This window comes from Chamaea fasciata, unplaced genomic scaffold, assembly GCF_029207755.1.
Source record: "Chamaea fasciata isolate MVZ Bird 193981 ecotype frontalis unplaced genomic scaffold, bChaFas1.0.hap1 SCAF_19, whole genome shotgun sequence".
Taxonomy (NCBI): Eukaryota; Metazoa; Chordata; class Aves; order Passeriformes; family Sylviidae; genus Chamaea; species Chamaea fasciata.
In genome coordinates, this window is record NW_027094104.1 from 6,841,679 (window position 1) to 6,977,901 (window position 136,223).

The window sequence follows — 136,223 nt, forward strand, 5'->3', positions numbered from 1 at the left end:
TGTGCTCACAAACTGCTGACACAGCTCAGTGCCCTGGAGAGATGGGACAGAAACATTGTGTCTGTGAAACAACCATTTGACCACTGGAAGGCAACTACCAATATGTTCGAAGCATCATCTTCATTCTGGATTTTGCCCTCAAGACAGCACAGACCGGACTCACAAACTTGTTGGGCACCAGCTGGCCAAAGTCAGGGCTGACACATCTCAAACTAAGACCATGGCCATCAGAACTCCCTTCCAGAAACACAGCACCAGATAAGATGATGCTTCTCACCAAATGAGAACCAGGAGAGAGAGCAGAATTCCCGAACCCTCTGCTCCTCAAGCCCAAACCCCAAAACAACCTCTTTCTCAGGGAAGAATGGATTGTAATTATTTATTTTGGGTCCCTTTGAAAATATCACATTATCTCCTTCTGTTCATGGCTTGGTGTGGTCTCACAGCCTGTGACAGCAGTGTCCCAGCCATCTGTGCAGCTCACTCCTTTCTCCAGTGAGTGGGAGACCGTGGTCCCTTGAAGGCTGGCAGGTTGGAGCTGCCTGGTCCAATCTCAGCTGTCATCCCTCCATGCCAGGAACTGCCCAGGAGCATCGCACAGACAGGGAGCAGAGCAAGGGAGCAGTTCCGTGAGACTGGTGGGGATGGCTGTAGCTTTCAGCTGCCCCAGGAAGGGAGTCTCTGGCTTGTGTTTTCTGGCAACTTAGAACTAGGTTTGTTTCTTGAGCATTAAAAAAAAAAAAAAATGCTGCTGCTATCTGCAAAGGGAAAGAGAAAAATCTATCAGCACCCTGAGGATCCAAGAACAAGCTGTACTGAAAGGCTGTAAAAGCAGCACACAGATATCTGAAGGCTGGGAAGCCCAAACAACACAGTGCATTGGGGTGTCAGAGCATGTGGCCTTCCCTTCACTTCTCTGACAGGTACACAGTCCTTTCACCCTACCAACCAAACCCTGGAAACATCATAAAACAGCAACAACTCCAACCCAGATATGCAATCTCCAGAGGCCTGAGTAAGATCTCAAGCATTTGGGGAAGGATTCCCAATGCCACTGGGCACTGCCGTCAGCCTGCTCCCACCAGGCATTGCGGTTGATTTCCTAATGTCTTCAAAAGGTGAAGAGTCAAGACAAGCCTGAGTGTGGTTGAAAATCTCAGCTACATGGACTGAGGAGCATCAGACCACAGAGCAGTCTGCATTCAAATGGGTTACAAGGACTTCACGTCCTGCCCAGTTACATTAAGGTTGTTGAGTAATGAACTAACACTATTGCCACCTCTCCAAACTCTCATCCTTTCCACACAAGCAGGAATTTGCCCACACACAGAAGTGTTGAGGTTACCTGGACTCCTACTCTTCCAAAGCAGGTTGAAAACAAGAGCTTACATTATCCACATCTCCATCTGTTGAAGGGTTTAACCTCTCAGACACCCCAGCTTCTACTTACAGTTCAGTGTCTACAATGACATCTGGCTTCTCCAGCGTTTGTCGTCTCCTCTGGATGGCATCCACAATCTTTTTCCTGGGGCCCAATGGGATATTGATGCTCTTCAGGTCATTGTCTGAACACAGCATGAGGGCTTCCAAGTCAATCTTTTCCTTCTTCAGGATGGAGATGAACTCAAACATGTGCAGGGAAGCCAGAAAAGTTTCCAAGGGGCTGGTGTCTGGTTCATCATCATCATCTAAGCCCAGCTCCACCTCATCCCAGGGCAGCTCCTCCGCGTTCCTCTCCTGCAGGCTGTTGGCACTGCCAATGCTGTCGTTGAGACTTGGCGAGCGCTGCAGGCGGCTCCGCAGTTTGACGCCCATCCCGTCGGCGCTGTCCTCCCCCAGCGCGGCCCCGTCCTCCCGGCCGATCCCGAAGAGCCCGCTGCTGACGTAGTTGCGCCGGAACACCATGGTGCCCAGCCCGGGGCGGTTGAACAAGGAGTCGTGTCCGGAGTCAGTGCTGACCTCCGAGTGGGCCGAGTCCATGTGCAAACCCGGGTCGCTTATGGCACGGGAGACAGTGTCGTCATCCGTGAGGAACATGTCTCGGATATTGCGGCGAGTCCACTCCTTGGGGCTGGCGTACGTGCCCTGCTTCACAAACATGACATCGTTGCCCAGCTGCAGACCAGACAGAGACCGCACGCTTTTCCTCCCGTCCTCATAGATCTTGAATGTCCCGTCCACCTGCTTCTTCTTCTCTAATTTCTTCTGTATTTTCGTCTTTCCCTTGGCTGTGCCATGGATGGTGGCTTGTGAGTATGGCAAGGAAGTGACCATAGACATGTGCTGGAACTTCTTGCTTAAGGTGCTGCTTGAATAGCTGGAAAAGCTCATGGTGTCCGAATTATCTGACATCTCCTTTCTGTACCGTTTCTCCATCCTTTCGTGGTGCTTCTTCTGCAGCTTCACGCAGTCCTTAATCCTCCGCTCTGCATCCCGAAAGGCCTTGTCCTTCAGTTTGCTCACCAGCTTGGGGTTGAGGCTGCTCTGCTTGGCAGCAATCGAGTCCAGGTACCGCACACACTCCATGTGCCCCTTCATGGCTGCCATGTCCAGTGGGGTGTGGTAGTCATTGTCCAGGCACCAGATGTTGGCCCCAAAGGAGATGAGGAAGGACAGGCAGTTCAAGTGGCCGTTGGCTGCTGCCAGGTGGAGGGGGGTGTTCCCCCAGATGTCACATTTGTCTGGATCACCCCTAGGCAGCAAGAAAAACAACTGGTTAGCGTGCAGGGATTGATGACAGACTCCACTGAGATATTCCCAGCTGTGCAGGGGCAAATCAGCCCCATGAACTGTTAAGTCCTTGAAATATTAAGCTATGTACCACTGGTTCCTGCAACTTAATTTTAAAGGGGTCTTCTGCAGGGGTGTACTACTTATGTGGAATCACGTGCCCCACATGCAAGTCAGTGGCAATGTGACTTGAATTTAGGTCTCAAGAAAAATGTGTTCCCACATCAAACCAACTTCTGGAGAAAGGCAAGACAGGTTCTGAATAGCCCGGAACTGAGATACGGGTCTGATTCCAGTTCAGACCTTAAGCTTCTTACAAAATTTTGAATCTCAAATATCCCATTAAATTCTGGTCAGATTCTGCCTTCAGATCTTGGCTTCATCCAGACTCTGTGGGGGGGGCATGCCAAAATGCCTCTCTGTATGCCACATCCTGGGTTGGATACCTTGGGATCCCACCATGAAACATCCATCCTCAGCAATGGTTCTGAAATCCCCATCTGCCATACCTTCCCAGGCACCTGTTCCTTGGCACCTGGGGAAATCTGTGGCACAAAGGGGAATGTTGGCAGGAGAGAGTAAGAGTGACTTTGCTGTCATTGGGGTTTTGTGGGGGATTTTGCTGTACTGTGCTTGGTCTCAATAGCACAGCTGGAAGTACGTTGGTATTAGCACATCCTGAGAATCCAGTTTCAGAGAAACTGGAGATTAGGTTTCTGCACTCCTCGAGAGCTGGATGCTGCCAGTACCATCTCCCTTCGCACCATGCCAGCCCCTGCCCCAGCAAGCTGCTGGCAGGACACAACTACCTGCCTGCATCTCCTGCCTCCTGTGCCAGGGTGAACACAAACCTGGGATTCAAGGGAAATCTGTCCTCCTGACATTCCTCTGTATTTGTGCTCAGGTGAAATGAGAGAGAGTTCACACCCTTGCTGGCACCAGCCCTCTCCCAAGCGTGTGTGCTAATGATATTCAGCCAGCAGCAGTATCTGTCAACAGGGTGCTCTCCCTCCATGCACATGGATATGGCAAAGCTTTTTATTAAGGCTGGGTAGCTCCACCACCCTCAGGAGCAACTCCTCGTGGGCAGCAGGGCTCTGGCAGAGCTCTGGCTCAGCACAGCTCCTGCCTGTTCCCACAGCACCCTTTCAGTGAGCTCCAGAGGAACCCAGCACTGTTCCTACTCCACACAGACCTCAGCTCCAACCCATGGTGACACCAGGAGTGCAGAAGGCAAATCATAGAGTACAGAGAGCTGAAAGTGACCCACCAAGGATCATCAGGTCCAACTACTTAAATGCACACTTGAGACCTTCAGCAAGGGTTACTTAACTCCTTGCTGCTTTAGGGTCTGCGTTGACAATAGCTGGGAGCAGCAGAGCCCAGAACCCTATCCCAAATCCCATGTGCTCTGAGAAATGGCTCGTCTGACTTCAAAGAGTCCAAAAACCTCTCCAGGGAAAGAGCAGGAGATCACAGGAGCAGAGGGACTTCTTAGCCCTGCTGCTTTGCACCTTCATCACTTTGTGCCAATGCACAAACCCCAGAAACAGCCTCATCCAGCACGTTCATCCCCACACAGGGACCCCACTGTCTGCTTGGAACACTGTCCAAGGGGCAGCAGAGACAGAGAGGAACTGCCCAGTCAGTGTAATGCCAAGTTTGCAATCCTCAGGCTTTAAAGAAGCAATAAAGCCTGTCTAGAGGTTAAGCTGGAGATTATTTGCTCCCAGAGCATGAACTTCATAACTTCACTCCCTGAAAGCTGCTATGAGGTGCACTCAGCTTTCACTGTGGGACCATGAACAGCAACTCCGTCATAAACATGTTTTCACTAAAATTACAGAAACATAGTAAGTACAACCTTGAACTCACTGGCAAATTCAGTTAGTTAATCAAAAGGTTTGAAACTCTAAGGTCAAAAAAACCCCACAAATGCTTCAGGACTTCTGAGCCAGAGCCTTTGATATCTCTCACAGAAGGAGAAAAAGGTTTCAAAAATGGATGATGAGGAGAGGGAAGGCAGGAGATCACAGGGTTGAAGAGCCATGAAGCCAAGAGAAGAGAAGGGATCTGGCAATGCCGAGTTTCCAGGAGCAGTAACTCCCCAGCCCTTGCCTCTAGCCTCGTAGTGACATGTCCAGGCTGGGAAATGCATGGAGAGGATAAATATTTGATGACTTGCAAGAGAGGAGTAAATTATTGATGGGGCTGGATTTAAAGAGCCAGTGAACCTGTTCCACATGGAACTGCTGGTGCTGCTGTCGAGACTCCAGTGTGTGAAAGGCTGTTGGTTTGTTTTGTGTGCTCTGAAAGGGCACTGGTGTGCCTGGCATGTGTGGGCAGGTGAGCCAGGGCACCCTGAGGGTCCCAGTGTGTTTGTGGACTCATGATGTAGACAGTGACTGAGAACTGCACTCACTGGAAACAGTCTTGCTCCCTAAACTAAGTGTGTGGGTGCTCAATCCATCAAGTACCTTTTGGAGCCTATTCTCAGGTCTGTCTGGTTCAGGGGGCAGAGGGCAAAGCCAGGGAGGTCTTGGGGGGTTCATATATGAAGGTCTACTTTCCTCAGAGAGTGAGGGGAAAGAACATGAAAACCAGCTTTCCCTGGTCATTTCCACTGTCTAGAAGCAAGAGTATTAGAGCAAAATTAGATATGTCAGGCCCTCTGCCCTATAAATGTCTGCCGCAGGCACTAAAAATGCATCAGAAGGAAAGAAGAACGGTGACTTGCAAAGTAGAGATGTTTGATTCAGCTCAGATAATAAACATGAGGTCCTCCCTCTGGCAGGTGTCTGGCAGGTGTGAGCAAAACTTCACCTCCGGGGTGCTGCACATGAGGAGATGCTGACTGCAGGGTCCACTAAGTGGGAACGTATTTTAATAATAGGTGTAAAGTGCAGCACTTCTCAGCTTCAAAGCATTTTTGAGCACTTATTCAACTCCTGTAATAATCATTATTAAAACACTGTTAATTGGGCCCCTTAGGTGGACATGTGCATCTCTTGAGTCACTGTGTTTGCACCATGACATGCACGCTCACTCCCTTCCTGCTGGTTTTTCCCCTCTGCTTCTCCCGTAGGATCCCAATTAGCTGGGAAATCCAGTGGCACTTACATATGTTCTTCTCTGGCTGCATGTGTGAAGTTCCTCCGATAGCAAAGGGCTCGCTCATCCTTGGCTCATGGATGTGTGTGAGGAATGGGGACCTCAGACCAGGAGTCAACTGGGTGCAGAGTGTCTCTGCTCCCATAAAATGGTTTTGGATAGAGGAAGAGTGAAAAAAAAAAAAAAATTATGGCTTGAGGAACAGTGCTCACTACCTTCAGCATAGTCAGTTAGGGCACTGACCCAAGAAATGCCTAGAAAAGAGCAGAAAATATGAGGTTTTGGGCTCAGAGCAGAGCTTTGGGTCCTGTATACCAAGTTTTTCCCATGTGGTGATAGCCCAAGGATTCAGCTGTCCTCCAGGTTCAAATCCCCAAAAGTCCAGCAGAGATAGTGTAGATGAGGGTCATGCCAGGGCTCTCTGCCTCTTGTCCCAGCAGAAAGCTGGGCTGGCAGTTCCTGTGCCAGGTGACTGTTGATGCTGGGGCAGTGCCCGGGGCCATGTCTCCTGGTTCAGCACCTCGCCGTGCCCAGGGCTCACCCTCATTTCCAGCAGACAGCTCAGGTGCCGGAAGCCACGAAGCTGCAACAGTGCCCCACCCTGCTCCTTCACCTTCCCGGCAGGTCATCACCCAGGGAAGGTCCCCACCAACACAGCCAGGCTGCCCCGGCTCCCACGTGGCCTCCAGCCCTGTGGTGTGCAGAGGATGCACATCACCTTCACGTGCCTTTGCTGCAACCTCCGCTGCAGCCCTGCCTCGGCTGGGGTGACGTGATGCCCTTGAGCAGCCTGGCTGATGTCAGGAGACACTGTCACCCCCAAACCACGGCTGAGCCACTTGTCCCCTGGGCCACTGACATGCAAAATATCTGTGCCCCCTGTTTTTGTAAGGGAAAATGAGGACCAGCTCTGCTGGGTGACAAAGCTGAGAGAGGACCTGCAGACCTCACTTCTCCTGCTGTCTGCTCTAAGGAAGTCCTGGCTGATCCCAGCCAAGGCCCCCAGACCTGCCTGTAGCTGGGGCTGGATTGGTGCCCGCTACTGCCACAGCAGTGCCTAATGAACCACACTGAAGAATTACTGTGTCTGAAAAGCTGCGATGCTAAATGCCAGCTTGCCTGCCTCTTCCCAGCCATCATGTTAATTGAGTTTGTTTTCCTCACTGGAGCCCAGCCAGGAGGAAGAAAAAGGCTTTTTGTGTGGCAAACAAGAAGGATGAGCCACTGCTGATCCCTTCATCCCAAACCCTCTCTCCGTCCATTGCAAAGGGGGCACAGAGGCACAGACACATCACCAGCTGGTAAGGGCAGTGCAATCCGCCTGCTTCGTTACACCTTCCATGTGGGTTGGGGCAACAAGCTTCCCTCAAGGATCTACCAAAGGATTTCTTTTCCCTTTCCTGTTTCAGCCTGACACCACAATCTGCTGAACACATACGGATGAGGCTCCTTCACTGATGACAGCCTAGATGTGTCCATCAGCCTGGCACTACAATTAGAGCCATGATTTTGGCCCCCAGGAGCCCCCTCCCACAGCCCTGCTCTCTCAGGGTTCCTCTGGCCACCCTCACTAGGGCATTTCATAACAGCCTGGCCCTAGCACTCGATGTCCCAGCTTGTTTGGGCACTGGTGCCACTGCTCAGCACTGGCAAGGAGATTTTGGTGTTTCTTTCTGCCCCAGGATTCCCCCATCACCCTCTGTGCTTTGACATCCCCATGCGACCCAGATGGAGGCTCACCAGCCCCCTCAGATCCTGAAGATGCGTCCCACACTCCCCTGTCTCATAGGGCAGGGCTTTCTGAACAAAAGGAGGAATATTTTGGCAGCAGAGGCCAGAGAGCGATTCCCTGACATTTTGGGATACTTCCAAATACTCAGGGGTCCTCCCTCTTGCCTCACAGTGGTTACAGTGCAGGTGTAATAGTAACAATATATGACACAGCATTAAGTTTCGTCTCTGAACAAGGCTTAAATACTGTGGCACATCATCCTGGGCACTAGCAGAAAATTACATGGTCTGCCCTCAGGCTCCCCTGGGTCTTGCACAATTCCACCTCTCTGGCACCTTTGTCCCCAGGCTGAGGCTTTCCTGCCTCTCACAGACCCAAATCCAGCTCCAAGGAGCAGGGGTGTCCCTGCCTCCATACCAAGCACTTTGCTGGTCTCTTTGTGGCCCTGGGCAAGGATCTGACACATGGAGATGAATGCACGAATGCAAACACATCCTGCAGTCCCACAGCCACACACCTTGCTTCACCATCCATCATGTAAAGGGCACTGGGCTTTTGCCAAGCTATTTTCCTTGTCAGGAACAAATGTATATTAGGTTGTTAATTAAACAGCAGCCAAGTTGCACTCGAACACGATTTGAGCCCTCAAGGACCTTTTAATCCAATGTGAGTTGATAAAAGCAGCCTTGGGCTTTGTGGAGAGGCAGGAGCTGCTGGTTTGGATGGGGGTTGGCAGGGCAGGCAGTGGTGCTGCAGGGTGCCCTGTGATGGAGATGAGCAATATGAGGAGATCCAGTGATATAGAGAGATATAAAGTCAGTCCAAAAGGCTTTGCCTTTCTCGAGGGGCACCCACCTCTTAGGCCTTCCAGATTGACTTTTTGGCCATCAGTTTTTGGAACCATTTTTAACTTCAGGGTCTCATCCCCTGAGCATTCCTCCCATGTCTCTCTGGCCCTAGCTAGCAATTCCTGTCCTGACAGGAGCTCTGGGCAGGTTTCTGCTGGGCACAGTCTTTCCTGGGAGGTATACAGGGAGTCACAGAGCCCCAGCCAGGGAAGCATCACAGAGCTCTCAACCCAGGACCACCTCAGGATGCTCCACTCGGAGCACTGTCTTGCTATCTCCCTTCCAGACTCAGAAATAATTTTTTCCTAAACACACTCCTACTGCATCAGGTGCTCAAGGACTTCTCAAAGCCACTCTGTACACAGTCTTCAGTTCAGGATGTGAAAGGAAATGATTTACAATGAAAGGACAACAATGGGTGGAGGAGCTTTGCCTGTTAGCACAGCTGAGGTACTGGCTGAATTTTTTGCACAAGCAAACCAGAGTATCGGGAGATGGCAAGAGCACAGGAACAGGTGCAGTGGAGATGTGGCTGGTCAGGTACAAGAGCTGCTAACACAGCCCAGGGTGGACAAAAAATCCCTGCATGGGAGATGACAGGCCCACCAAGCCCAAAGTGGAGAAGTAAAGCCCTTCCAAGCAGGTGTGATGTCCATCCAGGCTGCTGACCTCAGTACCATCCCTCAATATCAGAAAGACATAAATCAAAATCAGCACCACCAATCTCTCAACACAAGGCAGAAGCCATTCCAGCTCGGATGACTTTAGATGAGGTGCTCAGAAGAGCTATTGGAGCAGAAGGAAGCACTGGGATGTGTCCTTGGGGGGTTAGTAAGAGCTGGAGAGTCATAGACTGCCCCAGAGGGAACTAGGAATGGCAGATCTTGCTTTAGCACAGACCTTGTGTGGTTCCCCCAATACCAAGGTGTAAATCTCTCCAGTCTGACAAGTCCCCTTAATCCCACTCCCACCTCTCCACCACTTCCACATTTAGGGAGCCATAAACTCTTAAGATTTGGCAGCCCAGTGTGAGGTACAGAGAGACAGACCAGTATGGAGCGGGCCCTCCTGGGGAGGAGACTGGGCTTAAATAAATCTGCTCTTGGAAAACCTGAATTTCCCAGGCTCCAAGTGTACAACAAGCTGGCCAGGGGTCACATACTGAGACCTTGCTTTGGGTAAAACAGACAAGTGCCACCCGCTGCCAGCTGGCACTGTACACGTCCCTCTGCAAGAACTTTTGGGACAGAGGGAGCAGTTATTTTCTCTGTCCTCTCACTTAAAAGGGCTTTTTTTCATGTCAGCAACATAATACGTTTATCTTTACAGGACCTGTAAAAGATCGCAAAGCACTTGGATAGGGGAACTCATCCCTACCCAGGGTGCTGCAAGCAGGCTGGGGGCAGGAGGACTTATAGGGTCAGAGGAGCTGAGAAAACAGAGCAGTTATCAGGAGTGTTGGATTCGATTCAAAGTACCACAAGCAAAGAAAAGTAACAGCAGGGAGGACAAGAGTAGGGGTCTTAAGGACAGAAGCCATAATTTTTAGGACACACTGACCTGCAAACAGGGAAGGGGGAAGAAGGGGGTCCCAGCTACTCTGTTCCACAGACCAGCACTGTGCCCTGGCCAACACTCACCCTCTGCTGACAATGAGGCGCAGGGCGTCCAGGTTGCCGTGGTAGGCGGCCCATAGGGTCGGGGTCATGCCATCCTCATCTGGCGAGTTCAGGTCCTTCTTGGTGGCTTCCTTCAGCAGGTCCAGGTAGCCATCCCGGGCAGCTCGGTGGTACTGGTCATTCATGGTGCAAAGGGGTCCCCGGGCCAGCACATGGGTGCCCAGGGAGTCCAGAGCATGGGCACGGACGTGGGGCAGGGGCAGCTGCCAGAAGGGCCCCGCTCGCCCCGCTCAGCTCCGTGTACCAGGACACCTGAGAAGTCCTGGCCGGGGAGGCAGGAGTCGTTCCAAGCCCAGCCAGCCAGGCTCCACAGCGCTTCCCCTGGGTCCTAAGCATCCTCCGACCCCGGCGGCTCCTTGGAGCACGCACCAGCTCCACGGCACATTAAAAGCTCCAATTAAGCAGCATCGCTCTGCTGGGCTCAGCACGGGGTCACGCAGCAAGAGTTCACCAGGTTTACGTGTCCCCAAAGCAGAGTAGGCTGTCAGAAAGGCTGCGGGGTTGTATCCTGCCCAACATGCCCCTATTCCGTAGCTACCCCACCTCAAGCAAGGGGCAGCAGTAGCCAGAGGAGAAAGAGTGTGTCAGTGGAGCACAAGCCCCCATGGCCTCCACTCACTGCCGTGTCCGAGCTGGGACATGGACGGATAATCCTGCTCTGTGTGGAGTTGGCTGAGAGTAGTTTGGTGACTGATTTCAAAGTAATACCAGGGGTGTTCACAGCTCAGCTTTTCCTCACTAAAAACCCCTACGTTTATTTATTTATTTCTATCTCTCCCTAGTGTCACTAGGAAGACAACTGCAGACCCAGTCGCCATCCCTGTCCCCCATCTACCCTGTCTATACCCACAGAATTCTGCTTTCCAAGGAATTGCACAACAAACTGCACAACGGGAATCTGATAAACCAAGGAAATTCATAAAGGCTGGAAACATTCCCTTCCTCACCTCTTTTCCCTCTCTGGAGACTAAAAAAAACACCCCAAACCCTGTGCTTCACTGCGATGTGCAGGGGGTGCAATGTCCGGCCTCTGGTGTCTTTTATGCTGACACAGAATTCCCGGCTGTGTGAGATCCTCGGGGAGCTGGACAGCCCCAGGCAATGTCTCCAGCACAGCGTTCCCGGTTCCCGGGCACCCTCTGCTGTCGGAAAGATAGAGCCAAGGCTGGGTGTTGACCGAAGCACGAAGCTGTCCCAGTACATTACACCCAAGGGTGAATCGGTGGCGGTGGATTGTATCCCCTGGGACATGTTGACGTGAAGGAGGAATTTCCTGCTCCTCTCTTGTTCATTTTACCTGTAATGTCCTGACTCTGGGAATGGAGATCTCCAGGGCCAGACTCTGTGTGTGTCACTATGGCCCTGGGACAGGAACACAGTTTGGAGAAGGTGAAGACAGAGCCATCAGATGGGTGAGAAATAGGAGGAGAATGGAAAAATGGGGAAAGACTGTATGACAGCATGAGGGGGGCTTGGAAGGCAATGAGCAGAGAGGAACTAAAACAGTGAGAAAGGCAGCTTATTTTTGTAAGGAAAAACAAAAAAACAAAACAAAAAAAACGCTCCAAGACAGGAGGGTGGCCCTAAATCAGTGCCAGATGCACCCACGCAAGCTGCAGTGATTAATCCCTGGGTGACTGACACGGCGCCAGCGTCCCGGCTGCCCGGGGACACCTGGAAGTGCATCAGAGCCAGGGTCTGCTCCCTGCGGGGGCTGCTTACCTCAACAGGCTCGTTTGCACCAGCTCAGCCTCCCTGGGCAAGTCCTGGTGGGATATAGTAGCCACTGAAGTTTTTGTTGCTAGGATCCTTGCAGGTGAAAAGCAGCACAGTAACGTCTGCAATTCATTACTGACGTTATTTAATGATTCTTGTATTGTTACTAATTAAATTTGTTGCGCCGTACGGTGGCTGCCGGGGGGACTGGGAGCATTGCCCGAGGCAGTAAACACTCTTTCATCTATTGCTGGCTGGTAAGGACAAAAAGGGCAGGGTAAACAAGCGCGTTTAGCCCGAGGGTTCTCTGAACCTCTGGCCTCTTCAAAACGTCATTATCAGCTCGGATTTACTTCTGGGAGGCCTGGGCTTCCCCTGGGAAAGGCTGCAGACTGAGAAGATATCAACCACTCCCCCCAAAAAGGAATCCCTGTGGCTCCGCAGAGGCCAGGCACGGCAGACCTGGTGCAGCTGGTGGCAGCCGGCTGGTGGCAGCACGGGAGAGACACATGGAGCTCTCCCTGGGCTGTGCAGTGGATCCTGAGCTCTCCTTCCCCATCCCATGCAATTCACTTTGGTGCTGTCCCTGCAGTGCGGCAAGAAGGACACGAGCGGGCAGGAAGGGGACTGAGAAAACGCACAGCGAATGGCCCCAGCTCTGTGCTTGCCCTGAAGGGGGAAAGCAGCCGAGACATCTCCAAAAGAGGCATTTCAAGGACTAAAGCTTGTCTGATCCACCCAGAGTTGCCGTGGGATCCCACTAAACATAACTGGGTGAAAGGGACCTTCAGCAGAAACTCCCCTTACCAGACAAACGTTTAAATCATATCTGCCCTGTGGTTTGTGACATGGTTACTCCTTGGAAGGAGAAGAGTTAAGGTCCTGAGCTCCAGAGAAAGGTGATCCCACCCTGAAAAATCAAAGGTAGTGCGTCAGCAAAGGAGAGCACAAATTCCGGTCCCTAAATCCTGACCTTCTCTAGTGCTAAACCTTCCTCGTTGATGACACCATGGGTGGGAAAGGATTGAGTTACCCATAGCACTGAACAGGTACAAATGCAAATTTCTTCCTCAAGAGCCTTCGAGGCATAGAGTAGACTGATTTGAGTAGCACAGGGTGGGGCACAATGTTTATTGTGCTCCAGTAAGCAGAAAGCCAAGCACAAAATCATTGCCAAAGAGAAGTTCATCACCTAAACCATCTTCTCTCAAAAGAAGAGACCTCATGCATGTAGGGAGATTGATTTGGTGGGGTGCCCTTGCTCTGTGGTGACCATGACCCTGTTACTGAGCAGTCCATGCCATGCTTAGCAGTGTTGTCAACTCATGCTCTTGCTGGGTAAATAACGCTTATCTCCTCATCTCTTTCCAGCTTCCCCAAAATCAGCTATTGCACAAAATGGATCACGTGAGTTTCTCTGAGAAGCCCACAAAGCCCTGCTCTCAGCTCCAGACATGGTATAAATTACAGAGACGTCCCAACAGGTATAAATTCTTCAACTGACCAAGCTGCAGCAACAGGGAAACTTCTCAGCCTGGCAGGAGCAGAGATTCGGATCCCAGGCAGCAAAACAGGTTGGTGAAATGGCTTTGTTTGGATGGTTAATTCATTTTGTTTCAGGCTTTTCACTGAGGATCAATGAAATGCCAAACTTGGCACAGGCGAGGGGCTTTACAGTGTGTGACAACTCAGGTGGTTCGCACCCTTCCTGCAGGAACTGCTACAAATCATGATGTGATGGTCCAGAGATTCCCGGGGGTTTCTTACCTTTTGGTGGCCTGTTCTTCAGCAAGGAAGTATAACAATTTCTCGGAATGTTTAGTGTTTGACATTTAGAATTAAAACCACACTGGCTGTTTGCCCCAGGATATTTGATCCTGTGAGCGCTTTTTGGTGCTTTTCCAAATCTTGCATCAGTAAACACATAAATGTTGTGTGACCAATTAGACACACTTCGTTAAACTGACCTGGGATCTCCCTGAGCAAGAGCATCTTAAGTAAAAAAAGCCTTCAGGGAACCAGGAAAGGAAAGTTTGAAAATGAGCTCATCCCTCTTCTTGCACTCCCTGTCTCAGCCCTCCCTGTTCCTGTGATATATCTTGTCCTCGTCATCACGTGCCCTGCTTTGGCCCGGTCCTGGGCTGTTTCAAATGCACCTCTCACTCATGGGCCTCTCTTCCCAACAGGACTCACCCTCAAGCAGAGCCTTGGTTGAACCATGACCGAGGAGCCCGGGCAGAAGGACAGCGAGCTCGGACACCCCCACTCCAGCATGGGCTGCGGACACAAGGACGACAAAGCCAGCCTGGCCTCGAGCCAGATAGTGCCTTTCAGCCACCAGCCCCCCTCCACTCCTGCCTCCAAGGAAGTGTGGAAGAAGGGCGGCCGCATGTTCTCCATCCTGCTGGCTGTGCACTTGGCCCTGCTGGCCTGCACGCTGGTGAGCAGCGGGGCGTTTGAGAAGATCGCCGTGCACGACTACGACGTCTTCTTCCTGCTGACAGTCATGATGCTGGTTGTCATCATCTGGATCATCTTCTACCTCGCCGGCACCTCCCGGTGCCCAGGTGCCATCCTGGGCAAGGACTCCCACGCCGGGCCCATCTGGCTGAGAGGTAGGTGCTGGGGCTGGAGGGGGGATACGGGATGGGCAGTTCATGGGAGCATCAGTTATTACAAGGGAAGCAGCAAAGAACTGGGCACAGCCTCTTCCTGCTGATGGACCAGGGCATGGCAGTGTGCCCTGCTTCAGGTCAGCTCCTGGTCCCTGCACTGGATTCACTGCCAGGTCTCCCTGAATCCACAAAGGCTCTTGGTAACTTATCTCTCCCACTGCTTTTGCAAGAGCTGTTAGCCCCAGCATGCCAGGCTGATTTAAAATCACTTCCACCCAAAATTTTTGTATGAGTCTGTTACTGCCAGGATAATTTGGTTGCTGGGAGAGGAAAAACAGCATTAGAAGCAAAGCCTCTTCATGACAACATTTCCTCTTCTTCCTCTCATCCATGTGTGCACACATCTGTCCAACCGCAGATATTCTTGTTCCCCCACAGGAGGCCTGATCCTATTTGCCATTTTCAGCCTTGTCATGGATGTGTTCAAAATAGGATATTACTCAAGCTTCTACAGCTGCCTGTCTGCAATCAAAATCATCTACCCCATTGTGCAGGCAATATTCGTGGTTGTCCAGGTGAGACGGTTGTGCTCTGTCTTGGGGAGTGGTAAAGAAACACAGGCACCAGTGGAAGGAGCTCTGATCTCTTGTATTTAGTTCAATTGCCCCCACAGCAAATGCAAGGGCTTAACTCAGCCCCCACCCAGCCCACATCTTCTCCCTCCAACCACGACAGCTTCCATCTATGGCAACTCAACTCACTCTAAGGCAGTGATTTAAACTTGTTACCATCCCATGACATTTTTGCCACAAACTCTGAGCAGCCCCCAGCCAGCCAGGCCTCCTTTCCCATGAAGAGCAGTCAAGGCAGGGGCTACCTTGGAGTTTGAGGGCCCACACAGAGGTTGTTCCCTGCTCGGGGAAAATGCCAAGGAGGGAAGAGATCAGAGAGGGACAATTTAGACAGAACAAGGAGTGGCCATAGGCAGAGCAATGACAGTGGGAGCAGAGAAAGAACATCCAGCAGAGGGCCAGCATCATGAACTAGGCTGAGCCCGGATGGACCCATGCAAAAGAGGCTCCAGCTTGCTCTCTGCTCTGCAGGGAGATCCCTCCTTCAGAGGGTGTGCTTTGCTTTCTTGTTTTGCTGGAAATAACAACTCCTTTTCTTTCCCTTGCAGACGTATTTCCTGTGGGTCTCTGCCAAAGACTGCATCCACGTGCACCTGAATGTTACCAGGTGAGCACTGCTGCTCCTTGAATCCCACTGACCCAGCAGACCTGCGCCCCCACAAGCACTCTGTACTGTCTGACACAGCTAGAATGTACCCAGAGGATAATCCCTTAATGCTGTCCAAAACTAAACCTGCTCAATCTCCAGTTAAACGTAGATCCCACCTCAAGCAGCTGTGGTTAATGTCCTGTGGATCTATCAGGGTTGGGATTCAGTTCAAGAATACAAGCATTACTCAAAGTAGATAGTATTAAATAAATAATTATCATTAAATAATGATTCATAGTTGACTTTTTATTCCCTGAGGAAGATAACTATGCAGTGGGCAAGCCTCAGGCTAAAATAAGATCTTGTCCACTTTTGCAAGACTGGATCTGCTGGAGACCAATTCAGAACTATTAATTTATTCAGTATTGAGAAGCTCTTTCAAAAGCAACAGTGGGAATCAAGCCTTGCTAATTCTCATGAGCATGGACTGAAAATAGGAAGAGAGTCAGTGTAAGAACCTCAGCAAGAGATACGGGACTCAGGCAGCTCTTTAAAGGTGCTGTTTACTCAAGTGAGGACAGCAAAGAAAGGATCAAGATTTCTAGCCTGGGCCACTGAAGTCCTCGCATGACTTCAGGCAGATGCCACAGTCCCTCTGAGCACACCTAGACCATGGATGGGAGAAACATGGCCTAGAGCCACTACTTTAATGTCACAAACCTCCTCCTCCTTCTGCAGGTGTGGCTTGATGCTAACGCTGACTACAAACCTGGCAGTGTGGATGTCAGCGGTGACAGACGAGTCTGTCCACAAGGCACATTCAAAGCTGAAGAAAAACATGACAGAGGAAATCTTCAGGTGGCTCCTGAAAGGTAATCTGCCTCTTTGCGAAGCCATCTGGTCTATGGAGATATCCCATAAGGTAGAAATCGTTCCCCAGCAAGTCAGATTTTATCCCTTTTCAGAAGGTCTGTTCAGAGCTAGAGGTACCTTTGTTGGGGCTGGTTTGTTGAAAGCCAAGTTTGGATGTTCATTTCCTAGCCTCTGTCAGTGAGAAGTCAGAGAGGTGGAAGACTGTACAAATGGGATGGAACTGAAGAAGGGAAGGAAAAAGAAGGATTTAACCTGACAGTTAACTTTTTAAGAAAGAACCTGGACACAAGAAAGCTGAGGGTGAAGCGTCCTTGTTTTCAAAGTGGTCACATATTCTTTTGTTCTTTCTCTTGATTCTCACTGATCCCAAACATCCAGTTCTTCAGGGAGAAGTGTTGGCTCCTTGTTTTAATACCATGGCATCTGTCTGATTTTGTTTCAGTGGGAATGAGAAGCAGCTCAGTCGAAGAATGCAATTGCAACAGCCAAATCTGCCAGATCTTCAAAAACGGCTACTTTTGGCTGTACCCCTTTAACATTGAGTACAGTCTCTTTGCCTCTGCCATGGTCTATGTCATGTGGAAGAACGTTGGACGCTTCATAGACCACCACTCCCACCACATCCAGCGCCTGAAGTTCAGGCTCTTCCGAAGGACCTTCTTTGTAGGCATCATGTTGGGCCTCATCATCCTTGTGAGTGGTTTGGGAGTCCTCATCCTGTATGAGGTGCAGGTAAATTCCAGCACTGAATCCAGCAAGAAGAGCCAAGCACTCACCATGTACTACATCTTCAACATCGTTTGTCTGAGCCTGATGTCTCTTGTCTGCATCGGTGGCTCCGTCATCTACCGCTTTGACAAGAGGGACATGGACCGGCACAAGAACCCCACCAGGACCCTGGACGTGGCCCTGCTGATGGGGGCAGCCTTGGGGCAATACGCCATTTCCTACTACTCCATTGTGGCCATTGTGGCCAGCACTCCCAGGGACACCATTAGCGCGCTCAACCTCACCTACGCCCTCCTCATGATCGCCCAGCACACCTTCCAGAACGTCTTCATCATCGAGGGCCTCCACCGGCAGCCCCCCAAGGAGGACTACAAGCATGAGTCTCACCAGAAGGACTTCTACGGGCTCACCTTTGTAAACATCAACGCAGTGTCCCTGCGGGTGCCCGACACTGCCAGCACCTTGGCCGCCGGCGCGGCACCTGGCACGGAAGCCATGCACACTTCTGACCTCGTGAGGTCCCTCACTGCCCCCAAGAAGATGAACTGGAGGAGGAAGTTCTTGAGGGAGATCTCCATGTTCCTGCTGCTGAGCAATATCATAGTGAGTACATGCAGGGAGAAGAGTTTGTGGGGGAAGGAGAGGGCTACAAGCACAAGGGAGGACAGTCTGTGAAAGAAAGGGTGTGGCCTGTGGAAAAACAGTCCTTTTTGTGCCGCTGCTGTACAGAAAGTACATTAGTTATATTTATAAATTATATAAATATATTTACATTTATAAATATGTATTTATAAATTATATATATATAAATCAGAATCCTGATTCCCTTGTCTCCTAAAAAAACCCAGCAACTGCCCTGAAGTTAAAACATTTCAGGCTATGTCAACAGACTTATCACCAGAATATCAGACACAAGAGGTGGGTGCAAGAGAATAATCAGTTTCAGTATTCAGTATTTTTTTTTGTGTATTAGTAGATGTGTTGGGATAGCTTATTAAAAACAATAAATTACATTAAACCATCCCCTTCACCCCTGAAAGAAAGGATGTAAAGTGACAAATATCTGGGTTGAAGTCTGGGTTTTCCTGAGAAATGTCAGCACATCCCTTCTTGAAACCCATGGTCTAGGAGGTTGGTCCTTTCCTGGGCAGCTGTGGCTGCAGGTCCCCGATGTACCACACACCTTTCTCACTGCAGTGCTGTTCTCCCATTTCCTCCCACAGCTCTGGATCATGCCAGCATTTGGTGCCCGGCCCCAGTTTGACAATGACACAGAACTGAACTTCTATGGTGATTCCATGTGGCCGGCCATCGTGGACATTTGCCTGCCCTTTGGGATCTTCTACCGAATGCACGCTGTGGCCAGTTTGCTGGAGGTCTACATCATGTCCTAAAGAGCTCCCTTGCAAGGAAGATGAGATCCTCCTCAAGCAATCCACCCTCTTCCTACCCCATGGCTGGGAAGCTGCCCAGATATTCCCAGGGGTCTCCAGCACTGCGTGAATCATGTCTCCTTGCAGTGTTGGGGTGTTTATGAACTGTCAGTGAAGATCATCCAAACATAGTCCAGATTTTATTTTTGCTACTTGTGTGTGGATGTGCCTGAGTGTGTCTGAAGTTCTTAAAGCTTAAAAGAGAACAGATTAAAAAAACAGGAAGGTATCTAGGGTGGGGTCATGGTGATTACCCTTGGTTCGTGCAGAGACTCACCTTCCTGGTAAAGCCTGTTCACTCCATGCCACTGATGGACTTTCCAGAGTGTTCTCAGCACCCTTGGGCAGTCAGAGCCCCCCGGCACACAGAGAGCTGGAGAGTGCAAGGGGCTGACACAAGCCTGGAAGAACAGAAAGGGAAACCACTTCACCTCCTGGTACGGCCAGTCAGAAATCACTCCCCTGCAGAGATGTGAAAAACTGGTGACCACTAAAGGCTTTGGGAAACATTTTAATCCTTCCTGTCTGTATTGCCCATGTGTATGGGCCCTCTCAACCCCTCCCTGTGCCAGCCCCTGCATCACTGCAGCCTCCTCTTCCCAAGGAGGGAGAGCTGTGCATGTGGTCCTGGGCCAGCTCCGATACGGGATTGCTCTAGCACACTTTTTTTCTCAGATTTCCTGAATCAGGGCTCAAGAATCATAAAGATGATGTGGGCAATACAGTCTGGGGGATAATAAAGAGATCTTTCTTTTTTTCTGTTTTTAAATACATAATGATTTTTTTAAAAATATATGAACATTTTTTGTACGCAAAGTTATTTATTGATTTTTACTGTAACCAAACTCCTGAAGGGACCCTATGATACAGAATTCAATGCAATGCTGTGGCCAGTTTGATCTCCAGTTCCCCAAAGGGATGCTGGTGCTGCACCCTCAAGCCTGTGTGTGCTTTGAGGCTTAGAGCACAGCCCTGCACTCAGACCCTAAGGCCCTGACTCAGGTTTCTGGGTGCCTGCAGCTCTCCATGAACCACTAAATGATTGAGGGGGCTTTCAGAGCAGGAGTCCTGGGCTGCAGGAGGTAAAAATGGGCCCCTCTGCTGTACCCAGCATCCAAGCAGAGCCTCAGAAAGCCCTCCCTGCCAGAACAGGAGGGTGCATGTCAAACTGGCACAGCCGAGCTCTGTTTGCATCCTGAGAAATCAGGATTTAACTGTTCTAATAAAGGCTTTATTGTTCCATCAGGGTTTATCGTTCCAATAAAAAACACTGCAGAGGTGGCAGAAATTATCAAGCCTTTTCCTACGGACGTGTGCGCATCCACCAAAGAAAAAATAATAAATGGAAATCATGGTACTTGAAATGGAGTGATGCAATTTTCCACCCCACAGCCCAGGCTGACGTCTTTCCAACCACCTTCCCCTCCAAGCCCAGATCACCAAACCAGCAGGGACCAGTGTCTCTAGCTGGTCTGATACCAGTGTTCCTGTCTGCCAGCAGCCTTTCTCTGAACTGGGTAGAACATGGGGGAAAACCCAATTTCCCCTGCCCTCAAAGGGCTGCACTGATCCAGCATCTCCACTTGGGTAAATCCTTCCCCTCACCAGCCTGGGAGTCTTTCCAAGCCCACCCTGCAAAGGCCTGGTTCTATTTTTACCACAGATTTTATCTTTACCAGATCATTCTCTAGAAACCTTTCCTAAAACAAAAGCCTCATTATTCTGTGGCTCCTGCAGTTGAAATTAAGTCAGAAAAGAGACGCAAACAGTGCAGACGTCAGTTCTACTTAGAGCTCCACACATTGTTTGAGCCCAAGCTGCTGAGCACACACAGGGGCAGAAAACACTTTTAATCACCCAATCTGTTCCCAGTGGGCACACTAGGTTTCCTCCTACATGCTCTTGCTGGTTCCTGCTCCTAGGTTCCCAGGAATGGGTGCACTGGGTCAAGCAGGGCGCACTTTGAACTGCTCTTTTCTTCTTGACAGGTATTGTAGAGGCACTTCTGGGGCCAAATAGTTTCAGGATGGGTGTCAGGAGAGCACCCCAACAATTCAAGCAGCTCTCATACAGCCAATAATCCCAAATCAACCACTCCAGGGTGGTGGGTCAGCTGGAACCAGAACCTTTATCCAACAGGACAACAGTCCTGTTGGATAAACCAAAACGCTCTGGGGATGCCAGAGGCTTCACAAGCATCCCTGGCTAGCCTGAGGTATCTCCAGGCTGCAGGTACAGGGATGACAGGGGCTTCCAGCCAAGGACTGAATTCCTCTTCTGCTCTTCAGCCACAAACACATATCCTAGGAGAAGCAGTAGCTTGGGAAAGAGCTAGTGAAGCCCAGCTATATACAAAAAAGGGGGTATATTAATATAGGGGAGGTATATAAAGCCAGAGGGAAAGTGAGCACAAATGCAAATGCAAAAAAAAAAAAAAAAAAAAAAAAAAGCCTAAAAATCCAAACCCTAAGAAAACTCCATGTAAACCCTCTTGTGTGCTCAAGAATACTAAAAGGCATCAGCTCATGGTCAGTTACTGTGCAAAGGGGTGTGCTCCAAGGCTGATGGAGAATCATCCAAACATTCCTGGGCAATTCCTTGGCACATCCAGTCTCCCAGGCGTGTCACCCAAAACCAGGCACACCCCTGGAGCAGGCCACATCCTAAGTGCACAAATCCATGCCTTTCCCTGGGATTCCCCTCTGGTAGGTGACACAGGTGACTGCTGCTGGCTGCTCCATCCCTGCCCCTTTCCCCTCAAATCTGGGAGATGGCTCCTCACAACCCAGTTAAAGAGCAGGATACATCCTCTTGATGGAGGATTTGGTGGAAGGGGAGGACAGGGTACCCAAGTTACAAGAAGGGATCACTCTTGGCCCTTTGTACACAAATCCTCACGTGAGGTCTCTGCAGAAAAGCACTGCTGGTAGCTCCATCTTCTGTGCCTGGAAGGAGGGAAACTGAGGCAAGGGAGCTGGGTGAGCAGAGAGCCTGTCAGAGCAGAGAACAAGGCTGGGCCTCAAGGCCACCAGCCCATCTTGCTGACTGCTCCTGCCAGAGCATCCTCATGGAGCAGAGATTCCATCCCCATTAAGGGATGGGGAACCAGGACAGAGATGTGCCTCAGGGTGACTGTTTAAATGGCAGTCGCTGCAAATGAAGATCTACAGGAAAGCAAAGGGCTGCCCTAGGGCACACCAGGTCCTGCCAGGGGCTTCTAGATTCACCCACTTTGGTATGAAATCCACCTTGGCCTCCCAGGGATTTGAGCACCTGCTGTGGTGCAGGTTTGGTGGAAGCCCACAAATAAAAATCACTCCCCTGGAGTTGGCAGGGTTAAGAGCTCAGCACTGGTTGAACTCAGGTGCTCCAGTCCCAGGACTTGAGACACTTTGTGAGTGTCAAAAAGGTCTCAGCTCAGACCCTGCCCTGAGGGACACAGTGCCAGAGCCAGCAAGAGAGAGCAGTTGGAGAGGCAAGAAATGAAGAGCAGGAAATCAGAAATCATTGCTCAGAAAAGAGCACGGAAGGCCACAGCCAGGGTCAGGCCTGAGGTATCATCCCACCTCTACCTGGATTTTGCATCCCCTCCTGTGCTTCTTAATCATCTGTTATTTGAGGGCGAGATTTGTTTTATTAGGGGAAAAAAAAACCAAAACAAAACACCACTTATCTGGGTGATTTGCTCTGAGGTGTGTCCGAGACGGGAGGAATCCAAGTTAATTATTATCTGTCAGCGCAGTAGAAGGAAAGTGGATGGATTGAGAAGGTCACAAGGCTGGCCATGAGGGATGGGATTGCAGCACAGGGTGCCTGTGAGAAGCATTGGCTCCAGCGGTGTGCTGAGACCTGGGTCAGGAGATGGTGGCAGAGGAGGCATTTCCCAGTGGTCCTTAGAAGTGAGGAGGAACTCAGTGCTGGCAGGAGGTCAAAAGGACCTGTACCAAGAGTCAGCAGGGAAAATAGAGACACACTCACAAGTGGAGCCAGGCCATACCCCCAGAACCCATCAGAGGGGATGGAGGGACAGAGCTGGGCAGTGCAGCACAGTCCCCCACCCTCACACTGGATGGAGCTGCTCTTTGCAGTCACCCCAGAAGTCTCTCACTCTCAGCCCCAAGGAGACGTCACTGCTGTGGTTATCAGTGCCAGAGGAAGGGCGTGGGCTGGCCGGGGAGATGTGAGGAGCCCCGCGTTCCTCAGGTGGCCTTTGGGCAAACACAGAGGCTGGGCACGGAGCTCCTTCCTCCTGGGCCCTGTTTACAGATCGGCTGCGCCCGGCCTGGCTCTTATCACTGCTAAGTGCACAGATAGCACCATTAATAAGTACACTGCTGATAGCACAGGGGCAAACATCACTCCTAACATTAACCAGCTTTCTCCTAACCTCTGAGTAAAGGCAGCTTCTCCAGGGCAGTGATTTCTGTGATCGATCCAGAGAGTTGGACTCACCTTCTTCTTTCTGGCCCCTCTCCTGCACGCTTGCTTACTTAATGCCTTAGTTAAACTTGTGTCAATACATTCCAGTAAAACAGCTGCTCTTCTTCAGATTAAGGACCAAATAAGGAGGATTAACCCATCTCCCAGGGCTTTAGAACTCCTCTGGGTTTAATTTCAGCTCCAAAGCCAAGATAGGGCAAATCAGGCTAGGAGGGATGCCTCGTCTTTGCAACACAGATGCCCAGTTGCATTGACAGAACTACTAAAGCACAGCAGGCACCAGCATTTTATTTCAGACCCATCTTTGAAAGAAAAACCTCCAATTTCAGCCAAACTTTAGGATGCATTCGGACTCATGGCCTCCACTTCCCACTTCTGTATGGCCACCCCAATTTAGGATCATAGCACTGAAAAAGAGCAGGTTTGTTAATGCCTTGCAGAGAAACAGTTGGCTTTGGCCAACAAAGAGGCCACCAATAGCTCTTGGGATATCCCAGCTCCCTGCTGATCTCTGGACCAGAGTCTGGAAAAGAGCCAGGCCCCTGAAAGAGCTCAATTGCATTCAGGGGATCTCAAAACATGAAAAGCAAGGAGCAAGGACATCCAAGCAGGCTGTCCAGACAGACTGGAGATGCTGATGCTTTGGGGGAAGGCAGAACAAACCCAGCCATAGGTATTCATGAACACCTGCCCAGACTGGAGCACCTGGGCTCCACCACAGCAGTGCAAGGGGTTGATCAGCCATTAAACATGACCCTTTTTCTGGCCGACATCAAACAATGGCTGCACCAGCACACACCGGGTATTCTCACCCAGGAGAAATGGGCCCCTTTCAGTCTTGTTTTCCATCCCTTTCGTCACATCCCCACACACGATAACCTGTGCTCCCCCACCCACTCCTACCCCTAATCAGTTTCTTGGGAATTATTTCATGGCTCTGAACTCCCAGCTCATGTGTTTGCCAGCTCTAAGGACCTCAGGGCTTGGGGGTTCATCCTGGGACACACAAATAAGTCCTCTTCTTCCAAGGAGAGGTCCATCCTCTCCTGATGGACCCTCTAAACTCACCAACTCAGAAATGCTGAATCCCTCCTGCCAGCCACAAAACCTGGGGCATGAGCTCACCACGGAGTCCCAAGCCAGAATCAGTTTGCCCTGCAAAAGGAGAGGGATCAAGAGCAGCACAGCTTGGACCTAAAGCATCGCTGACCACACATGGCCAAGACTGTGGGGCTAGCACAAGTGAGTCTCACTCTGAAGTCAGCATTAGTACGTTGTAGTTATCACTCTCAAAAGCACCACCTTTCTGCCAGAAAGGCATCAAACTGGTATCATTCCTGCACCAGTGCAGGGGTGGACTGTAAGCTTTGCCTTTTGGGCAAGATTTGTGCCCTGGATAAAAGCAAAAAGAAATGCCACATGTGCGGAAAAAGAAAAAAAATCTTAGGATCTACCTAAAAGCAAGGGAGTGGGAAACTCAAGTGGCTTTTGGCCAAGGCAGTGTGGGTAAGCACTCCCAGCACAAGCCTGTGCCAGGAGATTAGCTGTACACCTGCCTGAGCCATGGCACAAATTAGTCACCACCGTTTGTGGTTTTACCAGTTGGCACATCCTGCGCCAAGCCTGTTGGTGTGAGGCAACCCAGCAGGTGCATAAAGGAGCTGTTCCCCATTGGCTGCCCGTGGCAGATCTGAGAGCTTCCCACTGAGTAATTAATGCAATGACAATAATAGACACAAAGTAAACAAGGTGGAAAGAAAATAAATCAATGGGCTGGGAGCAGAGGCTGCATTTAGTGAGGAGCAGCCCTGACGGCTCCTGTCTGCACCTTGGGCTGCCAGAGTCTCCCATGCATCCTGGTGACATTACAGCCACTGGTTTGGGATCGGCTGCATCCGAGGCTGTGCCGGCTCCTCAGGCAGCAGGAGGCTGCAGGCAGGTAAGGGCTGTGTTTGGCTGCTCCCCACAGGACAGCTACGGGGTCAAGGGCTTGGGTCCCTCGGTGTGCAGCCCTTTCTGGGCAATTGGGTACCTCCTGGTGCAGCCTGAATGGGCTTCCTGCTGATTTTATAGTCTCTAAGCTCCCTTTGGAGCAGAGCAGTTATGGCCCTAGAAGAAAGGAGGGACTTTGTCCCTCTGCTACCAAGTTAGGAGAATTTTGGAGAAAAAAGGGGAAAGAGTTTAGGATCAGTCTCCACCAAGAGAAGTGCCAAGGAACTCAGGGCTTGGGGGTTCATCCTGGGACACACAAATTTATCTTCTCCTTCCATGGAGAGGTCCATCCTCTCCTAATGGACCCTCTAAACTCACCAACTTAGAGAAAAATGCTGAATCCCTGCTGACAGCCACAAAACCCAGGGGATCAGCTCACCTCAGAGTGCCAAGGGCAAGGGCAGATAGAGCACCTCTGTGCACATGCAAAAGAAAAGGGAAACACTAATTTTCAACCCCTCCTCAAACAATTTCTCCCCCAAACTACCTATCACAGAATGTTTAAGGTTCCTCCCACTCTCAAGCGCATCTCAGGGGTTTTTTTTTCAGTTCAGCCACTCTTTGCAACAACCAGAGCCACGCCCTGGAATGAAAGCATCCTTCCATGTACCAAAACTATTGAGGCTGTTCTTGCTTGATTGCTTTATGTGAGCAAGATTTCCCTCTCAAGAGCAATACAGTCTTACCAAGATTTTACAAAAAAATGGATGGAAAAGCTCCCAGACTCTGAACGCCTGGGACAATCCCTCCAGCGGGGATCCCTGTGTCAGTGTCCTCACAGCCTCCTCACAAGAGGAGCAAGAAAGAAAAACAGGTACTAACTGTTTCCCAGTCTCAGCCCACCTGGGTGGGAGTTTGGATCTTCTCCCAGCACCTTATTCCAAACTTTACAGACCCTTTGTTTATTCTCTCCAACTCTGCCACAATTTGTGTGACCATTCAAGGAGCCTGTAACTCTCAGAGTCCAACAACAAAAGAAAGAGGTTGGACCCATCAACTGAAAATCAAACAGCCCTGAATTTCAGAGCAGGTCAGAGCTTGCTCTTTTTTTCCACCTAATCCTTATGGCAACAAAGGGAAACAAGAAAACCTGAACCCAGGGCGGGAGAAGCTGTGAAAGGTGAGGGTGGGAATGGTTTGAGCACCTCTGGTCCCAGCAGCTCCTTGTACTGCTGGGACAGGCCAGAGACATTAAACACTCACTTTAATGCTGGTGTCTCTGGACAGGTTTTGGCAGAAGGGCCTCTCCCCAGTGCTCTGCAATGACTCTGTCCCCTGGGAATTTTTTAATGCCTAACCTGGGCTAAAAACTAATCTCCTTTTCCCCTTCATCCAGCTTCTGGAGAAGGAAGGATCAGTTGCAAAGCAAGGAAGGGAGGTCACCACACAAGTGGCCTTCACAGCAGAGCACACAACCTCCCATCTCAGCACATCCCCCCTTTAAACCTCCCCTCTTTCCAATGCAGCAAGTGACCCCCAGGCAGATGAGCCATGTCTGACAAGAAAGTCTCCAAGCCCTGCCATCACTGCAAGAGCAGGTCAGCATCAGCCCCAGCAGACACCTCCAAGATCCACTATGAGAAGTTCTGGCTGTACCGTCACTGCTCTTCAGTGCAGCAGAGGGACCGGCAAGCTCAGAAGGCTGGGCAGCTCTTCTCAGGGCTGCTGGCTGTGAACGTGGTGTTTCTGGGCAGTGCCTTCATCAGCAGCATGATCTTCAACAAGGTGGCCATCACTCTGGCAGACGTCTGGATCCTGCTCTCCATCCTCAAGGTTTTGTGCCTTTTCTGGATTATTTACTACCTGCTGGGCATCAGCCAGCAGCCACATGCAGTGCTCTACCGGGACTCCCATGCCGGAGCCATCTGGATTAGGGGTAAGTTCTGCTTTTATTTCTTCCTTCATGCCTTCTTCCAAAGACTTGGAAGGCAAAGAAATTCTTGCCCTGTTACTACAAGAGCTAGATGCCATAGGATATGCAGTTAGGGCACTGGGGATATCCTAGTTTCTGTCAGGGTGATGCGGCACAGTGGGTGCCACAAAGTGGAACCAGAGCAGCCAGGAAAGCCTGGAACTCAGCTTCCCTTCAGCCTCCAAGCAAACTTCACTCTCTGGTCCCTTCACAAAGAGCAATCCAGGCATAACCCCTTTCCAGGACAGCAACTGAGCACCGTGGGAAAACCACAGGAAAGGTTTTAGGCAGGAGCACTTTGAAAATCGAGGGGAGAATCACTGTGTTTATCCTCCAAGAGCACCAGTGTCCCTATGTCACCGTCATCCTCATTTAACATCTACGCAGCCTTGTTGCCAGGGAAGGATTCTTACCCATTGAGTCACGTCCCAGTGACACCCAGGCTTTCCTGGGAGATTTTCCCTTCAGTATTTGACCCACTTTGAGAAATTACCCTTCTCCCAGCAGCCCTTCCTCTGGTCTACCATGGAGTTTTTTAATTAGGCACTGTCTTGTTAACTAAGCATGGAGAATCAATTGAAGGAAGCTGCAAGGTACTTGAGTACCTAAAGCTGCAGAGACACGTCCAAGGCAAAAAGGAGAAACAATCAAAGGGTCCCAACTCCTGCAGATGGGGCTGGTACAAGCCTTAGCAGACCTGTGGTCATCTCATGTTTCCTCCACAAGGCAGAAAGCATCACCCACCATTAACTTACCCCTGTCATTCCAGATTGTACAGAAAAGTCCCACCTTGTATCCAAGCACAAGAAAATACCTTGCATTTTCCTCACACCTTTAACCAGTCAAAGCACACAAACAGGTTCAGAAATAAGGCTCTCTTTTGCCCCCTTCTCCTAAAATCATGAGAATTTCAGGAGAAAAATTGCCAGCACCACACAAATCAAGGAAGGACAAGGCCTCCTATCCCCAGCCAAGCTCAGATGCTCCAAAGATGTGTCTGTGTTTATTTACTGGTCCTTTGATGTTTGTCCAGGGTCAGTGCTGCTGTTTGGCAGTTGCAGCATCCTCCTGAATGTGTTTCAGATTGGCTACAGCACAATCCTCATCCACTGCAAATCCAGGGTGGAAATTGTGTTCCCCAGCATTGGAATCCTTTTTATTTGCACCCAGGTACTGCACATTACCATTCTGGAAGCTTGTTTATTCTCTCTGTCCCATTCCTGGGAGCCCCAGGGTTGGAGGGAAGCTGGGGGACATTGGAAAATGAATGAACATGGGGCATTCTCCTGAGCATTGAAAGAATTAAAGCATCACACACCACTTCAAATGCCACCTGCACTCCCCATGTGCCACACTGAGAGACAGGGGAGAAAGATTCAAAAATTACCCTAGAATTACCTGATATACCATAGGGTCCAGAGGAGTTTGCTTTGAAGCAAAGTAAGGACAGAGGAGAGGAAATTTCAGGTTTTGCCAGAGCTGTCTTTGCACCAGCCTGAGCCTCAGCCCCTCTTTGTATTTGCCAATGCATCCGCCCAACAAAATCCTTTGCACACAAAGATATCTCTCACCATTTTCACCTTGCTATTCAACACCAGCCCTCTTCTTTACAGACCCAAAGCCATATTTGAAAAGTAAACTAATTCTCACCTCAGCAGCAAATACCTACATGGACAGGACAGAGGAACACAGAGCTCCAGGACGTGCATTCAGTGCAGTCACACCTAAATGCTGCCCTTACCCAAGGATGCCGGCACCTGCCTCAGCACTGGGGTGCAGGTGCACACATGTCCCTGCACCCGTGCACAGGGGCAGGTTTGCTCCTGTTGGACCTGTACCTTCTTGTCTATCTGTCCCTTTCCACCATGTGTGCAGCCAGCTGCCAACTTCATCCTGCTCACACTGTTATTGTTCTCCACTTGCAGGCTTACTTCCTGTGGCATCACTCTAAGGACTGCATTCAAGTCCAGCACAACTTCACCAGGTAAAAAAAGGAGGATAAGAAATGCTTTCTACTGCTCTAAAGAAACTTTTCCTTTCTGCCTGTGATGTCCATGATGATTCCTGCTAAAACTGTGTTCATCTGATCCTACACAGACCCTATATTCTGGGTCACACAAGACCCAAACTATGCCTTGTTCAGACCCATCCTCCCTCCACTGACCTGAGCTCACCAGCTGCCTTCAGTTTTCTGTTGTGTCTTGGAGTGCTGCAAAGCTTGTTCCTTCCTCCCAAACATCTCCCTGCTGCCTGTCTCAGGGACCAGCTCACAGACTGGAGGATGGGGGAGGGTGGTCTCCCCACTCCTATCACTGGGAGATGTCTCAGCTTAGGCCAGTTTCACCAGGCACTTCCTGCCCTGCTCCTTTGGCAGAGTGGGAATGTGCTCAGCTGTGTTTGTGCAAAGCCACACCCCACCAGCCTCAGGCAGAGCAGGCACGAACACCCCATGTGTGCTCAAATCTGTGCATGGGCCAGAGAGAAGAGAAGGATACAATGGCCATGAACCATCTCCAAACATTGCACAAGTCCTGTGTCTCCTCCCAGGTGTGGGCTGATGCTGACCATAGCCACCAACCTTCTTCTCTGGCTCCTGGCTGTGACCAACGACACCCTGCACATGGAGATCGAGTCTCAGCTGCGCGAGGTGGAGCAGCGTTTCGCAGGCAAGGCTCCTTTTTCACATCCCCATCGGTGTTAGGCTGACACTGGTGACTTCTAGGGAAACAATTCACAGAATCACAGAATATACTGAGTTGGAAGGGACCCACAAGCATCATCAAGTCCAGTTCTTGGCCCCGTACAAAACCATCTCCAAGTATTCCACCATGTACCCCAGAGTATTGCCCAAACACTTCCTGAATTCTATCAGGCTTGGTGCTGGTGCACTTCTCTGGGGAGCCTCAGGGTCCCAGTGATTCAGATATCTCCAGTTTCCCCAAATGCTGCAACTTCCCTGTTATCGGAATTTGAATTGGAAATTGGAATTATTGGAGGTTGTCTCAAGGAAATGGGCTGCAAAGGGAGAAGATCTCCACCTGAAGGGAGGGGATCTGCTATGAAACCCTGAAACCGAGGGCTAGGAAAGGAAAAGCCCACCATAAATTAATTAGCATTTTTGCTCACTTTTTCCCATTAACTGCAAGCACAAGATTGCCAGACTAGAAGAGGCTTATGTAATTGCTGTGGGCTTCTTTCTGAGGATATAGAGGAACAAAGGGGAATCTAATATTCCAGAGGTAGAAATAGAGAAGGCTTTGTTGTGAAGGAAGAGCATCATCCAGCACCTACGGTGTTGAAAATGGATAGGAAAAGACATTAGCTAAACTGTGTTATTCTGAATCCTCACATCCTTTAGGACTGAGCAGTAGCCATTTAACTTCCTGCTGTTCCCTCTTTCTGAGGCACAGACACACATGTTGTGCCTGCACACAAGAAACTCCCAAAGACAGCTGTGACATCCAGGTCATCTCCCTCTTAATTGTCACCTTCCTCTTCTCATGCTCCAGGCAACGAGACTACCTTGTGCACATGTCCAAACATGACCATCTGCAAAGTCTTCCAGAAGGGCTACATCCTGCTCTACCCCTTCAACACCGAGTACTGCCTGGTCTGCTGCTCTGTGCTCTACGTCATGTGGAAGAACGTGGGGAGACGCATCAGCCACCACCACATGCCACACACCAAGCCCAAATTCAAGCTCCAGGGGGTGGTCTTTGGGCCACTGCTGGGCACCAGTGCTGTAATCATTGGGGCCTGTGTCTTCATGATGTACCAGATCCAGGCCACCAGCTTGGTCCCCAGCCCCCAGGTCCTTGTGATCTATTACTCCTACTACATTGTGCTCCTGCCCCTCATGAGTGTGGGCGCCGTGATCGGGACAATCATCCATGCCTTGGAAAAAAAGGAGCTGGACACGCTGAAGAACCCAACCCGCAGCCTGGACGTGGTCCTGCTGATGGGGGCAGCCCTCGGCCAAATTGGCATGTCCTACTTCTCCATTGTGGCCCTGGTGGCCACTGACCCCAGGGACCTGTTGAACAGCCTCGCCCTGTCCTACTCTGTCCTCCTTATCTTTCAGAACATCACCCAAAATGTTTTTGTCATTGACGGGCTCCACCGGCAGCGTGTTGTAGCAGCAGCTGAGGCCAAACATGCCGGACACTCCGGGCAGCACACGGTGCCTGTAGAGCTGCCTGGGGAAGAAGAGACCACGATGGGCAGCAAACAGGAGCACAGCCAGACACCTCCTGGCAAGGAGGAAGACACTAAAGCAGAGCAGAATCGTGAGGCCTACAGCCAGAGACGAGTGAGCGTGCTGGAGCTGGGACAGGAGATCCGGAAAGCTTCCCTGTCCTACATCCATATCTACTCTCACCTGAGCTGGAAGAGAAGAGTATTGAGGGAGATCTCGTTCTTCTTGGTTTTGTGCAACATCATAGTAAGTATTGTGCTCCCTGCTCCGTCACAGCTCTGGTTGAGCCATGGTGACCTGTGACACAGATGTGATCTCTTGTCTTTCTCTTGTACTCCAGAGAAAAAACCTTTGCCCACCACGTTTCAACCTACTGGTGAGGCAAGTCAAGACCGGTTGTGCTGTTAATACCCTACCCTTATAATTAGAAAGTCTCTCTTTTACTCTTAGAGTCGAGTATTACTGGGTTTCATGGATGCAGGGAGGAGACAGCTAATAAATCCTTACTTGCCAAGATTTTAGCCTCTGAAAAAAAACCCCATTAGACTCATTAAGGGTGTTTAATGAAAGAAAATCTGAGGTACCAGCATTAAATCTCTGTAAACATGAGTCTCCAGGCTTGAAACTCACCCAGTAAAGTACACTGTGGTCTGGGATCTTGAATCAATGCTGCAGCCTTAATCCAGCGAAAACACATTGCCCAGGGAAAGAGTGAAACCCTGTAGAAAGATGAAGCAGGCTGGGACAGAATGGGGCTCTCATTAGGTTTCCAGGGATTCAACAGGATATGAATTACAGCAAGGAGTCAACAACATAACTGTGGGATTTTCCTTCTCCCTGGCAAGGAGACTACTGTGATACTCCTGCAATATTTCTACAACCACTTGAGCCAGTGCTGAGATTAGGGTGCAAGTAGAGGACAGTTTGTCATCCTCTGACTTTTGTTTCTTTTCCTCACATTTCTCCAGCTGTGGATCATGCCTACATTTGGGGCTCACCCCCTCTTCGAGAATGGACTGGAAAGGTCATTTTATGGCTACTCCACCTGGTTTGTGATCGTGAACTTTGGGCTCCCCTTGGGTGTGTTTTATCGCATGCACTCAGTTGGGGGGCTCCTGGAGGTCTATGTGACAGCCTGAGCCAAGCTGAACCCCCACCCCAGGGGCTGGGGAGAATCAGTGATGCTGAACAAAGATGCAGTAAGCAGCTACCAGATTATGCTCCCTCAAAGCATAATATGATGCAAGGTATGCACATGGAACCTCCTAAGATTTTTTTACTCCAGCTTCTGCTTGGACTTCTCCTTGTACAACATCACCGTGAGTTTCAGAAGAGGTTCTTTCATATTATCCTTTTTCACCATAGAGAATAGACTCAAAGCCCATAAACTTTCACTGCTCTCAGGAATCATGCATGCAGTCAGCAGTCTGCCTGTGGATGCTGTTTGGCAGCAAGTGCGACTTTACCGACTCCTGCTGAGATCTTCCAGATAAAAGAATGCAAGGGCAACAAAGACTGGCCTGCACCAATTCAGAAAATCAAAAGCAATCAAAAAATAAAAGTTATAACATGACTTTGCCTTACTGAGAATAAACACTACTTCTTCCTACAGGCACTCCGCGAGCCTCAAGTGGCAATCACTAGGGAAGCACTGTGGGTGATCTTTACTCACCACTGATGATGTTATCACTGGTGTGGACTAGCCAAGGTCCCATCCTTACACACAGGGCTAGTTCAAGAGCAAGCCACTGCCACATCCACTGTGAATCTCTCCCCAGCCCAACACTTTGGCCCTTGCTGCTGCCTTGCACATCCACAAACCTTTCTCGAGGTCACCATGCACAAAGGAAGGCAGCTGCAGTGAGGCGCCTGATCAAAGACCCATTAGGATGTGTTCCATAGGGATGCCTGCTTTGAAAGCATGTGGGAGAGCAAGGGGCTTGTGACTACGGGTCCCAAATCCAGAGCCTGATGAATGGAAATAAAGAGATTGAATTTTCATGCATGTCTTGTGAAATCTCTGCGTCTGCTCTGCACTCAATGGGCTCAAAGTCAACTCACGTAAATCGCTCTTGCATTCAGAGGTTGTACAGAGCTCTGAGCAACCTGGCCTAGAGGAAGGAATTCCTGCCCATGACAGATGAGCTTTGTGGTCCCTTCTTACTCAAACCATTCTGAGATTCTATGACATTTAAGAGCGGGCCTGCTCTATAATCAATCAAAATCTGTCATGACCCTTACCCAAGCATGGCATAAAAGGCATTCTCACTATTGCTTCTGTTCCACAGTAAATCAACCCCAAGATCAGTGTGGGTTTAGGATTAGAGCCTATTTCTGTGGTTTTTTGGGATTCCCTAATAAAGCAAACTCTCCCAAGACAGTAACAATGAGGATTCAGCATTCAGGCAGTGATAGCACCTTTCTGTAAAACTCAAAGTGAGACTGATTGCATGAGCATGAACTTTGCCCAATAAGTGTTTGTATTTGGGCCCATGTCAACAGAAATATGTCATGAGAAATAACAGCTGGATAAATTAGGCTCCAATAAAGTTAATTATTATTCTTATGTCAGTGTTTGTACCACGGGATGCACAGGACACACATGCTAAGGTCTGACCTCAAACCTTCACAGTGATTGACAGCCTGAGGACAAGGAAGGATGGCACTTCATGGGCAAACCATGACCTGGATTTTATCCAGTTTAATGGATAAAACAGTGGTTTAAGTTACTGAGCTTTCACAGAGCAGGTGACTTTGGAATGAACACTGAATACATGACTGAAGACATGAGCAGCATGGACAGGAATGAAGCCCACCAGCTCCAACTCTCACCTACAGCCACCACAGATCAGATAAACAGTCAAGGCCCTCCATGTCCTTTCCTAACAACGCCCAGGGCCAGGGTGCCTGTTTTACAGGTCTCAACTGCCCAAAGGTTTTAGCACATGGTTCACTAACTCAGGAGACTTGATCCTGATCTGTGATGATGCTATAAACACAGAAATGGCCAAACCCACACAATTCAGGCTCATTTTCCAGAGTCAAATCTTAATTTCTGATTATTAAAAAAAATTAACACTGCAGAGGAAGACAGACCATGGTCCCCTAGTGGCACAAATTACCTCAACATAAGACAAACAAGATTATAAACCTCTCTCTGGGGAAGGAAAAAAAAGAAGTACCCAAGTGCATGTTTCAGTTAATCTTTATCTTTTTCTCCATAAGTAAGCAAAGAGTTTACAGTGCAAGTTGATTTCCACAGAACAAGGATCAGACTCCAAACACCAAGAAACAAACAAAAAGGCTTCCAGAGGAACTCACAAAGAAACAAAGCAGAAAAGAGAGGACGGAAGAGATCATGAGAACCAGCAGATCCATGGGAGGGAAGAGGCAAAGCACGTGGGACACGCGAGGCCCCGTTCCAGCTGTGAGGTGCGAGTGCCATACAATCAGAGTCTGGCCCCACCAAATCACATTCTTATACACGAGATTCTCCAAGTGAAACAGAGCCCTCACCCTGCTTACACCTGAACAGAGGTGGGGTCAGGATGGGAGTAGTGCTGGGTGGCAAAGTGGGTTGGAGATGGGAGGCAGGTTGGGGAATAACCTCTATTTCACATATTTCTTATCCTTCAGAAAACTGTTCCAGTTTTATTTCACATTCTACTAGCCTGGGACTCCATCCTCTTTCAGTGCCCAAAGGAGGAAACCACCTGACTACAGGCCAGTGGGAGCCAGCAGCACAATGGAGCAGCTCTCTGGGAGAGGATGGTCACACCGTTAACCACTGCAGCTGCGAAGCTTAGGCCAGGGTTACAAGTCACAGAGTGTGTCACACTGTCCCTGTACTTAATGTGACACACCTGTTTCCATGTAGTGATGCCACTGTGTCTAAGCTGTAGCAAACAGCTCATGGCCAGCCATCCTCCCAAGAGCCTGAATAAAAGAGCACCAAGGACTGTGCTTTGATGGAGAGGGAAAGGTCTCAGTTCATGACAGGACCCCTCACATTTCATTGTCTAAAGACCACATGGGTCTAAGACAGCAGCCCCTCCCAGGGGAACATAAAATTTGATTCAAACCCCAGGGTGTCTCCACTCACCAGTGTGTAACCCCATGATGTTGCCAAGCCAGCAACAACAGATCTCCCACTAATTCCCATCCTGGCTTCCCAAACTTTATGCATGCTTGGGACCCAATACATTCAAGATCCAATAACTTGGTCAATAAGCAAAATGCCCTGAAGAATTAAACGTTGCCTCAGCACTCTCCACTCCCTACTGACATGGAGATGCTTTTCCTCCTACAACTTCCAAATTCCTCCTACAACTTCCCTGAGTGCCTCCCTCAAACCCTTGCCTTAACAGTAGTGTGCAAAAGACCCTTCTGCTCCCTGCATTGCATCAGCCTGCCAGGCAAAGATGGAAGGATATGGTTCCTTTCAAACCCAGGTGACGGTGTCCTTTCAGCCAGGGGGAGAAGCTTAAAAGAGTTTAACAGTCAGGTCTCTTCTCCTTGCTCTCACTGAGCCAGTCCCTTCCTCCCTGTGTGCTCACATGGATTAAACAGGGCTTTCAAAAGTAAGACAGGCTCCTTTGCAACAGCCCATCATGAAGGACAGGCTGCTGGGCCTGGAAGCCAAAGAAAAAATTCTGAGCCACACCAACAAAACTTGTCAAGCAGCTTCTGAGGAAAGGACTAGAGAGATTCAGAACCAAGACACAAAGTTTACCTTACCAACATCTTCTCCTTTCATTTAGGTGGGAAAGACTTCCCTCTAAGCAACTGAGACACCAGGGAGACACCTGCAGCCAAAAGGGATGCCCTGGAAACTTTATGGAGCTCCATGGAAGTAACTGCAGCTTCCAAACCTGTCTCCTGCAGGAATAGTAGCTTCTCCCTTTGCACCCAATTTACAGCTAGTCATTTTCAATTAAATGCTGACTCTGACCAGGGCAAGGACAGGGTCAGATCGGTTTCCAAACCACATCCAGAAGCAAAAGAGTAACAGAGGAGCTAAGAACAGTCTGATTTCTAGTGCAACCACAACAATGGACAATCCCTTAGATATCTTTAACTCGAGGTTCGTGGTGAAGGGTGAGGGAAGAGAAGTGAGCTGGGGGGAGGGATGTCCAAGCAGGTCCCGATTAAAGCTTTAAATGACAGGGAGGTAAATGAAGTGATTGTCCTTTTGGTCTCTCAGCTGGACGTGAAATGCAGGAATAGCTGTGATGAAGCAGCACACCGCAGTCCTTAGATCCAGTGTATTTCTCTCAGTAGAGGTAAGTGCTCTCTTTAGACCCGTTGAATTTCAAACAGCTTAACATCTGTGTCATACCAGATCGGGGGATCCACATTCCTGAGAGAGAAAGACAAGAGCCACTTTACTCCCTGTGGCCAGTTACATAGAATTCAAATCTCACAGCCAGGATTACAGGAGCTGGCTGCACAGCGTGCCTTCAGCTTTGCATAAAAGGAAATCACTGGCTGAGAGACAATGCACCTTACAGGGATGACAGTATCTACAACATTCCACAAAGCCACAGCCTTGCATAAAATCTCTGCACCAGACCCTCTGGGCAGCTTTTCTATTCCCTGCTGCTGCCAGTTCCCAAAGAAGCAGCACTCCCAGAATAACCCCCTTCATGTCACCCACTCAAAGTTTTGGAGAAGCTGATTCACTCCAGTCTCTTCCAAGGGAACAACATCTTTCTATCCCGTGAATATGAGATTACCCAGGGCTGGCTGAGTGCATGCAATTCTCTCTGTAGGCCTCCCAAAAGTCTGGAAAAGACCAAGCCAAGCTGCACCCAGCTGGTTTACCTCAAATAAATAACTCCCCACATGTAGGTGCGGAACCACATGGCAGTGCCTGAGTTTGCCTGGTACTTGCGGATGAGGATGGGGTGAGGCACTGGCAGCAGCCCCACCAAGGTGCCATGCTGCAGGAACTTAAGGATCTCCGACTCATCCGTGAGACCCCTGCCAAGACACAGACCAGGAATATCATTAGCATGTCCCACAGGCACCTCCAAAACTGCTGCAGCACCAAGGATCAGCCTAAACAAACAGATACTGAGCTGTGGCCAAGTAGAACACAGTCCTTCCCCTCTGTAAACAGAGTGGAGAAGGGATCAGACAAACAACATGTTTGGCAAGGAAAGTCACAACTCTGCTGAGCCCAGGATGCTTTCAATTAAACTTTACAAGGTTTCCCTTAAGGAACTTCGCTCCAAATTCAAGCTCTGCCAACCTCATATTGCTCCTTAAATACCACACAGCACTTCCTCTCCAAAAATCTCCTTACTTGTCAATGCAAATCTTCTCCACCTGAGGGACCAGCACCTGTAAGAGCCGCATGATTGTCTGCAGAGGAAGCTTTGACTTCCAAGACATCACCTGTAGGTAGGAAAGCAGCAGGAAAATCAGGTTTTTACAGCTGTCTCCACAATCTCTGCAACAAATGCAGTTTACAATAATCACAAAGGTGGTGGGTGAACTGAGTGCACAGGAGCAATACAATAATTCCTGGAGCACTAGAATTATAAGTCATCCAATGAGACTAGTGGGGCATTGGTTTGAAACAGGTAAATAAAATATTTCTTTGCAGATGTCAGTTCTGGAGCTTTGACCTCAAGTGCCTGTGAGGAAATGCTGCTCTGGGAGAGCCTCTGATGGCAGGGGAGGGACAGGGAGTGGGAGACATTTCTGCCACAACTCTTTCTCATTATTGATTTCCTCTGTCCAGATGCCCTTACCCAGTCAGGAGTTGGAGTCCACTGTCCACTGGAGGATGCACTAGAGAGACGCCTTCGATCCCGTCGGGAATGTGATGCCTCCTATCAATAAACATTTTTTTTTTTACCAATAAAAACAAACACGTGTAAATCCCACTTAAGAGTAAAAAATACAATCGATTTTCTGCTGATATTCTCAGATTTTCTAGACCACTACTAGAAAAGACAGTTCAAACTGTCCCTAGAACATGTCAAACTCATCCAACCTTCTTTCACCAAACCCATGTGCTCTGGCCAACAGAGCAGCAGTATTTGATGAAGTTGGAGGACCCTGTGGAAGGTCATGGCTCCAGTCACCACTGTTGACACTCTGCTGGAACAATCCACCATGGCAGAGTTAAAACAGGACTGACAAGAGACTGTTTAGGCATGCTTCTTTCTTTTGGCACAGAAATTAAATAGCTAAAGGCCATAGATTTTTTAGAGATACTGAGTATCTCTGGGATTTTTTTGTGTTCGTTCTGGAATATCTTAAAGAGCACTTTTCCAAGGGTAGGCTCCCAGCAACTCCTACCTAATAACTCTTGCCTCTTGAGGAACGACACACTCAACCTGGCTTTCCATATTCATGGTGGGAAGGAGGGCAGAAAATAACCCTCTAAAATCACTGTCGATTTCTGCACAAGGTGAAAACATAGAGGCTTTTTCCTTTAGCAATGCTTCCTGACCATTCACTGCTACAGCCTAGAGCTGACTTTTCTACAAAACAAATGGGCACAACACTTCCTTCCAATAGCCATCCTGCACCTCCACATGAATGGACTCATTCACTCGTCACCTTCACAACCAGAAACGGCCAGCTTGGGGTAGAGCTGTGCCAGTGCTTTTCTGGCTGGAGAACAGCTTGAGCCAGCCGCTGGATACAGATGGAAAGACCCATGATTATGTTTCATGGGCTGCTGGAAGAAGAAAACCTTCCACAAGTTCTCAGTCAAGATCTTATTTAATGACAATATGAGTAACTGTGTGCTTAAGATGTCTCACTGGTCACGGGCCTTCACCTGGTACCAAGCAAGGCCAGGAAGGGTAAGTAACATTGCTCCTGGGGTATTTGGGAATTCTGTACATTCCAATTTATTCAAAGCCACTCTGAGGGCTGCATCTCAGCCCAGCCTTCAGGGGAACACATTGTTCACAGCACCAGCTAGCTAAAAGATTCTGATAGAGCTCTCCATCCCAAGGGAGATGAAAAAGAACCAGCAGTAAGAACCTGAGTTGAAAACATCAGGATCAAGAGGTTTCATGGACATCCTCTGGCAATTCTGCACTCACTGCTCTGTCACAGTCTTCATGCTGGAGAAAGCTCACTCAAGTGCCCCAGCTTTTGTGTCAGAGCACAAACACGAAACACCCAAGATGATGCAATAGCCTTTCTGAACCACGTTGTGTCCCAGCACACTGCACGTGTGCACACTGCCTTTAGTGTGACGCCTTTCTTCCATGGGCCAACAGACCTCTTCTTCTAACCCCTCATCTTAGTTCACTTCACACCTAGATCTCCCCTGCACACCAGTGTCTGGCCTTACCCCACTCCAGGGCTCCCCATCACTCAAGGCTGCAGGTGGGTTTCCCTCTGGTGACAGCTGGGAAGCCTCAGGCTCCAGTGAACGCATGGTCCCGTCCTCTGATACCTGGGACTTCTCTGTGAGCTTGTCAATCCCTGTGTTCAAAAGAGGAAAAGCTCAGAAACATAAATTAATTAAATATGTTTTAAAGCAGAGGGCTCTTCTCTGCCCCACTATGCACAGACATCCTGCGTCTCTGCTGATATTGGAAAAGCTCCCCTTTCAACAGGAGAAGCGAGATTTAGCTTTGATTTCACAACCCCAAAGGAGTTTTTCTCTACAAAAATGCTCCCTGAGAAGGAGGAACACAGGTTCACATGGATAGAGTTAACCTGAGGCAACAGGTCAAGATTAGGACAAATGGTCATGTGGACACTAAGTCTGAGAGGATAGAAACTCAAGGCAGTTTGCTTGTGATCAGTTCGGGCCAACTGATCTGAAACTCAGACTGAAAGGCAGTTAAATTATTCACAAATGTAAACTCCTAATCTCTCCACACCCAGTGAAAGGGTGAGTCCACACCATATCTCACAGAGAAAACAAACTTCTCTCCTGTCCCAAAGGTAAACTAAAGCTCACCTGGAGTAGCCACCAGACTGGTCTTCAGTGTCCCTGGTTCAGCAGGAGCAGCAGGACGTGACCCTTCCATGGAGACCCCATCCTGGGAGTTGGTGCGAGAAATGGGTTCAGGGGTTTTCTTCTTGCGCTGCAGCCCCTTCTGGATGGACTGCGAGTCCGTGGGCAGGTTGGCCAGCTGGTGAAAGACATTTCGCTTGCGGATAACAGCATAGACCAAATTGGAGTTCCCTGGGAATCACAGCAACAAAACGAACAGAGAACTAAGGCTCAAAGAGCTCTGCCAACCCAGCACAGCTCGCTGGGTACACAAAGCCTGACTGCTCCCACCTACAAAGGCAGTGGCACAGGGAAGGAAGAGCAGAGCTCAATATCCTCTTATCCGTTACAAAGGAGTTCAGAAAATTCAGTGAAATCCTTCCTAGGCTAGAAAGCTGACAAGAAATGGCTTGGTGAGGGATATTCAAACAGCTGAGAAGAAAAGGGACAGTTTAAACCACGTATTAGCATCTATTTTGGAAGAAAGGGTTACTAGCCAAAGTTCAACATTTTTCCATCTTCAAAAGAACTCGCTAAACAAACCAGGGCATTTAATTTGAGGAGACACAGGTTTGAAACAGCAAAGCCAAAAGGCCAGTATTCTTACTGCCTACAAAACGGCACAGAACAGAATGAAACCAACCTCTAATATTAAATACAAATTACACCCACAAATTACGTCCATGGGTTTGGATTTGGCAATTGTCGCATACAAGATTCCCATCAGGGAAGAATGGTCATTCTTGATTTGCAAGTTTAAAGCAAAACACTAAATTTTGACCAGGTTTAGGGATCTTACTTTATTATTTATTAGGTAGAAGACTGTCATGCTATTAAGAGGGAAAGTTATTTCCTGGAAAGTAGCAAATATCAGAACTTTCTTTGGATGAGGCGGTTTGGTCTTCAGCCCCAGAGACCTGCCAAAGCAGAACTGAGAGCCACTTGGAAGCTGTTTTGTCCTATCACCTATACTGCTGAGAACATGAGCAATTTCACAGCAACATCCAGCCAGTCACAACTTACATCTTACACACTCACTTTACGTTTCTTCTCCTCTCTTCTGCAGGAAGGCTGAGGTATTAATGCTGATAATTAGATGCCATCTCATTTTGCTCTAGCCAAATTTGCCTGGGCCAGGACCCAATGCTGATTATCTACTAACCCAGCTTCTCAGTCCTATGTAGCTGATTTCTACACTTCTCATCTCCTCTCATCTCCTTGGATTTCCTCTGAACTTCCATCTGACATTCTCTTGGACTAAGTGCAAACCCACTAAATAAAGCAGTCTATTACCATCAAACTGGTACTGAATGATGTTGTTGAAAACTTCCAGCAAGAAGAAAACAAGATGGTGGTTCTGGACAGCAGAGAATAGGAACCACGTGGTGGAAAAAGCCTCCAAGAGATGCAGTAACTTGTTAGCAGCCACCATGGAGAGAGACTTCAGGTATGGAGACACTGTGAAAGGCAAACAAATGAAAACTAGAGAAAGAACCAAGGTGTATTTATTCTCAAAAATACACCACTAAAAATGTTGCTTTTATGATCTTCCCACCCTTGCACTTCTGAGAAAGCCTCACGGAATAGCTGAGCCAAACGGTTCCACAGAAACATTTCCAAATACAAAGCAAATGAAACATAGATATTGCCTAGTAAAAGAAAGCACTGCTGCTTTTGGAGGTTTTTGTTTAGTCTTACACTAATAATAGGATCTCTGCTGTGCCTCCTAAGAAGCTTCACAACTGTAGCCACCTGGGCACTCACCAAGGGAAGCACTGCCACCGTGAGGAAGTGGCACTCCCTGCTGGAAAGGGACAATACTGCTAACTACCCTCACCAGGCCTGCTAGTAAATGTCTTGTTGCCACCCCAGGGGAGCTCCAGGACTCTGCTGTCCCTCTGTCTGCCCCATCTGACCATGCAGGCAGATCTTATCTGCACTGGCCCCTCCAGCACAGGCTGGAAAGGATGAGTTTCCAGCAGCAGGCACTGGCCAGTGTTAGGGAACACAGGTAGGGGCACAGGGAGAAGGAGTGAGAGCACTGTGGGCTGTGTTTTCTCCTTACACAGTGCTCACCGTTCACAACGATGGTGAGCAGGCAGTCAAAGAGGGGCTGCAGCCGCTGGTGCCCGCTGGTGATGATCTTGTGAAAGACCTGTGGAAGGAAGGAGCTTTTGAGCAAGGCGGCACCTTACTGGAAGCACCCTCTCAACCAAAACCAGTGCCACCCCCACACTAATCGCTTCCTGACACCATTCCTTCCTAGGCAGGGCCCTGCACACTCCACAATTACACAGGTGGGGAAGGCTGCTCTCACTGCAGACTCGCACTCCAGGAGTACAAGCTTTCATTTACAAGGAATCCTTTGGGAATGTGATTAGGGCCCTATAACAATGCAAACAGAAACTGACTGTGAGCTGTTCCACAATGAATGTCCGGGCAGCCTGGGACAAAACTAAACCACGAGGAAGTAAGAGACACCTTAGAGACACCTCCAATAGACTTTGATTCTGAACCCTTATGATAGCTGCTTGAAATGACACAGAACTAATCATTTTACATTTGATTTTAGTGCTAACTTCTAACTCAAATGTTTGTTCTATTTTTAACTATATCCTCAGACATGGAAAAATTCAAGTGCCTTGTAACCAGCTCAGACATTCACCATCTTGGCCTTCCCACCTTTAGCTGGCATGTCTGCAGAGAAGTCCTAAGCATAATTAAAATGAAGAGATGATCTGAGATTAATGGAATGCAAGAGGAAAACACATAGCATCAAGAGCAGTTATAGTGGGCAGGTTTCTTCCTACTCCTTTTATAGGAATCTCCTCTTGGGAGATTTATCAGAAGCTGCTGAGGGATTCCTCTCTGGCTAATAAGTACATGACAGAAGGGAAGCAGCTAAACCTCATATTGCAAAGCACACAGCTGCTCATAGTCAGTGTTGTGGGCAGACTGAAAGGTCAATGAAACTTGCAGCAACCCAGAGCTGTAGGGCTGAGCTTGGTAGCACTGTTGTCTACATTGACAGATATCCTCCACACACCTCTGGTTGCCTGGGACAGAGCCAGATCTCCTGCCTTCCCTACAAACAATCAAGTCTAGTAGAGGGCATGCACCCACCCCTCATGACAGCAGTACAGCACCATGAGGAGTCCTGTTCTTTGGGATCATATCATGCAGATGGAACTGCACCTCATGCAAATGCACCCTGCCAGACACGTCACCTCAGGTCAACGATGTGCATCCCACACACTTCCTAGCTAGTCAGTGGGCTTTCAGTCTAGGGAGGACAAGCATATTGAAGGAATACAATTATTTGTGGAGCTAGGAAAGTTCAAGAAGTGCTGGAGCCATACTCACTATGATGAGCAGATCTGCATGTGTCCCTGTGAAGACAGGGATGTCCATAGGCACTCGTACAGAATACGGCTTGTTCAGTCGCACCCCAAAGTTACGCTCCCCACTGAGGAGCAGGAGGATAAAGACCCCAATGTGCATCAAGCCCACTCGTGCTGCAAGGAGAGAAAAAGACAGAAAAACATGTCACAGTGAGGCCAGTGGAATTCTGTGAGGGGCAGTGAGGAGAGAGGAGAAACACTATGGGACTGATAAAAAACTGCACAGACAAAACCATCCTGATAAGGGACATCCCACACAGTGCTCCCTCCATTGTCAGTACCAGCGTCCTTCCCAAGCACATCTGTGTTAAGTCTTATCAGTGCTAAGTCTTGGATGCTTTTCTTTGTTATATTCTTAATGTAAGTCCATCATTGTAGTAGGGAAGATCTGACTACTTCACTACACAATAATGGAGTTATGCCTGATTTACTCCCATGGCAAGAGCAGATTGCTCATTTTTCCCTCTTCACTGGATCAGGGACACAATTTTCAACACAAGGACTCAAAATGTTAACACATACTAAGGAAGGATCTCCCTTCCCTATATTTCAGGATAGACTGTGTCCTGCTTCTAGCCTCTTAAAAACATTAAAACCCAATTAACTGGACAACTCCAGTCCATGTTTGTAGAAGGTCAGGAATACGCACTCAAGATGCTGTCAAGTGGTAAGGAGGAAGCATCTCAAAAACATTTTGGCTCAACTGTCAAGCACAAATCATTCCAAATATTGAAAACAACCAACTTACACTGGTCTGCTCTGGCATCATTGAGAAAATACAAGATTGGGACAAGAATGTCCAGAACATCGCTGCTCTTCAGCACAAAGAAGAGGAATTTCTGGAAGAAAGGGGAGGATTTCAGACAATCATAAGCATATACCCTGCACCATCCACAGGACTTGGGTCAGGCAGTCTCAAGCTAATCAATCTCTCAAGAACATTAGAAAGGCTGGTGTATGCACTACCTCATCAACTCCAGTGTTATTTGTAGAGTTATTATAATACCTGCTGCAGAACCTGCTTCGAGCACAGACCTTCAGTAGCTGCAGCCTCTCTCCCAGGCTGCCCCTATAGCCAGACCCCCAGCCCCTGCGCCAGTGGGGCTGATGACCACAGCACCCCAGAGCCACTGCCAGCTACCCACCACAGCCCTTCACCAGGGTTTGGTCCAGCCAGAGCCACAGCAGCCAAGCTGGGGTGAAGCTCAACAAGAAGCAGATTCACACCTTGTTGAAGTCACAGAGTTTCCAGAAGAGGACAAGCAGTTCCTGATGGAATTGTATCTTCTTGGCAGAGTTTGGCAGGTAGGTCTGGACCAGCGGGTTTGATAACAAGCGAGCCACTCCTTTCAGGATGAACTGGAAATCCTGCCAAGAGATCAGGAAAGAGACTGTGGTGGGCCCAGGGCTAATGCAATCAGCATGAAATCAAACAGGGCACAGTGCAGGATGGGAACATGTTACCTCCTCCCGGTGTATCCTTGAGAGGTAATTCACAAACAGATTGTCTGGTCCAGGAGGCTGCATTCAAAGAAAAGAAGGGAAATGCTTACTGGCAACAAGGTGTATTCAGGAAGTTGAAGTACAACCACCAAGGTCTCTCACTTCAGCTTTCTGCTCTGAATGATCCAGCTTTAAATGCAAGGAAACAGAACGCTGCATGGAATAGTAAAGTCAGGGACTTTTCACTTAAATGGTCCTGATTCAAGTCAGTGACCAAAATCTAGTATTTTGGCCATGTATAGGTCTTTAGTGACTGCAGGACTGAAGCAGGATTGGAACAGAGAGAGCAGACTGCAAGGGAAGTAGCACTGCTGGCTTGCACAGCTCAACATTCAATTACAAGCTGGTGTGAGAGGACCCCAGTGAGTTCAGGAGAGCAGCAAATACAGATTCCAGGATCACTCACATCCACATCATCCATGGCTGTGCCAGTGGTTGTGCCATCCACAGTGGGACTTGAACTGGTGGAGCTGTCATAATCCAAGGTGACGATCAACACCTGGGCTGCCTCCTCCACCAGTGGCTCACGGTAGTCAGAGAAAAGCAGGTGATTGTAAGGAATCCCATAACCCACGGGGTCGTAGGCACAGACGACATTCAGGAGCGAGGTGAAGAGTGGGAGTGCATGTCTGAGGAGGAGAAAATGCTCTCAGAAGGTGGCAGCAGGAAATAAAGGCACTGTCTTGGAGAGGGACAGGCATATCTCTCCCCAGGAGTCTGGGGCCATGAAAAAACGCACTCATCTTCTGTAACCTGTGACAGCAGACCATGACTGAGCAGCCCAGACCCCAGAGCACACACTCCAGCTCCCAGCTGGACTGCTGGACTACAGCTGAGAGGGGAGGGGAGGTGAAAAAGGTCACGTGGGCTACCAGAGGAATCTTGTGCAAAATGTGAATACGGGAAAGGACCTCAAAGCTCTCTAGCCTCTGTAAAGACAGAACTAAATCTCTTCAGCCTCCAGCCGGGTTTGTGCTCCCCTACGGTGAGTGTCACCCGAGGAGCTGGAAGTCCCAGAGGTACAATGTCACTAGAGGGCGGCATTCATCTGCCACCAACACCACATCCCTTCCCTAAGGGAACAGGGTCTTCAGCAGGGAACGGACCTGCCATTTCCCACAGGGCAGGGATCAATCCTGCAGCAAACTCCAGTGGGCACCGTGCTCAGACTCTCCTTTTGCTGCTGAGGAACACTTCTCACTAACGAGATATAGTAATGGGGTGTACGTGAGAAAGGGACGAAGCAAAAGTACAGCCCCTGGATGTTGGAGGTAACAAGTCTTATGGTTCCCCATTACCAAAATACTCCATGGAACAGATTTGAAGGTATTTCTCCTCCTGGCACCCAGGCCCCCACCCTCTATCCTCACCTGTTCTCCGTAGAGCAGAAAAACTGTACCCAGGGGTTGGTGTTGCTGCTGTCTGAGGAGGGAGGCAGGTACATGGCCTCAGAGAAACAGGTCAGCAGCAGCTTCAGCAGCTCTGTCCTGGAAGGAGAAGTAAAGGCCTGGAGCCATTCAGGAGCAGGGACTGGGCACAGGAGGCACAATCACCACGGCAACACCTAAGGAAGGCTCAGTCCCATCTAGAAAGTCCCTCTGAGAGAGAGCTAAGCCCATTTCATTTCCTAAGCCATACTGCCGTCACTGGCACACAGCTCAGCAGAATTGCTGCCTTACAAAAAAGAAATCCAATACAGAGCTCCCTGGCATTTCCAGAACAGCAGTGTTTACCCAGTTCCTGCTGCAGACAGTCCGACTCCCATTTTGTATTACAAAAAGCTATTCAAAAGGTCAGCTGGGTTTTTCCAGTGTTGCCAGTCCTGTTATCTCAGAAAGAAGCAAGTAGAAAGCTCCTTAGGAATCATGGATACTCGAGGAGGCAAAGAGAGCTCGCTTCGCCCAGAACTCCCTCTCCTGAGCCCAGTTTCTTTCCATTCTGCCTTAGCAGAAGTTCTTACCTATTCAAGTCATGGATGTAGTTGGGCTGTGGAGAATGAGCAAAGCCCACTCCTGCCTCCCAGATGTACTCACAGCTGTCAATGGAGTGGATATCTTCTGCTGTGTCCTGTGGGAGAAATAAGAGGTTGAATCACAGAAGGCAGGAGCCAGAATTGGCAGCAATGGTGGTATATCCAAGGCAGTTCAGCCCCTCTCTCTAGGAAATAACAGCAGAGAAGCATACAGACAGTTGAATTGTACAGAAGCTTCACCCCAGGCCCCGGGAAAAAGCAGGTTCAGCCCCTCTCTCTAGGAAATAACAGCAGAGAAGCATACAGACAGTTGAATTGTACAGAAGCTTCACTCCAGGCCCCAGAAAAAAGCAGGTGCTGATGTCTTCAAAGAGCTCAGCCTTTGCAAGCAAGGGATAAAACACAGAGATACAAGTACTGTGCATGATGGAGGGAGCCCACATTTCCAGCCATAATTTTAGGGCTGACTTCAGTGAGAATATGGGTCAGTCCTGTGTCTCCTTTGCCCATTCTCTCACAGTTCTTCCTCTTTACTCAGTGGTAATTCAGCCAACATCCACCACAACCTGTATCTCTCGGGCCACACACGGCTCTGCCATGAACATGAGGAGGTGGTACCCATTTCTCTGCTCTTAAGCTACAGTCAGACCAAGCCCAGAGAGGGAAAGTCAGCTCAGCAAAGACTACAGAGGCTGCAGGCAGCAAGGAACATAAATCATTCACTATCTCAGTGTCTAATACCAGTTGCCCAGAACCCTGAAAAACCAGTCTGGCTGCTAGCAAGGGAAAAATCACAGGTGCAAGTGGTGGGGGGAGGCTCTCTCAGGAAAACCCATTGTCACCCTGACTTGTGCAATTCATCCCAGGTGACAGCACTAGACAGCAAGTCCATCTGTTTCAGCACCACTTACTCATAGCCCATGGGTAACTCTGATCCAGCCTTGCCCCTTAAGCCCCAGGTGACAGATTTTAACTCTCTTTCTACTATGCAGAAACCCCAATCAATCAATTCAGTACTCAGATTTGTCAAGGAACTTTGCAGCCATCAAACACACCATGGTTTAGCATGCTCATTTTTAGTTTGTGTCAGATCTACCCCAAAAAGGAGCACTGTTTTTTGTTTATAGACTGAACCTACAGAAAACACAAGAGTCACTGGCAGGGAGAAAGAAGGCGGGAGATGCACCACAATCTGTTCTCTGTTCTTAGCACACCTAGTAGGAGATCCTTTCTTCAGGAAATCCCTCTGAAGTACTGACAGTCATCATAAGGATCAGAACGTATTTAAATGTCTTTGCTGCCATGATACAAAGAGGGAGAAGAGGTAGAAAGACACAACAGAGGCCATCTACTCATTCAGATCACAGCACACAACGAGCAGGCAAGCAGCTGCTTCCTGCCTCGGACTGCACCAAACTGCCAGAGAAAGAAACAAGGTGCTAAAGGTCTCTGCTCTGCTGGCAACAACAGAAGAGCAACTGTTTGCCAGCACAACCACCTTTTCCTGAGGGGTGAGCTGTGGTGTGGGGGTAATCACCAACCACTCCATTTGAGACTCATTCCCAGAACATGTTTTAGAGGCACAAACACCATACCATGGACCCAAAATGATCAACATTACTCACTGTGGGCTCAAGCTCAGCAAACCCGTATTTTCCTCCCTGCAGGCTTGCAGAAAGCTGCTGGGGTTTCCCAATTGCCCCCCACCATGCAGCTAATCTGCCTCTAGGCAGATAACCTCACGATTCAACTTTGAACTCACCACTGTGCTCCTCCGGTGGCTCTGCACAGTGAAGTCGGGACAGAAGAGCAGATCTGTGACAGCAAGGAGCAACGACTCGGCCAGTGGCCGGGCATTTTCATCATCTTCATCTCCCTGAAGTGACAAACAGAAGAGCACTGTCAGTTCAGGGTGAGCAAAGAGCACACAGTAACACCAGTATGCCACAGCACAAGAAGATGCACTCCCCAAAAACACACAGGGAGGCAAGACATTACACAGGAACAAGAGGGAACAAAAGGAACAAAGGAACAAAAATCCAGACAGTACGGGAAAGAAATTTCCCCCTGGATGGTGATGACTAAACAGGAACAAGCTTTTTAATGACAGCAAACTGAGCAGACAAAGGCCTGGAGATGTGAGGGAAAAAGAAGAGTAGCACTGGGTACACCTTGCCACACGACTTGGCTTCTCGAAGACAAAAGGAAAGGGAAGCATTGACAGAGAAGAGGGTTTTACATTCATGAAGGAGGGTGATTTGGATGGTGCACAGAGACAGCAATAGGGAGAAGCCAACCAGCAGCAATAAGGTGTAAACCCTTCAAAGTTCTTTCTGCATGGGCTGCCCAGAACTGGAGGTGACAGAACAGGGTGAGGCTGTGTGCATTAGGCAAGGTGCTGCCCCAGCCTGCCACAGCAGTGAGTGTGACAGCAGGGAGGATTGTGCCATCTCCAGCATTCAAAGAAATCTCTCCAAGCACGCATGGTTACTCCTCTGCAGCCGTTGCCACGGGAAACCTTGCCAGATCCTGCCTGTCAAAGAGCATCCTGCCTGGGAGGCCTTCCCATCACACACCGGTGCTGGAGGGAAAGGCAGAGAGCAGGAATGGCAGGAGCTTATCTACCTCAGCCAGGCCTCTGTCAGCCTGAGCACAGCACACAGCCCTTCAATCACAGCAGGCAGCTATGAAGATAATGGTCTGTGTGGCTCTGAATCCGTCTCAGTGACAGCAGGGAGGACACCACAGACAGAGCCCGGATGTAAGAACAGGCACAGAGAGGATGGATGGAGCCAGCAAAGATGCTTTGACTTGTGCTCACAGACAACAGCACAAGAGGTGAAATGACAACCATTAGGGTCCAAGGGGATTTCTTTTCCAAGAGTGATTTTTGCTAAGAGTATCTCAACTGCCAGAAGAAATGTCCCTGCAGGCTGCAGGTACTGCCTACATCCAAAATGGTGACACACAACAAACCAGTAGATCTCAACACAATACAGACTCCCATAGAGGAGGGAGAAGCCATGGCTCCAGGGAGCTCTGCCATCCATCACTCCATCATAAAGCAGGTCAAAGGTAACCACAGAGACACTTACTAAGAGTCTAGGCATACCATCATCTTCAGTTTCCAGACAGAAATCAGTCACCAGGCAGCAAAGCTGATGCCCCAGATTATATGTGATCCTAGCTTCCCTAACACCTCAGGGCTGTGTTTGTTATCCCAGCCTTACAGGTTAAATGCACTTGGTTAAATGACTGAGCACACTGAACCACAACAGCTCCACCCACACTCAGGGAGGGTTCCCTAACACAGCACATGTAGACTGGGCTGGAACACCTTGGGGTGACCCCACCACTCTGAGGCTGAGAAACTCTTCTAGGTGCTGAACAAAGTGGAAAAACAGGAGTAACAGCAGCCTGGCTGGATCAGAGCACCAGGCACCCCTACATGTTCCTTCCCAAAACAAGTTCCTCCGTTGTTTAGCCTCTCCAGCACTCCCTGGCCCCTGCAGGGATGAAAGGATGGACAACCACCACCCTCCCAATCACACAAATCACAAAGCAGGACAGGTAGACTTCCCTTTTCACCACCCAGAACTTCCTTTTGACATGCCCTCAGAAAAAGCAGATTAGAGGTGATGGACAGAGACAGCAAGAGGTGCCAGTTTACACTGTACCAACCACTGCCAACCCTTCATAACTGTCCCCAAAGACACTGCACTGCACTTAGACTCAGAAGAACCACATTCTTCAGTACAGCCACACTGACCTGCAGATCAGAAACTCAGAGGGGAGGGCTCTCTACGCACAGAGCAGCTGCAGAGGGACCAAGCGGGCAAATACATACTCCTGGTGTAACTCAGCTGTGCTCTCAGTGCTGCTATTCCTCCTATTTACAGAAGATCCTAAAGCACTTTGACTCCGTTCCTCTGATAGATGCAAAAGTGCACTATTGTGCTTGTTCTCCAGACAGAGAAATGTGGGGAGGCTGAGATACTCCCCAGGGTTATTCTGACAGAGCCAGAAACAGAACCACTCTTTAACTTCTCTTGCTCAGCTGTGGGCTCCATCTCCCAGGTTAGGCCCCTGGCTAAAACTGTATCACTCAGCTCATAACCAGGGTATTCAGACATGGTGCCAAAAGCTTCTCTGGCCCTAATCACTTTAAATGTGACATTGTAAAATTAGTGCAAACAACACCCTGTTGCATTTTGATTTGAAACTTAAATCAACTGTAATTAACGAAATAAGGACATTTCAGTCTAAGAAAGTCATACAGCCTTCAGTACAGCTCTCATATTCATTAAGTCATACCTCCAGTTGTACTGGAGAAGCCCTTCCTCACATATCAGTGCTCTCCTACAGCTACACACACAAGAGAAACACCCAAAGATGCAGCAAGAACCAAAGGAAGGAAAAGAATTTAGAAAGTGCCACCTGATTTCTGACCACACAGAAATAACTGGAATAAAATTGCCCCCAAATATACATAGTGTCTCCTCACTACAGCCTCCCCATCACCCTCCAGAAAAAATAAGTGACAAGAGACAGACCCCTCCTCGGCCAGCCCCAGGGACAGTTGACCAGAAGAAACCTCTCCAGTCTGGATCCTCAAAGATGTAAGGCAGGATACGGGTGAGGAGCCGACAGCAGTTCAAGACAATTTGTCTCTCCTTCTCCGTGTGGCAGCCACTCTCTGCTCCCTGCACCAGCTTCTCCACAGCCTGAAGGAAACAAAACCAAGGAAGGCAGCGTTAGCCTCGGCACAAGTTAGCAAGAGCTAGGCAGGTCTGTCCTGCTAGTGAGACCCTCACACAGACTTATAAGCAGTTCTTGGAAGTCCATTTTCTCTCAGTTTTATGGCACTGTTGCTGTTTGAAACTGTAAAAAACAGGGTTAACGATTTTAAACAGACCTTCTTGAATTTCTGCTGTTCCATTGCAAGAGACCTCAAATGCCAGGGCTAATCCACGCAGCACATGTGTGGTGCCATGTGAGACAGACAGCCAAAGCACCAGAAGGCTCCTTCCAGCATTGCGCCATGACACCACGCACTGAAAAGGGCAGGTGAGATTAATCAACTGCAGCAAGAACCCAAGATGCAGGCAGGAAGGACCAAGGCAGCAGCACTATGCTGCACCATGTGAGGCGCTAGCAGGGGATGATCACACAGAAACACAGACTGACAGCTCTGTCTGTGTGATTACAGCAGGGACCTCTCCTGACTCAGGAGGTGAGAGCTAAGCTGCTGCCTGTGTTATGTGTATGGATACAGCCTCCAGCAGCATCTGTCAAGGTCCTGCTGCAGAAGAGGGTGGTAGCCCAGGTTTCCCCACTGCCGCTGTGAAGAGGAACTCTGTCTCTTCTGGGCTGAGACACTGCGGCCCATCCAGAGGCTGCTGCAACTGCCAGTGGAGGGTCACTGGGCTTTTCAGAATAGATGTGGGTCTCACCAGGCAGCAGCCACAGCCACAGGAGGCAGTGACAGGAGATTTTACCCACAGACAGAAAAAAGCAGTGTCTTCCCTCCATGACTGCACCCACTTGCTCTCACTCTCTGATCCCAAGGAGAAACAGAGGGGAAATGAAAGCCAAAACATTTAACAAGGATTCACCTTGCTGCTTTTTAATTCATGAGGTCATGTGCCCCTGCTTATTTTCATGGCAGACTGCCTGGGTCACTGACTCTGCCAGCCTGCGTCACTGCATTAATGGGTATTAAGTGCTGTTTGTACCAGCCTGTCACACACTAACTGAGCTGAACAATTTTTTCAGGCACACTTATGACTGTACAGCCTGAATCTCCAGCCATGACTGTAAATGACATTTCTCCACGAACACACAGCATTGCTAAGCCCAGTGGCACATTGCACATGGCACAGGTCAGGGCCCTCAGTCTGGCAAAAGCACTGCTGGAGCCTTGTGGGCTCCTGTAACACTGATATCCCAAGATATACAGCTCACGGATAAACAGCCCTGCAGTCACAAGGCCTCTCAACACACCAGTCTCCAGTAGGGAGAAGAGACCATATTTTAGTCTTGGTTTTGGAAGAAAGAAGACACAGAGTCAAAGGGGTTACAGATCTCCTAAGCCCTTCTCTAATCCCAAACTGCTCATTGCCAGAAGCCAATACCAGGGAAAAAAAACATTGCATTTTTCCTCATGTTCATATTTTTTTCTCAAGTATCCACTACATGCATCTGCCTACAATTGACAGTCAGAGGTACCTTCACTATGATTCAGTAAGTTTCATTCACATATTGCAGAGGAGGAAAGAAAAACAGGATGGCAGCAACTATTTAAAACTGGAAAAATGCCATTCCAAACGTTTCAACTACAAATTCAAGGCCACTCCTAGCATGGCTCAAATCAGGAGCATTGTTAACACCTGCACTTTTCCAGGCAGAGTAAGTCTCAGGCCGTTGCTCACCAGCTTGACAATTTGCCAAACCTGGCAGGGTAGGAAATGCTGTTCAGTGTCCCTGTGCTCCATACAAGGATGTTACAACACCAGAAGCAGAATCAGGAATGTTCTGTTACCACAGCAGAAGGAAGTCTTAAGATCTTCCTCGAACTTCATCCAGGTATTTGTGCAGTGCCAGTCTGCACATCCCTCTGGGATCTCTCAGCTTGAGGCCAGACTGGTGCATGGTGAGGTACAATTAGGTGCAGACAAGGAACAGGATGCTTCAGCCTCACCACAAATACACAGCCTTGCTACAAAGTCCCCTGAGAAAGAAGCAGTTTATAGACCAGGCAAGACCCAAGGGGACAGGGTGAAACAGAGGAAGGGGACAAGAGGAACAAAGCTCCAAACTGATCAAATGCCAGCTATGGTCTGTGCTAACCTATGAGAGGAAGGGTTGAGAATTACCCTCAGGAGGAGACAGGGACAATCAAGCACATTGTGTGGTACCAGGTAACTGTTATCCCTTGGAAACCACAGTGCTCAGGATCCAGGGACACCCCTGCTAGCACAGCTCTGAGGAATAAAACAGCACCAAACTTACCTTGTAACACAAAGTTGCTAAATTTGAAGGTGATTCTTCTCTCACTGCTCGGATCTCTGCAGCTGGTACAAGCGCAAAGACATCCTGCACTGAAGTGGCTGTGTCTGCCCAGAACTGGTCCCAAAAGGCATCATCTGTGGCTTCCACAGGCTGTGGAGAGACAAATGTGTTTACAGATGTAGAACTACTATTCCATAAGATCCAATCAGCAATTACGCCTGGTTTGGAAATGGAATGAGGCAAGAAAGGTTTCAATAAAACATCACAGCTAGCACTGGTTTTATACATCAGCCTCTGTTTCCAGGGCTTTGGATGGTTTATCTCCCAAAAATGAACATTCCTTCAGACATACAGGAGGCTTCATGTTTGTCTACAACTGCTGCAAGTAATCCAAGATCTTCACCACTGCACATGGGCCAGACTGTCCTTGTGCACTCTGCCACCTTCAGAGCAAGTCAAAGAAGCCCTGAGTGTGCACTGGAATTACTTCTGTTGTAACCAAAAGCTCAAGGAAGCAATCATGGACACCTCAATGGGGCACGAACAGACCCACAGAACTGACTGACCCCCCTCAAAGCACTAACAGATAAAATGCAATTGATCTTTCAGAATCAAATATTTAGAGAGAACTGGACTCAATGCAGTCAGTCACTGCCAAGGCTTTGTTCTTAAAAAGCACTAAGTGTGCCATTCAAAGAGGAAATGGAAGAAGGAGACCAAAAAAACCAATCCATTTCAAACCTGTGGTCTCAGAAGCTCAGCCCCCAACCCAGCCCTGGGAATACACCTCTTTCCACTACATTTTCTGCTAATACTGCTAAGAGATAGACACTGCCCAAACACAGCTGGGAGTGCTCATCCCACCCTGGGGTCCAGCTACAGGGGTGGGATAAATACATGCCTGTTTATGACAAGCAGTGTGAAAGAGATGGATCCATGAGTGCACTCAGAAAAGGAAAATGTGAGTTTTCCCACGAGTTTCAACCAGCCATTGTGTGGGCACGCTTGGCAGGTCAGAAGAGTTGCTCACCTGAGCACCCCCAGCACTTGGCTTGGGGCGAGGAGGAGCGTCCTGCCAGCACCAGCTCCAAAGCAAACAGCAGTGCTCACCTCAGTGATATACAACCAGCACCACTGGGTGGGTCTTGCATGTCAGATATGAAAGGGGCAAAAATATGGCTGTGTGTTTAATTCAAACAACTCCTGCCCACTCCCAGACCTGCTGTAGAAGGCAGAAAATTTGCCCAGCTCTATGCTGTGTCTAAATGCAGCTCAGAAGCCACCCGTGGGAGAACGAGTCATTCACAACTCTGACACAGGGAAGTGCTGCACTGCCCTGTTCGCTGTCACCTCCTGAACTAACAGCCCCAGCTCACGGGCATGTGGTGTGTCACCACCACCCAAGGCCAAAAAGAGAGAGGGGCCAGCTACCCGAGAGTTGTACAGCAGGTTATTGCCCTGCAGCTCTTTGCCTTAATGCTTCAGTGCTGCTGGTCCTAGTCCTTCCACTCATGCAATGAACCAGCCCAACCAACTCCCCAGTCTTTAAAAACAAAACCAGAAAAAAAAAAATCACGTGTGCTCAGATATCTTATTAAACTCAGCCCTTGTGTTGAAAACCTGATTTTATCATCCAGACACCAAAGTAAGATCCCACCAAACCTCCTCCCAAGGGAAGAGCAACTTTTCCCAAATGGTTCACGATCACAGCTCCTCAGAGGGGATCTGTAGGAACAATCCAACCCAATATTCATAGCCTGACTTTCAGCTGAGCATGTGAAGGATCTGAGCTTTTTGCAACCTGGACATGAAACACTTGAATGGAAGGAAAGCTATTTTGTACATCTCATCTCTAATTGTTCTCCTCAAAAAGAGCCAAGTATTTGGAAATCTGATCTATGTCATGCATGAAATACCCTACAAATCCTACACCCCACTTCAAACCACACACCTCACGTAGAACTGCCACATGTACATCCTGGCTGCCTGCCACAGCCACTCCCACTGACAACAGCAAGCAGAAATTGCTGCTAATTGGGCATCATGCATAAATAATGTCTTCACTCTCCTCTAGAGGGGAAGAAGAAAACCATTTCCCTCCAGTAGACACCGATCCCTTCACCTCCCACTAGCCTGAGGCCTCCTCAGAGGTTGAACACAGCCGCTGTTTTACAGATGGCAGCACAACATGGATTGAGGAACTCTGACTGCAGTCCCTTGGAGTAGGGAAGCACAGGGGTGATTCCCTGAGCTGTACTGCTGGATGTAGAGCAGCATTCATGTCTTAGCTGCCATCTTGGCAACCAGATCACACTAAAACACAAGTATCTTGCATTTTTAATAGCTGCAGCAAATCAGCTCTTCATCAACAAATAGTATCCCATGTACAATCCTGGGACATGGATTCAGTACTGAGTCACTCACATCCCCACTGCCCTCCTGTTTTAAATACTAGCCTGGCATCAGGAAGCTACTCAATCCACATAATATTCAGCTCCTTGATAGAACATTACTGGCTGTTTTTAAGCTGATTGTACTCTGCATGCAGCATCTCTGGGGATCTAAATATCCATTTCCTCAGCTGAGCTCACCCAACAGACTAATCAGCCCCATACAGGAGAGAAACACAGAGACCTAGATCAGCCTTGTTCACCAGGCAGGAATATCTTCAATTGGAAATGCCAGGATTTAGGTACAAGTGTTGGTATAGCCCACACTGCAGTCGCAAATCCCAGAGCACCCCTACCCTTGAGAGCGCTTAAGCCAGAGAGCTCATGAGGAGCTGAATCCTCAGCACAGGTAAGAAAGAGCCTAATGTTCCTCCAGCACAGTGCAACCAGCTTTGCACCAGCAGAGCAATGAGAGTAAGAACTGAAGAATCAGTAGCTCGACTCTACTCTGGAAACACAACTGGCACATCTGGAGAGCAAAGGAATTCCTGACCCACACACATCCCATGACACAGGCTGCTGAAGGTTCAGAGCTGACTGGCAGAGAGAGACTGATGCCCAAACCAAGCCCCACACCAAAGGGGTGAGGTAACTGTAGAGCGGAGTGTTGCTGAGGACACAGTGGGCAGATCCAAGGTCATGTGACAGAGCGGATGAGGAGGGAGATTTTGCCTTCAGTAAAGACCTCCCACCTGCACACCAGCCAAACAAAGGTAAAACCAGTCATTCTGGACACTTCCATTCTTTGTTTTCTACTAGTTGTAAATGTTGTGTTTCAGGTTGTTTGAAGCACTCCACACACACACTGCAGGAGTTAGGAAAGGAAGACACTTCATTTGCAAGCCTCATGCCAGCTACTGAGCAGAGAATCACAGCCTGAGCAGGCAATCCCCAGACAAACAGGATACCTCACAGGAAACAGGAAAACAGAGACAGCCTGACCATGTCCTAAAAACAGGAAAAGCTCCCAAGGCACAGTCTCCCCTATTTGTTACTGTCCTCAGCCTGACACCAGCATCACCTTCACTTTCTCTTTTAGACACAGTTCTTCACAAACTCTGGCTGTGTATGTGGGTGCGTGTGTTTGTATCTCCCCAACCAAGAGTCCTCTGCACTTATAACTTAAATCAAATGGCCATTCCTAACAATTCCTTCAACAGGCCCCCGCCGGAGGGCTGTCCTAGAATTAATTCTAAGGTTGCTGCAGACCATCAGCAGAGAACCAAGGGACAAGCAGCCACTAGCTTTGCTCAGCGTGTTCTTTTTGCTTCTTGCCAACACATCAACTAAGCATCCTACCAGCCAAGGCAGCAATTCTTTGGAGCAGGGGCTCTCCTTTCTCTCGGGCTCAACAGCAGAGCAAGTCCCTCATCCCTGCCCCGTACTGCACAAGCTCAGGTGATTCGTTACAGCAGTTGCTCCTTTCACCCCAAAAGTGGCAGAACTGTGGTGTGTAATGCCCATTCACACAGCACCTGACTGAGCTTTACATCAGGTAACCCTGCAGGGCCAGGGATTAGTCTGAGGCAATTCACACATCTTCATAACACCTGTTTGTGAGCCACCGTGCGAAAGGAAAGCCTGTGGACACACTTATTCAAAATATAAATAACTAGTAAGATTGTATCCCTCCTGCCAAGCACAGCACCTCTACACAGGATTCAGAGCAAAAATAATGTCTTTTCTACAGGATCTTTGCAGTCAGCAGTGCAGAATCAATGAGAGGCTTCAAGTCTACCACCAGCTCTCCGCTCTCACAGCAGAGACAGTGTTGCAAAGAAAACTGGAAAATGGGATTTGTAGAAGCCTAGCAGGGAAAGCCCAGGACAAGTCAGCTGCGTGAAGTGTTAGTTACAGCTTTGCTTTTGATCAACCTGAGACTCTTGGACAGCTGAGTCAAGCTTGAACATTGTAAGAAATGGTCTGCCAGGGACCAACCTTTCTCCAAGCACAAGAAGTGCTTTTATCAGACTCAAGCTAACAGCCCATTGTACTCCTGGATTTCCACACCAGGGAAAAGGAAAGGACTGGGGGTTGTCCCTCATGTTTGATTCTTCCTGTCACTTTAAAAGCAGAGGCACTGCTCCCATTAAAATCTAACAAGCTAGTAGACAAGATCAAAATTTCTTATCTTCCGGCTGGCTGCTGGCAGGAACCCCAGCTGACTGGGAAAAGAAACGGTGGTTCCTCAGCAGTAAAAGCTCCCAGACCACTTCCCTGCAGCTGACCAGCCCTGAAAAACTGTCCTATCCACAATCCATGTTTCCCTTCATCTGTTAAATAGGCTGCACCTTTATGGGCAATTTGGGAGGGCTCACACATTCTCTATTATGAAGCACATCTGTTTTATTATCAAAGGGATGGGCCCTACCAGTATAACGTGTGCAGAGTAATGTAATATATTCATATAATATAAAAATCCTAAAGACCATTTCTCCATGTGTGACTATAAATATACATCTGTGGCATAAGTTAATTTCTTCCTTCTGGTATACTGCCCTTTTCGATCACTGAAATAATTCTAAAGTGTTTTGTCTTTTTTAATACTCTTACACCTTCAGAGTTTCTCTTTGGCAGTTAAAAAAATCAATTAAGTAAATTCCATTTGCGTCCAGACTTGGTTCCACTTTCAAGTTCTGGGCTCAACATGTGCTGTAAGCATTCAAGTGTTATGTTTCTTAGAGATTTATTTAATTTTTTTTAAAGGCTCACATGGGAACACTTGTTTTTTAATTAGGAAAAGCCTGGAGATTATAAAAACTTATTTTTAAGAAAAAAAACCTTCTGTGAGAATTCTAAACCTTCACCAATGAGCGAACAGTGACTTCTGCTCAACCACTTCCTCCCACCAGAGCCTTAGGAACACCTCACAGTGCATTCTGAGCTCAGAGTTCCAATAGCTTGGAAGGATTTGGCTCTGTCCATTACTGCAGCCTGGTTTTGGATCCAGGATCTCATGGACCAGGAGGGTTTGCTGCTGGTGAGGGATCAGAAGGCTCCCGGAGAGCCCAGTCATGCGTTCTGCACAAGCAAACACTGGTGCCCTTCTACAGAATGTAAATATGGGAGCGCCAACACCCCACCCATTTCCACATGTAGTCCGTCTCACCTAGACCACAGACACGTGAAATTAATCCAGCCAAGAATGAAGCTTTTGCTCCTTCCTTTTTATTCCGGGCCCCAGTGAACCTTCTTCCCTTACACAGGTCGATAAACCAGAGGAGGAGAGCGCTCTCGCCTGGGCTGCTGATCCAAGGGATTGCCTCATACAGGATTTTCTTTGTGAACAGCAGACTGGGCAGAGCCCTGTAAGCCTGATTTACCACCCCCCAATCTCACTTTATAAGCCCATTTCCCCATGAAGGAAGGGCAGCCCAAAGCTGAGGATACTCTGAGCACGCAGAAGAGACTTTGGAAGACTCCCTTAAAATATTAATTCCCCCACTTCTCTCTTTACCTACATTCACAACTAGTGGTTTTTAAGAATATATTCACAAAAGCCGTTCTTTAGCAACTCAGATAAATGTGATACTGCTTTAGAAAGTATAAACATGTTTTTTCCAGGCTCTTCCACAGCTTTATCCATCTATAATTCAATTTCCAGTGGTAGCCTCTGTCTCTTGAGTTTTCACAGATTTTCTCCTACCACCCTTTACCCTTTCGCATCCATACCCTTTTCTTGTGAATTCATTCCCCATCATTAACTGCCTGCCATCACCCCCACATTTTCTCAGCAGCTGTTATTGCCTTACTTCTAAAGGTGGATCCTAACAGCTGTTCTCCATTGTAGCTCAGAAGAACCCGAGTTGTGACTTCTGAATAGAGAAAAATCCCTCTGCTCCTTAGACAGAAGGACAGGCTACTATTTTTTCTGCCAGTGTGCTGCTGCTACTGGGCACTCCACTTAAAACAAATATTAAGCAAGCTCCTAGGACAGGCACAACATATGTTAGACCTCTAGGCAGTGACTCTCCCTTTCACACAGCCCTGACTTTCACTTAACCCCTTCTCCTCCTCAGCCTGCAGAAATAAAGCATTTTTTCCCAGGTCACAGATGGAAACCTCTGCTGCAAACAGCACAGTTGCCAAAAGCCCTTTCCATCAGCTATTACCTAAAAACAGGGCAAGGTTCTCCACCCATTATGCACGGGGGTGGGGGAAAGGATACAGAAAAGGGAGCAGCGGCAAACCGTGTGATGTAAACCCGCAAGCTGAATACATTAGGAGCTGTGAACATCCCTTATGACAGCAGCGTCTGCTCTGTTAGCACAAGACGCCGTTCAGCGAGGCACAAGCCATCAGCAGAGGCGGTGACAGAGCCCGGCCAGGTCTGAGGGCCGCCCCGGGGACCGGCCGGAGCCCCTCCACAGGCCGGTGACACGGCGATGGGCGCAGCCTGCCCTGAGCGCCCCCGGCCTTCGGGCACGGCCTCGCTGCCAGAGCCTGGCCAAGGCCGGCCGTGAGTCCAGCCCCGGCCCCGCGGGTCCTCAGCAGCCCCGGTCGCACGGACAGCGACCCGCTCGGGGACCATGCACGGGAGCGCCGGCGGTGTGCCGGGCAGGGCCGGGAGCGAGCGGCCCCTCGGGGAGGCGGTTCCCGAAATGGCGCGGCCCCCTCGCCCCCCGCCCGAGATGGCGGCCCTCACCTGCGTCTTGGTGGTGAGCTGGATCACCGCCTTCCTGAAGTTGAGCTTGGAGTCGGCACTGCCCATGGTGCGGCCCGGCTGCGGGCAGGGCCGGGCAGGGCTGTCCCCTCACGCCGCCGCTGCTCGGGCCGCCGCTGACGCCATCCCCGTCCCCGCGCCGGCGGCTCCCGCTGCCTCCCTCCCTCCCTCCTCCTGTCAAACCGGGGCTCGCCGGCCCCGGCCCTCCCCGCCCTCCGCCCGCATCCCTCCCTCTCTCCGCCCGCGGCTCCTCCTCCGCCAGCTCTCCATCCCTACATCCCGCCCCGCCGCCTCCCCTTTTTTCCCACCTCCTCCTGTCATCCGCCCGCCGCTTCGCTCTTTCCTTCTCGCCCTCCTCTTGGCAGCCCCTTCCCTCCGTTCCCTTCCCTCCCGCCCTTTGCTCCCCACAGACCCTGCCTCATCTCCACTCACGGCAGAGCACGGCTTTTCTCCTTTCTCCTTCCTCGCTATCCCCTCCTGCCTACGCTCCCTCCGCCTTCTCTGCCCTGTGCTTTCCTTCACAGCCCTTTTCTTCTGCTCCATCCTTTGCCTTATCCCTGAATGAAACTCCTCTGCTCCCGTGTCACCGCTTGTCCCCTTTTCTTGCCCCTTTTCCCACTCCTCTGCCCGCAGCCTTTTGTCCCCAGAAGCCCCTTTGCCAGGCTCGGGCACAGACGCAGTGACAGCTCTGACAAACCATCACCAGCCACTCTCAGAGGCTGGTCCCAAGCCCAGATGATCCAGAGGTGCGAGCAGGATGCCAGGACCACAGCCAGCTCCAGTCTGACCCTAGCCCTGGGTTCAAAGGAGCCAGGAACAAGCATGCTGGTAACACAGACCCTGTTCGAGCACCTTATGAGGAGCTCATTGCATGCGGTGGCCCATTAACCCTAATGAAATTCCACCCACACACAAGGAGAGGATGTTTTATAACCCTGGGTGCTGGGAATTCAGGATTTGGCACTCGCTGAACACCTCAAAGCAGCTGTTTGAGGGCATTCAGTGTTGCCTTTGAAGCCATCGTCGTGGTTTTCTGCTCCGAGCAGCTCTGTGAACTGCAAGCAGGCCTTTTTGGTGTCCCTGAGTTACATTTCACATGCTCAGCTCTTCAAGCCTCCTTTCTTCAGAGGAAGTGAGGTAATTCCAATCGTTCTGCAAAAGAAAGCAGTGTGCTGACTCTCCAGCTGGGGCAGACTGTGGGAATTCTCATTTGTTGGCATATAACCTGTATAGGAGTGATGTTTGATTCAACTGAGTGACATACCAGATCTGAGACATTCTGGTAAAACCTACAGGAAAAATATTTTCACAAAAACATGTGATTTTTCATATTTTCACAAAATCATGGCAGCCTTTTGATGCCAAACAGCCTAGAGCTTTGCATTCAAGTACTCAGTATGGCTACAATATACAGATAAATCATAAGAATTTATTGTTAGGAACAGAATACTTTTCAAAAGCAATTATTTCTCACAAATAATAGAAGAACTCTGGTCCAACTGCCTGACCACTACAGGGCTGACCAAAAGTTGAAGCATATCATTAAGGGCATTGTCCACATGACTCTTCAATAGGCGTCAGAAAGTAAAGATTTTCCCATATGTATTAAAATTGCTTAGAAAAATATCTAAAACCTAGAGATGGCTTTCTCCCAGATACACCAGAAGTGCTGGATTATGTTTGCTGAGTTACAAATGCCAAGTCAGAGACTCCTTGATTCTGGACTGTGACTGCACTAAGGCAGATGACTTTCCAGGCAGCCACTGAATTTTCAGAATGTGTGTAGGTGATGGAGAGCTCTGTGAGGAGAAAAGGGGAGAGGAATAGTCTATAATTCCTCTATTATTCCCATCTTTACCCCCCTCCTCTGCTGCTGTACACAAGAGCTGAGTAGTAGTCCTTGCTTTAATCATCCAGGGGCTTCTAGCTGCCTATCACCGCTGGATTGGATAGAGTTTTCTGACACAAATCCCATCTTTTCTGGATGCACAGTCTGCTGCTCTTGCATAGACACTTTATATTGCCTTTTCTGTAGGCACCACTGCAAGGTAATGCAATCAAATATAAATCCATAGAGTTCTATCACACAGAAGGGGAAAGAAAAAAAAACAAAAACAAAAACAAAAAACCACCCACTGCCACCACCAAAAAACCCATTATCTAAACCCACTGTCACTGTCACAGAAGTTGATTTGGATCTTAGAATCTCTGATAGATTCCAGGGCTGACAAGCACAAAAAAATTCCCTTGGGCCAAACTCCAGCTAGGAGAAGGACCACCCATCTCTAACCCTTATTCCATTAAGGTGGAAAACAAGCACCAAAATCCCAAGATTTTTTCTGAATTTACTTATTTCTAACAGACAGATTTCCTCCTCAGAACTCTATAAATCTTGATTTCCCTAAATTTTAAGCTCATTCCAAGGATAAGAAAAATGAAAGAGGAATCCGCATCAGAGGCACGCATCTCCCATCATAGTGCAAAACAACATAGGGTTGAAGACACCACACTGAGGAAATGTGGGGCTGTTTGCATGGCGTGTCCCCTTTAGCAGCCCCAGATAAGGTGGGATGGATGTTATCCTTGAGGAACAACCCACACACACCCAGCAAGGCAGAGTAGGCACTGAAACCCCCACTGAGAGATCCCGATAATTACCCCAAATCACCGTGAAGCCCAAAGGCAAGGCCAGGACACGGCATTCCCACCGCAAGCCCTGCTCCTGGCAGACCTCCCAGGCGCGAGGGACAGAGCAGGGGGACTGCGGGACAGCTCCCCTTCCCCGCATCCCGGGTGAAGCCCACTCCGGCACCCCACGCTCCGCTCCCCGCAGCCCGCGCCCGCCCCGCCGTCCGCGGCAGGGCTGGGCGGAGAGGAGGAGGCGGAGGCGGAGAAGAAGGAGGCGAAGGAGGCCGGTCTCGCCTCACCTCCCCCTTCCCTCTCGCCGGTTTTCTTTGCAGCATTTCCATGCTAGAGGTCCCCACCGAGCTGCGGAGCGAGGATCTGCCTGGCTGCGCCGGGCCCTCTTCCTTCCTTTGTGCATCCCTCAGCCCTGTGCAAGCCGTGCCCCACCGCCCCGGCCGCCACGTCCCCGCTGCATCCTCCCCTCCAGAGCCCCCCCCGGCCTCGGAGGCAGGAGGAAGCCGCCCCTCCGGCCACGCAGAGCCGGGGCAGCGGCCAGGCACCGGCTGCCACGTCGTGCCACCTCCTCCTTCCCGGCCCGGCCGGCGTACCGAGGCCGCATCCCAACCCGCATCCCTGCCCGTATCCCCTCATCCATCCCGCTCCGCGGTTCGGAGGCGCCGGGCCCCCCTTCGGCGGATGCTGCGCGTCTCCCCGGGCCGCTGGTGCTAAATGCTGAGCGCCGACAGGATGGAGGAGTTTCAGAGCGAGGAAGAGGAGCCCTGGTACGACCAGCAGGACCTGGAGCAGGGTAAGGATGGGGGCACGCCGCAAGCTGCCGGGGATGGTGGGCCAGGGGATGCGCGGGCAAGAAAACGGGCAAACCCCGGGGACGGAAGGGTGGGTTACCTTCTCTCTGGACTGCTATTTGGTCGGCAAAGCCAGCGCCTCATCCTGCAGCGGCAAATCGCAGCCCCGCTGCTCCAAACCACTATCCTGGCCGAGGAAAGTTTAAAGCCGATGGATAGAGGCAGGGAGCCCAGAACTGTCCTAAGCACCAGGGCAGTAAATAATTTGTTGTGTTACATCTTCAAGGAGGCTGGTTGCCCAAAAAAACTTGCAGCAGGCAGAATCAAACAGGGGTAGTTATGACACTGCTTTTATTTCACAGTAGTCCAAAACAGAGTTACCAGGCACATTAGTTGGAAATTAATACATGGGAAATAATGTATTGCTAAGGATGCTGAAAGTCTTTCTCAAAAGCCTTTGCTGTCCAAGCCCAAATCCAAGGGGATCTTCACCTTCTTAGTCACCTAATTACTTCTGGAGATATTTCCAATCAGCCATAAGACAAGGAGAAATATGGGAGGAGAAGAAAAAACCATCAAGGCCAAGTTTCAAACAGCAAAAGAAGACTTGTTAGAAGATAAATGTTCACTTCTGTAGTTTGCTTTGAAGTAACTGTACCTAGTTCAATGGAATGTTTATCCTAAGGCTGGACAGTTGGTGCCTGGGAGTATTTGGGCCTTTTTTTGATTTTATTTTTCTTATCTTAATATTTTGAGTCAACACATAGTAAGTAAATAACTGGAAGAAGTCCCATTTCAGGCCAGTGGCCCAGGAATGAACAGAACTCATTTGCCAATACATAGCAAAAAATCATTCCTACCTAAACACAGTTCCCCTCTGGCACGTTGCACTATTGGTACAGTTTTATATTTGCTTTTCCCAGCTGACTGTCAGCAGGGGTGTGCAGTCCAGCTGCACTGCCTCAGCCCACCATCATTCCAGTACATTATGTCATGATTTGAAGTTTATACAACTTCAGCTGCAGGACAGGGGCCCAGCAAGGAATGATAACCATTCCCCCAGGGGTTGTCACAGCTGGGCTTTAACCCCAGTTTCTCAATTAACAGGAAGCAGTGGGATACTGGCCCCTGTTCTTTGAAACACAACACTCAAACAAAGCCAAGAACACAGAGATGAAGCTATCAGCTGGATAAACAGTGCAGCCTTTGAATGCTCAGAAATTCACATTTCTGGGTGACGTCTTCCCATGGCTCACAAGAGAGGCCTGGGCACTGGTCCAGGGGCAGGATGCAGGCTGAGGAACAGCAGAACTAGGGATGAATATAGGGAGTGTTGAACAACATGGGACCAATTGATTTTTAGCCTAACGCTGTCCCTGGTGTCAGGTTCATGAGTCAGCACTGGCACTGTACAACTGGCTCACAACAATAAAAGCACCTTCCCACTGCAGGCCAGGTTCCCAGCTCTGTCCCAGCAGCCTAAAAACAGAATGACTGTCTCCAGATGATGGATTGATGCTGGGTACAGGCTCCACTTTTGAGCACATACAGAACTGGAGGAAAACACAAACCCAAAACAAAGCCCAGCTGTGGGTTTGCAGCCTCCTGTATATGAATAGGGGCTGCATAGGCTTGCACAGACTCAAGGAGAAATGCGGGAAGGCTTTAACTGGAATCAGCCAAATGGAAAGGTCCTACGGGGTAATTACAACCATAATTAATTTGCATGATGCACAAAGCATCACAAAGGACAGTGCTAGACTTTGTCCACATACACTGTGCCTTTGCATGACACCCAGAGGTCTTTGGTGGCGGCACAGCCATGGAGCTGTTGCTTTGGGCATGGGGGGTGGAAGCACAGCACAAGACATCCAGCATGCCACGATTAGAGGCATTACTAAGAGGATTGGCATGCCAAGAGCCCAGGGTCGCACAGAAACCCACGCCTGGCAGCAGCACCGGGAGGACAGAGGACAAAAGCAGAGGCTTAAAGACCGTTCCTTAGGAGCAAGGGGTGGGAGAAACAAGAAACAATCCAAGCTAGGAGAGCAGAGAAGGTTCTTCTGTGAACCAGTTGGTTGGTGGGCCTTTATCGTCATTTCACAGCATCATCAAATATTTATTACATTTACATCCAAAACTGTTTGCTAAGCAACAGATGGCTTAACTGGGAGCTCTCTGATGATTATGTTAATTAACCATTTTAGCACCAGAGTGGAAATCATGCCTCCAGCTCTACACCAAGCACCTGTTACTTTCTTTGTCATCCTTCATGAGCTTCACCTTGCCAAAGTAACCTTTTTTTTTTTTTTTTCAAAATTATAAATCCCAATCACTCTTTCTTTCCCCTGAAGTGTCCACAGCAATTGGGTGCATCCACCACATGCTTTGGAAGCAGCAAGATCTGGTCCCCAGCCTCGAGGCTCTTCCAGCCTTGTTCAGATTAAGCCAGTGCCTTTCAGGTACCTTTACCTGTTTCCTGCACACTGTGACACTCTGTGGCTCAAGGCATTGTACCAAGATGCCTTAGCACATAGAAGAGACTCAAATCCCAGCCAGGACCCTCAGCAATGACATGGTAACAGCAGTGGTGTCCTTTGAGGTTTCCTTCGCAATGATGTTTCCTCTGGGAAGGCTTTCTGCTTTGAGGAAAATGGTAAAAATGGAGCTGCAATTCCCTCGCACCATGACTTAGCTCATTGCTTTGTAAGCATGAAGAGATATCAGTGCTGCTTTGGGCCTTCCATGGGCCGAGGAGTCTGTGCCTCTAAGTGTTAAAACCAGGATAAAATACTGGTGAACCTTTTTCCAGCCCTTGAGAACTGATGATGTGGCTAAAGTTGCATCACACCCTGCGCAGAGGGCCTACGTGCAGCCAGACCCCAAGAGAATAAATGAGCTAAAATTAGAGAGTCTGAGCTGCAGATAAGTGGGGGCACCTTTCCTGTTCATCAGGAGCATTTGTGTTTGGGAGGGCTGTGTGCCAACTCAATTGCATCTGGATCCAAACAGACACAGCAGTTCTGCCAGCCACTTCCAGCCTTCATCTCCCCCGCAGCAATCTCACAAGATGAATCCTCCTTGCAGCCATCCCACTGCATTCCCTGATCTTCCCAGCCTCCCTTATTCCCCTGCCAGCATTCAGGTCTCAGAGCAGAGTTCAACCCAAGAGGAGGCCTCTCAAAGCCACCCTTCGGATCCCTGGACCTAACCATAGCCTAAGGCACGTGGGGGGTTCTTGGGTATCCTGCATGGGGCCAGGAGTTGGACCTGATGATTCTGATGGGTCCCTTCCGACTCAGCATATTCTAGGATTCTGTGAGTGCGGGATGATTCCTCCCGTGTCAATAAACAGCCTCTCATTGCTCTGAGATAGGCAGCAGGACCAGAGGGAGTGCAAGAACCAGAACATCACCTTATTGCCACTGAGAGACCAGTTGTCCTCCTGGGCAGCCACAGAAACATTTGGGCCAAACCATCTGCAATGCAGGCTTAGGACACTACCGCTGTAACCTCTAAAGGTCTCCAGATTTAAAGATCTTTTTTAATTCCTCCTCCTCTTGCCAAGCATCTGATTGCTTCAATACTAAGACGGAAAATGACACAAGGTGCTGAGCTTGCACCACCTCTAACTCATCCGTGTAAAGACACAGGGTCACCAGTGCTCCAGTGACCAGATCCTGGCATTGGGGTAAGCCCAGAGGATCCATGCTGCCATCCACTAGCATCCATACCTGCACCACCCAGCTGATCCAGAGCTCTGCAATTTATTACCAGCTTCCCCAAAGCATTCACTGCACAGGGGAGCTGGTGAAGCTCCGCATTCTGCCCCTCATCAGGCAGTTATCCCAGCAGTCCAGGGACAAGGCACACACCTTGCCTGTCCTGCAGGAGCAGAGCAGTTAGCTCCCCTCCCTCCCTCCCTCCCCAGAGGCAAGCCAGAAGGACAGAGCTTTGCCTGCAGTAGCTGAGCCACTTATTTATTTAGCAGTACAGTACAGCAGGTAGCTTATGGAAGTGGAAAGTTTTCAGTGACTAATTGCTGAGCTGCTTAGGAATGACAAGAGGGACTAGAAAAGTCACAAGAGACAAGGAAATAAGACGACAGGTTAGTCTAAGGAAGTCATGACAGGCTCCAAATATGGAGGAAAAAAAGAATATATATAAATGTATTTTCCTAGAGTGAAAATCCCCTTGTTACGTGAAGGCAGCAAGAAAAAGGGGCACAAGAAAGCCCCGCACAGCAACATTTAGTGAGAGACCAGAAGCTCCTCTCCACATCTGCTGAGCTCAGGGACATAGTTCCAGCTGTGGGAGGGAGCAGAATTAGAGGAACTGCTGAAAAGGAAAAAGGGAAACAAAACAAAACCTGGGGGGAGAAAAAAAATCAGAGTTTTCCGTATCTCCGATCCTGAAACAATCAGCTAACAGTGGCAATTCTCCTTGGCAAGGCCATGCACGAAGGATTTATGGTCTGAATCCTGAAGGACGTTTTCCCCCAGTGGCTCTGAGCCTGAGGGACCGGGAGCCAAGGCACCAGCCACTAACTCCCTGCACGTGGAGCCTGTCCCCACACCCCAGCATTTTCCAACCCTCTTTCTTTGCTCCTGTACCGGCCAGTGCTGGCTGATGACAGGGTGGATGCACTGACTCAGTGTGACAGGCAGGAACCACTTAGGGCAGTGACAGCACCAGGGTCCCATCGTGCTCCTGCTATAAACAGTGCCAGCACGCAGGATAACGCACTGCTCGCTCACTCCCGCACTCACACACTCTGTCTCCTCTCCCAAAAGGCTTTCCCAGAGCAGCACAGGGCTAAATTCCTGCCTCATCTCACTCCAACAGATCTGTGTGCTCACACCAGACACACCTTCAGGGTTTCCAAAGCTTCTACTTAATCTGCACAAAAACAGGTACATGGGCCAAGAATTTAGGAAAATAGCTCCAATACAAAATACCCCAAAGGAAGGAAACCAGACACTACACAACTGCTGCTTTTTGCACAGCTGGAAAATTCATAGGGATTTTATGTTCCAGTTTGTTTTTTGTTTCTTTTTTTTTTTTTTTCCCCATGTGTATTTAACAAACAGTTATAAACCATCTCTCCAAAAAGCAATAGTTCTAATGGTTTAGACAGACTGTTCCTCTGAAGCTTTCTGGGAAGTCACTGAAGTCTATCCCATGTGTTGTGCAGCTGCCCTGGCCCTGCTCAGTTAATTTGCCTCCTCCCTGAAGAATTCAGACCTTCAAGTGTGTAATATCCAGGTCCATGCTGGCCTCTTCCAAATATGCAGCTGCAGCACCAGCAGTTGGAGCAAGGATGTGATCATGCCATCCTCCAAGTTTTCTTGGTCTACGAGGAAGTGTTGAGTGTTGGGAAGGCACCTGAGCTGGGAGGTGGTGTCTGCAGGAGGAGGCAGAGCAAGGAGCAGCACAGCACACCCCACGAGCATCAGTCTTTGCAGCAGAACTGTCAGGGACACTGGTTTTGATGTTGGCCCCCCAAAAGTATTGCTCAGCATCCTGTTCAGGACTAGTGGTAGACATAACATCATTTTGAGAGTACATCAAGTATTTCTTCACTCCCTTTCCCTGCATACTCAGACTGGAAGGTTACAGCCCGGTGCTCTTCCTGTGCAGCTGCACAAACAGCACTGATCACTCACCTGAGGTCAAGATCTCTTCCCACATGGGCAGCATCTCCAGCCTGTGCCAACAGCCAGGCACAAGGCAGCTGGGCTGTGAGCTGAGCACCTGGAGGAACAGGGCTTCCTAAACTCCCCAGCAGCAGATGGGAAGGGAACAGTAGTGGGGCAGCACCCTGCAAGATAATACACATTGCTTCAAAGTCAAGAAAAAGGGCTGCTAGAGAAGGAGTGGGCAGGTTTTTGGCATTGCTGCAAAGGGTCAGGCTGTTTCTGCATTTAGCTGTAACACGTGGAAGAAAGGTCTCTGTACCTATATGCCTCTGGACATAAGAGGTAGCAGACAGAAGTAACCAGCTGTGGCAGTGCTGGCAGTGGTCTGGGGGCTGCTACAGCTTCAAAGTGACAGTTGTGCTGGAATGGTTGCTCCCCAAGTGTCCAAATCACTCAGTATCAGTGGTTCCACCTGCCTCCCCGCAGCAAGAGGGGAGCAAGGACATCCAAGTTGGCTGGGAATGGCTCAGAGTAGGGGAATATGTTGTGTGAGCAGGAGCAGGGCAGGAGAACTGACACAGCTGTGGCAGCCCAGCGCTGTGGGCACCATCCCCTGCCATGTGAGCACAGTGACCTGTCCTTTGCAGGGCGCCTTTGCTCAGGGCTCTGCACGTGCACAGCACTGAGCACTCTGGTGCTCATCCTCCGAGTCCATCCTGGGTCACTTACAACCTCCTGCCCCCAAAACACACAGGGGAGAGGAGTTTTGCCACATGGCAGCCATCCACATATCTGTGTCTTTAGCTTTAAAAGAGTAGAAGCCTTTATTCACGGTTTTCTGCAACTCAACATAATTAATTAGTTGGAGATTTGCCGCCCTGGGGAAGGAGCACACAGGAAAGCTCAGGCTGCCTTTCTACCCCCTTTTTCATCGCTCCTTCTCTTCAATAGCCCCACTTGCATATATTTATTTAGGACATTCTGATCCAGGTGCACTATCAGAGCCTTGGAGCCACCAGTCACCAAGCTCTTTCAAGCCATTTTAGCCTACAAGGCAAACACAGGCACTGAGGCTGTTTAGATAAGAGAACAGCAGGAAAAGATGCAGATGGGGCCTCAGCCATGGTCTAATAACATCCTCTGTGTTCTCATGCTCTAACAACTTGGCAAAAGGCTCAGAAATTGCTGTGGGCACAGGGATGGGACTGCTCTGTGTGTGTTTGTAGAGACACAGCTCATAAGCAGAGATGACCATCCTGTGTCACAAGCATTAATACACAGGGGAGAATCTGGGGTGCAGGGAATAAGAGGGAAGAAAGAAAAGGTATAAATTAAATCCAAATGTCTGGTAAGCATCTGAGAAGAATTAAGGAGAGCTGATAGAGGAAATATCAAATAGAACTGAAAAATATCGAAGGCAAGGAAGGGAGCAGCAGGGGCTGAGTGAGCTGAAGGGCTTCTATGCAGCACAGCACAGTACAGTGTGTCCCTGAGCCCCTTGTCAGGGATTTCCACTCCTTGGTGGTACCACTTTTGCTCAGGGGGCTCAAGATAGCATGGAAGGAGCTGTTCTTAGTGCACTGGGCTGGCCTCGACCCCCTGCCACTACCTGAGCCGCCCCCCCCCCCACCAGGGACACTTGCACAGCCAAAGGCAGCACAGGAGCACGAAACAGATTACACAAGAGAAAGAAAAGGGAAAAAAAAAAACCAAGCAGGAAATCCAGCAAATCTCATTAGGATAACAAAAATGCCACTGTGACCAACATCAGCTCAGACCAACAAGAGCCACCGTTTGAAAGGAGGAGAAGGAAGAGGAGGAGGTGCCTGTGCTGTCAGGGGCTTAGGCACCCTGTTTGCCCACACCTAGCCCTAACAGAGGCTTTTCCCCACCGGTTTCATTGCGGCTGTTTTACAAAGCAAGCCCTGCCTTTGTGGAACACCCCACCACACCAAAATAGCAGATCGTCCTAAAAAAACACACAGATCACCAAGGGCAAAGCTGAACGGAGCAGCAATGTCTGAGTTATGCCAGTGTAAAAAGCGATGGGGAATCCACATCTCAGCAGTGACTCTCTGGAAGCTCTGGCTGGTCTTGGGAAACACTATCTTCTGTAGAACGGGCATGTTGGAAAGGTTTTTTCAGGTTGTTTTTTCAGGTTGTTTTCGAGATGCTGCCAGATGGCATTTGCTTCACTGCACCCCAGCAAGTTCCATTGCAATCCCTTATACAGGCCAAGTAGAGAGATTGTTTCCATCACCTGCCATGGAGCAGCAGTAAGTGATATACAAAAGCTGATCTTTATTGTAATATACCCAGACAGCACAATCTCTTGCAACTATGAAGGAAAATAAATGAGTAGCAAGTATACCCTATGCCGGGGTAAACCAGCATAGCGTCATTCATTTAGACTTTGAAAGGAGTAATTGCACCCACCTTTGACTTTAAGTACCCATGTGTAATGGAGCAGACAGCAAATGGCATTAAACGTCAACAGCATTAAACATCAGTTCTTAACTCTCAATGTACCCCATCCATCAGCTCACAAGCACCCTGAGCTTCCTCCAGAGACCTCCCCACCCTCCTCCCTGCTCTTCAGCAGATGTATTCACCATGTGCAGCACAGGACAGGAGCAGCCATTTCTATAGCCCCACATTTAGGAAGGAGCCACAAGTAATTCCTTTATTCATGCTCAGCTGAAAAGGACCTGCAAATCCACAAACCTTTGCTCATCTGTGCCACACAGCAAAGGACTCCTGTGTCCCCTGCAAGCTGCTGGCTTTGCAGGACAGGGACAGGGATGGTTTATTAAAGATGAGGAGCCAAGTGCAGCATTCCCAGTGTGTTCTCTCCCAGCCTAAACATGAGAATCCCTCGCTGCAAGAGAGATGACAGGGGAAAGTCCAAAGCAGCTGCACCAGATGGTGGCTTCCTCCAGAAAGCTGCATTTATGAGGGGCACCTGAACAGCTACCAGATCATCGTCGTGCCAAGAGCAGCCAAAACCTGCCCAACACAAGGCTTATGCTCTCTCACAACCAGGAGATGCTGGAGGGAAGAAACCCTTCCAGAGGGCTGTGGCAGAGTGCTCTGCTCAAACAGAGCAGGCCAGCACTGGGAAGACAGAAACAGCCCCAAATCCTCTTTGAGCCTCATTGCAAGGTTTGGGAAGCACCAGCTCTGCTGCAGCTCCATGCAGGGATCATCCGCCTGTGCCAGCACTGCCACAGGATGCTGCCGTGAGGGAATACCCTGCAGTTTGTCCCTCAGTCTCTTTCCATCAAAGGCAACCTGCTACAGCTTTTGGATTAGGATGGGGTATTTTCAACTTTCCTCAGTGGCACAGAGGTAGCAGAATTATTGCTGGGCTGCTGCTGCTGATCTCTGCAGCGCCGGGACAGTGCCTCCTTGATGTTCTGCCCAGCCCTGCTCCCTTGTACCAAGCACTGCTTGGATTCAGCTCCCATTCCCACCATATGGTCTCTCTTCTCATCCCCACCCTCCGTGTTCAGAGGCCTTTCCCATGGAAGATTTCAGAGAGATGCAGCCTCCATCCCTCCCTCCCCTGCTCCACAGGCACAGCCCTTTGTTTGGGGACACAGCGTGTTTCCTTGGCTGGTGTTAATTAGAAGGGTCACGTCAAAGCTTGCAGTACAGGGAGCCAGAGGGCGCCAGGCTGGTGCTGCCCGGAACAGTCTGCATCCACAGTTCTCTCCTGATAGGATTTGGCAGCATCAAGACCCCAGTTTTGAAGTTGAACATTGGCCATTTCAGAGTGGTGCCTTCAGCACAGGCAAGATGTGGAGGGATGGGGCACATCGAGTGGACACACAGCGCTTTATTTCTCCTGCATCCAGAGGGGAGGGGGAAGGGAGGCATCAGCATATCTGCTAAATTAGGGCAAGTCCTTCAGCACTGGCTGGCTGATCTGACAGAGGAGAAGCAAAGAGGAATACAAAAAATTGTGGGAAAACCATAGTACTATGTAGAACAGATTCCTGAATTCCTGAACAGATCTTTTTCTCCCCCAAATGACTTGGTGAAATTTCACATTCAGCCTCGGGTTTCCAAGGTCTCTGTGGAGAGGAGCTGTGTGTTCCCTCAGCCCATGCAGAGCCACAATTAGTACAAAGATCAAGAGAGATCTGCTCTAAAGATGACATTAAAGCACTTCCACATCATCCCCTCCCTCCCCTCAGCCCCACAAGCTGGGGGGACCAACAGGTGGGGAAGAGGACTCAGGCAAAAGGGGGTGGATGAGAGGATTACCACGGATATTTTGGCTGGAAGCCAGACAGTGAGGGAGCGTGTGTGACAATGGCCGAGGCAATTAAAAGACACTAAAAAAAACCAATTCCCCCATGTCCTTCAAGCCTGGAGTCTCTCAGGCCCTTACGCTGAAAATGGAAACGAAGACTCAATTTTCTCCTCAGAGCCAAGCCCCATTCTTTCCTCTTTCCCACTCATCCCCCAACGCTGCCCATTTCCCCCATTAAATTATTGCTGACAGAGCCCTTTAAATTACAATGCAGGATCTTGCACTGCCTAATCCACTTAACTCAACCCCAGCTGATTAAATTGGATGCCATATGGTGGGAGAGCACTGGTGTAATCCACAGGGACAGGGACACACTTGACTCATTACCTGGAGCACAGCACAGAGCCCTCTCACCACACACCTCCACATCGGGGCCCTGCTCGTTGCCAAGGATGTGATTTCCAAGGTGCCACTCTCCAGCAACAACACTGGCTCTGGAAAGGTGGTGCTGACATTAAACACAGCCCCAAGCAGCTTAAAGGCACAAATTATCCTTCATCTCTGCTGGCATCTGGCTGTTCCCCCAGCCCCAGCTGGTGTAGCAAACACTGGGGTCTCCCAAGGGCACTTTATAAACTAGGGAAATGTGGTGCTTGGAAGAAACCAAATAGGTGGAGGAGGTCTGTCCATGGGGAAACGTGCCCATAACTTGATTGCAGGGAGAGCTGCAACTGCAGCTTTCAGACTGGGTCACTGTGCAATGAAGAGGATTATAATTAAAAAGGTCACAGCCCTTTTAATAATAACACCCTGCAATGCAGGGCACAGCTGGAGAGCACATTCCCATGGAAAGGGGAGATTCGAGGACATACTGAGCAGCTGTTGGCAGCACCACATCTGGGGAGCCCGCAGAGAGAAACACAGGCAACACACAAACTCAGAACATATCAGCACATCCCACAGCACAACATTATCCATCAAGAAAGCCCCATCCCAGGCACTGACAGCACTGTTGCTCACCCCCTGGCAAGCACTCGTGTCCAAGGTCAGTGTGAGCCTCATTTTGTGATGTGTGAGAGGTCAGGGCTTTCCCAGGCTCAGAATACATCCCAGGAATCCCGGTTCCCCTTTTTCCCCTGGTCACTTTTTGTCTTAGTGACCAAATATCCCTCTTTCCCAATCAACTGCATGGCAAATTGAACCACTGGAGAAAATTATAGCTACTCTCAGCCCTGGCAAAGCCTTTGCAAAACAAATCATTCGATGCAGACTAGAGGGGAGAATTACAACAGGCTAAGAAAATGCCAGGGCAGGAGACCCAGGTCCCCTCACACCCTGTAGGATTGTCACTCCTTAATTACCTACAGCCCCATGATAACCACACCAGAGAAAGAAAGAGCAATAATACACACCAGCACCAGTTTCCTTACCTTTTGGAAGGATTAGGGTCAGATTTTCACTCTGTCATCCTGAGAGCTGTCACCCCTAGAAGCACCAAGAAAAATGAAACCCACTTGCTCATAGTCAGGTTTTAAGAAGACAACCTGCTCCTGTGAAAGCAAAGGGCTGTTCTCAGAGCCAGCAGCGCTGCCCCAGCCTCACAAACAGCATCACCTATGTGCTTAAGCTTTGGCCAACACAGGATCCACAGGGCCTGGAGGCTTTTTCTTTTCCCAGCAGCAAAAGCCAGCATTTTAAACTGACCACACTGTCAACATCTACTTTTCCCTGCATTTCTCCTGAAGTCCAAGTATTTCAGTAGCTTCCTAAGGGCATTTAGAGGTGGAAGAGAGTGAACACAAAGTGTTTTGTCCTTTGCCTGGAGCTGCCCCAAGGAAAGAGGTTTGGATTCAACCCCTGATTCGGTGCCAGGGCAGCACATCTGGGAGGTGCCTTCAGCCCCCTCAGGCCACGTGGAGTTTTATTACTCCTGTCAGTCTGTTAGTGGGTGATGGATGGAGGCTGACAGGGAAGGCAAGGCACTCCCTTCGTTAGAGATAATAATGTAATTTAGAGAGCATCCCCAAGGCCCTGCAGGGCTTTACCAACCCGTTGCTCCATTCTGAATGGGTGCTGAGCCCTTCTCAGCGATAGGGGATGGATGTGCTGAGCACCTGCCACAGCCCAGATCCTGGGCTGATCCTGGTTACAGTGTGCAGGGAGTGCAGGAGGGTTTTGCAGCCAGCAAAGCACCGAATCATCATTGCATTGGTGAGCTGCAGAGTCCTGAGCTCGGCCTCCCCTTGCTCCTGCAGCCCAGCAAGACAAGAGGCCAGATCCTGTATGTTCTGTGTGCGTGCATCCCGGTCAAAACGTGCCAGTAAAACCAGTGCCATGAAAAATGTGCTGCTGTGCTTGGTGTGGGGTCATTTTCTCAGGGGGGAGATCCCACCACACTCAGCCATGGAGCTGTGGGAACTGCAGCAGCTTTGTCCCTCTGCTTTTCAGACTTGCACTTGGCTGCCGAGCTAGGGAAGACCCTGCTGGAGCGAAACAAAGAGCTGGAGGACTCCCTGCAGCAGATGTATGCCACCAACGAGGAGCAAGTGCAGGAGATTGAGGTAGGGACGCAGTCGGGACAGGGGTGGGGACAGGGGCTGCTTGGTCACCGCTGCCACCTAAGGGCGAAGGTGGGAAAGGGGCGCTTCCACCAGTGCCAGCGGCTCAGATGCCAGAAGAAAGGCAGGGATGTGCTGTGGGGCACGGAAGGTGAAGTAACTTCTGTGAGTGCCTGAAGCAGGGCGGATTAAAGTCTGTTTGAGTTTCAAAGTCTGTTTTAAAGTCTGTTGATGGATTAAAGCTCATCCTAGCCCTGGGGAGGGTCTCATTCCCCCATTAACTGGCATCTGCCCTTTGCTCACATCCTCACTCCCTGCCCAGATGTGCACACCAGATTTTGGCACCAGATTTTGGCACCAGGCTGCATCTGGGCCACGTTTGGCCTTCCCCTGCACATCCATCAGACTTCACACTGATTTCTCTCTGCTCTGCTGCAGCTTTCCCTTGATCCCAGAGATTCAGAATTGCGTTTGTTCCCAGCTGGCCCCTCGCACCCCTATAACACAGCCCCCTTTGTTAGAGGCATAAAATAGCTCTTTCTCCAAGAGCTGCAATCTAACCCCCCATTTCAAGCATCCTGTGGGGTCAGGGCAGTATTTGTAAGTATTTCTAAGAGCTTACAGAACTGATCTTAGAGGCTTAAACCTGTTGTGCCTGGGAGGGTTTTCATCCACTGGAAACCTTCTAGGGATCTGTGAGTTAAAAAAGATTGGACACTCCCTGATTTAAAAGGACACAGGGCAGAGGAGGGCTGCCGGTTCACAAGAGCAGCACATGATTCTGTAGGGATCAGACAGCCGATGTTTGAGGGAACTAGTGGATGTATTTAGCCATCCCCCCTCCAGCAGCCCGTCAGAAGCACATCCACCATAGATCTGGAATCTGGCCCCAGCTGAGAGTGAGCATCTGAGTAGATGCCCCCTCTGAGTCCTCTGAGGATAAGATTTGGAAATGGCAGACTTACAGAAAAGGGTGTGCAAATCTACAGAAACCACAGGTCTCCTCATATTTCACAGACTCAGAGTTTTAGCCTGAATTCCCAGGGAAACACAGCTTCTGCAATCGATCTGTCAGGCGATCCAGTCACCAACTGGCCAATTTCAGTCAACTTTCAGTCCCAGGGATATCAACTTTCTTCAGTACTGGGAATAAAAAAGCTGCTGAATAGAGAGAGATAGAGGTTCGTGCCCTTCACAGAGGGCAGGGGAAGTTCAATCGTATTTTAGACACAAAAATACTTACAGTGGTCGGAGGGATGAATATTTCATCTGTGGAAGAGGCTCCAACTAGACTGAGCCACAGAACATATTGTCAGAGGAGGCAAAGGCTGTAGGAATTTCTGCTTGTGAAAAACACCTGAATTTTGGATGTGGAGTGCTCATGCTTCACTTTTCCTTGCAGTACCTGACCAAGCAACTGGAGATGCTGCGGCAGATGAACGAACAGCACGCAAAAGTCTACGAGCAGTTGGACCTGACAGCGCGGGACCTGGAGCTGGCTAACCAGAAGCTTGTGCTGGAAAGCAAGACTTCCCAACAGAAGATCCAGTGGTACGGCCTCCCCTGGATTTTCAAGATCCAAGAGCCTTCAGCTCGCCTTTCCCCTGCCCCAAAGTGCAGCCTGTCATTGCTATTTGAGCCATTCTCTTTTGTATCAGCCCAGTTTTGCAGCTATTTAGAACAAAAGTGTGTTGTAGTAATGCTGGTTAGCAAGGGTCAGCCACAGCACAGACATCCCTGGGATGAGGGCTGGATAAAGGAGTGTCTGAAGCTACCTGGAGAGAGGCACAGCAGCCTCTCCTCAGATGTGTTTCCTTGGAGAAAAGGCACATAATCCTATCAGGGAGATCCCCAGTGCACAGCCCTGAAGAAGCACCAGGCACAGTTCCAGCAACTCATGAAACCCTGGCTAGTCCATGCTGAAACACCAGTTTATCAATAATATTTCTGTCCTAAAACAAGCCCATGATCAAGGTCATCCCTACAAACAGCCTAAGCCATGTCCTTGTAATGAAGCATTGTTTGCAAACAACTGTGTGGAGAAGGAATTTCTGAGCAGAGTGTTTTACAAACTATCTGCAGACAGAACAAAACAAAATTTCTGCCCAGTCTCTGTGTTTTTCTACAAGATAAAAAAAAAAAAAAAAAAAAAAAAAAAAAAAAAAAAAAAAAAAAAGGAATAGAAGCTTGTTTTAAGTGCAGACATATTCCAGGACAGTGCTTGTGTCCCAGAGGTGACTGTTTCAACCAACTGATTTGAGGACAGAAGGACTCAAATCAATCCCCGTGGCCCTTTTTTATAGCCAAGCCCACTCAGGAGTGACCACACAGAGAAAGACCAACGAAAAACAAGTGCTGTCATGATCCCAGGGCACACACTAGAAACTGGAAGCACCCTCCCTAGACTGGATTTTTTCAGAGGGAAACAACACCTTTTAGGAACCTGTAGCACCTGACTCCTCACCTGTGCTCCCTCCTCTCTCTGCAGCTTGACAGAAACAATTGAGGGGCTACAGAACCAGGTGGAGGAGCTGCAGAAGCAGGTGGAAGAAATGCGGAGCTTGGAGCAGCTCCGGATCCGGAGGGAGAAGAGGGAGCGGCGCCGAACCATCCACACCTTCCCCTGCCTTAAGGAGCTGTGCTCCAGTCCCAGGTACGGAGCTTTGGCTTTGGCAACCCCTCCAAACTGCTCCCTACAAACAGGGGAGGTGGTGGGTGAGTCCCTCTGGGGCTGCACAGAAACCACTCAGACACAGAGGTTGGGCATCAGAGCCTGAAACCCACGGCTGGAGCTGAAGGGGGGATGTTCCTCTCACCAACCCACCTGCCTACGGTGGTGTTGGCAAAGCAGAGCCTTCATGATCCCAGTGATACTTCCCAAACCAGCACAGCCCGTTTTCCCTTCCCAGCTGCCTTCCAGCACAGCACCAGCACCTCGGGCTTACCAAAACCAGTTGAGACGGTGCATTTTGTGCTGCATGACTCCAGCACTCCCCAGGAACACCAGTCACACACCCAGATACACCATGAGCTGCCAAGTGCTGTACAAACACCTCCAGCACTACTGCAGCCTTAATCCTCCTCAAAACCCGGCCACTGTGTTAATTGCCTGACCTCATGAGGGCATTTCTTGCTCAGCTTTGTCCACAAAAGAGGGTTCTTTAAATAGATAAGCAATCAATAAACTTTGTTACTGAAAGCATCCTCTGCCAGAGGATACGAACCAAAGACATTTTCACTGCAGCAGCAATGGGGATGTTAATCAGGCCATAACCTGACCCCCAGCAAAATCCACTTAATGTCTCTGTGGTTCTTTTTCCCCCAGTCCCCCAATCCCACTCTCCCCCCATACCACAGGACCTTGGGTCCCCTTCCAGCTCCATAGTTGGCTCTGAAGGTCAGGCTGCCCTTAAGTGCCTTGAAATCTGTTCAATACCCCCCAGTACAGCAATGCCTCCCAGGGGAAGCCATGGAGGTTACACTTTTCCAGTCTGTTCTAGACAAACCGGATGCCGTGGGTGCTTCAGTGAGGAGGAAAACCCAAATTCCTGAAGAGAAGAGGAAAGTGCTTGTTATCACTTTCCAGGCAATGAAGAAGGGGTGCTTCTATCAAAAATATGTCTGCCTTGCTGTGGAAATCTTCCCTCCCTCCCTCCCTCCAGAGCACCTCCCAAACACAGGGCTACACAGGCAGCAGCACATGTGCTTCAGGGTTTTGGCTGGGTGGGTCTGGGGTTGTTGCCATGTGCAGTGGGTAGATGGTGAACTCCATGGTGCAGAGAGCAGCTGATGAACTCTCCCAGGAAAAACCCAAAGCCACCTACTTTCAGCTCAGACTGGTAGCACTAGAACACTCATTCTTGCTTCATTGCAATGCTAGTGGCTTGTCTGTTAACCAGATGTGTCTTTTACCTTTTAGGATCTCATTTCCCTCCTGTCTTTTATTACTGCAATAAAACTGCAAGTTCTGTGGGACAGAGATTTGTCTCTGTGTCCAGAAGAGCTACACCTTGTGGTCTTCTGGCACATGGAGAAGGCACATCTCACTCCATGAACTCATGTCCTTTTTGGACATCAGTGGAACTACTAACATAACCATAAAACACAAATCTGTCACGGGAGTATCGCTTGGTCAGATCCTCTCAAGCATCTTTCTCCTCTTTCAGGTATGAGGACGCGTTCCAGGTCCACAGCTCTTCCACAGAATTCAACCAGAAGCCGCTGGAGAGGGAGAACGAGCGTCTCCAAGCCATGGTGAACTCGCTGAGATCCCAGGTGAACCAGGAGAAGCAGCGGAAGGAGAGGGTGGAGCGTGAGTACACCTCGGTTATTCAGGAGTACTCGGATCTGGAGCAGCGGGTGTGTGAGATGGAGAACTGCAAACTGCGCATCAAGGAGCTGGAGGCAGAGCTCCTGGAGCTGCAGCAGATGAAACAAGTCAAGAAGTACCTGCTCAGCAGAGAGGACAACCTGTCCGAAGCCCTCCTCGAGCCGCTGAACAACGCCCCAGAAGCAGATTACATCGACCTGTCCGAGGAGGAGGGAGGGAAAAGCCACGGGACATCCATGACCCCTTCCCCAAACCACCCCGTGCGGAAAAGCTGCAGCGACACGGCCCTGAACGCTATCGTGACCAAGGACGCCGTGAGCCGGCACGAGGGCAATTACACCCTGCACGCCAACAACGTGCGCAAGCGGGGCATGTCCATCCTGCGCGAGGTGGACGAGCAGTACCACGCCCTGCTGGAGAAGTACGAGGAGCTCCTCAGCAAGTGCCGGCAGCACAAGGACAGCGTGCGCCACACGGGCGTCCAGACCTCCCGGCCCATCTCCCGCGACAGCTCCTTCAGGGACTTCCGAGGAGAGGGGCACGAGCTGGAAGAGAGGAAAACCATGGAGAAGACCATCAGCAAACACGTGGAGGCCGTGGACAAGCGGCTGGAGCAGAGCCAGCCCGAGTACAAGGCTCTTTTTAAGGAGATCTTCTCCCGCATCCAGAAAACAAAAGCGGACATCAATGCCACAAAGGTGAAAAACAAGAGCAGCAAATGAGTCCTGGCTCTCCGCAGCTCCCACGTGCAATTGCAACGGCCACGTCTTCTTTTGAGCCCCAGGAAATGCCATGTGGCCCCTCTGCTTTGAAGGTTCGAGAGGTCTGCAAGCAAGAGAATGTCACAGGGACCCAACTCACTTTTTTAAGCTTAGGCTCTGGACAACCCGTTGGGACAATTGTACATTGTAGTTAGAGGATTTCAGAAACCACATGATGGATCTCTGCATGAGTTACTGCCGCTGCCAGACATCACAACAGCAATGTAAACCCCGCTATGAAAGAAAAGAAACCAGTCTCCCCCTCCACCCTTTTTCAGCTTGTCCTACAGCCCGATTATCTGCAAGTAAAAGCCTGGATGTACTCCAACATCCTGTCACAGCTGGAGTACAGCATCTCAAAGTAAAACAAAAAGCCATCAGAACTTTAGGGGCTGCCCCAGCACAGCAGCACAGTTCTCCAGTTAGGTTTTATGGCTGAGAACCTACGCTTGAACCCAAGACTTCTATCTCTGCCTTCCCCAAAGGGTGGTATGGTCTTGCTATTTAAGCCATTCTCTAATCAGTCAGGTTTTTCAGCTCTTTACAATGCAAGCTCATTGCAACTGGAAAAACTTGAAGAGAAACATAAAACTGATTGTTCCATCTCCATCAGCGTCGCTCAGTGTTTCAGTTCACACTCTCCAGACCTTGCAGGCATATGGGATTTACTCACTTTAAGTCTGCCCTGGTGTTTCAACCCAGGTAAAGCACCGTGCCTGGTAGGAACTTGGTGCCCAGGGCTATCCCATAGCAAGACAAGAAGTGCTATTACAATATCAGAGACACACTTTTATCTCACAGTCTGGGTACCAGCTCTCTGTGCTGTGCTCTTCAAGAGGTCATTGTCCCATCGTAGCAAATTCCTTAAAACCAGCTTGCATGGGCTCACAAAACTGACTCCCAGAGACTCGCACACAAGCCAGGGGATGCAGCATCCCCCAGGTCAGGAGTCTGGCCCTGGCAGTAGCATGGATCACACATCACCCCTCACTCCTGCTCCAACCACCTCCCCAGCTATGAGGACAGATTTCAGCTTCCTGCTGAAAATAATCCTTCTTGGCTGAGACACTGTCGCCTCTCATGTTCCAGTTCCCTTTCCAGCACTGAAATCTCCTCACTTTGGCTTCCACAGACATGCAAACACGCAGCCAAGATGCCACTGCAGTCTCAGGAATCACCAGTTTCCAGGTTCCATGAACTAGATGATGACCTTGTACAGTCAGACATGTTTTAGGCAGAGAAGTAGCATCTCATTACAGCTTAGGCAACACCCTGAGCATTGAGCCACAAAACCCAGCAGTTCAGTGTAAGCAACTTACTCTGTACCCACGTGGAGCAACCATTAACTACATCCGGATTCTCTTTTCACCAGCTTACATCCCAAAATCTTGGGTCAACAGCTGGAACCTTTGCAACATTGAGATAAAGAAATGTGAACATAGCTTTGGAAGGGGAAGACTGTTCACATGGAATTATCCCCCACATCCAGGGCTTTGATGCTACAAGGAGCAACCTTTCTTTCACTCCACGTGGAATTAATGCAGAAAAAAAATCCCCAAAACACCCTGTTTTGTTAAGCTGAGTACCACAGAGGTAAGTTGGCAGGAGTGTGATGCACAAACCACCCCTGCTCCAGAGGTCTCCTCCTCAAAACCACCGACTGCTCTGCTCTTCCACACTCTGCATTTCCAGGTGCCCCACGGCCCCAGACACATCAGGAGCCGCACGCACGGCTGTGGCTACCAGCCCTGTAACAGTATGGAGAACCTTCATGCCTTATTTATTTATAATGGAAAGCAGTTGTCTAATAAAATAAAATAAATAAAAATGAACAACAACAGCAAGAGAAGCGTTGTTGATTTCCTCGGAGTGTTCACCACCTCAGAGTGTTGACTTGGCACTTGTAGCAGTGTTGGTTTAAGGCAGGCAGTGTTTGCCCTGCAGTCAGTTGATGCCGCAAAGGTGTGGAAAGGGAATCACCCTCACTTTCTGTTTTAAACAATCCCATGTGGATCAGCATCACAGTTAAGTGCACAACACATTAAATATATTTTAAATGCTCTATTTTCCTCTCAAATACAAAGAAGCATCGATTTTTTTTCTCACAACTCATACAGTCCTTTTTACTTTTAAGAACAGCACAAGAGTTAATTCTTTGATTTTCATGTACAATTTGGGTCAAGAAAGTGCTTCGGGCACCCTTGCAGAAAGGAAAGAGAATATGCTGAACTATTCCGCTGCATTATTTATATAACACACATTTTTGTGCGCTTGGACTGCCAACACTGCCACGCGATAAAACTTCTCTTTTGTCAGCTCCGAAGTCTCTGTAAAACCACACAATTTCTAAGCTCCCAATTCAAATCCTATTTTTCTTTTGGCCTTTTTTGCAAACCACAAATCCAAAAATGACTGATGTAAGTAACATGATATTAGTACTTGGCTTGACAAAGGCACAGCTGCCGTGTATCAGTGGCATGTTCAGCAAAGTGCTGTTCTGCATCCAAAAATATTAGTGGCCATTTTTACACGTCCTGATTGACTGTGCGTGAGTCAGAGTCACTTGATTCCTGCCTTGAGGCTTTCAATGATCAGAGGAGGAGAAAATAAGCATCTTCTGGCCTTTTGTGCCACCTTTGATCTAAACTTTTCCAATTGCTTTTGGAACACCAAGAAAAGCTACACAACTCCACTGAGAGGGAACAAGAGAGTGCTGAGCAACCATTCTGCCAGAGAAACTGGTGTAACAGAGAGCAGCAGCTACTTAACAGCACATCCCCACAGTTCATGACAGAAAGGAGAATTGCTGCATGCAGTTAAAATGGATGAGGAAAAGCACAGTGTCACAGGAAATCATTCTTAATTTCAGAATTTGGCAAAATCAGTGACCCTATTCAACTCACAGCATTAAAATCAATAAGGGCACAGCTCATCAACTGTCTGGTTTCATGCTGAATTTGAAAGCTGGCATTTAGACACGTGCAGTTCCATTAGATCAGGCTTGGCTTCTCACTGCACCACCAGCTAGAATAACCCTTCAGAAGGGCACCTGTTGGTATAAACGGGGGTGGAGGGCACTTGAAGCACAAATTCAAGGGATTTGCAGAGCTCCCACGGGAAGGATTCAGCATATTCCCTCTCTTACAGCAACTGAGACCTTCTGGAAGGCCCTTTGAAGCCCTGAGGGACCTTGCTCCTACATTACCAGCCTGTACCCTCACTCCCACAAGGAGTGACCGGATCCTTGGACTCCTCAGCCTTTCCCCTCAGGTTTCTGGGATGGCACTTGATAGATTTTGCTCACCAGCGACCGCCAAGGGGCTGAGGTGGCTTCTTCAGCCAGGATCAGTGACAAAGCAGTTCATTTCTCCAGCTGGAATGCCAAAGGTTTGGCTCTCTTGGTTGACACCAAAGTCAGGCCAACGCAGAGTGGGAACGAAGCACAGCCAGACAAATGTCCTTTTAGACTGATCTGGCTTCACCTGTGTGACCTTCCAGCTCCTTTCCCAGCCCCTCTGTTTCACTGTCCTTGGAGGGTGTTCCTGCACAACCACCACCAGACACCTTTGACAACAGCTGGTAAATGAGTCATCCTGCCTTCAGTATTTTATCCATCCCCCTGGCTAGAAATCACAAACATTTACCTGCTCCCTGTTAGAAATTAAGGTCACCAGATGGCACGGTCTGCCTCTGACAGCTCGGGGTTTTTTCCTTAAAGCATTTTGTTTTCAGCTGAGCTTGGACAAGGGCAGTGTAGCAGAACTCCGGGACTCAGAAGTTTGATTAAAGCAAAGTGAGGAGCCCTCTGTGGCCCTGAAGTGCTCAGCTGCAGCCAGGGCTGAGAACCATCCATGTTCACGACTTGCTCCCTCCTGAGGACTGAGTTCCTTGACTTTAGATGGATAATCTGGGCAGGACTCAGCTCAGATCAGTCACACAGTCTGTATCGGCTTCTGAACACCCATTTTGGCTTCATCCACAGTTTCAAATAAGAGACTGTCAGCTCCTGTCAAAACACCAGAGCAAATGACAGCCCATCCCTGCCTGTGCATTTCCCGGCTGCCAGGAATAGCAATCCCTGCCCCTCTGGAACGCACACCCTTCTTGTCAAGCCAACCTGACAGCTCCAACAAGAGTAACGATTTCCACAAGTGCCTCACTCCCCTGCATCCTCCATCCGCTGCTGCTATGTCAGCACTCAAAGAAATAATTGTATGTATACATATGTGTGTGGTTGTACGTAACTCTTCAGCGCTCTTGGGAGGATAAAAATGTGTAAACTGAAGCACTCTAGGTGCAAAAACGACGCAATACATTAAAAAAACCCTGGATGTATATTCATTTTCAGCACTGGGCACCACGAAGGTCTGGGGGGGCACAGACACCACAACCAGCCCTGACCTCCCTCATCCCCCCGCGGGCCCCACACACCCCTCTCTTGGCAACCCCACACACCTCTGTGAAAAACGAGTTCCACTCTCTCATAGAAATTCCTAAGTTTAATTTAAAAAAAAAAAAATTGACAATAAGGAGACAGAATAGGCGAAGTTTTCTCGGCCGAGGGTGCCTGGCATAAAATCAGCCAGCAGCACACCTTTCACTCTTTCAGACCTCGATATTTAAGGATTGCTGTGTCCTTTCAATCATCTTCTCTGACAGGTTCATTGGTGGATGGCTCCACTCCGTCTGGTAACATGGGTCTCATAAATTTTCTTCTTGAGGCTTTTGGTTGTTTTTATTTTGATAAAGAAACCAGAAATCCAGCAGCCTTCATGCCGGGCCACAAGGTGACGACTCTTCCCCACACTGTTTGGCCTGGTCACTTTCAGATGTCAGAAAGAAAAAAAAAAAAACAGTCCTCTTACCACTTACATTGTGTCACAATCAGAAAATACACTCATCACTTTCCTAAACTCCATTAACAAACAAAAAAACCCCAATACAGTACAATTATACATATAGTACTCATTCTGATATTTGCGAAAAGCCAACTTCATATTATGCATTTTTAACACCTCCCATTAGTGCTGCAGACACACACACACATCCCCCCAGCACGGACATCACACGCCCAAGGTGCATCCCCCCCCCGCCCCAAAAGATTCCCTTTATCCCCCAAATCGCCCCCTCGCGGCCTCCGCCCCCCCCGGAACGCGGCGCGCGGCCGCCGTTTCCGCGGGGACGCCTGGCGGGAGCGCACCGCGGAGGCCAACATGGCGGCGCACACGCTGAGGGGCCTGTGCCGGCCGGGGCCGGCGTTTCTGTGCGCTCGGTTCTCGCAGCGCGCCGGCACCGAGTACCGGAGCTCCCACAGCCTGGACAAGCTGTACCCGCCGCGGCAGGACGGAACCGCCGCCCGTACCACGGTCAGAGGGGCGGGGGGGGGGAGAGGAAGACGGCGAGGGGCGGGGTTTGGGCGGGGTGTATTGGTTGATTGACAGTGGGGAGGTGGGTTGTATTTAATGAGTTGTCATTGGTGGGCGGGGTCACGGGGCGGGGCGGGCGGAGCGCGGCCGTGGCGGTTGTGGTGGGGCGGGGCGGAGGGGAAAGGGGCGTGGCCGGAGCGGGTGGGCGGGGCCCGGCGGGCCCTGTCCCAGCCCGTGTGCCCGGGTCGAGCGGGGATCCCGGGATCCCCCCAGACCCCAGGGATCCCCCCGGCACCGCCCCCGATGTGTCTTCCAGCAGGAACAGCAGCCGCCCGTCCTCGACATCCCCATGGGTGAGCCCCCCACGCCCAGCACACCCCTGCCGGGAGCCGGCCAGCTCCCCCAGGCACCGGCTCCGTGCTCCGAGCTCGGCCCCGGCCCGGCTCAGCCCCTGCTCCTCTCTTCCAGCTCGCCTGACCGTGTCCTACAGCCGGAGCAGCGGCCCCGGCGGGCAGAACGTTAATAAAGGTGAGAAACAGCTTCTCCCTTGGAAAAAAACCCACCATTTTTGGTTGTTTTTCTGTACCGTGTGGCAGAATATTGAGAACTTGAAGTTAAACAGCGTCTTCACGCTGCTGGACACTTATTTGTCATTGTCATCACCCTGCATTTTAACACAGCATCTGAGTCTTCATAGTGCTGGAGACCAGTGGTAACACGTGTGATGCTCCTAGGAACACTTACAGGGATCATTCCTGCTACAGGTGCCACAGGGAACACCACTTCTATCCATAGATCAAATTTAATAGAGCCAGCTGGATTCTGAAAGTTCATTGTGCAATAAATTCTCAGCTTAATTCAAATAAACTTAAAATACTGCCTGTTCTGCCATTAAAAATGAGGGAGGCAGTGGCTGGCAATAAATTGTGTAGTGTCTAGAAAGGCAAATACCATGACAGGTACAAGTTTGTCTTGTAGAGCAGTGTGTAAAAATACAGTGAGAAAAGAACTGTGACCTTCCAGGAAATTCATCATGGAAGCATCCCATGTTGAAAGCCAACAGAGATCAGGCTGAATTATCTCCTAAATCTGAGGAAGGCAGGCTGTGACGTGGAAACAAAGATCCTGGTTTTTTCCCCCCAGTGAATTCCAAGGCGGAGGTTCGGTTCCACCTGGCATCAGCCGACTGGATTCCCGAAGCTGTGAGACAAAAAATGGCTCTGATGGTACCAACCCTCCCCTCCCAACCATGGTTTCAATGTCTCAGTGTCAGAACAAGACAGTTCCAACGAGGTTTCAGTGGTCACATCACGTTTTCCCATCCCTTCAGCACAGGAATAAGATAAACCGGGCTGGTGAGTTGATTGTGACCTCAGAGGAGAGTCGCTACCAAATGAGGAATCTGGCGATTTGCCTGGAAAAAATCCAGACCATGGTCACGGAGGCGATTGAGAAACCCAAGGTGGTGTCTAAGGAGACAACACAGAAACTCATAGAGAGGTATCTTCATTAAAATGGTCTTTATTTGAGTTCAGGCTATCACGTTACACAATTTCATTTGCAGCATTTTTAAACTATTTTGTTCATACTCCTTTAAATTTACTTTTTTAAGGAATATCACTGATCCATTTGATTTTAACTGCTTTCCTGGGTGATATCCCCAGAACAAGGGCTGTTTTTTTTCTATCTGAGGATGTTTGTTGGTTGATCAGATCTCAAAAGTTGAATATTTAAATGTTTTCTTTGTGCACTGAGGGATCTTTTGATTTTGTTTTAGGGTGGAAAAAATGAACCGTGAACGGCTACGACAGAAAAAAATACACTCAGCTATAAAACAGAGCAGGAAGGCAGATTTCGACTGAGAACAGCAGAGATCCAAGCCCTTGGCATTCCATGTTCTTAAAGAAGTGGCATTGGCAGCTGTAAATGATGCTAAGCTCATGAGCTGTATTGAATAAAAATACCTGAAAGTGTAAATAAAAATATTTAACATCTTCTTTTGTAGCCAGTGATAACACTGTGATGGCCTGTCAGTCATTTTTCAGAATAATTATTGTTCACATTTGAGAGGAACTAAAAATTCTGTTTTTTTAATGTTCTTTGTGTTCTTCAAGCAGCCTGTGCTCCATCAGAGGACCCTCTTCTGCTGAACACAAAGCTATAGTAGATTTTTGGGGAAAGAAAGGGGAGAGTAAAAGCAGTCCCAACAACACATCTAAGTAGAAAAATAGAATCTTAAAGCATTCACTTCGGAAAAGACCTCAAGGATCATCAAGTCCATCCCTTAGAGTATCCCTTGTTTCTTTCCTTCTATTTCCTTCCTTTCAACTTTATTTCTTTCCTTGATTTTTATCTAACCAAACAAAGCACATCATTTGGTTAAGGTAAGGCCACATCAGGAATCTGGCAGAAATCTCAGCACTAGGAGACAGAACCCACCCTGTGAGTGCAGGAGGCTTCCAGCCTTTGAAGTGGGACACCAGAATCCTTTGGATGAGTCCTCCAGGCTCGTTAGTGGACCCTGTTTAAGGAGAATGAAGCTCTGTGGTGTGATGTGTTTCACCACTGCCAAGTGGGATTATTGGGAGGCTCAAAGAAACCAAAATTACCCTTTTTTGATGTAGGACAGGGCCCCAGGGGCCTAATGGATAAGGCACTGGCCTTCTAAGTCAGGGATTGTGGGTTCAAGTCCCATCTGGGGTGGGGAGAGGTGCTTCTGTTTTAGGAAAACCCCAAATAAGAGAGGGAAGACATCCCTGGGGTTTATTTGGGGCACACGGAGGTATCAGGGCTCTGCTGCTGCGTCCCCTTGGAAGGGGAGCTTTGAGCTCTCCCCTGACAGAATGTTAACATCTGCAAAAACAGCGTCCAAAGCCCAGATCCTCCCCAAAACAGAATGCTGGGGGGATGCAGGAGCACTCCGAATGCATCCTGACATCTTAGAAAGCCCTGCTCCGGCCTCTGCATTCCTGCTCAGCACCAGGAGCAGACACCTCGTTTCACATTTTCCCCCACCAAAAGCTTTCCTGCAAGGAACCGCTGAATCACTCAGGGTTAAAAAAACCTCTAAGATTTATCAAGTCCAACCCAGCACTGCCATGTCCACCATCAAACCACGTCCCCAAATGCCACATCCACACACGTTTTGAACACTTCCAGGGATGGGGAATCCCCTTCTTCCCTGGGCAGGAGAGGGAGGTCCCTGCCAGCACTGCTCTCACAGGTACAGGCAGGCGTCTGAAGCTCCGTGCTGTGCCCTGGCCTTTACAAACAAGGGGACGCCGCTGCTTCCCATGTTTTTGTGACACCGAACGTTCTCCCACCATCACCACCCAGGACAGCAGCAGCCTCAGCTGAGCCTCCCCATCCCCAGGAGACCTCGCTGCCAGGATCACCCGCTGCTCGGGGCTCCCTTCCCCCAGATTTGAAAAACTTTGTTTCAAGCAAAGGGCGCAAAGCCTTGGACGAGCGCCTGACAGCGGGGCGCGGAGGAGCTGGGAATTTCAGGGATTAAAAACAGATTCCGAGGTTGCGCCTGGTTTAACACCACGAAAAACGTCCGCCTCCCGCCGCGAGGTGCGAGACGCAGAGCGGGGGAGGCGGCCGGGGCTGCGGGAAGGGGCGCACGGCGTTGAGCGAACCCCACGGGCCGGACCCCGCGGGACACCCCGGCACGGAAAAGAATCACCCCAGATGGGACTCGAACCCACAATCCCTGGCTTAGGAGGCCAATGCCTTATCCATTAGGCCACTGGGGCCGCACAATGCCGCCGTACAGGCGCCGTCACTTAACTCTCTGCTAGCCAGACGGGACCGCGGCCGTGGGTCGGAGTGGGGAGTTCCTGGTCGGTATTTCTGGCACCACCCCGATCTGAACAGCCCGCAGAGCGAGGCCCCGCTCCCCGCCCGCCTCCATCTCCCACAGCTCCCGGCGCAGCTCAGCTAAAGCGAGGTAGGGATGTATGGGCGGGAATGGAGATCCCCGCGCAGCCTCCTTCTCCCGCTTGGCCCCATCGGGAGCTGGGGTGCGGGTTTGGGGTGCAACGAAGCCCCAAACCGTCCCCGGAACGCGCCGCTCGCTCCGGACCCCGCGGAGGCGGCGCGGGGAGCTGCGGGCCCGGTGGCCGAGCGGACAAAGCTCTGCTCCGCTGAGAGAGGATGCGTGAGGTCGAGTCCCACGTGGGGTTTCAGGGCCTTAAACACCCGCCGCTCCGGCTGGATCCAGCGGCGCCCCGCACACGGGGGGGACAGTGAGTTGGTATTCCCACCGGGACACAGCACACTGAGCTTCAGCCCAACCCCCGGTGACCCACCCGGCGCTCCCGGCAGCGGGGGAAATCTCAGCCCACCTTGTCTCCGCCCATCCCCTTCCCAGGAGCTGGCCCCTGCTGGGGCTGAGGTTCGCCCGCCCCCAGCGCTGCCCCGCCGTGCGGTGCGAACTGCCCCTCACTGGCAGAAACACCCGGGCTATATCAGCCGAATCTGCCCCAGCACAGGCACGTTCTCTGCAGCTTTGCCCCGCTGAATCCCACCCCCGAGGTGCTCTCATCCCTCAGGGATTCCCCGCCGAATCCCGGCGCGGGGAAATTGTATGCCTCGAGGATCTCTGGCGGCTTTAAAACAACCACGGAGGGACTCAAACCCTCAATCTTCTGATCCAAAATCAGACGCCTTATCCATCATGCCACATGGTCACCCACAGAGGTGGTCATGGGCAGTGTCATACACTGGGGGCTCCCCGGGTGTCCCCTGACACCCCCTGAGTATCCCACACATTCACCCCAGGGCATCCCCCACTCTCCATCCCTCCTGGAAGTGTGACTGGCTTCCCCGACCCAATCCTGGTGATGGAGCTCCTCCCTCCCCTGGGGCCTCGTGTGTCACTAGTTCACTGTAGATGTGACCATCACGGTGTCACTGTGCCACCGGTGACAGGCATTGCTACAGCAGAACAACTGGAACACTGGAAAAACACCACGGCCCCATCAACCTCTTGTTTGTTCTCCTCCTGCTGCAGCTGCTCTCCCCAAAACCCGTATTTCTCATCTAATCCCCTAATCCCCAAAAAAGTTTCCTGAAGCCCACCACGCGAAGGGGTCAGTGGTCCAGTGCCCCAAACTTAGGCAGGCTCGTTGCTTTCCAGACAGCAGAGCCTCCCACACCTTAGAGAGAAAAACTACTTAAAAAGAAGCTTCACTTTGTGTTTTACTGGTGTGGCATTACCCTGACCACAGCTGCCTTTAAAATCCATTAACTCCGCAGGAAAAGACCCTCCGGGCAGCCTTTTAATGCAACAAATCTGAGAGGGCCTTATCCCAAAGACACTTACGGGGAGGACTTTGGTCCCAGGGCAGCACAGCCGAGCTCTGTGACCCCACTGACCAGCCCCTCATGGAGACATGATTTCTGGTTGAGTAAAGCTTCCCGACCATGCCAGCTTGTCCTGTTCCAGGAAGAGGTCCTCCATGCAAGGTGGACATGAACCAGCATCCGTGGGCTTCAGGGAGCACCTGGAAGGAGAGAAAAATGCAGCTGGAATTCCCTGACTCAAGAAAAACCCAGCTCTGCCTAGACAAAGGTAATTAAACAACTGCATCTGCTCTGCTTTGGCGCCTTCTGGGACACCCTGAAGGATGTCCATGACCTGGCCAGAGCCATCTTTTCACTAACATCCCTCCAAAAATCAGCTTTTCATTAACACCTCTCTTCTTGTCTACAGGGCCCAAAGCAAAGCTGGTTGTTATCCCCTCGATCACAGCCTCACCTGGACTCTGGGATCACACAATTTGCTGGACAAAACATCCACCTTTGCACCCGAGCCTGGGGCAGTTTGTAGCTGCTCCTCGTTGTTTCCTTTTTCCATGAAGTCTGAACAGGGATCGCTGGCCGGGAGCAGACAGTCACATCATGCCATCAGCTGCAGCTTTGGCACGTGGAGAGAGCCTGGAGCTGCCATGGGGACCTCGCTGTCCCAAAGCACATCACGGACCACCCCGACCTCCCTCTTTGGCCTTTCCCCGCACCAGGCTCCGCGTCCAGCGCCGTGCTTGGACGGGACACCGGTCTATCCGCACCTCTGGGTTCTCCCGGCGCATCAACCTCCTCACCTGGCATCTCCCACCGGAATGGGGAATGTCTTCCCACCAAGCAGCCACAGGCAGGGGCCGCAGGGGCAGGAGGAGGAAGAGGGGGAAGAGGAGGCCCGGCGGCGCCGAAACGGGGAGAAAGAGCATGGAAACAAAACCGAGCGCTCACCCCAGATGGGACTCGAACCCACAATCCCTGGCTTAGGAGGCCAGTGCCTTATCCATTAGGCCACTGGGGCTGCGCAGGGCGCGCGCCCCGGCCCGCGAGAACCCCCCCGAGCCCGCGCTGAGGGGGCGCCCCGGGGCCAGCGGCGGGACGCGGACAGCGACAGCCCCGGGGCTGGGCCGGGCCGCACCGGGAGCGCCGCCGCCCAGCCGGGGCTCGCCTTTGCCTTCCGTCCCCCGGAACGACAGGGACGCAACGGGAGAAACGGGAAAAGATGATTCAAAAGTGAGGGGGAGGGGGGGAAAATGCCGACCACGAAGGGACTCGAACCCTCAATCTTCTGATCCGAAGTCAGACGCCTTATCCATTAGGCCACGCGGTCGCTGCGCTGAAGCCCCCCAGTGATGCTGCCAACCCGCGGAATCACCCCCGCGCCCCTCCCGGAGACCTCCGGGGACACGGGGGGACACGGGGGGACACGGGGGGACACGGGGGGACACGGGGGGACACAGAGGTCTGTGGGGAACACGGAGGTCCGGGGGACACACGGGCGGATGGCAGGGCGTGGTAATGCAATCCCTGCACCTCCAGCAGGTGCTTCCAGTTAGGGAAAGAGTCTCACTTTACCTTTTGACATGTTAAGAAGTTAGCTAGCAAGTTCTGTGGATTTCCCTTCGTCATTGGCTCGGAGCCAGCCCCGAAGTGTAGACTGGACTCTGGAAATGTTACTCAAAGACTCTTGGTACACTCATTGGGGCGATGGCCAAAAAGCCCACCTAAGCTATTTTGTACGAAAGAGGGAGAACAAAGGAACTCCACGCTTTTTGCTTCTCGCTTTTCAAGGTGCTGTAGCAGGCAAAGAGTTTGTCTCTGTGCTGTGCTCGACTTTGTTGTTTTGCCTTTTGTATTATTTTTCATCTCTATTAAAATCCTTTTTTGATTTTTCAGGGCACTCGCGATCAACTGTCTCGCTCATTATTACAGCCACGTCCCTGCAAGGCTGGACCCTCAGGAGTGTGGGTTAAACCCATAGCAGGGGACACGGGAGTCCATGGGGGCACGGAGATGCGTGGGGGACGTGGAATTCCGCGGGGGACGGGGGGCCTGGCAATGGGACATGGGAGTCCGTGGGGGACAGGGGGGATGGCAGGGGACGTGGCTGGGGAAGGACCACCCGCTGCCATGGGGAATGTGGGACTTGATGACTGCAATTGCTGTCCTGGAGCCATTCACATGAATCACAGAATCGTGGAACATCCTGCGTTGGAAGGGACCCACAAGGATTACTGGGATGACGGCAGAAAAAAAAAGGCAGAGATGTAGAGGAGGGCAGCAGAGGAAAACACAGACAGATAAAAACCCCACAAGTCTCTGAGTCTTTCATCTTGACTGTGAAGACTCAGAAAAGAACATAAGGAGCACGGGAGATCAGCAAGGAGGCAGAACAAGAAAATATATGGATGCATAGAAAGTTCAGTGGGAAATGAAGACACGGTGTGGTCTGCTGGGGAGCAGGACGGGGCTCAGAGGAGAGCAGCCTCCCCCACAGCCCTCAGTCACACAGGCACCAATTCCTGATCCATTTCAGTGGGGTCGCAGCAAACTCTCAGCCCTGTAAATGACACTAAATTTGTTACTGAGTAGCTCTGGCTCTTTGCCTTTTCTTTGTGGGAATGGGCCCTTTCTTTTCCGCTCCCTCAAATTGTTGGATTTTTTTTAATGACCTTACTTTTACTTGACCACAACTAAAGGCTACTCCCAAGAGCCAGCTGAGTGCATCAAACCATTAGCAAATTCTTCCTTCTAACAGATAAAATGTCTGTTTACAAAAATCCATCCCTCATTAATAAATATCAAATCAACTTCCACATAACAAATGACGTGTCCTGAACCAGTTCATAAGACACACGGTACCATTCTCCTCCTTGTTTGGAAGCAGGAGATGATGCAGGGAGTTTTTGTAGCCATCCTCACCTTTTCTCTCGGGACAGGTAAGTGCAAGGGGGATAGAAAACCTTCGAGGAATTCTGTTCTCACCTGTGTAAGAAGGGATTTTTGTGCGTTAGCAATGTTTTTCACATCCACAGCTCCACAACCTTTCTCTTTTGATGCATCTCTCACAGGTTGTGGTCTTGCCTGATGTTTTTTTCTGTTTCAAGTGGAATTCTCTTTCCAGCAGGGGCTGCTCCAAAGTACCTCTGCACCTACTATGACATTGTCGACTACCTGAACATCTCCTCTCATGACAAGCTGCACACGTACATTCTGCCCAAGATAAACCTGCAGGAGCCTGTGGAAGTGACGCTGGATTTCTTTCTGGTGGCAATTCTCTCTGTGGTAAGGACCCAAAATGATTCTCTACAACAGAAAACTGGGCTATTACTAGGCCAGGGTTTGAGTCTTCTGACAGCAAGTCCACAGGGGTGAGAATTAGCCCCTTCCATCTCAGCTTTCTGCTGAAAGCACTTTTGGAAGGTCTGGAGTATTTTCTCCCACTCCTTCCAGAAGTCACATCCAGACGAGCAGCCTGCTTTGTAGGAGGCTCCAAAAACCCCGCAGAGTGCGTGAACTGGGCAGTGCATTTGCAGGACACTGCCATGGAAATGTTAACAGTAATCTATTATTTTTCCTAACCACTGGACTGTGTGCTCCCATTCTTCAGCCATAGGATCAAGAGCCATGAGCTCTGCTCCCAAGCCCAGTTACTGCAGTCTGTGATTAGGGAAGAGCTTCTTCATTGGATATATCTAAGAAAATCAGCTAAACATCTTTGTTTCTCCAGGTGGAAAAGCTCCAGACAGTCAGTTTTTACTTCGTCCTGAACCTGGTAGGTCCCTCAAGAGCGTTTCTCTCCTGATGCCCAACACAAAGCCTGGTGCCCTGCCTAGAGCTCATCTCCTGCAACTTCTTCCCTCAGGAATGGCAAAACCTTTTTGCAACCTGGGACCCACAGGATTTCTGTAATATTTCTGAAATTGTTCTGCCCATGGATGCATATTGGTCGCCTCCCATCTTCATCTTAGAGCGGTAGGTTCCCCTTTTATTTTTATCCACTGGCTTAACAGAAATACAATGGATGCAAACTGTTGGTTATATTATAGGAAATGGGATAAACTCAGATGGCTAAAAGTTGTTCCCTTGAGCTCTCTGTAACCAAGAGCCTCCTAATTTAGATTAATGGTGACCACAGTTTATGTAAAGCACTTAGTGGCCCTGTAATACTGTAACAGCTCCTGAAATATCCCGTCTGAGCTGTAGCTGAAGCCGAGGAAGCAGCAGAAACCAGCACTGCTGTGGAATAAAGTGACTTTTAGTAGTATGTGGAAAAATACAGGACAGAGCACTGAGGGTCTGACAGAGGGATGGGCACCTCCACCAGCTCTCCCGAGGGAGAAAGGAGTGAGAGGCAGAGCCAGGAATGAGCCCCAGCCCTGATGAGGGCAGAAAGCAGAGGGCAGAGGCAGGAGGTGCTCAGGACGTGCAGAGTTACAGCAAACCTTGGTGCCAAAGGGGTCATGAGCCCTTCTCCCAGCCCTGGTTTCTTCTCCTCCTGCTGCATCCCATGGCTGGGTGATGGCTCAGAGCCACCCAACAGGGTGCTCACAGCCTGGTTTATTGAGACAGAGGCACAGGCAGCATCTCAGGCTCAGTTACTCTCCCTGTCTGTTCCCTCCAGAGTGAACGGGCAAAACCCAGAGCTGAATTACATGGTTCTCATGCACAACGGCAGCTTCAACTCCACCCGGCCCTTCCAGGTCACCCTGACGTGCAGTTTGATAATCCTCAAGTTCCCCTTCGACTCCCAGACGTGCAACGTGAGCATAGCTTCATTCCTCTACCCAGGTACAGCTACAGGCTGAGTTTAACCACCTCTGGGCTGAATTTGGAGGAGAAGAACTAGATGAGATGGGCCCTGGTAACTCCTGGGCTCCTGAGCAGCACCACACACTCACAGTGGGGTTGAGGTCATATGAGACCAGGAAAATGAGTTAAGATGCTGCCATTCTGTCCTGGCACATTTCCGAGCAACACCTCTGGAACAATCTGGATGTTTTGTGGCAAGCCCCTCCCATGACTGGTTTCTACAAACCAAGAGACCCGGGACTAGGAGGCTTCCTGCAAAACTGCTATTTGTCCACATAGCATAAAAAAGCCTTGGAAATGGGAGGAAATCAATCATAGAATCCTAAGGTTGGAAAGTATTTCCAAGGGCATCAAATCCAACCACTAAAAGGACAGTTTCAGGGATTCAAACTGCAGCTCAAGAGCTCATCCCATCAGGAAAGGCTGAAATATAAGCAGAGGTGACACAAAATCTTCCTGGTCCCATCCACAAATGACAACTGCCCTAATTCACCAGATGTTTCCCCTCTGGTCCACATTCCCAGAGGTCCAGCCAAGCCTCTTCACTGAGACCTTTCTAATTTCTCCCTCATGGGCTGAGAAACCCGAGTAGTGCATGAAACCTTCCCTCTCTCTGTCTGCACCCTCACTTGGGTGGGAAAGGGAGAGGAATAACTGACCTCTAAGAAATTCCTAAATTCTTCAACTTCCCTCCCCCCTCTGCCTCCTGCCCAAGCAGTAACAGAGTTAGTCATGAAGACGAGACGGACACCAGCTGAGATGATGAAAGACAGCGAGAATTTCTTCCTAAATGATGGAGAATGGAAGTTCACCAACCTGAGCATCCTTGAATTCACGGAAATGGTGGATGACAAAGGATTTTCTGTGGTCACCTACGTGGTATGGTGGCAGTTCCATATTATATTGCACTGATTTGGCACCAAGAACCCCAATATAAAACAAGGCAATTTTTCACATTCGGGGACCAGCATTTGCCAAAACATTTCATCTCCCGCTCATCAAATTTTGCCCATCTTCCTCAACAGATTTCCATGGAGAGACGACCCACTCTCTACATTCTGAACCTGATCCTCCCAACGTGTGCCCTGTACTTGCTGGACATGGCTGTGTTGTTTGGACCCAGTTCTCTTGAGGAGAAAATCAACTTCCAGATTGCCATCATCCTCGGCAGCTCCATGCTGGCTGTGATTCTCAACAACAGCCTCCCAACTTCCTCCAACAAACCACCCATAATAGGTACTCACCTTTATCGAATAAACCCTGATTTTCAGGCAAGTGGCAGCCCTAAGGAAGGTCTTTGGGTGCTTATAGACACACTAATGATCGCTGAAGTCGTGAACAGCTAAGTTTGATTAGCTTGCTGAGGTTAGACTCTCCCTGTTCCCCACCAGGCAATGGAACATAAGAAAATGGCATTTAACCAGAGCTTTCTGTTTTCCTGTTGCTCTGCAGTGGTGTTTTTCCTGGGCACCTTCCTGCTCATGATCATGGCTGTGTTAGACACCTTCTTCCTGTTGTACCAGCAGCGCAAATCCCTGCGCTTGGACAAGGTCCTCAGAAGCTTCCAGCAAGGTAAAGCAACCCCTGACACCTTTAGCAGAGGAGCTTTGGGGCATCGTCCTGCACATTTGTTGGAGGCAGGGTGGGTTTCCTCAGGGCAAGCAGTGCCCCAGGCAGTGTGAGCAGTGCTGGCCCCGCTGTGCTGACGGTGCCCTTTGCTCCCTCAGACCCACAGGATCTGCCCAAGAGCTCCCCAGGTAACCCAGCCAAGGGGGGTCCCCCACTGCTGCACCCTCCCAAGGCAGCCCAGGGACAAGGGCAGCCAAACAAGCACCTCTGGCAGCTGCAGGAGCTGGGACAGTTTCTGCCAGTTCTGGAGAAGGTGCTTCTCTACAGCCACCTCCTCCTGTCCCTGTTCTTTTTTACTGTGATTTCTGTAAAATGGAGCAGCTGAAGATCAGCTCTGCCCACTGCCAGCTTAGTTGTTCTCTACTGTGTTGCTTCTGACCCGCTGCTGTAATTTGTTCCTTCTCAGTTCACAGAGCTGCAGTTCAGTTGCCTGAATAAAATAAAATTAAAATCCAAAGCCACAGGACCAGAGATCTGCATGCGTAGTGCTTTGTACTCTGGTTCAGTAGAACTACGGATGTTCTTGAAGTATTCTGAGGGCTACTAAGGTATTTGAATAAAAGAGCTGTAAAATCTGGGGGTAACACCTTCATTCTATCTATCTAATTCTGACCCCAAACATGACCAAGAGGAAAGGGAGTTGATTGACTTCTCTTAGAGGAGTTTCTATCTTGAGGGAAGGTGTTTAAGAATTCCACCTCAGATTATTAAATAAAACAATGCAAGTCTTTGCTATTGTTTCTGTGAGTTCCAGTGAGATCAGCAGCCTTCAGAAATCCAGGGCAAAGAGAAAAGGAGCACCAGGATTAAGTGTTTTTAGAAATAACTAAAAAAGTAACCTTTTTAATGTGCATCTCAACACTCCTTCAACTCCTTTTGCAACTGGCTTCTCCTAAACAATCACAATCAGCCCAGAAAACAGCCCCAGACCTGCACCTGCAGAAGTCCCGAGACACTCCAGACACACATAAATCACTGCCAAATGCACTCCAGACTCTCAAAGGGCTACACATGCTAAACTTCTGAGCAAGTGTCTACTGCATGGGCAGAAGAACTCCATTCCCTGCACCTCGTGGTAACAGAGTGACAGGAGGTTTATTTGCATTTCACAGGGCTCAGTTTGATCAGCGGGACAGGGCCCTTGCTACCAAAACAAGATCATGGGTAGAAAACACAAAATCCAGGAAAAGTGGAATGTTTGCAAGTTTCTGTATTGCTCCATGTTACTCAGAACTCATGTCTAAGATCTAAGCCACAGAGAGAGAAAGCTCTTTATTTATAAGATCATGGAGTCTGACAGTAATTAAACTGCTCCCTAACCAGTTTACAGATCAGCAATTGGCTTGTGGGGCCAGAATGGATACTTCTCCTTGTTCAGTTTGGTTTCAGGGAAGGCGTCAGTCAAGTCTTCAAATGTCATCTGTTCAAAGGGAATCATGCTCTTGAGCTTCTGGAGCTGTGGAAGCAGGGACAGACACATCACAAGTCAGTGGTGAGCAGGAAGGAGTAAAGCACACCCAGGAGAGGAAGGGGCGTGCCAGAGAATATTCCCTGAGCAAAGCCCAGCCTCACCTGCTGCTCGTACTGGGCGATGCGGGCTTTGGAAGCCTGGATGTACTCAGCAGTGCTCTTGGCCTGGGGAGAGCAGAGGATGTGGGGAGTGATAAAGGCACTGACCCACAGCAAACCTGCACACACACACCCCCCACCATGCTCTCAGTTGGCATTAAAATCCATCGTGACATTGGGTAACTGATGGAATCTCCAGCAGATCCCAAACAGCCAAACCCTTCCTTGTGCAGGGATGCCCTTGCTGAGAAAGACAGGGACACGTGTGAAGGGCAGAGCTGTGCCCTGGCTCAGGATGCCCTGCCCTTCCCATCCCCACAGAAGGCAGGGACAACCCCAGCAGCAGGAATGGCTCACTTACAGCTTCCTTCTCCTGGGCATCAATCTTGGCAGTTTGTGTATCCACTGGCTCAGGAACCTTTAGTGCACTGAACTGTAAATAGGAAGACAAATTTTTATAAGGTTTCTTTGACTGAAACAAGCCCTCACAGCGAGGTCATCTTCCCTAGCAGCAGGGAAGCATTCCCTCCTTTCTTCCTAGGACCTGCTCACAAGCATGGAAGTTAATGAGCTAAAAGTGATCAGTGCAGCTGTCCCGTCCCTCCCAAGTGGCCCTTGCATCACCCAGGAGCTTCCAGCCATCTTCTCTGTCTTCCCCACCACCACCCATTTCTCACAGCACTGGAAGGAAGCTGGAAGGTCCAACAGCACAGACTTGCCCTGTCACAGAGTTATTGCCCCCACACAAAGCTCCCAGACCCATCTGAGCTCAGCGGGTGCCTCCACTCTTGGGAGGCAAATTTCCATAGAGACACAACCAACCTCCTCTGCCAATCCGAGTGTTTTCCTCTCAATACCCCAGTTAAACTGCAAAGAGCAACACCCAGCTGGCAAGGAGACTGACCTTCTTCTGGAACTCATCCACCATCCCAGCTTTGGCAACATTGGCTTTGTAGAAAGCCCAGTCGATGGCCGGGGGCTTCTCTGGCAGCGCAGCCAGCCTGAGGGGTGGGACACAGCACACATGAGCAGCAACCTCAGCATCAGCACAGCCTGCTCTGTTTACTTTAGGTGTTTCCAGGTTTGAAAAGAGCCATTCCTGCAAATCCCTCTGCCCTTGGAACAGGCTGCTCTGGACAGACAGACAGAGCTCAGCCTGCAGCTCTGCCCCTCTGCACTCAGCCCCTCAAGGAAGGACAAGGCTGCTGCACAACACTGAGCCAGAGGCAATCAGCAACATTCCCGGCAGCAGCCAGCACGTGTATCAGACAGGGGCCGCTGAAGGATTTGAGAACCACACGTGAATTTGTAGAGCATTTAACAGCGACAAACTCGTGCCAAAGCAAAGCGCGTTCACAGAACTGCAGCTGTGGGTTTACTCTGGGGAGGATTAACTAAAGGTGATTTGCCAAAAAAAGCCACCAGCTGCCTCAAGGTGACCCGCTTTAATACCTGCGAGGCCACTCCTGCGGGAGCACAGCGACAGCCACAGCGCTCGGAGCCGGGCGCGGGCCCTGCCGGGCGGGGCGGGCACTCACCGGGCCGTCAGCGCATCGTTGCGGGTCTTCAAGGCGTTGAACATGGCTCGCTGGTTCGGGGGCACCCGCTCGGCGAAGGCCGCCCAGTCCACGGCCTTGAGGGCAGCTCTGCGTCCCGACATGGCGCCGCCTGGCCCGGGAGACAGCGGTGGGTCACAGCGCGCCGGGGCCCGGGCTGGGGAGGGCGGCCCCGGCCGGGAACGCGGCACCGAGGGGCGGGCTGGGGCGGGACACGGGGGGCGAGGACACGGGAGGGGTCCGGGCACGGACCGGGGGCACCGGGGGATCGGGACACGGAGAGAACGCGGGCACCGGGGTCGCTGCTGAGCCCCGCCGCCACCTCACGCTGGCCCCGTCCTCTCCCACCGCCGAGGGCGTCCCCGGCCTGTCCTGCCCTCCAGCCTCGGGATTCCAGATGCCGCTCCCCGTCCCCGGGATCCTTTCCCGGAGCCCGTACCGCCCCCCGGCCCCGCTCTCACCTTCACTGACCGACACCGCACTGCCCGCCGCCGGAAGTACCGCCCCCTCCGCTCCTGCCGCCCAATCAGAACGCGGCTCCACCGGAAGTCATCACCCCCGGAAGCGGCGCGGGGCGGAAGCGGCGCGGGCGGCGATGGCGGCGGGCGGGCGCTGAGGCTCTGCAATGGCCGAGGGGCCGCCGAGGGGCCGCACACCCAGCCCGGGCCCCGGCGGGGCACCGGGGCCGCCCAGCCCCCGCGCGGCCGGAGCGACGGCGGGCTCCGCCGGGGCGCCGTCCCCGCCCGCCGCCGCCTCCAAGTGGGTGCGGCTGAACGTGGGCGGCACGTACTTCGTGAGCACCCGACAGACGCTGTGCCGGGAGCCCAAGTCCTTCCTGTGCCGCCTGTGCTGCCAGGACGGGCCCGAGCTCGGCTCCGACAAGGTGAGCCCCCCACAGAGCGGGACAGCCCCTCTCTGGTGTCACCGGGGCCCAGACTTGTCCCCGGGCGGGGGGACACCCCGGCTGCCGCTGTCCCCGAGCGTCCTGCGCGGCCCCGGGCTGGGCATGGCCCGTCTCCCCCGGTTCTGCGGCACGTCACTGACACATCGTGGGCTCGTCCCGCGGTCAGGGCGGTGGTGGCATCCCCAGGGACGGGACTTGGCTGTGCCCTCGTGCCTGTGACACCCGAACGGGTTCTGATCCTCCGCCTGCCATGGGCTCCGCTCGAGGAGCCGCCCACCTTCCCACAGCAGTTACAGCGGGGAAAGAAACTCCTAAAACCAGGAATGTTACAGTTTCTCGCCCTGAGCATGTTTGTTGTTGTTTTGGTTTTTTTAATATATTTCACTTCACTCTCATAAAAGATCATGGTGCACATTCCTTGCGTGGTTGGACAGCTTTGAAGTCACTGCTGTCTATTGTAAGGATTTTGCAAACAATTATTCTGGCAATTGCAGGTTTTCCATGGGATCAGCTGCCCAAGGTGGTGTAAATGTGTTGTGAGTGGCTCAGCCAGAACCAGTCGAGTCTGTTGCTGCTCCATTCAGAGTTTAATCACAAGATAAATCCTGATTGTGATCAAAATACCAGCCAGCAGCATCAGTGAGATGAGATATTTCAGAGTGGGTTTGCACAGTTTCTTATTGCTTTAGAGTCGATTGGCAGGAGAAACGACACTTTAAAGTCAGTAAGAGAGGGATGTGAGAGTTCTGCAGAGGGCTTGTCAATGCTTCAGAGCTGCTCAAGATGCTTTTGGCTGTCAGTTGTTTGTTATTTAATGCCAGTAGTTGTTGTATTGCTGGACACATGGCTGGAGCATTGCAATGTGTGTTTGCAGTAGTGGAGAGGGGGAAAAAAGGAACTGTTTTGTCAGGTGCCCTTAGCTAGAACTGGAGATCCCATTTTCCTCCAGAGCCTCCTAGTTAAACTAGTCTGGAGAATAGGCTTAGCCAGAACACAGCTGCCAGGATTTGGTTCTTACTGCAGTGAAAATAAACCTTCCTAAGCCCAGCTTTTTTCTCCAGGTCCATTAACTGTGTGTAGAAAGTGCTTCATGTGAGACATCTGCCAGCATTACTGGGCTGCAACGTTTCTAGTCAGAGACTGAAAAAGAAAAATGGTTTAAATGCAGCATCATTTGTACACCTCCCACAGGCAACTGAATCCAGGTTCTCAGAGAGAAACTGTTTGATTTACTGTGTGAGATTGAAATGATTTCTCCCGTTGTGTTGTCAGGATGAGACAGGGGCCTATCTCATTGACAGAGACCCCACGTACTTCGGGCCCATTCTGAACTACCTCCGGCACGGGAAGCTCATCATCAACAAGGAGCTTGCAGAGGAAGGTGAGAGAAAAATACCAGGCAAGGCTGGAAGTGCTGTTTGATAGCACATCCTGCAGCCCTCAGCAAAGACTGGTTTCCCAGGAGTGCTGTCAGCACTGTTAATTGCTCATTAGTGGGGATTAAGTCATCACATTCTGTGTCTTCACAAGAGGAGAGGCTGCAGCTCTCAGCACAGCCCGTCGCTGTTCTGCTGAGCCAAGGGCTCTTACAGCCCATTTGCCCCTCACAGACCTGGTTCTCCCCCAACAGGCAGCTCTGAGGGCTTCCCTTGATGGGGCTGGGTGAGGAAATACTTTGTACCATGAGATTTCTGATAATCCCAGCGACAGGAGAACAATCTTTCTCAAAGATCCTCTGAAGTCACAAAAGGAGGTGACAGGCTAGTCAGGCGTTTTCTCCTAGCCTGGGAGCAGGAGGTGGGCGTCACATTTGGCATTCTGACATTTGGAGTCAGGAGCAGGTGTTGCATCCTTGTGACAGAATCATCTCCATCCTGCCCTGCGCACAGTGACAGACTTTGTGCTTTCAGGGGTGCTGGAAGAGGCTGAGTTTTACAACATCGCGTCCCTGGTGCGGCTGGTGAAGGAGCGGATCCGGGACAACGAGAACAGAACCTCCCAAGTAATGCACCTCTGGGTTACACAGTCACTTCTGGGGCACAGGGGGACAAGCATGGCTGCAGGCCCCTGCAGTGGCACTTCTGTGCTTCAGCAGTGACAGGGGAATAAATGCTGTTAGGTGGATGCAGGGCACGGCTAGGAAAGAGTCTCCATTGTGGCTTTATAGCACACAGACCACTGAGTCATCTCAGCCCTGTAGGGAAGGCAAGGGACACTCACAGGAGAGGGGCCAGGAGCAGAAATAGGTGGTTATAAAGAAAAACGTACTGCTGTGGTAAAGAACAGCTCCAACTCTTCCTTCTCTAAACCATTTCTTCCCTTTGTCTCTCTATGACATTTTTCCTGTTGATGCTCAGCTGATATCAGCTCACCCAGCAGATCGAATTCCAGAAACGTTTTCAAAAAGCAGCAAATGGCTGTGAAAGCTAAAGGAGTTTTGCTTTCACTGTAGCTTAGACACCTAAAAAGCTTTTAAGAGAAGAGTGCCAGGCATATGGTTCTCTTTTGGAATCAGTGGGATAAAAAAGCCTGTGGGGCTCTGACTTCCTAAGACAAGAGCAGGAGTGCCTTATTAATTTTCTAGAGTGATACTGTTAAAGCAATTACTAAACTACAGCAATTGTTCTCTGTGCTCCAGGGACCTGTGAAACACGTGTACAGAGTGCTGCAGTGCCAAGAGGAAGAGCTCACACAGATGGTGTCCACCATGTCTGATGGATGGAAATTTGAACAGGTACAAATACCAAAAAATGGCAGAATTCCTTTGAAAACTAGATATGGAGTAAGCAGAGTTGCCTGTTGAGTTGCACTTCACACTGCTCTGCTCTTCTGAATAAGCAGCCTGATCTGAGCAGCAATCTACTTGTGTCCAGTTACTGACAGGGGAGAGCAGAAGTCACTCAAGCTGCCACAGAGATTTCATTTTCTCCCAGGAGTTCTTGTCTCCTTGTCAAATCCCAGAGCAGTTCTTCCTTTCTCCTGCATTTCATCACATACACCAGGCCACAGTATAACAGTTCTATCCAGGAAAATTACCAGAGCCATGAAAAGACAGAGCAGAACTTTCTTGGAACCTCAAAGCCATGACTGCTGCATTTGCTAAAGAGGCACTGAGTGACATGAGAACTTCCTGCAGATGTCTTTGCAATGCAGCTGGTTCCAGGGCTGGGTGTCACTGCACTTGCATATGGCATTAGTTCCAGGTTTGGTTTCTGGAATCAAACACAGTTCTCTTATATCTCAGGAGGGAGAACTGGAGCCAGCTGGCTGGTGTGTTGTATTAAGAAATTATAGAGTAGGCTCTTTGGATTAGAGCAGTGTCTTCCCATTTAGCCCAGCTCCAGTACAAGTGGATGCTGTGGGAAATGCGCTGACGTGAAGCAGAACATTAGGAACAGCACTTCCCATCAGTTGTTCCTATGGACCTGTTCTGTAATGCCTGAAAACTATCTCAGAGTAGAAAGGCGGCCAAAAACCTGCCCTTGTGAGGAAATGGTGAAATCTTGTGACCAAGAACCACTCACTGCTCCATGGAAATGCAGTTCTCCAACACCCAGGTTTTGCTGTCCAACACTTTACAGAATCTGCTTTTCACACCTCCATACCTACAGCCCCAAAACCTTAAGGCTACAGGCAGTGCCTTTCATGGGCACCTGCATCCTTAGATCTTTCCCAATCTTACTTCTCAAATCCATAATCTATAAATATGGAGCTGGCTCTTCTAAAATCTATTAGGATGTGGAAGTTTAGGTGCACGCTGCACATTAAAGATTCCTGGATACCCACAGTTGGTTAGAGTCACAAGGCTTTCTTCACATGACTTGGATTTATTTTCTGGAAAGCAGAACTGAGTTGTAAATGACAAATTAGCTCTGCACTCCAGGATGTCCTTTTAATGTAATAATGATGAATGAGACAGATGGGATTCCTTGGCCTGAGTCCAGACCCCCTCAGCACAACAGTAATAGAATATAATCCCATTTACACAGATACCAGACTCCATCTTGGCAGCATCCACATAAAGGATGGTGTCTGTTTGCCACATGTCCCCAGTTAATCCCACATCTGCCTGGGGTAAAGAATTCCCATTTCCACATCAGTCACAAGGCAGGTTGAGAGCTGAGTTCAGCAAGGACCAGGCAATTTGCAATGCCTGCCCATGTCTGAGTGAACTGGTTATTATATATTGCACAATCTGTTTTCCCTTTTTCCACCCTCAGAAACTGGGCTATGTTGTAATGATGTATTCAGCATTAGTTTCAAGCTGGAATTCCTTCCCGGGGCTCCAGGTGCCACTAGAGAGCTGTGGAGCTCTGATGTGTCCCTGCCTTACACACACACACACACACACACACACACACACACACACAGAGGAGGCTGCAGGGGCCACTTTGTCCTGAGCAGATCTCCTGGGACAGTCCTGTCTCACAGCAACTGCAGGAATAAAATCAAGACTTGTTGATAGTTACCTTGGCTGTCTCCTGTTGCACAGCTGATCAGCATTGGATCTTCCTATAACTACGGGAATGAAGACCAGGCAGAATTCCTCTGTGTTGTGTCCAGGGAGCTCAACAATTCTACCAATGGCATTGTCAAGGAGCCAAGCGAGAAGGCCAAGGTAAGGCACCTGCTCAGATTTATCAGTTTGAATTCCCCTAGAAAGAAACACTTTTCCTGCACCAAGCTGCTGCAATAGTTCTGTGGTTCAATGCCAGGTTGGATGGGGCTCTGAGCAGCCTGGTCTAGTGGAAGGTGTCCTTGCCCATGGCAGAGGAGTTGAACAAGATAAGCTTTAAGGTCCCTTCCAAACCAAACCATTCTATGAATCCACTTTTTTTCTTTCCCCAGAACAGAAACAAAAGGCAACACCTTTACCTCCTGGCAAGCTGCTGAGCAGGATTTCTAGAGAAGGGGCTCCCTCACCCTTTACCAGCCTATCAGTCGTTGTGGTGGTGTAAAAGTCTGCAAGCTGCTCTCACATTAGTCAGTGTTTCCTTTCTCTGCAAAAAACAAGGACTCTAACAGGAACTTTTGCATTTAAACTTGTCTGAGGTTTTCACAGAAGGCCTCTTCTGTTTCAGATTCTTCAGGAGCGAGGATCCCGGATGTAATTCAAGTGTCCACTCCATTAAACTCCCAGATGTCACAGGGCAGTCCAGCTGGGCAGAGCATCTCTCCGCAGAGCAACCCAGCCCTTGTACAATAACCAAGCTAATGCAAAGCAAAGCCAAGCCTGTCCTGCCAATGGCAAATAATTCTGGTCATAACCAAAGGCTTCTCTTTTACCCTGGAAACCGAGGAAGGAAAAGACTCTTCCAGCTGGATAGTCCTTTCCACAAGTATTTGTTTTATTTTCTTGGCCAGCGCTGTATTGAATTCTTCCGACAATGGCTGGGCCGGATTCCCAGTCGGAGCCTTTGTGGGGGTTGCTCAGGTCCTCGGGCCCTTGTCATCAATCCCACCTTCCCCAGGCTGCTGTGGGTGGGAAGGTCCATATTTGAGCTGTGCCATTTCTTGCACCCAGGTCTGCCACCAGGAAAGTGCAGGGACCTTGCGGTGCTCCCCCCTTCTCCCCCAAATCTGAAGAACAGGGCTTTAAAAGGAGGAACAAAACAACCACTCCTAAAAAACCCACACAAACTTTTCCATCCTTGCTTTGTATTTGTTCCTTGTTCAATTCCTAAGAGCTGAGTTTAGATCTGATGGGAGGGGAGTTGTGTATCCATCTGACGCAGGTCTTGCTGGTAACACTATTACACGTGGGCTCCTGGTATTTTCCAAAGCCCATTACTTTGCATGCATAAACAAAGAGGCCTGTGTTCACCCAAAATAGTAATAGAGTGATAGTCCTGTCCTTTACACTTCTCCACAGAGGAAGAGTGGTGACATCTTCCCCTCCATCTACCCTGCCATGGCCATATCTTAGCCTGGTGCAAAGTCACAAGGTTTAGGGACTTGCTGCTGCCAAGTTTAGCTTTGCCTTGTTTGTCTCCAGCAGCGTGGGCTCTGTCTCCTTCCCTCTCACCAGGGAGGGCTTCAGGCAGAATTTCTTTTGTACTGTACCAAGCAGGTAGGTTTGTCTGACCCCACGAGATCCTGTGGGGAGGAGATCCCCTATTTACATGCAGTGATTTACCTGCAGCCCTCTCATGTCCCCACCTTTAAGAGATCACCTCAAATTACAGAGGGACATCACAGAGCTGGGGTGGGGGGGTTTGGTGAAAAGTTGCCAAACTATTGTAATGTTTCTTGTCCAAAGTGATGTGTCAACTTTTGTGACTTTTCTTTCCTTCTTTTTTTTGGGTTGTTTTTTGGGTTTTTTTTGGAATGCCTTGGATGGATGTGCAAAATGTTTGTTTGTGCCTCTCTTGAATTCTAATCTTAGCCAAACTGCAGTCACTGGTTCCCCTCTGTTATTCTGTGCTACCCCTATCCAAGGGCATGTCCCTCCTAGTCTGGTAAATGGAATTTCATAGGAATTTGCTGCATGTTTTTCCCCTTTCATCCTGGCTTTGTTCTTTGTGGCCCAAGTGTCCTAGCACTTGGGTCATTTTCAGTCAAGTCCCAAACTGACATTACAGCAAAGCTTCAGAGATGCTGGAATTCAGACATTGACAAGCTCAGAGCAGATGTTTCTTAATAAGCTACCAGAAAATTCCTCACCTGGAGGGCTTCAGCTACCCATGTTCTCCTGAAAGTTTTGACACAGAATTAGGCAGGTTTTCCATCTTAACCACTTGTTGCTGAGAGGGTCCTACCAACAGTCCAGCAACCAGCTGAGCAACCAAGATGTGCAGCAAAGACACTGAGGGGCACTGCTGTGCTCTGCCTCTCTCCAGTCCTTCTGCACGTCCTCTTGCCTGTCCCACATCCTGCTTTGCCAGTGTCCCTCCTCCGGTGGAGCCTTTGCCTCATTCTCAATACAAACTGATTAACTGTCTGTGCTAGATTAGTCCTGGTAACAACAGACTGTGCCAAATGTCTTTGAATTCACGTTGTGTCAGTGACAGGCTGTTGAATCACAGCTGGCTTTCCATCACACTGAAAAACCCAGCTCTGTTTCCCTCCATCTGCCCTGTTTATAACACGGTGGTGAGCTGGTGTTGGTGTGATCAGACTGCACACCTTGGCTGGGCCTGAACAACACTGTGATGTGTACAGATCTCCCTCCTCTGTCCGTATCCTGTAGCCTCTGCCACTGTCTGTGCTCACAGCTAAGAAATCAAGAAGCACATGTATGCAAGTTAGCAGCCTGAAAAGCCCTTTAACGCTCTGATTTGTCTTATTCCCCTTCCTCAGAGGAGGGAGTTTTTGGGATCTGGTCAAGAAATACCAAACTAAAGGCAACAGGGACTGGTCAGGCTGTGTTTGTCACATTGATGCCAGCTGAGCACCTCGTTAAACCGTGGAGCTCAAAGCAACGCTGGCTGCAGAGAGAGACTTCCTGTCCAGTACAGCTCAAGTAGATAGGAATAACAAACACTTCCCTGGCTTTTTTGTGTCACCAAAAATGCCACATGTGGTAAAGCCCACTGGAAGGTTGCCTGATGCAGTGATGCCATTGCTCTCCCCTCTGAGCCACAGATAGCCTAAAAGTGACCATTAGCAGGTGAATGGCACAGCTGCTTAACTGATGAGCACAAGAAAGATCAGAGTTGCATCTTGGTTTTCCCTTCTCTGCCCTGCTTTTGGCAGTGAGGAGGTGCCAGGGGACCATGGACTCTTTGGGTTCCATTGCAGGGTCCTTGGAAGTTCAGCAGAACAAGTTGATGATAGAAAACCAATCACTGGTAGGGGATGCTCAAGTTTTTCGGTGATATTTAGGACCAGGCATTAAGTCCATCCAGAGCAGCTACATTCCTAGTGAAGGATTTCTCCTTTCCTGAGTGTGCTAGGTCACCTTTACCCTGAGACGGGGCTGGTGTCAGCATTATGCATCACTTGAATCCCTTCTGTGCTCAAACAGGGCTTTTCCTTCCATTGCCTTTCACTCAGTCACAACTATAGCAAAATTAGCGTTGAATTAGGATGAAATTTGTCCCGTTCACTCTAAAAAAGTGTAGCATGTTGTGGTGAGTAGAGTAGGAGAGCAGGGGTAGATCTACTGGCTGTCCAAGAGTGCTTATGCCTCTTGGGAAGGTTCACTTTAAAGCATTAATCCTGGGAATGGAGCGTACGACACTTTGGTTTTTTTAAAAAACTTTCCCAGTGGCCTAAATTGTTCCATTATGGCAAGACTGGAAATAACCTCTTGAAGTGTCTTTGTTTCTGCACATTTTTAAAAACTGATTTTTCTCAGGGGTGACTGAGTGGGCTGAGGCAAAGGGGGCCTGGTTGGCTGCGGGGCAGGGGCCGGAGCAGCCAGGCCGTGGGCTTCTACCCGGAGGTTTTGTACAGTTTGTCACGTGTCAGTGCCCTTTGCTACTGTTTCTCTTTGTTTATTAAATGTGTTTGAATAACAGTTGAGATGCTGTGATTATTTTTTTTTCCCCCAATAAAGATTCTGAAATGGGTTTGAAAAGTTTGAAGAGCAGTCTGCAGCCTGCTGCTTTGCCTTCAGCACACAGATACTGCATTATGGGGGAAGAAATGTGCAGATTTGCACATTCTGGCTTCAGTTCTCTTCTAATAATCATTTGCCAAAAGGAGAATCTGAGGAGATTCTGGAGTCTTCCTGGTCTGCTTTCAGGGATAAAGGTACAACTGAAGCTTGTTTCTGATGTTTTCATCTATAAAATAATCTCAAATTCCACATTTATCCTAACAATTTCCACTGATAACCACAAGCAGGTAGAACATTATTACAACCACTAAATGTGAGTAGCTAAAACAGAAAGAGGATTTTTTTTTTCAGCTGTCATTTGCTAAGCCCCTACTCAACACTGGACCACATGGAGGAAGGGTCTGACCGTTTCAGCTTTGGCACTGCCAGAAGTTAAATGACACGGGCAATTCAGGCCCAACACAGTGAAAAGGAAGAGCAAGGAGACAAGTGAAGAATGGGAAGTCTTGGATTGATTTAATCCTACTCTTGATTACAAGTGGCTGTTCCCTCCTGTGGGTAGTCTGAAGGCTGCCCATCTCCATCCTCACTGCCACAGGACCTCAAAACCACAGAGCAGGGATGGGCTGACACATCCCCAAACCAGGGTTTAACACCAGCACAGTGGAAGAGGATGAGACTCTCCCCACACAGGGAGCTGACAAGAAACCATGGCTGAGCCAAGTCACCACACACCATGAGTTAAGACAGTATTTTCAAACCTCTTGACACATTTCTCTATCCCAGACCTGACTGCTGGTCTGCACTGACAGTGAATTTGCCCAGCTTAATTTGTGAATTTGCCACATTTCAAGTGCTAGCAGAGTCTTGAGCAGAGGTGGCAACCACAGGGTTGGCACTGCTTGACACCACACACGTATTCGTTCACCGGGGAGGGCCTGTCAGCAGAAACTCAGGTTAGAGTCAGCATTTACATAATGCCATGACCTCCCTGCTACCCCACCTTAGGGCTGTCCTATAAGGCTGCATAAGCTGGAAAAGCCTGTGCAGGACCTTTAACCAGCTCCAAGCCTGGCAGGCAGGTGGCTCCTCTAACAGAGTGCCATGTCACCACGCAGGAGACACAAGCATTACTCAGTGGTTCCTACAGAAACCACAAGCTGGAGCTGCCAGGTCTTTGCACCATGCCTCACTTTCCCATCCAAGGCTGTGAAACCCATTAACTCCTTTAATAATTAATTTCTTTACTTGCTGCAGGAAACAGGTGATGCCTCAGCATTACCAAGCGATGAGAGGTTGTGCAGGATCGGCAGCGTGTGTAAACTTACCCAAAATAAAAATCAACCCTGTACATCAGCTCTAAATGTGCCAGTCCTGCTGCTGCCAGGAGCCCAAAGCTCAGCTCTCCCCATTGCCAAACACAGTCTGCACTAGAGCTGCTGCAGCAGCAGAAGGAAAAGGGTGGATGGTTTGTGGCAGAGGGTTACGGCCCTCCCAAACCCTGGTCTGGGCTGATCAGAGCACCCCAGGCTGCCTCCAAACACTGTTCCCCCAAGAAGATGTGGGATACCCAGTGAAGGCACATCCCCAGGGACACGCAGCTCCTGTGAGTGAGGGGCTCTGTCCATGGGGCTGTGCCACCACCAAGGCAGGAGGTGACAAAAACACCCAAGGGATTTCATAACTGCCCATAGCAGGATTTGGTCCCTCCTAGCCCCAGAGACAGCTAGGGGGTAAAAATTCTCAAGGCAGCTTTGCCAGGTGCTTAGGGGAAAGATGAGTGACGAAACATCACAGATTTTCTGACAGCCAAAGTCAGTAGGCAGTGCATGCACTAAGCTGTGGCAGAAAACTCCCTCATCAGACTTTTCTGCATTGGAAAGCACATAAAAGGAGCAATTTTACATCCTCCTCTGGAAAGAGAGGCTCAGGCTCCCTCTTGTCCCCCAGGCTGTGTCCAGGGCCCACCAGGTTCCCTGGGCTGTTGCTCACCTTCCCACAACACTCCCATTAGTCACCCCAGCTGGCAGCTCCCCTTGCCCATGACAGTTTTCTTAGAACACAATTAATTAATTTGTTTTTCTGGGTTCCCTGCTTGTGTCTGTGGACAAAGAGGAACAGTAATTGACATTAAAGGTAGGAAAGGGTTTTAGCAGTGTCAGGCACCTATCAACATCCAACTGCTTGGCCTAGTGCTCCAGCAAAATGCAGTGGAAACTGAGGCTGCATTTCCCCTCTGCACACGTGGGAGGGTGAAACGCAGTGGTGCAGAGGTCCTGCCACAGCCATACGTGCATCTTGCACAACCTCTCCGCACGCTTTTCTGCACTGCCTCAGGCTCCCACACACAGCCGAAGGTCAATTCGTCACCTACCCGCCCACCCTCACCCGGAACAAAGTAATCAAGTCAGATCTGCCTGCAGACAGGAAGCCTGCAGGTATTTTCAATTCAGCTTACTAACTTGTTTGGGAAACAAGGACCTTGGCCATGTCCTTCCACCTAGATCTGATTTTGAGACAGTTATTGAAAGTTTACAACTTTCACATGAGTAACTAACGGCCACATATCCTCTTGCTTTCCACGCTGGAGAAACACCTTGGTTACTCCAAACAGTAAAGAGTGTTGCAATGCCCTAGTGATTACCTTCAGATTGTGGTGTAACAGATGAGCAAAGGCTTATCTAAAAAGATATTTGACCTGGTAATATTTCCAAGTAGAGGCCTCCATCCCTCCTAGATGTTCCCCAGATTTCAGCAGATGAGAGTCTGAGCCAAGCCCATCAGCAGTCTGAAGTGCACAGAGTCCTCAATTTTCATCAGAGAGCTGAGAATTCCACTGGTCTGTGTGCCACCAAGTATATCCTTGAGCTCAGGGCCATCTGCGCAGCAGGTCCTTTACCACAGCCAGGAAAACATGCACCAGTGAACCTGATGAATTCAAACGACAGTGTCTAAAAATGAGGAAAACCATTTGGGCAACCAAGCAAGGACACAGGCCTTTAACCTGGGCACTGAGTTCAAGATGTCTTAGAAAAGCAGGCAGATTAGACACTAAAGGGATAGAAAACACTTAATAAATGGTCATCCTCAACCTAATGTTCCAGTCTGTTTTTATCTAAAATTTTAATACAAAGAAACGTGTAAAAAGTAAGAAGGAGAGGGTCATATTTGCCAAACCAAAGGGGAATTGCCCATGAAACAAAGGCTCAAGGCCACATTTTGCTGTTTCCATACCCCTGGCCCCCTCAACAATATGACTATAAGGTACACAGGGACCTGCACTTCCCACTGGGATAAAGAGTTCCTGCCTTTCCTTTTCCAGACATCACAAAACTGAGCATCGTTATCCCTCTGGGTATGGGCAGGAGGAGCCTCAGTGTCAGCACGGAGTTGCTGGATCTTCTCTCCTACTCTGTTGTGACCTCTAAGCATCATCTATATTTTCCTCAGAGCAGGACACCTTCCTTGGACAGGAGATCTGACCAGGGCCTGGCTGGGATGGCAGAGCATCTGCTGAGAGCTAAAGAGCCAAAGCTGAATAGCTGGAGCCCAAAAACCAGCTGGCTTCCTAAAAACCACGCTCCAAAATTTCTGGCTGAGCACCTTCAACCCCCCACAACCTCCTCCACCTGCTCCATGGATCCAGCAGTCAGCCAAAAGGAAACACTTCTCTTGATCCTATTCTGACCGAGTCCCTTATTCCTTATTAATAAAAGCCCATTTGAATGATAATTAAAACCTTGTTAGAGGAAACCCTCAGCCACTGCTCAGGATCAAAATGTCAATCCATGAAAGAGATGCCCAGCAGCAGGGTTAGACTGTACCCACAGCTGCATCAGATCCCAGTTCCCCCTTCCTCTGCCACACCCTCACCTACTGCAGGAGTTTTCCTACAGCTAACGACAAAGTAACTTCAGTTCCTGAAAAGCCTCATTTTCCCAGGAACATCCTCCCCTCCTCATCTTCCCAAATGCAGGCAGTTGCTGGAAGAAAAATGCCAGTAGCTTCCAGATATCCTCAGTAACCTCAGCCAGGTTCCTAGCAAGGACCTCCATCTGCTCAGATACTCCATGCCACCATTGGTCCCTCTCCCTGTCCACTCCCAGGGCAGGCTGGGGCAGTGTGGCAGGTTAGGGTGTCGCACAGCATGAGCCAGAGCCACCTTCAGCGTGAGTTTATGCAGTGTCTTCCTCAGACTCGTCTCCAGATCCCCATTGCCTCAGGGAACGCTGCCCTTCTTGGCACCACACCTTGTACACAAAGCACAGGGACAGCTGGGGACCAGGGGGGATGGTGGCAGTCAGGAGGGCAAGGGCCAGCATGTCCACAAACCATCTGCAGTCACCCACCAGCCAGAGATCTACCACTGGGATAAAGAGCAGGGACAAGCCACATCTTGCTGAATTCCTGCAGGCAAATGGGAGCTGTCAGTGCATGCTCTTGGTGCCGGCTATCTCCTCAGCTCCCATTTCCCATGTCCAGGCTAAGCCATGTTATTCCCAGCACTGGCTAATAGCCATTAAACCTAGTCCCAAAAGGGGGATTTCTCACCTGGTCTTCTACCCACATTGTCAGTGATTAATGAGTACAAAGCAGCCAGGCAGACCCAAAGTCAACCCAGGAGAGCAGAAAGCAGCGGTGAAACTGAGCAAAAAGCAATCCGTGCAAGGATCTGGACTTAAATGCAACTGGGGAACAAACAGGATGGAGGGGTGGGAAGAGGACACAGGTGAGGCTGGTCGGGCTAATTAAGACCAATTAGTGCAAGCAGGACCCTGATCCCTTTTGCAGAGAGTGGATGGGGGAGTGATGCTATGGGAACTGCTTGAGAAATTCAAGATAAACCAGCACTTCCTCCATCCTTGGCACAGCACCTTTTTCGCAGTACTAGCAAAGCTGGTCTGAAGGGGTTTTGTCAGGGTTGTTCAGATCCTGTCCCAGCCTCAGGAACCTGTTTTCAGGTGCTCTGAGATCTCAGTTTCTGTTGGGATGGATCAGAACAAGAGTTTAATTTGTGACTGAACCTGGTGCAGGAACAGCTCCCTGCCACAAAGCACTCTGCAATCCCATAGCTGAAATTTCACTTCATTTCCCCTGCTTTAGACAAAAAACAAAACCCAAAACCAAACAACTCCCCACACTTCCTCTGCAAGAATCAATCTGCCAGAAGATTTGCTAATCTGGATCTCTGGAACGAATTCAACTGGTCTTTCTCAAATGTGATTTGCAAGCTCTGAGGCGTTTGCACTTTGGTTTCCAGACACAAAGAATCGCAGAACCATTTGGGTTGGAAAATACCTTTAAGATTATTGAGTCCAACTGTCAACCCAGCACTGCCGAGGCCACCACTAAAGCATGTTTTTAAACCCCAAAGCTGCTGCTGAGGCTCCTGAGCACAAGGCTGGTTTACCAAGCTGTAATGTGCTGGTAAGGACAGGGAGAAAGCAGGGGACTTGCAGCCACCTCCACCATGCCCCAGGCACAGCCTGTCTCCTGAGGGCTGCGACCAACTGCTGACAAGTGACATCCAGCAGAAACAAGCCCGCAGTGCTGGGCCAGGCTGCACCACTTGGGCTGATGCTTTAACCAGGGCTAAATCTGCATTCTCTGCTGTCACCTCACTGGGTGACCTTCGAAAAGTCAGCTGGGATTTAATATAAGCTACATGGGAGAGAATGGCAAAGCAAGCCATGGTATCAGGATGAAAAGGTACTTAAAAAGTCACATATAAAGGTATTTACCAAGACAACTGCTTGGCTTTCCTACCCTCAACAAACACTGAGTTGCCCCAAAAGGCAGTTTACCACCCCGCTCAGTTTACAGTAAATATCTTGCTTCTGTACATGCAGTTTATTTTACACATTCATGAAATATGTGTGCAGCACATGCCAAGGCGGAGCTTGATGGCAGGAAGGTGCGAGAAACCTTCTTCTCCATCCCCATTCCTGCTTTCAAGCTGCAGGCATTGTCCAGTCTCTAAACACTACTCCAAGCCCCATTGCTTTGGGCAGTGGTTCTGCCTCCCCCCAGCCACACTCCTGACTTCCCTGCTGGACCATGTGACTGGGTCTCCCTCCTCAGTGGCTCTAGAAAAGAAGTGGGCTGCTCATCCCCCTGCAGAGGAGCCACCAGCTACAAGCTCTTACTGAAGACTATAAATATCATTATTTGCATAGCATAAACCTGAATTTGTGAAATACAAACCTCTTCCTTTGAGGTGAGCTACATAAATTCCCCAGACCCTTGTGTCTCTTGGCATAAAGGGCTCCCTGTTCTTGCAGGGAGCAGCCAGGAGCCCTCATGCCAGCAGCTGTTAGTCCCCCATTGGAGCTGAGGGAAACTGAGGCACAGAAGAAGAAGGGAGAGTCACTGCGTGAACACTCCTGGTCTGCTGCCATAAACAACAGCTACCAGGGCTGCTCAACAACAGCTAGGGAAATCCAAGGTTTGAATGCTGGTGTCTTGGGGATCACTGGAAGAACAACATTCAGACGTGAACAGGAGAGGATTAACTTACCAAGGCAGACAGTGACTGCCAGAGAGTGGTTGGACAGAAAGACTAAAACAGGAAGTTCTTCCCTCTGTCCCATCCAAGGCACTCACATGTCCTCAGCTGCTCCACAGGTTGGTAGAGAGAAGCACCTTTGCACTGTTCACCTGCTCCCAACAAAAGCACACTGTTTGCTGTAGGCAGCCAGGTGTGGCTATTGCTGGGAACTCCAATCTTATTCCCAACCCTACTAATAATATGGGATGATCACGTGTGTGTGAAAATCTGCCTGTATTTCACTGGTGTCCCAGTCCTGTCGCGTTCATTGCTCAACACCAGGAGCAGGTTGCCTGAGAGCATCAAGCCCGTAGGAGCAAGACAACACACACCAGACCTCCACTTTCATACTGTCCATCCTATCTGGATACCTTGGAAGGGTTAATCCGAGGTTTTTCGGCGCTGCTGTTGCTCGGTTGTGGCACAGCCGGCTAAGCCAGAGCCGGAAAAAACTTGTTCCTTTACCTTTGTGCAGGCAGGAGGCAGCGAGGAGGCGGCGAGGAGGTCGTGTGGCGCCTGGCAGCACGTCCTCAGGGTCCTTGCGGCGACTGTGCAGGTCGGGTTGCCCAGGGGAAAATGTGTCCTGCAACCGGGGCACAAGGTGGACCAGAAAGCCATGGGGTCTGCAGCCCCACTGGAGAGTTCTCCCCCGTAAGCAGGCGCCCAGGGAGATGTGAGGGGAGCCAGGAATCTGCTGGACAAACTCAAAAGCTGGACAGGGCAGCTGGGAACAGAGAAGAGCTGTGCTTCTGCCTTTTTTTGCAGGTTTGCTGTTGCCGGGGAGAGGTTTTAGGCTGACATCCAGCTAATTCACACCACAGAGACAAGCACTTGAATTAGCTGCATTATCTGCGCCCAGCTAAAGTGGACAAAGGATTAAAGTGTGCTGAGCACCACCACCGTGATTTGCATCTCAGAGCCCCTTCCCACGGGCCCCCTTTGCTCCCAGCCCTTTTTTTTTAGTTTTCTGGCTGTGAGCCAGCCAGCATAAGAGCCCTGTTTACAGAAATGATGCCTAGGTTAATATTGCAAAAGACTCCATCAAAGCCTGTAGTCGCTACTGAAGCAGAAGGGTCTGACCGCGGGCCATGAGCTGACCGGGCTGCGCACACGGGATGAGCCGCAGCCACGCGGCGCCGCCTTTCGTTTGACCAATTCTGGTCTCAGCCTGAGGTACGAAACTAACTTTCTGCCACCATGGCATATTTGAAATAATGAGCAAAATCAAACTGTTTTTCATCTCTAAAGCTGCACACAAAACCTAAATGCAGCTGTTGTTTTAGGGGAAAAAAACACTTCTTGAGTGCTAAGTAAATATTGCACTGTGCAGTGACCTTATGGGCACTTTTTCTGAGCTCATCCAGCTGCCAGAGATTATTATTTTATGCATGTTTATTCATGTGGAGAGGATGGGGAATGCTATTGCTATATGTTTCATGCTGTCAGTTTCAGAGAAATCCAAACTGGGATCTCTCAGAAGCAGTTCTAGATCTAGGGAGGTAGAGCAAAAGCCTATCTGCCATCACCCGATTCTAATTAATTAATGGCTTTTAAAATGTTTTTTCACCACCAGCGCTTTGTACGTAGGTGTAGTTTTCCTGAAAGGTTCACACTGAGCTCTACTGTAACATGCAACATTTAAAAGTTCCTATTTCACCTGGCATTTGCAGTTTTTCCTCCTCTGCACAAGGCCTGAGTGACCTTAGCAATTGCCAGCAAGGGGACTCCATATGATGAAAGCAGGTGAAAAGGAAAATAAGGGCGGAACTGGGTAAAGCCAATGCATATCTCAGAGGAGGTGTGGTCCTGTCCTCTACCTGGCTGTGGTCACAGTCTTGTGAAATATAAAAGGAGAAGGCAGTGGTTTCTTAAGCAATCTGGTGCCAGGATCCTGTAGCGAGAAGGAAGGGAGGTGCTGAAGAAATGCAGAGCAAATCAAGAGTGTTAGCTGGGAAAGGTGTGGGACACACCAGTGCTCTGAGCCTCAGGAACACTATCAGCTCTTCCCTGAAGGCCTGTTTGCTGGGTTGAGGGTTGCGTGGTAGCTGCACTCCCTTCCCCAGCAGGCTGGCTTAGAGGAGAACGGAGCTGTCATGTCCCAAGGAGAAGCAGCAGGACGCGGCACTGTCAAGGCCCAGGACCAGGGATGGGCATGGATGGTCCTACTGGCTGCAGTGCTGCTGCAGGGGCTGACGCTGGGCTTTCCCTGCTGCATCGGTGTCTTCTTCACGGACCTCCAGCATGAGTTCCAGGCCAGCAACAGCCAGACATCGTGGTTCCCATCCATCATGGTGGCCATGCTGCATGGAGGGGGTGAGTGATGGCAGGGAATGGCCTCCTCCACCTCCTGCCCTTGTGCTGCTGGTGGGGGGATGTAATGAGGATACTTTCAGCATTTCATTAAGGCGGGTGGTGGAAGGGACTGGGGGGATCCAAGTAGAGTGGCTGTTTGGCAGTACACAGCATCTCCAAGCCACTTGGATCCCACAGTCCAAAGCTAAATGTCCACAGATTCCATGCTCCCCTTTGTCACTCTCAGAGTCAGCCAAGACCCTTGGTCAAAGAAGGCAAATCCCTTTCTCAGCCCAGTTTTTCCAGATCAGCAAGAACATAGTTATTTCTCACAGAAGCTCTTTGAATAAACCAGCACACAGTGTTTGAACTCTGGTGATTTCTTGGTTCATCTTGCCCACGAGAGCACATCTCCGTCCAAGTGCCACATGACAGCTCCGTTCTTTGTGGCTGAAGAGATGCCAGAAGCTGAGCTCCTCAGAGCTGCCAGCTGAGGCAAAGCCTTAAAAGCAGCTCCTTGGGCGGTGGCACAGAGCACACACCTACGCAGGCATCAGGGTAGACATGAGCAGGGCTAGATCAGTGCAGAATGTGGGTCAGGCAGCACCCTCCGGCTGCAGGGGTGGAAGGAGCATTGTGCTCTGTGGATACTGGAGTGAATCACTGATTTTCCCCCTGAAATAAAATATGGGAGCAGCACAGGGCAGTGGTCCCAGATTCCACACACAGATGTGGGGATTCTTTTCTCTTTCTGCAGAGAGAAAACCAAATCCGCAGCAGCTCAAGGACTTCCCAGTGAGTGGTCTTTGCTTTGTGACCCATACAAATCCTGTGCTTATTTGATAAACAGACAGCCCAAACCGTACCAGCCAACAGAAAAAAAGTTCCCAGTGTTGCCCATGTATCCAAGCTTCTGAGTTCACTCCTGCACCCTTCCAATACTGGGGAAAGTTGATACTACATTATAAAGGAAATAATCTCAGAGCCCTGAGTCAAACTGATGCAAAGGCTATGGCAGGTTCAGTCTGTCCTGTGCAGAATAAGGCTGGCAGCCACCTACATGGAATTGAGAGTTTGCACCTTAGCAGAAACAGCTGGGTCTAGAATATCAAGGTGCAGATGGAAAGAGATGTCAAGGGATGTGACGAAAGGAGGAATTACCACTGAGAGTCAGCAGAAACAGAGCAGTATCCTCAGGGCTTGGAATTTGGAAGCTGTTGGGCATTCCCTATCCTGCTTTCCAGTCCCTGTGATCCTTCTGTGATTAGTGGGAAGGACCTGCTGGCTCTGGGAAATGGTCTCAGAAGCAGCTTGGTTCCAGCATGTCCAGGAAGGACAATCCTGGCAGGATCCACAAGAATGTCAATTATCCTGTCATTTTTAATGAAGTAATTGTTGTGCAGGAGGCTAGAACCACAGTAAAAGGTAATACAAAGACAGCCAATACATAGATCCAAAAGTTATAAATTAGATTAGGAAAGAATAGCCTTGTGTTGATATTCACAATAGAATTTGTCAGGGCAGAGCCAGAGAGTTGTACTTTGCTTGCCAGTTATGTCTCCTATTGCAGGGTGTTACTGCACAGGAGGGCTTGTTCTTGTCCTCCAGTATACCACGAAGCAGCAGTAGCATAAACCAGAAGGAAAAAACAACAAAATAAACAGAGATCAAAGCCTCCCTCTCAGGCCAAGCAATGGCTTTTGCTGCAACTTCTGACCTCCTTTGTAGGGGGTCAGGCTTTACTTGATTCAGGTTCTCCTGTTACATCCGTCATTTCAGCACTTAATTCTTTCCCAAAATTGCATGCTGCTGTCACCAGTATCTCTCAGAGGTGCCACTCTCTTTTCTTCACCTTTATTCTTTTTAATTGAGAGGAACTGAAGGGGAAAAAAAGTATTTGTTGCAAAAATTGTAAGAGGAAGGGATATGGACAGAGCAGCCTGTTCTCAGAGCAGCCAGTACTGGGAGAAGGTTCCATGCAGGAGAGCTAGGGAAGGAAATGGGGAAGGGCACTGGGCAAACAATAGCTCATAACTCAGCCAAACATATCCCATTATCAGTGCTATGTTCCTAGGTAAAAGCCATTAATAATTATTTTGTTATAAGATAATTTGAGAGACCTCAGGGTCCTACATCGGTCTCCAGAAGGCAATTTCAGGCCTTTACGGGTTCCTTTTCCTAGATATTCATGCACACTCTGCACTAACTCATACAAATGCAGCACTTTTGTTGATATTATTCTTGCAAAAGAAAGCACAAAGACCCCAGGCAAGTGAGAAATAACATTTGAAACCCAGACAACAAGTAACCAGGATCATGAGTAACCAGTAATCAGGAAAAACCCTTATGGTTTTTAGAACCAATCTCATAATTTTGTAGTGTTCAATTTATGCCTTCTTGAGCTAGTTAAACAGCACTACCATCCTTAATGTCTTCAGCAGGAGGAAAAATAATCCCGTCACATTTGCTGGACACTTTTTCAAAGGCCAGTGAAGTCTGAGGCGAAAATCTCCCAAGCAGATCAAAATACAGACAGCTGCACTCCTAATTTTAATAATGTTCCACTGTTCACTTGACTGTGTGGATTTTATTTCAAACCAGACATTGATTTAGGTCACAAAAATGCCACAGGTTATATTCCCTACACTGACTGACTCCTAATTCTGCAGCTTACAGTAATTTTGCATTTGCTTCAATAACCTTAGATGTTCAGAATTGGGAAAAAGGTTAGTAAAATCTGGAAAACCTTGAGGATCCTCGAGGGAACAGAAAAAGAAACTCTACCTTCAGATCCTCTTCTGCCAGAGCATGCAGAGAGAAGCACCTTCCCACTGGTGGGTTGCAGGTGTGAACTAATCTTTCCCCAGAATGAAGGATGTTATATGTCATTAACAAGTAATTTATCACAACCTCATGGAATTCACCAGAAGTCCATTTCCAAGGGTTTTAATGAAAATCCATCACATCCTACTGGATGGCCAAAATCCCAGCCGAACACGCACTTCCCCTCAGCCAACAAGCTGGCAAAGTACTTGGGAGGATCACAGAATATTTTTTCTCCTCCTGTCTCCCCCACTACGTTAAGCTGCTGGGACAACTCTCAGGGTCTCTAGACTACATCTTTTGATAATTGCAGCAATCCAGCAGGTACAAAATACTTCCTTTCCCCCTAACTGCTTCCCTTTTCCTTCTCTACTTCCAGGGCCCCTCTGCAGCATCCTGGTGAAGCGGTTTGGCTGCAGGTTTGTGGTGATGCTGGGTGGGCTGCTCAGCGGGCTGGGAATGGTGTCCAGCTCCTTCTGCAAGTCCATCAGCCAGCTGTACCTCACGGCTGGCCTCATCACTGGTATGTACTAGAGAGCAAGGAAACTCAGCTGCTGTGCTGGAGATGGGAAATGGGAGAGCCCCGACCAAGTGGTCACATTTTCCCACTCATCTGTGAAATAGGAGAACTCAACAGCCTCCCAGCACAGCAGAAATCCTACAGCCACTAGACTTGGCCTTCACATCCCTTTAGCACACACCTCACCCACTCAACCTCACTGGGAAGTGCTTCTCTCTGGAAAAAGCTACAGGTCTCCTGAGGATAAAAGAGAGAAAAAGGATGTCTGTTCTTTTTAGTAGCTTCTCAGCCTTTTGGCTTTCAAGAAGGGAGGGGTTTTTGTTGTTTTTACAATCTTGGAACATAATGTTTTGGGATAATATACTTCCCAGGTTCCCTGGGCTTGTATTTCACCACTCCCAAACTGGGGGAGAATGGAGACATCTTTTTCTAACAAAAGACCCTGTTGGTTTTGAACAGAAGTAATAGATGGGAACTTTTCCTTTCCAAATATTTCTCCTATGTAACTGATGTTCAACTCTTAATTTTTAATAACACAGAGAAATTAATTCCTTACTCTGGAACCAATCCTGCTGGATCTTGCAAGTTAAGCAGTGCTCACTGCATAGAGAGAAAAACAAGAAACTCCCTAAACCCTGATTAAAGCACCAGGAAAGCAGCACTGCTTGTTGCATGTGGTATAAACCCCAAGTTTTTAATGAACAATTCCATAACAACTTCAGGAATTCCACTGTGTCCCAGAAAAATGTCAGTTTAGATCAGTATATCTACTATACCCAAGAACACAAATAGTTTAATTTACACATAACATTCTCCTTCAACCCTGGTGTGGTGTTTCTGAGTATTAATCAATCCCTGGGGGTGGTGTGGCCTGGCAGGTCAGAAAATGCTTTAGTGGCAGATGAAGTCATCTGTGGGTACACCCTGAATCTGGGCTCTTTTCACCCTTTAAGACAACAAAGAAGGATCATTTATTCTCACCTTTAGGTCTGGGATCATGTTTCAGCTTCCAGGCAGGAGTGATTGTGCTGGGCTACTACTTTGTACGGTGGCGAACGCTGGCCAATGCCGTGGCCTCCACCGGTGTCTCCCTCGGTTTCACGCTGTGGCCGCTGGTGTCTCAGTACCTGCTGGATGAGATGGGTTGGAGAAACACCTTCCTCATCTTTGGAGGAATACTACTGAACTGCTGTGTTTGTGGAGCCATCATGAGACCCATTCAGCTGGCATCAGGGTCACTTCCACAGTCTGCCAAGTCCGAAGAGGAGCCAGGGAGTAGAGCAGAAGAGGCACAGCTGTCCAATGGAGCATCTCCTTACCACCCCACGCTCCAGCAGCACACCAGGAGGACAAAATGTGTCCAGATGCTGCAGAAGTACCTGGCTTTTGACATCTTCTGTCAAAACAAAGGTTACCAGATTTACACTATCGGAGTGACCTGGCTGATGATGGGGTTTGCCTTACCACACATCTACCTTGTGCCTTATGCCATCCACAATGGGGTGGAGGAACACAAGGCAGCCCTCCTCATCTCCATCATTGGTTTCATCAACATCTTCATCCGCCCTCTCACAGGGCTGCTCTCAGGACACAGAGTCTTCACAGGGAGACGCATCTACCTGTTCAGCCTGGCCGCGCTCCTCTGCGGGCTCAGCAATTTCATCTGTGTCATTTCAGCTGAGTTCAGTGTGCTCATCCTCTACTGCATCATTCTCAGCATAGCCATGAGTGGTGTCGGGGCACTCCTCTTCCAGGTGCTGATGGATGTGGTAGATATGGACAGGTTCTCCAGTGCTCTAGGGCTCTTCACCGTCCTAGAGAGCATCACCATCCTCCTCGGGCCCCCCCTCACAGGTGAGAGAGGCTATGAAAGCTGGCTGGGGGAAAGGTGGTGGTTTGGAAACTGGTGACAAGTGTTTGGGAGTATCAAGAAGAGGAATCGGGGAGTTTCCAGACCCACGGAGTAGGTGAGTTATGCGAAGGGAGCAATATAAAAGGTAGGATTGGAAAGGAATCATCAGCCTCTTCTGACTGCTGGAAAGTAATTTCTGCAGCTGCACCAAGAGCAAACTGAAAAAATTACTCACTTGGAAAGTGATTTGATACGTATGAGAGCAATGACAGCTTTTTTCCAGTGGCAAGAAGGTGATAGGAATTACTATGAACTTTTTCACCATTTTGCCAGTTTGTATTGTTTTATCCATGAAGTCTCAAGGAATTGTAAACATCCCATTAAACAAATTATTTGTGTTCAAAATTATTACCACTCCTACATTATTCAAAAGCCCCGTAGTAAAAGCTTCTGTTCAATCTTCTTTCCAAGTTCTGGAGCGTATTAATTTTTCTCTGGAGACAAGAAAGGAGCCAGTTATGACTCTCAGTCCAATAAATTATTCACAGTTCACTCCAAATGCCACTAAGTGACCTGTCCAAGACACACCTGCTCCTGCAGTACAGCAGTAAATTCAAAAGACTAACAAACAACAAATGTCAACCTGAGCATGTCAACCTCAGTTCAGGCTTTAGTTCTCTTCTCCAGACAATGAACTGGGGCTACTCAGCAGGAAAATTATGTCTGGTTCAATAATGTGATGGTAACATGCAGTGTATTTCATGGTACTCCCTGGCATTAGCGTGTCAGTCACTTTTCTCTAGGAGCAGAAAAGGTTCTTTCTTGGTCATCTCTGACAGGAGCAGCAGATGGGCAAAACAAAGCACAGTAAAAGCAGCTTCATTTCTGTTTATAGTCCTAAAATCTGCTATGTAAAAGTACACCAGGGAAAGAAACATCACCAATCTTGACTGAAAAATACAAGCAAATAAACATTATTCCAGTATTTCCACATTGATAAGCAGCCTATGGAAGGCATTGTGTATTTGGCCTATGTATCACTTTTCCATCTCTAATATTAGTGTTAAATTACTCCCTTGATATCTCACGCTTCTAAATGGTTTATATTCAGGTCACTTAATGTTAGTCATAATCTTGCTGTTCTGTGAATTTCCTTATCCCTCATTACCCAGGATTAGAGACAAATGTTCAATTTAGAGACCTTACTATGTAAATTTCTGAGCTATTTCGCTATCTAGTTGTTCTATTTTTTTGCCCTAGGATGTAATAGGGTTACTCATTCCAAAAGCCACTGAGTGGCAGTGGCACAAGGGTCCTCTGCTGAGCAAACAAAATGAAGCAGCAGCTTGGGGAAGAATTACAATTTCCTTTCTTCCCTGATTTCTCTGTGTATTGAGAAATACTTTCTACAGAAGTATCACCTGACTTGGGACTACAAATAACAAACTAAACAACCACTAGAATCCTGAGAAGAGAACTTAAATCATCAGAGAACGATTGTCTTTTGTATATGGCAGTTTTGCTGAATGATTCAGGTTTAACATTCATGTAAATGTAGGCCTTTAGTGTGCCTTTTCTCCTTGGCTAAGCTATGACTTCTGTTTCAGGTTTCCTGGTGGACATAACCAGTGATTTCAACTACGTCTTCTACAATTCCAGCTTCTTCCTGATATCGGCTGCATTATTTATGGGGCTCAGCTTCTGTGCTTTGGAAAAAAAAAACAAACTGAGAGAGGCTTCCAAACCACATTTGGACAATCCCCCCAGATATCAATACAGTGAAATGTCAGCAGAACCAAAGGTTGAAAGTCAATCCCCTCCAGCAGTTGAGTACATCACAAGCATATGAAAATAAAGGGGGGAAAAGAGCAACACCATTAAGTCGTCTATCCAAAGCAACATATGGCCCAACACTCATAGCAGATGAGAAAAAAGCAGTCTGCTTTCCACAACTGTCATCTTCCTTTTGCACTTCCACTCCATAGGACCTTGTCAGATTCCAAGACAGTGATCCAGACCACAGCCCCAGCTCAGAACCCAGCACCAGCCAAGGAGACAAAGCACAGAGATCTGAGCTCCCCTAAAGCAAGCCATGGGATAACAGCCATGGGACTCAGCACTGGGAGACAAAAGCTGTGACAGTTCAATTGGGTTAAGTCACCACCTTAAGAAGTCACTGGAATTTCACAAGCATGAAGTGCTGGAAGTTGGAAGTGCTGGATAACACATATTAATGGGTAGTTCTTCACAAAGAAGTATTGTTGCCGCATCTGAATATGCCATTTTGATGCACAGGCTTCCTGTTTGCATCCCATCTTGGGGGTGGCAAGACAAGCACCTACCATAGAAAGTGTGTTATTATTTTTCCACATCTCTAAATATTATACAAAAGTAGCTGTGTGGGTTGTAGAACTCAGACAAGTCTGTAGTAAGATCAACTATTTTCTCCTATAAAGCATATACAGGAGTTCTTCATGCCAAGGACAGTTTCAAAGCCTCAAAATTCAACTCCAGAGACACAAAAAAAATCCAAAAACAACCCACCAAGCCTTGGAGTGCCTGCTTTCTATAACTACTGATATCTCACATGCTGCTTAATATATCAAAAAAGAGGATTCATGGCTCATGTAAACACACTTCAGCATTAACTGGAACTTGTTTGGGTCAGGGAGGGTGATATCAGACCTAAGAATAAGAATATGCATCCTTTTATAGGGCAAAATTCAAAGCAACTGCAGTTCCTCTTTGCAGAGATGAGTTCAGCTCTCTAGTCTTAGACTTTTGAACTTAATTACATCAGCATTCTCAACATAGAGAACTTTGTACAAACATAACTTATATTTCTTCTAAGTACAGGCAAAACTTACAAAGAAATCTGTGGGGAAAGCATACTGAGAAAAGCCAGTGTTGCTGACTTTCTATCCATACAGCCTGGACTGTAAGTGGCTTTCTCTGCCACATTCCCAGGATTTAGGCTTGTCACTGCTCAGACGATGGCAGCAGCAGCCTCAGCATCAGCTCAAGATGCAAACTGTTCATATTCTGTATCATCCCTGATACAACAGACGTGGATAACAGCTTATGAAGCATGTGGATAAAGATAACCCAATGCATCAGAACAATCAAAAAGATGGAAGCACAAAATGGGAGTGAAATGGAAGAAGTAACAGCTTTCAATGGAACTGCAGTGCCTGTCTAAGGACTGTTATATCAAACTCAGCTGTAGCACGTATCTGGAGAACTGTCCTATCAGATTCCCAGTGACAAACCCTCAGTTTTCATTAGAGCTCCTCAGGCAAAACAAGCAAACCAATTGAAAAAAAACCACTCGGGATGAAACCACTGGAAAACTGATTCTGAGCTCTTCAGAGACTTTGATGGCTTCACAGGTGGCTTTTATACAGAAGGGGAATCCACCCTACAGAAGGGTTCTTGCTCCCACAGCTCAGTATCTTCTCCAATACTGCCCTGGGATTATGAACCCAGGAGGATTTGCATTTCCTGATCAAACCTATAATTAAATGATTAGTGGGAGATATACATATCTAATCTCTCATCACATGTGTTTATTAACTTATGTAATGCTTACATGGTCCGTAACTATGACGTAAACAGGGACTAGTGCTTCTTGGTTTACCAAAACAGACTGCTGTACATTCCTAGGAAAATGAGGGGGCTTCCTCTCTCACAAAAAGCAATAAAAAGGGATTAAGTCCCAAATCTCTTCTAGCCATTGCAAATAAACAGCTAAGCAGCTGAACAGATTGCCACTTTCTCTGTGTGTAATTCTTAAATTTTAAATTTTGTTCATCTTTCTAGATTCCTTTTCTGTTTTCTTATGGAAACATGGAGCCCCAGATCCCACTGCTACAAATGTCCTGGGCAAAACAGGCAAGATATGGTGTAAGCCACAATCCACCAAAATTTCTCACAGGAAACAAAGGTTAGGTGAAGGAGCAATGGAAGGCACCCTCTGCGTGGAGCAAATTAATCTACAGAAAAGCTGTAATGCTTTTGCCCTGGCTGCTTCATAAAGATTAACCAGAATTAAATGTTCCTTGCTCCCCATGTTCCCTCTTGCCCCTCCCCTGCTCCCTTTATCATTGAAGATATTCTGACCATTTTGGCAAGAAGCACCTTTCCTCACTAAAATGAAACATTCACTGGGAAGATCACACTGAAATACTGCAAGATCATGATCCTCAAAAGCCTAAGATTCTCTGCCTAGGTAATACATAGGAAAGTTTAATATTAATATTACTTATTTATATTTAATAGCAATAAAGGTTACAGCAATCTTACACACTCTAAGACACCTCTGAAGTGCAAAATCACTTAATTTAAGAGCTTGGCTTGCTGTTTGCAGACTTGGCTAGTAGCTATAAGAAAAGAAACAACTACTAGAAATTAAAATTTCCTGAATTGTGCCTTCAGCGTGCTGTGGCAGTCACCAGAATAGCCCCTGGAGCTGTGCCTACCCCAGCTAGACCAGCCCCTGCTCTGGGAACTGCTCTGGCAAACAGCAAGTGCTTCGAGTACTCAGACCATTAAACTATACAGCCAATATTGGGTGAGTAAATGCAGTTCTTACAAACAGAAGTAATTGCATTTTTCCTTTTTAAACACGGTTTCCCCCCCACCCCTTATCAGTCAATCCCAGTGGCTCTGTTTGTATGGACTGGCTCCCTGTGTTTGCTTTCTCTGCTCCTGCTTTCCCACATTACTCGTTCACCCTCTATTTAATGACAGACGAGGCTTCAAAGTATATCAACACTTACCACTTACAAAGGCACACATTAGAAGATTTCTTACTACATTAACAAAACATTCTAACAAAGACATAGTTTGTAGCACCTATGCTGATCATTTTCAGATAGATATACTCAAATGTGCAGTTAAAATGCAGGCATGTATTTAGACATATACATAAATACAGACCGACTTCAGTTGATAATCATGTTAAGAGCTGAAGTTACTAGCACTTAGCATGGCTTAAACTTTTATACCAGGTAGAAATAAATACCTTCCTTTTCATGTTCTGTGTCTTCCCACACCATTACAATGTTAAAAATATGTAGCACTACTGCTTTCAGTGAAGCTTCTTTGCTCTTCCTTCTATTTAATGTAGTCATGGGCAGGTATTACAGTGCCCCCAGCTGTGTGGGTTATCAGCCCACCACTCTTGTCACTGGGGCCATGTGGGTCACTCCATGACTAATTTACTTGGTATGAAAATCAATTGTATTTGAGATAACACAAAAGACACTATGTTCTCACGGCCTGTTCCTTGCCTTATCCACAGGAGAACATCCATGCATGTAATTGCTTCAATAAAAGCAGTACAAATTTCTGCGGAGTCCACTCCCACAGTTTATGATCTTTATTAACCTTTATCTTGTATATTTACACGACATGAACCATAAATGAACCCCTTTGCAACATGTAAAATTGTGGTTTCACTGACCTGTGTTACAGTTCAAGACAAGAGAATTGCTCTGCTCTGTGCCCAAACCATCGTACAACCAAGGTGGAATCACCTGCTGCTCTTTTAATTCACTCCTTGGCTTTGTTTCATTTTTTTCCCCAGGTGATTTACCTCACTGTGCATGCACTGTGCTGTTTTTTACCTTTTCTCTCTCAGCTTCATGAACAAACCCGTTATTTAAACTGGAACTGATCCAGGAGCATCACTAACACAAGGACAGCAGCATTGGGGTGGAGCAGCAAAACATATACAGAGGTGAAAATTCTTTAAGTAAGTAATCAGTGGGGAAAGGTCAGCTGCTCCGCAGAACAAAGCGTTTAAACACCAAAGCTTTGCCATATAATGAGACAGCCAAATGCCTCGACACAGGCTCATTCATTTTTATCTATTTTATATATTTAACACATTTTAATATAATTATATATAAAATATGCGGTTATATATAATACATTTAAATACAGAGGAGCAGCCCCCACCTCCCCTCCCGAGAGGAGTGCTCCCGCCCACCGCCCACAAAATGGCGGCCGCTCCCGCCCCGCCTGAGGGGAGACGGCGCCGCCTTGCCCCGCCCACAAAATGGCGGCGGGCGGGGTTTTCTTCCTGCGCAGCGGCGGCGGTTCCTCCGCATTGCTCGGTGCACCGGGCCCTGAGCCGGCTCTGCCCGGGCGAACGGGCAGCCCGCTGCGGTGTCCCGCCATGGAGCTGGGTCGGCTGGAGTACCTGCAGGCGCTCGTCACCGAGTTCCAGGTGACGGACAGCACAGGTAACAAACGCCGCGGCTCGCTCGCCCTCTCCTTGTGGAGCGTTTCCTCACACAGCCGGCCCCTTTCCCTTGCAGAGGCCAAGGAGCAGGTGCTGGCGAACCTGGCCAACTTCGCCTACGATCCCAGCAACTACGAGTATCTCCGGCAGCTGCAGGTGCTGGATCTGTTCCTCGATATGCTCACCGAGGACAGCGAGGCCCTGGTGGAGTTTGCCATGGGTAAGGGCTGCCCCGAGCACCCTCAGCTGTCACCGGGGCAGGGGACACCGGGCCCCGCGCTCGGTTTGCTCCTCAATCCGCCCCAAATTCACGCAGGAGTCCAAAAACAAACCCACACTGTGCTGATAAAGCCTCATTTAGTGCAGAATGGGAGAGAAGTCAGAGGCAGGCATGACCCTCCATGTCCTTACAGAGCTTAATTAAGACACTATCTGGAAAGGATTTTGGTGGGGTTTTTTACCTAAACGCTACCTGATTAACATTTTACTGAAATCTCTCCTGTGGAGAAATAGTCATTAATACATAGATTTTGCCAGGTACATTGTACAGATCCATTCTGTAGCCATTCTGCTATTGGCAATTGGTCTGCTAGAACACTTATTTGACATTTAATAAACCATTTGAGGAACTGCCTTACCGTGATATTTCATTGTCTGAGCATAAGCAAAGGAGCCAGAGGCTGTGAGTAGTTCTGTGAGATGATACTAAGTGTATTTGATTTTTAAGGTTTGTGACTGCATCTCAGAGTTTCAAGTCTCAAACATTCTGTGCTTCTTGGCTACTAACTCTGTTACCTCCAGTCTCTGGCTTTCTATAGCACCTGCAAGAAACTGCTGGCTTGTGTCTTCCATTGGGGTGAGTGAGCATTCCTGGAATCGTTCTGTGGAAGCAGTTATGTACAGCAGTAACAGTGCCCTCTAATGATACACAGGAGGAGGAGTGTGCTGGTGGAAAATCATTGGAAAGGATCAAAAAACCACGGCCTAGGGAACTGTTAAGAATTTTCCCTCCATCCAGAAGATCTGGATGTTAGATACAGGACGAGCAGCGAATTTGCATCACCTCAGACACTTCCCTTGCTGTTCCAGGTGGTCTTTGCAACCTGTGCTTGGATAAAACGAACAAGGAGTACATCCTGGAGGCCAGCGGGGTGGAGCCCATCATCAACTGCCTGTCCAGCTCCAACGAGGAGACGGTGATGTCGGCGGTGACGGCGCTGATGTTCCTGACGACGCCGCGCTCGCGCGCGCAGACCACAGCACTGCCCGTGGTGGAGTGCATGCTGCGCTTCTCGCTCTCGGCCAACGCGCGCCTCAGGAACCTGGCATCCATCTTCCTGCAGGACTACTGCAGCCCCCCGCAGGTGGAGGAGGCCAGGAACCTCAGCAAGCACACGGCACTGGGGATTCCTCTGCCCAAGGACTGAGCGGGGCTGTGGAGAGGGGAACTGTTCTCGCTTTGTGCTCAGCAGGTCGAGAGCAGCATTAAAGAGGGGAGTCGGTCCCACCAGTGCTGGTGTTAGCAAACAGGATGCAACAGCACTAACATGGCAGCTGGGCCAAGCACACAGCTAAGCCTGCGAGCAAATATTTAAAATAAAGCAGGTCATGGCTGCACATTGGAAAGTACTTTGCCAAGTGCAGCTCAGCACCCAGCCTGCACCAATAACCCTTCCCAGCAATGAGGGGTGTTCTGCTTGGATTACTGGGCAAAATTACGTCCACTCCAGTTCCTGGCTAGTTGTGCTGCAGCTCTCCCCCTCAGTGTCACAGAAATGTCACAGAAATTTATTCCTCCTGCAGAGAAAGGAGTTTCCCTGTCCTGGCAGTTCAGTCTCTCCATCCCTGTGGCACTAGTTACACCATCCTCTAATCATGGCACAGGGAATCACTGCATAGGGCAGGCCGTAGCTACCCTATAAATGAAGAAGTGGTAAGTTTCTTGCATTACCACTGGTGTGAAAGGTAAAGGAAAAACAAAGGGGGCTTATGGCAGTCTGGCCCATGAGAACAGCTGTCTTGTAAAAGTTTCTGTTAATAAAACATTAACTTAAATGCTGTGTAATCAGTTCTCTGTGGGTTCATGAGTATTTTTACCTGCACTTGCAGTCTTTGCCCACTCTTACTCAAGCACACAGGCCAAGAAATCAAAGCCAGCCTAGTCTCTTTTCATTGTCAGCTATGAGGCATGAGAAAACCCAATAGCTAGGGTGGCTAAATACCTAAAATTTAAAAGGTTTGACTTGAGGCCAGTGCTTCCTGACAGACACCCACACTGGATCTGCTCATGTTTGAGAGCCTTCTTCCTCTTTTTCTCTCCCCTCTGCCCCCAGACAGCACAAACCAAACAGGAGTGAGGTTAAACACACAAAAATCCAACCACAGCTGCTTGTTGTTTATAGTTCCTCTTCTCCAAGAGCAAACATCCAAATCACTACAGAGAGCAACTGAGTGCAGAGCAATCTTCCAGAAACCCAGAGCACTCTGTCTGCCAGGAGCAGCTCATTTCTCACTGTGGTTGATCCCTGCAGGGACAGTGCCTCCTGGGCACGGCAGGGCACGGGCTGGTTGTTCCCCTGGCAGTGGGAAGAGCGTGACATCCTCTTCCTGCACTACTGCCTGCGCTTGCTTTCCAGGATAGCCTTCCAGTCGTCGTCCCAGGAGCGCAGGCGGCGGCGTGGGGCCGGCAGCTGGACGTGCCTGTTGTGGCAGCAGGTGAACAGGATGTGCTCCCAGCTCGGGTTTGGTTCCGCCCCTGTGGGAACGGGGGGAAAGCTGGAATCAGCTGTGGGGGTGGCTCCCCAGCCAGCAGCCAGCCATGGAAATGCTGTTCAAACCTTGGATGGTGTCCTTGTCGTCAAACAACAGGTCAGCAGCCACCATGGTCTTGTCTCGGGTCAGAATAATCCGCTCCACAAACTCGGGTCCCAAGTGTTTCTCTACCCACTTATACTGCAGGGATAAGGAATAGCAGAAAATCCTGCTGTGCTCTCAGTTTGCAGATCACTCGTGTCAGACCAGCCCTAATAGAGAAATTTCTTCCCCCTGTAAACCTTCATCTGTCTAGGAATCCCCACATGGAAACTGGCTGTGGCCCAGGATGCTGATTAAACCTGTTTATGTGACAGCCTTCACTCAGCACTGCCCTGGTGTGCCCAACTGAGAAGCACTGGCTGCTTGCCCAGAGCACAGGGGTTGTACCCATCCAAGTCATTCCAGTGACCAAAGTCCCCCTTCCATTCTCGTGCCATGGGCAAAAAGGATTTATTCCAACTCTACAGCCTCCTCAACACAGCACTGACCTCTTTTGGGACATCTCAGGTTCCAGATTTAGACTGGAGTAGGTTTTGTTGGCCGGTGGTTCTCCAGAGTGGAATCCCCTCCCTGTGGGCCACTCTACAACAGTTCCCTTGCTGTCACCTGCTGACACAGCTGGTCCCAGCCCAGCTCCAAGAGCCAGGGCTCACATGCTCCACAGTAATTCTGGCACCATGTGGCATGTGGAGATTCCCTGTCCTGAGTTACTGCTCAGTGTGTGGGAATCTATCCCTCAGATAGGGATTGAGGGAAGCCTGGCAGCTGGTGCAGCCACTGTCTTTAGAAAGGAGTAGTTCCAACTTGGGTAATATGAAGCAGCAAAACCTTGCAAAAGCAGCATTAAACACAATAAAAACAATTCTCTCCCACCTTTTCCACAACGCAGTGCTCGTATTTCCGGAGAGGGCTCGTGCAAATGAAGACTTCAGTACTGAAAAGAAACAGCCTTTGTTAGCAGTTAGGGGAAAGTGTGTTAGGTCCTGGGAAAGGGCTGCAGGGTGCGAAGTGTCCTTACTCCTGCATGTGGAGCATCTCCTGCACAGCTTCCAGGGCTCCTGGAACTGGATCCAAGTCCAGGAAGAAGCCAGGCGACTCATAGACACTGGCTACCTTGGCCTGCAGGAGACAGAGGATGATGAGCAGTGGCTGTGCTCTGTCACAGCACTCCCCAGTCACCCCCTGTGTAACAGCCTGGTGCTTCCCCCCAGGAGTGAATTACAAAGTTTCTCACCTTTGGGTTCTGGGAAAGGTCCAGCCTGGGCACACAAGAAGAAGTCACTTTCTGGTGGCTCATGAGGAGGC

At 49.4% G+C, this 136,223-nt stretch overlaps 12 protein-coding genes and 3 non-coding genes across 19 annotated transcripts in view; 8 read left to right on the forward strand and 7 right to left on the reverse strand.

Moving 5' to 3' along the window:
* Nucleotides 1–394: 394 nt before the first annotated feature.
* USH1G (USH1 protein network component sans) lies at nt 395–10,385 on the reverse strand. 2 transcript variants are annotated; one of them, XM_066200441.1, is made up of 3 exons: nt 10,062–10,385; nt 1,451–2,692; nt 395–758 (listed from the first exon to the last, which is right to left on the reverse strand). In XM_066200441.1, the coding sequence occupies exons 1-3, from the start codon at nt 10,223–10,225 to the stop codon at nt 755–757; spliced, it is 1,410 nt and encodes a 469-aa protein (XP_066056538.1). In that variant the 5' UTR covers nt 10,226–10,385; the 3' UTR covers nt 395–754. The 2 variants fall into 2 exon arrangements, with proteins under 2 accessions (XP_066056538.1, XP_066056539.1); XM_066200442.1 differs by lacking the exon at nt 395–758 and having other exon boundaries at nt 1,447–2,692.
* A 3,649-nt stretch (nt 10,386–14,034) lies between these two features.
* Nucleotides 14,035–18,648, forward strand: OTOP2 (otopetrin 2). The gene is made up of 6 exons (XM_066200719.1): nt 14,035–14,431; nt 14,870–15,006; nt 15,612–15,670; nt 16,391–16,524; nt 16,968–17,857; nt 18,478–18,648. The coding sequence occupies exons 1-6, from the start codon at nt 14,035–14,037 to the stop codon at nt 18,646–18,648; spliced, it is 1,788 nt and encodes a 595-aa protein (XP_066056816.1).
* Nucleotides 18,649–26,610: 7,962 nt separating this feature from the next.
* Nucleotides 26,611–33,206, forward strand: OTOP3 (otopetrin 3). Its single transcript, XM_066200444.1, has 6 exons — nt 26,611–26,995; nt 28,065–28,201; nt 28,957–29,015; nt 29,579–29,697; nt 30,541–31,472; nt 32,195–33,206. Exons 1-6 carry the CDS (start codon nt 26,611–26,613, stop codon nt 32,363–32,365), a joined length of 1,803 nt encoding a protein of 600 aa, XP_066056541.1. The 3' UTR covers nt 32,366–33,206.
* A 1,209-nt stretch (nt 33,207–34,415) lies between these two features.
* Nucleotides 34,416–61,335, reverse strand: HID1 (HID1 domain containing). The gene is made up of 19 exons (XM_066200386.1): nt 61,186–61,335; nt 54,091–54,240; nt 51,633–51,803; nt 48,842–48,955; nt 47,068–47,174; nt 46,478–46,594; nt 45,514–45,736; nt 45,069–45,125; nt 44,832–44,972; nt 44,353–44,443; nt 43,567–43,718; nt 42,280–42,358; nt 41,497–41,661; nt 40,168–40,395; nt 39,550–39,683; nt 37,985–38,065; nt 37,534–37,625; nt 37,050–37,208; nt 34,416–36,585 (listed from the first exon to the last, which is right to left on the reverse strand). Exons 1-19 carry the CDS (start codon nt 61,249–61,251, stop codon nt 36,522–36,524), a joined length of 2,391 nt encoding a protein of 796 aa, XP_066056483.1. The 5' UTR covers nt 61,252–61,335; the 3' UTR covers nt 34,416–36,521.
* Nucleotides 61,336–64,168: 2,833 nt separating this feature from the next.
* On the forward strand, nt 64,169–84,015 carry CDR2L (cerebellar degeneration related protein 2 like). Its single transcript, XM_066200630.1, has 5 exons — nt 64,169–64,636; nt 76,980–77,092; nt 78,492–78,640; nt 79,578–79,742; nt 81,256–84,015. Exons 1-5 carry the CDS (start codon nt 64,558–64,560, stop codon nt 82,139–82,141), a joined length of 1,392 nt encoding a protein of 463 aa, XP_066056727.1. The 5' UTR covers nt 64,169–64,557; the 3' UTR covers nt 82,142–84,015.
* A 3,364-nt stretch (nt 84,016–87,379) lies between these two features.
* MRPL58 (mitochondrial ribosomal protein L58) lies at nt 87,380–89,563 on the forward strand. Of its 2 annotated transcripts, none has more exons than XM_066200370.1 (6): nt 87,380–87,546; nt 87,863–87,899; nt 88,015–88,074; nt 88,690–88,772; nt 88,877–89,046; nt 89,324–89,563. In XM_066200370.1, exons 1-6 carry the CDS (start codon nt 87,394–87,396, stop codon nt 89,406–89,408), a joined length of 588 nt encoding a protein of 195 aa, XP_066056467.1. In that variant the 5' UTR covers nt 87,380–87,393; the 3' UTR covers nt 89,409–89,563. The 2 variants fall into 2 exon arrangements, with proteins under 2 accessions (XP_066056467.1, XP_066056468.1); XM_066200371.1 differs by having other exon boundaries at nt 87,866–87,899.
* A 1,668-nt stretch (nt 89,564–91,231) lies between these two features.
* Nucleotides 91,232–91,304, reverse strand: TRNAR-CCU (transfer RNA arginine (anticodon CCU)). The gene has a single exon. It is a non-coding gene; the product is annotated as a tRNA-Arg (tRNA).
* A 2,494-nt stretch (nt 91,305–93,798) lies between these two features.
* TRNAR-CCU (transfer RNA arginine (anticodon CCU)) lies at nt 93,799–93,871 on the reverse strand. Its single transcript has one exon. It is a non-coding gene; the product is annotated as a tRNA-Arg (tRNA).
* A 236-nt stretch (nt 93,872–94,107) lies between these two features.
* On the reverse strand, nt 94,108–94,180 carry TRNAR-UCG (transfer RNA arginine (anticodon UCG)). The gene has a single exon. It is a non-coding gene; the product is annotated as a tRNA-Arg (tRNA).
* A 1,560-nt stretch (nt 94,181–95,740) lies between these two features.
* LOC136299295 (5-hydroxytryptamine receptor 3A-like) lies at nt 95,741–99,850 on the forward strand. The gene is made up of 9 exons (XM_066200769.1): nt 95,741–95,789; nt 95,975–96,135; nt 96,581–96,625; nt 96,716–96,825; nt 97,475–97,641; nt 98,378–98,541; nt 98,688–98,898; nt 99,115–99,234; nt 99,390–99,850. Exons 1-9 carry the CDS (start codon nt 95,741–95,743, stop codon nt 99,614–99,616), a joined length of 1,254 nt encoding a protein of 417 aa, XP_066056866.1. The 3' UTR covers nt 99,617–99,850.
* A 689-nt stretch (nt 99,851–100,539) lies between these two features.
* ATP5PD (ATP synthase peripheral stalk subunit d) lies at nt 100,540–102,946 on the reverse strand. Of its 2 annotated transcripts, none has more exons than XM_066200720.1 (6): nt 102,878–102,946; nt 102,399–102,528; nt 101,765–101,861; nt 101,222–101,293; nt 100,864–100,926; nt 100,540–100,747 (listed from the first exon to the last, which is right to left on the reverse strand). In XM_066200720.1, exons 2-6 carry the CDS (start codon nt 102,518–102,520, stop codon nt 100,616–100,618), a joined length of 486 nt encoding a protein of 161 aa, XP_066056817.1. In that variant the 5' UTR covers nt 102,521–102,528; nt 102,878–102,946; the 3' UTR covers nt 100,540–100,615. The 2 variants fall into 2 exon arrangements, with proteins under 2 accessions (XP_066056817.1, XP_066056818.1); XM_066200721.1 differs by lacking the exon at nt 102,878–102,946 and adding an exon at nt 102,669–102,693.
* Nucleotides 102,947–103,001: 55 nt separating this feature from the next.
* Nucleotides 103,002–111,781, forward strand: KCTD2 (potassium channel tetramerization domain containing 2). Its single transcript, XM_066200288.1, has 6 exons — nt 103,002–103,299; nt 104,593–104,701; nt 105,231–105,322; nt 105,959–106,054; nt 107,813–107,938; nt 108,402–111,781. The coding sequence occupies exons 1-6, from the start codon at nt 103,042–103,044 to the stop codon at nt 108,429–108,431; spliced, it is 711 nt and encodes a 236-aa protein (XP_066056385.1). The 5' UTR covers nt 103,002–103,041; the 3' UTR covers nt 108,432–111,781.
* Nucleotides 111,782–120,262: 8,481 nt separating this feature from the next.
* SLC16A5 (solute carrier family 16 member 5) lies at nt 120,263–129,621 on the forward strand. Its single transcript, XM_066200767.1, has 4 exons — nt 120,263–120,683; nt 123,865–124,008; nt 124,993–125,859; nt 127,465–129,621. Exons 1-4 carry the CDS (start codon nt 120,464–120,466, stop codon nt 127,704–127,706), a joined length of 1,473 nt encoding a protein of 490 aa, XP_066056864.1. The 5' UTR covers nt 120,263–120,463; the 3' UTR covers nt 127,707–129,621.
* A 2,277-nt stretch (nt 129,622–131,898) lies between these two features.
* ARMC7 (armadillo repeat containing 7) lies at nt 131,899–133,546 on the forward strand. The gene is made up of 3 exons (XM_066200605.1): nt 131,899–132,105; nt 132,181–132,324; nt 133,194–133,546. The coding sequence occupies exons 1-3, from the start codon at nt 131,919–131,921 to the stop codon at nt 133,529–133,531; spliced, it is 669 nt and encodes a 222-aa protein (XP_066056702.1). The 5' UTR covers nt 131,899–131,918; the 3' UTR covers nt 133,532–133,546.
* A 1,137-nt stretch (nt 133,547–134,683) lies between these two features.
* The window catches only part of NT5C (5', 3'-nucleotidase, cytosolic), a 6,320-nt gene continuing 4,780 nt past the window's right edge, over nt 134,684–136,223 (reverse strand). The window contains exons 2-5 of one of the 2 annotated variants that reach the window (XM_066200606.1): nt 135,937–136,037; nt 135,792–135,852; nt 134,942–135,056; nt 134,684–134,859 (exon numbers count right to left, since the gene is read on the reverse strand). In XM_066200606.1, coding sequence (XP_066056703.1) covers nt 134,717–134,859; nt 134,942–135,056; nt 135,792–135,852; nt 135,937–136,037 — 420 coding nt within the window. In that variant the 3' untranslated portion in view covers nt 134,684–134,716. Of the gene's footprint in view, nt 134,860–134,941; nt 135,057–135,791; nt 135,868–135,936; nt 136,038–136,223 lie in introns of both variants that reach the window. The other variant, XM_066200607.1, reaches the window with a different exon arrangement.

Excerpts from the sequence above, each read along its gene's own strand:
- USH1G (XM_066200441.1), bottom strand. The coding sequence starts at position 10,225 with ATGAATGACCAGTACCACCGAGCTGCCCGGGATGGCTACCTGGACCTG. Across the intron at positions 2,693-10,061 it reads CGCCTCATTGTCAGCAGAGG|GGGTGATCCAGACAAATGTG; the intron begins GTGAGTGTTGGC and ends CTTGCTGCCTAG.
- OTOP2 (XM_066200719.1), top strand. The coding sequence starts at position 14,035 with ATGACCGAGGAGCCCGGGCAGAAGGACAGCGAGCTCGGACACCCCCAC. Across the intron at positions 15,671-16,390 it reads GTGCACCTGAATGTTACCAG|GTGTGGCTTGATGCTAACGC; the intron begins GTGAGCACTGCT and ends CTCCTTCTGCAG. Across the intron at positions 16,525-16,967 it reads CTTCAGGTGGCTCCTGAAAG|TGGGAATGAGAAGCAGCTCA; the intron begins GTAATCTGCCTC and ends ATTTTGTTTCAG.
- OTOP3 (XM_066200444.1), top strand. The coding sequence starts at position 26,611 with ATGTCTGACAAGAAAGTCTCCAAGCCCTGCCATCACTGCAAGAGCAGG. Across the intron at positions 28,202-28,956 it reads TCCTTTTTATTTGCACCCAG|GCTTACTTCCTGTGGCATCA; the intron begins GTACTGCACATT and ends CTCCACTTGCAG. Across the intron at positions 29,016-29,578 it reads GTCCAGCACAACTTCACCAG|GTGTGGGCTGATGCTGACCA; the intron begins GTAAAAAAAGGA and ends GTCTCCTCCCAG.
- HID1 (XM_066200386.1), bottom strand. The coding sequence starts at position 61,251 with ATGGGCAGTGCCGACTCCAAGCTCAACTTCAGGAAGGCGGTGATCCAG. Across the intron at positions 43,719-44,352 it reads TGATGCCAGAGCAGACCAGT|CACGAGTGGGCTTGATGCAC; the intron begins GTAAGTTGGTTG and ends CTCTCCTTGCAG. Across the intron at positions 40,396-41,496 it reads CATTCAGTACCAGTTTGATG|GGAACTCCAATTTGGTCTAT; the intron begins GTAATAGACTGC and ends TGTGATTCCCAG.
- CDR2L (XM_066200630.1), top strand. The coding sequence starts at position 64,558 with ATGCTGAGCGCCGACAGGATGGAGGAGTTTCAGAGCGAGGAAGAGGAG. Across the intron at positions 64,637-76,979 it reads CCAGCAGGACCTGGAGCAGG|ACTTGCACTTGGCTGCCGAG; the intron begins GTAAGGATGGGG and ends TCTGCTTTTCAG. Across the intron at positions 78,641-79,577 it reads TCCCAACAGAAGATCCAGTG|CTTGACAGAAACAATTGAGG; the intron begins GTACGGCCTCCC and ends CTCTCTCTGCAG.
- MRPL58 (XM_066200370.1), top strand. The coding sequence starts at position 87,394 with ATGGCGGCGCACACGCTGAGGGGCCTGTGCCGGCCGGGGCCGGCGTTT. Across the intron at positions 87,547-87,862 it reads GAACCGCCGCCCGTACCACG|CAGGAACAGCAGCCGCCCGT; the intron begins GTCAGAGGGGCG and ends TGTGTCTTCCAG. Across the intron at positions 89,047-89,323 it reads ACACAGAAACTCATAGAGAG|GGTGGAAAAAATGAACCGTG; the intron begins GTATCTTCATTA and ends ATTTTGTTTTAG.
- LOC136299295 (XM_066200769.1), top strand. The coding sequence starts at position 95,741 with ATGATGCAGGGAGTTTTTGTAGCCATCCTCACCTTTTCTCTCGGGACA. Across the intron at positions 95,790-95,974 it reads CACCTTTTCTCTCGGGACAG|CAGGGGCTGCTCCAAAGTAC; the intron begins GTAAGTGCAAGG and ends TTCTCTTTCCAG. Across the intron at positions 96,826-97,474 it reads CCCATCTTCATCTTAGAGCG|AGTGAACGGGCAAAACCCAG; the intron begins GTAGGTTCCCCT and ends TGTTCCCTCCAG.
- ATP5PD (XM_066200720.1), bottom strand. The coding sequence starts at position 102,520 with ATGTCGGGACGCAGAGCTGCCCTCAAGGCCGTGGACTGGGCGGCCTTC. Across the intron at positions 101,862-102,398 it reads AACGATGCGCTGACGGCCCG|GCTGGCTGCGCTGCCAGAGA; the intron begins GTGAGTGCCCGC and ends CCCACCCCTCAG. Across the intron at positions 100,927-101,221 it reads ATGCCCAGGAGAAGGAAGCT|GCCAAGAGCACTGCTGAGTA; the intron begins GTAAGTGAGCCA and ends TGCTCTCCCCAG.
- KCTD2 (XM_066200288.1), top strand. The coding sequence starts at position 103,042 with ATGGCCGAGGGGCCGCCGAGGGGCCGCACACCCAGCCCGGGCCCCGGC. Across the intron at positions 103,300-104,592 it reads CCGAGCTCGGCTCCGACAAG|GATGAGACAGGGGCCTATCT; the intron begins GTGAGCCCCCCA and ends TTGTGTTGTCAG. Across the intron at positions 107,939-108,401 it reads AGCCAAGCGAGAAGGCCAAG|ATTCTTCAGGAGCGAGGATC; the intron begins GTAAGGCACCTG and ends CTTCTGTTTCAG.
- SLC16A5 (XM_066200767.1), top strand. The coding sequence starts at position 120,464 with ATGTCCCAAGGAGAAGCAGCAGGACGCGGCACTGTCAAGGCCCAGGAC. Across the intron at positions 120,684-123,864 it reads GGCCATGCTGCATGGAGGGG|GGCCCCTCTGCAGCATCCTG; the intron begins GTGAGTGATGGC and ends CTCTACTTCCAG. Across the intron at positions 125,860-127,464 it reads CCTCGGGCCCCCCCTCACAG|GTTTCCTGGTGGACATAACC; the intron begins GTGAGAGAGGCT and ends CTTCTGTTTCAG.
- ARMC7 (XM_066200605.1), top strand. The coding sequence starts at position 131,919 with ATGGCGGCGGGCGGGGTTTTCTTCCTGCGCAGCGGCGGCGGTTCCTCC. Across the intron at positions 132,106-132,180 it reads CCAGGTGACGGACAGCACAG|AGGCCAAGGAGCAGGTGCTG; the intron begins GTAACAAACGCC and ends TTTCCCTTGCAG. Across the intron at positions 132,325-133,193 it reads CCTGGTGGAGTTTGCCATGG|GTGGTCTTTGCAACCTGTGC; the intron begins GTAAGGGCTGCC and ends TTGCTGTTCCAG.